This window comes from Miscanthus floridulus, chromosome 5 (assembly GCF_019320115.1).
Source record: "Miscanthus floridulus cultivar M001 chromosome 5, ASM1932011v1, whole genome shotgun sequence".
NCBI classification, from domain to species: Eukaryota; Viridiplantae; Streptophyta; class Magnoliopsida; order Poales; family Poaceae; genus Miscanthus; species Miscanthus floridulus.
In genome coordinates this window covers 102,272,615-102,413,506 of record NC_089584.1, presented here as the reverse complement: position 1 = coordinate 102,413,506, position 140,892 = coordinate 102,272,615, and the positions used below count along the sequence as shown (strand labels likewise).

Below are 140,892 nucleotides of genomic sequence, written 5' to 3'. Positions count from 1 at the left end.
GCCCGATTCCTTCATCTAAAAGGAATAGGGTGGGGGAATATCTTCCCCATAGGCTCGGCAACGGGTGGCACGCCTTTTGAGGCAGTTTCCTGGGGAGGCGAAATGACGCCTGCTAAAGTAGTGGCTGAGCACGATGTGGTGGATGGGACATAACTGTTCCTGCAATTAATGAGAAAGAAGTGGGCGCATGGGCAGTAAAATCAGATCGTGGTTAACCGCGCCAGATCGAGGGGAAACTTCCCCAATTTCATCGCCCATCCATTTTGCCTTCACCCTGCATAAATACTCAAAGAGTCTCGCCCCTCCTCACCTTACCTTGCCTGCGTTAGCTCTGCCTCCATCGAGCCGTTGCTAGAGCAGCGGGTGCCAGGAAGAAGGGAGAAGAGCGAGCCAGGGAGGAAGCGAGAAAGAGCGAGAGAGTGAGAGAGAGAGAGAAACTCACCGCCGCATCCGATCCCTCCACCACACTCATGGCCGGCGATATCGTTGTCATCGAGGCGGACCCTTGGGATCCTTCCAACATCACCATGGAGACACTCTAGTCGCTCGTCGACGGTGGACTCCTTCGTCCGGTGACGGACCCCAATAGGCCAGAGTGGATCGCTCCGTCAGGCGAGCCGGAGTCGAGGCCTCACGACAGTTACGTCGTGAGCTTCATCTCCTTCCACAAGCACGGCCTTGGTGTCCTGGTGGATCGGTTCATGCGAGCGCTCCCGCACTACTATGGCGTAGAGCTCCACAACTTCAACCCCAACTCCATCGCACAGGCGGCCATCTTCGTTACCGTCTGCGAGGGGTACTTGGGGATTGCTCCCCATTGGGAGTTGTGGCTCCATCTCTTCTAGGCGGGGCACACCACTAAGCCGACGGGCACATCGGGCATGAGGAAAGTGACGAGGGCCGGCGGCTGCACTCTCCAAGTGCGCCAGGACCACTAGCACCTCTACATCCTAGCCCAGCTCGCGTCATCCAATCACCGATGGTACACGAGCTGGTTCTACCTTTGCAATGACGACGGAGGACTTCCCCCCTACACTGGGCAGATTGTGGGGAGCTGCCCGGAGAGGTGGAAGTATGGCGTCCCGAGGGAGGATCAGCCCAAGCTGCAGCCACTTTTGGAGGGGCTAGAGAGGCTACGGGGCCATGGCCTTATTGCGGCTGTGGTCGTGGCTGCCTTCCACCACCGGAGGGTGCTACCGCTGATGGCTCGGCGGCGGCGGCTATTCGAGATGAGGTCGGGTGAGCCCAATGAGGGCATTCGGATGTCCTCCTCCGCCCTTTCTGATGAGGAAATTCTTCGTCGGGTGGGGGAGACGGTAGAGGTGAAGCTGAGGGGTGGCAACTTGACCCCCATCGCGATGCGACCATCACGGGGGTTCCTCTCGCTGGTAAGTCATGCGCCACTGTAGCCCCCAAGCCTCCTCCATTTCTCCTTACCTCTTGTTCCCTTATGCGCGTTCGCTGTTCCTGTAGGGGATGAGGGACGTGCGCTCCTCTCCACCGCCCGTTCCCGAGGACGTGAGGCGGCAGGCGATCAACCGGGCACACGCCGAGGCGTAGAAAAAATGGAAAGACGCCAAGGCAGCGAAGCACACGAAAAAGATCCTTGCACACGAGGAACTGGATAAGCGCCGCCATCAACAAAGGAAGGATGGCCTCCCATTGGAGGAGTCCCCATTGCCGTTGATATCAATGGATGCCTCGGACAGGGATGACGAGGATGAGATGGGGTGAGGTCCACTGGACCATCTCCCTGACATAGTGGAGGTGGTGCCCGGGGTGTTGGCAAGCAGCCCGGCACTCCTAGGAGGAGGATAAGCAGACCCGGGGTCGGCAATTGCTCGCTTTAGGGCCAAGGCTGACACGCCCAAGGCGCGGGCGTTGGGCAAACGTGCCGTCAGCCCAGTGGGCTCGACAGCGGCAGTGGAGCAAGTGGCGGTGGAGGCGACACAACTGCCCCCGCAGAGGACCGAGGGGGTGACGGGGTCCGTTGAGGACCAACCGGCGCTGATGGACACGGAGGCCATGCCTCTACCCCCGCCACCGCCTTTGTGGACAAGGGTCGCCGTGGTGAAGTGGTTGTCGCCCTGCTCGAGGTAGGCGTATTTTTGGTGGGGTCACAGCGCTTTCCGTTCATTCTTTTGTCTTATGCCGACCCTGCGAATGTTTTGTCCTTAGCCGAAAGTGACCTGCGAAGGTGCCTACGTTGGTGCCCCTTAAGGCGCTCAAGGTTAACCCCAGCTCCACCGCCCTCTGGGTGGCAGAGGCACAAGCCGCCCTACATCATGGCGCAGCATCGGCGAGGGCTGACTCGAAGGAACCGACCACTCAAGGATGGGCTACCGAGGCGGCCTTAACACATGAGGGGGAGGCAGCGCCTCCGCCCTGCGATGGTGAGGCCCATGGGTCGGATGCGGCCAAGGTTCCCTTGGCCGCCAAGACCACCGGGACCAAGGTCCCCAGGGTTTCATAGGCTGGGGCGACGGAGTCTGTGGCGCCTAGGACCATCGAGGCCGCTGCAATGGGCATCGGAGCCCTCGTGACCGCCAAGGCCACAATGGCAGAGGCCAGAGCCCCCGAGGCCATCGAGGCCACGATGGCGGAGGCCGGAGCCCCCGGGACCACCGAGGCCATGATAGCAGAGGCTAGAGCCCTCAGGACCACCGACAGTGATGTGATCATGGCAGGGCTGCCGGCCCGAGAAGTGGAGATGAAGGCGACGGAGGCCTTGGTGGCACCCTTGGTTCAAGGCCCGCCGCCGTTGCAGGAGAGCGCCCAGGAGGTGGAGATTCTTCCGATCTCCTCTGACGATACTTCCTGGGCATAGGAGATGGCCAGTGCTGAGGTGGCTGATATTGTGGAACAGTCGGTTCCAACCCCGGACATGGGAAGCTCAGCCCTCGCGTGGGTGTGACCCAAGCCCCACGGGTGGAACCACCCACATGTCCTATGGCAAAGCCGGGATGATCCTAAGGTAGAGCCTCTATTTGCCCTTGAGGACGCGGCCGAGGGCGGTCGCTGGGACACGTTCGAGCAGTACCGCCAGCTGGCGCAGCGGTCTCTATGGACGGCGCTGTCCATGGTGGCCAATGATTTGCCCAGAGTCACCCAGGTTCGTGCTTTCTTTTCCCATGCGGTGGTCTTTTTTTGAGTTTTCTTTGTAGGGATTGACCCCTGTTCTATTTCCCTCAGGAGCTCAAGACTCGATCTCTTGGGAAGTCGGTCTTCCTCCACCGGGAGAGGGATGTCTGGGACCAGCTTCAGCGACAGAAGGGCCTTCTTGTAGGTGCCAATGAGCTCCTATCGGTGTGGAGCGCAGAGGTGGAGGACCTCCACCTTCGTTGTGCCGACGCGAAGGTCGAGGTGGCCACAGCCCAGGAGCAGCTCGCCCCTCAGGCGGCGTGGGTCAAGGAGTTGGAGGAGGAGCTCACCCGCGCGGCCAGTGATCGGGATGCCTTCAGGGCTCAAGCCGTAGAAGCTACGGCCTCGGCCACGGCTCTTGCTGTGTAGCTAGGGGTGGAACAGAATGCGCACTAGCTGACAAAAGGTGCTTTGGATGAGGCCCTTGCAGCAGCTGAGGCCTCGCAAGCCGAGGCTATGGTTTGGAGGGGGATGGCCGAGGGTGAGTCCTAGTCCCCTCATTTTATTTTATTTTCCTTATGTTCATTCCCTAACTTCCTTGTGTGATGCAGAGCTAGGGAGTGAAGCTTCTAGGGCGGCCGAGGCTTCTCGGGTCGAGGCTCAGCACCTGAAGGAGAAAGCCGAGGCCTTTTGGGTCGAGGCCCGACACTGGGAGCTTAAGGCCAAGCGTGAGTTCCATAGGCTTCTGTCCCTAGCTAGCTTGTTTTTTCTCTCGCTCAACCCCATTCCGTTTTCCGTGGTGCAGAGTCAGAGGCGGAGGTTACCCAGGCAGCCGAGGCTTCCAGCGCGGTGCAGACGGTGCTCGAGACCGAGATCGGGGAGCATAAGGCGCTGAAGAGTGCCGCCTGTGCCGCCTGCAATGCCCTAGCGGTCGAGGGGGTTCAATCAGGTAGCTCCCTTGGGAGCCGTCTGGCTGCACTGAGCGGTCAAGTGCGTGAGTGGCTCTGAGGAGCGCTACACACGGGCGTCAAGCGCGCACTGGCCGTCATCGCCTCGCACTACGTTGGTGTCGACCTTCAAGCCATCAGCGATGGCTACGTCTTGCCCGATGATGATGATGAGGCCAATGAGGTGGTGATGAAGCTGTTGGAGGCAGTGGAAGGCCCTAGCATGGCGCTGGCCACATTGTTCGAAGAGGAGGTGGTCCCTCCCCCGCCGTCTGCCGATGCCGAGGGTCCTGAGCCTTGACCTGGGTCCAAGCGGCCATGTAAATAGAGTAGGAATTAACTATGTATCGTAACGTTTGTGGCTGTGGAGGCCCTTCTTTGGAAGTGTTTGTGTTTCTTTAATCGTTTGTCTTGTATTCCCGAGCCTCTGCCCTCTTGTTGTCTCCGATCTGATTTCTTTGCAAGAAACCCCTTTGGAGCCTAAGCCGTCCCCTGGGCGAAAGGTGGTGAGGGAGCGCCATAGCCTAGAGGCTTAGGCCGTCTCGTGACTCTACCGGCCTTCTGGCTCTGAGACGGGCTTTTGGTCCTTGGATTTTCTACAATCGATTCGTCAGAGCGTGCTAGAGGGTTTGGCGGAGGAATTTTTTCGAAAAATGACTAAAAATGGTGTGTGGGACTTTAGGGGGAATCCCCCATCTAGCCCCCAAGGGAGATTTGGTTCTGCAGAGGCAGAGCCGAGTCTCCCTTATAGTGTCAGCGTATTGCCGAGACCATCGATAGGCTCAGGGAATTTCTCGAGAAATTAGAACAACTAAAAAATGGGTTTCAATTGTATTCCAAGAAATAATATATACAAAGCTTGGAATTTTAAGGATAAAAGCGACGTAGCTGTTCTACGTTCCAAGCGTTGGTGAAGATTTTGCCCTTCTCGTTGGCTAGCTTGTAGGTCCCAGGCTTCAGCACTTGGGCGATGATGTACGGTCCTTCCCATGGCGGGGTCAGCTTGTGGTGGCCCTTGTTGCTCTGTGCTAGCCTCAACACCAGGTCGCCTACCTTCAAGTCTTGGCCTCGGACACGCTGGGCCTGATAGCGCCATAGGGTCTGCTGGTATTTAGCCGAGTGCAGCAGCGCGACGTCTTGGGCTTCCTCCAGTTGGTCGAGGGCATCCTCTCGGGTGGTGCGGTTACTTTGTTCGTTATAGGCTTGTAGCCTTGGGGAACCATATTCCAAGTCAGTGGGGAGAATGGCCTCGGCCCCATAGACCAGGAAGAAAGGCGTGAACCCTGTGGCTCGGCTTGGAGTGTTCCTTAGGCTCCAGATGACCGATGGGAGTTCGGCGAGCCATTTCTTGCCAAACTTCTTCAACCGGTTGTAAATTCTTGGCTTGAGGCCTTGTAGGATCATGCCGTTGGCACGTTCTACTTGGCCGTTGGTCCTTGGGTGTCCTATGGCCAACCAGGCCACACGGATGTGGTGGTCATCGCAAAATGTCAAGAACTTTTTGCCGATGAACTGTGTCCCATTGTCGGTGATGATGGTGTTAGGAACCCCAAACCTGTGGATAATGTCAGTTTAGAACAGCACTGCTTGCTCAGATTTGATTCGATTGATCGGATGAGCCTTGATCCATTTGGAGAACTTGTCGATTGATACCAGTAGATGGGTGCAGCCCCTGGGGGCCTTTTGCAGAGGCCCAACCATGTCGAGCCCCCATACGGCAAATGACCATGTGATGGGGATGGTTTGGAGGGCCAGGGCCGGGAGATGTGTCTATCGAGCATAGTACTGACATCCTTCGTAGGAGCGTACTAGCTTGGTGGCATCGGCGACCGCCGTCGGCCAGTAAAACCCTTGGCAGAAAGCATTTCCTACGAGCGTTCGAGGCACCACATGGTGCCCATAGGCCCCTGCATGCAAGTCCCAAAGCAGGGCTCGGCCTGCCTCGGTGGTGATGCATCGTTGGAGGACACCGGAGGGACTTCACTTGTACAGTTCATCATTGTAGAGGACGTAAGTCTTGGCTCGGCGCGCAAACCGTCGGGCTTCGGTCCTGTCACTAGGAAGCTCCCCCCGATCAAGCCAATTGAGGAACAGGATTCGCCAATCCGTGTCCTGGTCAGTCTATGGAGGCTCGATGTTGACTTCCATGACCTCAGGCTTGGTCAAGGGGGTCTCTGCAGTAGAGGGGGTGTCGAGCCCCGCCACGGATTCCACAGGTGGGCCCTCCTCTGTTACCAAGGTGTAGTCAATGGAAGGTTTGTGGAGGTCCCTGGCAAAGACGTTCGGGGGGACCGGAGCCCGTGTCGAGGCCATCTTTGCCAGTTCGTCGGCGGCCTCATTGTACTTCCGCACGATGTGGTTTAGTTTGAGACCATCAAACTTGTCTTCTAGGTGACGTACCAACTTGCAGTAAGCCTCCATTTTGGGGTCGAGGCAATTTGACTCCTTCATGACTTGATCGACGACGAGCTGTGAGTCGCCCCGGACATCGAGACGTTGTACCCCAAGTTCAATGGCGACTTGCAAGCCGTTGACGAGGGCCTCGTACTCGGCCACGTTGTTGGAGGCGGTGAAGTGGAGCCGTACCATGTAGCACATGTGTACTCCGAGGGGCGAGACAAAGAGGAGACCTATGCCTGCCCCGGTCTTCATCAGAGACCCGTCGAAGTACATGGTCCAGCATTCTGTCTCGACTTGAGCAGGTGGTAATTGGGTGTTGGTCCACTCAGCCACAAAATTGGCCAAGACCTGAGACTTAATTGCTTTTCGAGGCACAAAAGTCAAGGTTTCCCCCATAAGCTCGATGGCCCACTTAGCTATCCTGCCTGAGGCCTCTTGGTTACGGACTATCTCTCCCAAGGGGAAAGATGATACCACAGTCACTGGGTGAGACTCGAAGTAGTGACACAGCTTGTGTCGGGCCAGGACTATGGCGTAGACCAGCTTCTGGATGTGGGGGTAACATGTTTTGGTCTCGGAGAGCACTTCACTGATGAAGTAAATAGGTCATTGGGTGGGTAGAGCATGCCCCTCTTCCTGCCTTTCTACTACTACAGCTGCGCTGACCACTTGGGTCATTGCTGCGACGTAGAGTAAGAGGGCCTCGTCCCTAGCCAAGGGTACTAGGACGGGAGGATTTGTGAGCAGCGCTTTGAGTCTATCGAAGGCTTCTTCGGCCTCGAGGGTCCAAGAAAAATGCTCGGATTTTCTCAAGAGTCAGTACAGAGGCAAGCCTTTTTTGCCGAGGCGCAAGATGAAGCGACTCAGGGCCGCAAGGCATCCCATGACCCTCTACACTCCCTTGAGGTCTCTAATTGGTCCTATGCTAGTTATGGCCGAGACCTTCTCTAGGTTGGCTTCGATGCCACGTTCCGAGACTATGAATCCCAAGAGCATGCCTCAGGGGACCCTGAACACACACTTCTCGGGATTGAGCTTGATGCCCTTCTCTCTAAGGCATTTGAAGGCTATCCTCAAGTCGTCGACGAGATCCTCAGCCTTTCTAGTCTTGACCACAATGTCGTCCACATAGGCCTCAATGGTTTGCCCAATGTGGTCACCAAAGACCTAGGTCATGCACTGCTGGTACATGGCCCCTATGTTTCTGAGGCCAAAAGGCATAGTCACGTAGCAGTACATGCCAAATGGGGTGATGAAAGAAGTCGCAAGCTGGTTGGACTCTTTCATCTTGATTTGATGGTAACCAGAATACGCATCAAGGAAAGACAGGGTCTCGCACCCTGCAGTGGAGTCAATGATCTGATCGATTTGGGGTAATGGGAAGGGGACTTTTGGACAGGCTTTGTTCAAACCGGTGTAGTCTACACACATCCTCCATTTCCCATTTTTCTTCCTAACTAACATGGGGTTAGCCAACCACTCTAGGTGGGACACTTCCTTGATGAACCTGGCCGCCAAGAGTTTCTGCACCTCCTCACCGATGGCCCTGTGCTTTTCCTCGTCGAATCAGCGTAGGCATTGCTTCACCGGTCTAGAGCCGGCCCGGATGTCCAAGGCATGCTCGGCGACCTCCCTCGGTATGCCCAGCATGTTTGAGGGACTCCATGCGAATATATCGGCATTCACACGGAGGAAGTCGATGAGCATGACTTCCTATTTGATGTCGAGGGTGGTGCTGATCCTCAGCGCCCGGTTGTCGAGGCAGGCGGGGTTGACCGGGACGAGCTTGATGGCCTCTGTGGGCTCGAACACCCCTGCACGACGCCTGGAGTCAGGCGCCTCGCCACTGAGTTGGTCAAGGTTGGCGATGAGGGTCTCGGCCTCCACGAGAGCCTCGGCGTACTCGATGCACTCGACATCGCAGTCGTATGCATGTTTGTACGTGGACTCAATCGTGATGATACCGCTGGGGCCTGGCATCTTGAGCTTGAGGTAGGTATAGTTGGGGACTGCCATGAACTTGGTGTAGCACGGACACCCCAGGATGGCATGGTAGGTTCCCCTGAACCCGACCACCTCAAAGGTAAGGACTTCCTTGTGGTAGTTGGAGGAGATCCCAGAGCTCATCATGAACCCATCGTCCTTCTGTGGTGGAGGGCTCAGGCATCACGCGCACCAGCATTACTGTAGCCACGACATTCTGGCTAGCGCGATTGAAGATTAGGGGACGATCGTCCCCTTCATCGTCATTGATGCGGTGGTGCACGTCGCGAGCCCATCGCCGGGCTCCTCCACCATCACCGCGGCCTTGCTACTCCTGCTCGAGAGTGCTTCGGAGCTGTTGTAGAAGGAGTCGATCTTGCTCGACCTTGGCCTAAAGCTCGCAGAGTTGTTCTAGGTCTGGGCGTCGGAATTGTCCGAGGGCAAGGTTCTCGTTCTGTGCTACCAGTGGGACAATGCGTGAAGGCGTAGCATTGCCCATTCCCTGATGAAGCGGGGTGCAGTTGTCTGCCCCCTCGTCCTCGTCGCCCGTTCTTGGCATCCCAAGTCCGACGTGGAAGCACTCACGAGTGGGATCGTAAGTACTTTCACCGTCAGAATCAGAGTAGCCAAAGCAATAGTCACTAGCAGCGCATGGTTTCATGGTCGTGGAGGTTGGAGAAATCCGCTCTGGCCCATGCCTCATCCTCCTCTGAGGAGTCGGCGTGGGTGTGGGTCGATGCGGTGGTGTCGAAGTTAAGAGCGAAGCGCTGGCGGTGCTCCGAGAGATCCGCGTGAGCGGAAGCATAGGTGTAAGCATAAGAGGCGGTGGCATTTCTCAACCCGAAGGGGTATGGAGATAATGCTATCACCGGGCTCTGCTCCATCGGAGTTGGCTCCTCAGGGAGTGGTGGAGCGGAGCTTGATGTCGGGGCGTCGCCGGGTGCCACCGACGTTTTTCCCTTGTCCAGGCTCAGGCTGAACAGATCCCCAACCAGGGAACCTGCGCCAATAGCTGGTCGTAGGATACCGGCGGAGAGCAGCGAGTCACCCTGGGTTCACGTAGGATCAGGGTGATTCTGCTCGCGTAGTGCCCGGCGAGCGCGGCGAGAGCAGCCGCCCGGGCGCCGCCTACGCCTGGGCTACCGGTGTGTCGGTGTTTCGGACCGGGGGGTCCTCAACCGACTAGTGAATTTGTTCTGTGTGCTCCTGATTCTGGATGGTGATGCAAAGAGACATAAGATTTATACTGGTTCAGGCAATCGGTGCCCTACGTCCAGTCTGAGAGATCGAACTCGTATTCCTTGCACCGAAGTGCTCATAGTAGGGGGTTACAAGCTAAGGGAGAGAGGGAACTAGTCCTAGGTCTCGGCAGGGTGTTGTGTGGGCCGTCTGAGACGTTGCTCTCAAGCGGCAGGAATGTGTGCGTGTGTGTGCTTCCTCCTCCCTAAGTGGCCCAAGTCCTCTCCTTTTATAGTTGAAGGGAGGACAAGGACAGTACATGTATTACTATGCGGCGTCGTGCCAATAGGGGTGGCATGTCCGAGCCTTATGGCTTGTTCCTGTGGCAGCGTGGTCGTAGGAGTGGTCTGTCCTTGGAGTACTGGGGCAGCGTGGTTGTCCCATCAGATCCTGTGCGTCATGGGAGCCCCGGGAATGCCTTGGAGTGGATGCGGCGGCGAACATGCAAGCCACTGTGGACGGACTATGCGCGAGGCCAAGACTTGGTCGGTGCCAAGGCTTGCACTGCGGTATGGGGGTCTCGGTAGGCACGAACCCCAAGATCGCCGAGGCCCTGGTGTACAGTGCCGAGGCCTTGAGCGGGCGGCTGATCATGGGTATAGTGTTAGGACATAGTGGCCGGTAATCCCCGTCGTACCCTGTCCTAGCCGGTATAGCGCTGATCGTGGACACAGTGTTAGGACACAGTGGCCGGTAATCCCCGCCGTGCCCTGTCCTGGCCGGTATGGCGCTGATGCGACCTCGGGTCGCGTCGGCCATTCTGTGGCATTGAGCCACCGTCCGGCTGAGATTGCGGGAGTGGTTGAAATATTAATGAAACGTGATGCGCTATCGGGAGGGTCGACCGAGGCGGGGGGGCGACGGGCTATGGATGAGCCGGCCTCGAGCGACACGAAGAATGAGGCCTCGCGCGAGACGGAGATCAGGCTCCTTACCGAGGCCTCACGCGATACGGAGAATGCACCTCCTGCCGAGGCCTTCTGTGGAGAGCCTCGGGTGAGGTGGAGATGGCGTTCCCTGTCGAGGCCTTCCCTAGAGAGCCTCGCACGAAGCAGAGTTTGCGTGAGGATGCTGAGACCTCCTACTCAAGGCTCGAGTCAAGGAGGAGGAGGACCCAGTGGGCTCGATCGTGGCGGGTGGGGGACCCACGACTTACCTTCTAGTTTTTATTTTTTAGATGGGACTTTAGCAACCCTTTCGATGTTTGCTTGGGGTACCCCGTTCTAAGGTACCCGACAGTAGCCCCCAAGCCTCGGGGGGAGTGCGTGCACTCCCCCTGAGGGTTTGCCGAGGCTTGTTTTATACCTGCCCCGTAGGAATTGGGGTTTGTTTTTTGAGGTTACGGTGGGTGCGCACGAGCGCACCCGCTGGGTGTAGCCCCCGAGCCCCTGGAGGAGTGGAGTTACTCCTCCAGGGGCTTTCTTTATTTTTGTGTCTGAACGAGTAGTTCTTATTGCATTTGCCGAGCCCCCAAGCGTAAGTTCAGGTTGCGGGGGTCTCGGCGAGGCTGCAGGAAAAAGCCCTCTAGCCTCCGCACAGAGCGAGAGGTTTGTCAGGGGTCCCCTAACTTTGGGTATGATCCTCACGCTTCCTTTCACTCAGAAGGAGGGGTGGAATGTGCCAGGCTACCCTCGATGGGCATGAGCGTGGACACTTCCGGTGAGCTGTTAGCGGGTAGTCCGAGTGGAGGCCCAAGCCCTGTTCGCTAGGGGACAGCTAGTGGTCCAGAGACACACTCCAAGAGTACTAGGGGGTTTCTCTAGTGGGTGCCGAGGCCGTTCACGGGCCTCGGTGGCTCGGTGCCTCCCTATGGTGGGATCCCATTCGGATACTTCCCCGCCGGTCTTGGACATGACTTAGGACGCCCCGAGTGACCGTTCGCTCAGGCCTGGGCCATTCGTAGGCTCGCCCCGATGTCGTCCTTGACTCTATTGCCCTGGGGCGGCTGTCAAAACCTTTTGGAGGCCCAGCCTTCAAACCCCTGGACCGTAACGGGCTCGGTGCCCTTTATCGTGTTTGTAGCGAAACCTCTAGCGCGGTTTTGGACTGTTTGTCTTTGTCTTGGGTGTTCTAGCCCTTTCATCTGATCTTCACATGTCCTTTTTGTTCGAATGGAGGGTTAGTTTGCCGAGCCCATTTTGGTCTCGGCAAGGTTGTAGGAAGAGCCCCTAGCCTCTGCGTGAGAGGGCCGTCGGGGGTTCCCCTGACTTTTTATGCGACCCTCACGCTTCCTTTTCGCTCGGAAGGAGGGGTGGAATGTGCCTCGCTACCCTCGATGGGCACGAGCGGTGGCACTTCCGGTGAGCTATTATCGGGTAGTCCGAGTGGAGGCCCGAACCCCGTTCGTTAGGGGATGGCTAGCGGACCAGAGACACACTCCAAGAGTACCAGAGGATTTCTCTAGTGGGTGCCGAGGCCGTTCGTTGGGCCTCAGTGGCTCGGTGCCTCCCTACGGTGGGATCCCATTCGGATACTTTCCTGCCTGTCTCGGACACGACTTTGGGCGTCCCAAGCGTTTCGCTCGCTTAGGTCTCGGCCCCATATAGGCTCGCCCACGGTCGCCCCTAACTCTGTTATCCTGGGGCAGCTGTCGAAACCCTTTGGGGTCCAGCCTTCGAACCCCTAGATCGTAATAGGCTCAGAGCCCGGTTCCTTCCTATGAAAGGAACAGGCCGCGGGGAATATCTTCCCTATTGGCTCGGCAACAGGTGGCGCGCCTTTTGAGGTGGTTTCATGGGGAGGCGAAACGACGCCTACTACCGTAGTGGCCGAGCATGACATGATGGATGGGACGTAACTGTCCTTGCATTTAATGTGGGAGATGTGGGCGCGTGGGCCGACGAAATCGGCTCGTGGTTAACCGCGCCGGACGGGGGGAAAACCTCCCCGATTTCGTCGCCCGTTCGTTTCGCCTCCTCCCTGCATAAATACTCAAGGAGTCTCGCCCCTCCTCGTCTTACCTTACCTATATTAGCACCGCCTCCGTCGAGCCATCGCCAGAGCAGCGGGTGCCGGGAAGAAGAGGAAAGAAGAGCGAGCCTAGGGAGAAAGCGAGAAAAAAGCGAGAGCATGGGAGGGAGAGAGAAAAACTCACCGCCGCACCCGATTCCTCCATCGCACCCATGGCCGGCAACGTCGTCGTTGTCGAGGCGGACCCTTGGGATCCATCGGACGTCACCGAGGAGATGCTCCAGTCGCTTGTCGACGGTGGACTCCTCCGCCCGGTGACAGACCCTAGTAGGCCAGAGTGGATTGCTCCGTACGGTGAGCCAGAGCCGAGGCCCCATGACGGTTACGTCGTGAACTTCATCCCCTTCCACGAGCGTGGCCTCGGTGTCCTGGCGGACCGGTTCATGCGGGCGCTCCCGCACTACTACGGCGTGGAGCTCCACAATTTTAATCCCAACTCCATCGCTCAGGCGACTATCTTCATTGCCGTCTGCGAGGGGTATTTAGGGATTGCTCCCCATTGGGAGTTGTGGCTCCACCTGTTCCGGGCGGGGCATACTACCAAGCCGACGGGCACGTCGGGTAAGAGGAAGGCGTCGAGGGCCGGAGGCTGCACTCTCCAAGTGTGTCAGGACCGCCTGCACCTCTACATCCCGGCCCAACTCGCGTCCTCCAACCACCGGTGGTACACGAGTTGGTTTTACCTCCGCAATGATGACGGAGGACTTCCCCCCTACACTAGGCAGATTGTGGGGAGTTGCCCAGAGAAATGGAAGTGGGGTGTCCCGAAGGTCGACTAGCCCAAGCTGGAGCTGCTCCTGGAGGGGCTGGCGAGGCTGCGGGGCCATGGCCTCACCGTAGCTATGGTCGTGGCCGCCTTCCACTGCCAGAGGGTGCTGCTGCTGATGGCTCGGCGATGGCGGCTGTTCGAGATGAGGCTGGGTGAGCCCATTGAGGGCACCCGGATGTCCTCCTCCGCCCTCTCCGACGAGGAAATTCTCCGTCGGGTGGGGGAGACGGTAGATGCGAAGTTGAGGGGCGGCAACTTGACCCCCTTCGTGATGCGACCGTCGCGAGGGTTCCTTTCGCTGGTAAGTCGAGTGCCGCTGTAGCCTCTGAGCCTCCTCAATCTCCTCTTATCCCTTGTTTCCTTATGCGTGTTTGTCGTTCCTTCAGGGGATGAGGGACGTGCGCTCCTCTCCGCCGCCCGTTCCTGAGGACGCGGGGCGGCGGGCGATCAACCGCGCTCACGCTGATGCGTAGAAGAAGCGAAAGGATGCTAAGGCGGCGAAGCGCACGAAGCACATCCTCGCGCGCGAGGCATTGGATAAGCGCCACCGTCAGCAACAGAAGGATGGTCTCCCATTGGAGAAATCCCCGTCGACGTCATTGTCGACGGAGGCCTCGGGCAGGAATGACAAGGGCGAGGGAGGGCGAGGTCCCCTAGACCACCTTCCTAACGTCGTGGAGGTGGCACCCGGGGCATTGGCAAGCAGCCTGACACCCTCGGGAAGGGGAGGAGAAGCGGACCCGGGGCCGGTGGTTGCTCACTCTAGGGCCAAGGCCAACATGCCCGAGGCGCGGGCGTTAGGCAAACGCACCGTCAGCCTGGTAAGCTCGGCGGCCGTGGCGGAGCAGGTGGCGGTGGAGGCGACGCCACCGCCCCCACAGAGGACCGAAGGGGCGCCGGGGTCCGCTGAGGACCGACCGGCACCGATGGATACGGATGTGACGCCACTGCCGCCGCCTCCGTCGTTGCGGATGAGGTTTGCTGTAGCGAAGCAGGGGCTGCCCCGTTCAAAGTAAGTGTATTTTTAGCAGGATCATAGTGTCTTCCGTTCGCTTTTTTGGTCTCACACTGACCCTGTAGGTTAATTTTCTTTAGTCGGAAGCGGCCTACGGACAACCTCCCCTTGGAGCCCCGTAAGGCGCTTAAGGCGAGCCCTGGCTCCTCCGACCACTGGGTGCGGAGGCACAAGCCGCTATCCAACATGGCGCGGCATCGGCGAGGATCGACCCAAAGGGACCAGCCGCCCAAGGAGGGGTTGCCGAGGCGGCCCCTACATAGTCAGATAGGGCCGTCGTGCCCTTTGTTGCCGAGGCTCCTAGGGCCTCCAAGGCTGAGGCGATGGAGGCCCCGGCGCCCACGATCGCTGAGACCGCAGTGGCCGTGGTCGGTGTCTCTGCGTCTGTCGAGGCCACGATGGCGGAGGTCAGAGCCCCCGAGACCGCCAAGGCCGTGATTGCAGAGGCTAGAGCCCCCGAGGTCACCAAGGCCATCGTGATGGCGGCGAGGCTGTCTATGCAGGAGGCGGGGATGCAGGCCATCGTTCAGGGCCCGCTGTTGTTGCGGGAGAGCGCCCGGGAGACGAAGGTCTATCTGATTTCCTCCGACGATACTTCCTAGGCATGGGAGGTGGTCGACGCCGAGGAGACCAATGCCGTGGAGCGGCCGGCGCTGCTCTAGGATGAGGGAAGCTCGGCCCTCGTGCAGGTGCGACCCGAGCCTCGCGGGTGGGATCACTCGCAGGTACTGTGGTGGAGCTGAGATGACCCTAAGGGGGAGCCTCTGTTCGCCCTCGAGGACACAGCCGAGGGCAGGTGCTGGAGCACCTTCGAGCAGTACCGCGAGCTGGCGGAGCGGTCGCTATGGACAGCGCTGTCCGTGGTGGCCAACAAATTGCCCGAAGTCGCCCAGGTTCGTGTTTTCCTTTCTTGCGTGACATTGTTCTTTTCTCGGTTTTGCCGCAATCGACGACCTCTGTTCTGCCTCCTAAGGAGCTCGAGACCCAGTCCCTTGGGAAGTCGGTCTTTCTCTGGTGGGAGAGAGGCATCTGGGACCAGCTTCAGTGGCAGAGGGGCCTTCTTGCCGATGCTAACGAGCTTCTATCGGCGTGAAGCGTGGAGGTGGAGGACCTTCGCCTTCGCTGTGCCGACATGAAGGTCGAGGCGGCTGCAGCCCAGACGCAGCTCGCCCCCTTGGCAGCATGGGTCAAGGAGCTAGAGGAGGAGCTTACTCATGCCGTCAGTGATCGGGATGCCTTCAGGTCCCGGGCCGAAGAAGCGACGGCCTCAGGCAAGGCCCTCGCCGAGCAGCTGGGGGCGGAGGAGAGTGCGCACCGGCTGACCACAGACGCTCTAAACGAGGCCCTTGCTATAGTTGAGGCCTCACAAATCGAGGCTATGGTTTTGAGGGGGACGGTCGAGGGTGAGTTCTAGTCCCCTTGTTTTGTTTCCTTCTCCTTATGTTCGCTCCCTAACTTCCTTGTATGACACAGAGCTGGGGAGTGAAGCTTCTAGGGCGGCCGAGGCCTCTTGGGTCGAGGCCCAGCGGTTGAAGGAGAAGGCTGAGGCCTGCCAGGCCAAGACCCAACGCTGGGAGCAGAAGGACAAGGGTGAGTTCTGTGGGCTTCCGTCCCTAACTTAGGTTGTTTTTTCTCTTGCTCAACCTCATTCCATTTTCCACAGTGCAGAGTCAGAGGCGGAGTTCACTCGGGCCGCCGAGGCTTCCGGCACAGTGCAGACAGTGCTCGACACCGAGATCGAGGAGCACGAGGCGCTGAAACATGCTGCCCTTTCCGCCTGCGAGGCCTTGGAGGTCGAGGGGGTTCAGTCAGGCAGCTCCCTTGGGAGTCGCTTGATTGCGCTGAGCAGCCAGATGCGCGAGCGGCTCCGAGGGGCGCTGCACACGGGTGTCAAGTGGGCGATGGCCGTCATCTCCTCTCACTACCTTGGCATTGACCTCCCGGCCATCAGTGATGGCTATGTTCTGCCTGATGATGAGGAGGAGGCCGATGCGGCGGTCGCGAAGCTGATGGAGGCGGTAGAAGGCCCTAGCACGGCGCTGGCGACGCTCTTCGAAGAGGAGGTGGTTCCTCCCCAACCATTTGCCAGTGCTGAAGGCCCCGAGCCTTAATCTAGGCCCCAGGGGCTATGTAAAGATAGAACAGGGGTTATTTTTGTATCATAACGTTTGTGGCCATCGAGGCCCCTATTTCTGAAGTATTTGTGTTTCTTAGTTGTTTTTCTCATGTTTCCGAGCCTTTGTCCTCTGTTGCTTCTGATCAGATTTCGTTTGCAAAACACCCCTTTGGGGCCTAAGCCATCCCTTGAGCGAGAGGTAGTGAGGGAGTGCCGTAGCCCGGGGGCGTAGGCCGTCTTGCGACTCTACCGGCCTCTTGCTTAGGAAACAGACCTTGGTCCGAGGAGTCTTTACAAATGATTCATCAGTGCCTGCTAGAGTCTTGGCGTAGGAATTTTTGCGAAAAACAACTAAAGAATGGTGCGTGGGACCTAGGGGGAGTCCCCCATCTAGCCCCTAAGGGAGGCTTGGTTCTATCGAGGTAGAGCCGAGTCTCCCTTGTCGTGTTTATTGTACTGCCAAGACCTATGATGGGCTCGGGGGGTTTCTCGAAAAATAAGACCAACTAAAGAATGCTTTTTAATTGTATTTTGAGAAACGACATATACAATGCTTGGAAATTTAGGGATAAAAGCGACGTAGCTGTTCTATGTTCCAAGCGTTGGTGAAGATTTCACCCTTCTCGTTGGCCAGCTTGTAGGTCCTAGGCTTTAGTACTTGGGCGATGATGTATGGTCCTTCCCATGGCGGGGTCAGCTTGTGGCGACCCTTGTTGCTCTGTGCTAGCCTCAACACCAGGTCGCCTACCTTCAAGTCTCGGCCTCAGACACGTCGGGCCTGATAGCGCCACAGGCTCTACTGGTACTTGGCCGAGTGTAGTAGCGCAACATCTCGGGCTTCCTCTAGCTGATCAAGGGCGTCCTCTCGGGTGGTGCGGTTACTTTGTTCGTTATAGGCTTGCAGCCTCGGGGAACCATATTCCAGGTCAGTGAGGAGGATGGCCTTGGCCCCATAGACTAGGAAGAAAGGCGTGAATCCCATGGCTCGGCTTGGAGTATTCCTCAGGCTCTAGATGACCGATGGGAGTTCGGCGAGCCATTTCTTGCCAAACTTTTTCAACCGGTTGTGAATCCTTGGCTTGAGGCCTTGTAGGATCATGCCGTTGGCACGCTCTACTTGGTCGTTGGTCCTTGGGTGTCCTACGGCCGACCAGGCCACACGGATGTGGTGGTCATCGCAAAACGTCAGGAACTTTTTGTCGGTGAACTGTGTCCCATTGTCGGTGATGATGGTGTTGGGGACCCCAAACCTATGGATAATGTCAGTGAAGAATAGCACCGCCTGCTCGGATTTGATTCGATTGATCGGACAAGCCTCGATCCATTTGGAGAACTTGTCGATTGATACCAATAGATGGGTGTAGCCCCCGGGGGCCTTTTGCAGAGGCCCGACCATGTCGAGCCCCCATACGGCGAACGGCCATGTGATGGGGATGGTTTGCAGGGCCAGGGCCGGGAGATGTGTCTACCGAGCATAGTACTAGCATCCTTCGTAGGAGCGTACTAGCTTGGTAGCGTCGGCGACCGCCGTCGACCAGTAGAACCCTTGGCGGAAAGCGTTCCCTATGAGCGTCCGAGGCACCGCATGGTGCCCGCAGGCGCCTGTGTGTAAGTCCCAAAGCAGGGCTTGGCCCACCTCGGCATTGATACAACATTGGAGGACACCTGAGGGGCTTCGCCTGTACAATTTGTCATTGTAGAGGGCGTAGGTCTTGGCTCGGCGCACGAGCCGTTGCGCTTCGGTTCTGTCGTCAGGAAGCTCCCCCCGATCAAGCCAATCGAGGAATGGGACTCGCCAATCCGCGTCCTGATCAGTCTATGGAGGCTCAGCATTGACTTCCATGACCTTAGGCTCGGTCGAGGGGGTCTCGGTAGCAGAGGGGGCATCGGGCTTTGCCATGGGCTCCACAGGTGGGCCCTCCTCTGTTGTCGAGGTGCAGCTGATGGAAGGTCTATGGAGGTCTTTGGCGAAGACGTTCAGGGGGACCGGGGCCCGTGCCGAGGCCATCTTTGCCAGCTCATCGGTGGCCTCGTTGTACTTTCGTGCGACATGATTTAGTTCGAGACCGTCGAACTTGTCTTCTAGGCGTCGTACCATCTTGCAGTAAGCCTCCATTTTGGGGTCGAGGCAGTTTGACTCCTTCATCACTTGATCTATGACGAGCCGCGAGTCGCCTCGAACATCGAGGCGCCGCGCCCCAAGTTCGATGGTGACTTGTAAGCTGTTGATGAGGGCCTCGTATTCGGCCACGTTGTTGGAGGCGGTGAAGTGGAGTCGCACCATGTAGCGCATGTGTACTCCAAGGGGCGAAATGAAGAGTAGACCCGCGCCTACCCCGGTCTTCATTAGGGATCCGTCGAAGTATAGGGTCCAGCACTCCGTCTGAATTTGAGCAGGTGGCAGTTGGGTATCTGTCCATTCAGCCATGAAATTAGCCAAGACCTGAGACTTGATCGCTTTTCGAGGCGCAAAGGTCAAGGTTTCCCCCATAAGCTCGATAGCCCACTTGGCTATCCTGCCCGAGGCCTCCCGATTATGAACTATCTTGCCCAGGGGGAAGGATGATACCACAGTCACTAGGTGCGACTCGAAGTAGTGGCGCAGTTTGCGCTGGGCCAGGACCATGGCGTAGACCAGCTTCTGGATGTGGGGGTAGCGTGCTTTGGTCTCGGAGAGCACCTCGTTGATGAAATAAATAGGTCGTTGGGTGGGCAGAGTATGCCCTTCTTCCTGCCTCTCTACCACTACAGCGGCGCTGACCACTTGGGTCGTTGCGGCGACATAGAGTAAGAGGGCCTCGTCCATGGTCGGGGGTATCAGGATGGGAGGATTGGTGAGCAACGTCTTGAGTCTATTAAGGGCTTCTTTGGCCTCGGGGGTCCAGGAAAAGCGCTTGGATTTTCTCAATAGTCGGTATAGAGGCAAACCTTTTTCGTCGAGGCGCGAGATGAAGCGGCTCAGGGCCACAAGGCATCCCATGACCCTCTACACTCCCTTGAGGTCTCTGATTGGTCCCATGCTGGTTATGGCTGAGACCTTCTCTGGGTTGGCTTCAATGCCGCGTTCTGAGACTATGAATCCCAAGAGCATGCCTCGGGGGACCCCAAACACACACTTCTCGGGATTGAGCTTGATGCCCTTCTCTCTAAGGCATTTGAAGGTTATCCTCAAGTCGTCGACGAGACCCTCGGCCTTTCTGGTCTTGACCATGATGTCGTCCACATAGGCCTCGACGGTCCGCCCAATGTTGTCGCCAAAGACCTGGGTCATGCACCATTGGTACGTGGCACCTGCGTTTCTGAGGCCGAAGGGCATTGTCATGTAGCAGTACATGTCGAATGGTGTGATGAAAGAAGTCGCGAGCTGGTCTGATGGTAACCAGAGTACGCATCAAGGAAAGACAGGGTCTCGCACCCTGCAGTGGAATCAACAATTTGATCGATTTGAGGTAATGGGAAGGGGACCTTTGGACAGGCTTTGTTCAAACCGGTGTAGTCTACACACATCCTCCATTTCCCATTTTTCTTCTTGACCAACACGGGGTTAGCCAACCACTCTGGGTGGGACACTTCCTTGATGAACCCGACCACCAAGAGTTTCTGTATCTCCTCACCGATGGCCCTACGTTTTTCCTCATCGAAGCGGTGCAGGCATTATCTCACCAGTCTGGATCCAGCCTGGATGTCCAGGGCACGCTCGATGACCTCCCTTGGTATGCCTGGCATGTCCGAGGGACTCCATGTGAATATGTCGGCGTTCGTGTGGAGAAAGTCAACGAGCATGGCTTCCTATTTGATGTCGAGGGTGGCGCTGATCCTCAGCGCCCGGTCATCGAGGCAGGCGGGGTCGACCGGGATGAGTTTGATGGTTTCCACAGGCTCGAACGCCCCCGCGCGACGCTTGGAGTCAGGTACCTCGCCACTGAGTTGGTCGAGGTGGGCGATGAGGGTCTCGGCCTCTGCAAGAGCCTCGGCGTACTCGATGCATTCGACGTCGCAGTCGTATGCATGTTCGTACGTGGACTCAATCGTGATGACACCGCTAGGGCCTGTCATCTTGAGCTTGAGGTAGGTATAGTTGGGCACTGCCATGAACTTGGCGTAGCACGGCCGCCCCAGGATGGCGTGGTAGGCTCCCCCAAACCCGACTACCTCGAAGGTGAGGACTTCCTTGCGGTAGTTGGAGGGGGTGCCGAAGCAGATAGGGAGGTCGATGCACCCGATGGGTCGCATGCGCTTCCCTGGCACGATGCCGTGGAAGGGGGCGATGTCTCCTTAGAGTCTCGACCGATCGATCTCTAAGAGCTCCAGGGTATTGACATAGAGGATGTTGAGGCTGCTGCCTCTGTCCATCAACACCTTGGAGAGTCGGGTGTTGCCAATGATTGGGTCGACAACCAGTGGGTACTGCCTGGGATTTGGAACATGGTCAGGGTGGTCATCTCGATTGAAGGTGATCGCCTCTCGAGACCAGTCGAGGTACTGGGGGTGGCCACCTTGACTGAGAAGACTTCTTGGTGTTCCCTCTTACGCTGCCACGCCGTAAGGCATGCCGAGGGCCCACCGAAGATCATGAAGGCGTTGCATACCTCGAGGGACCCATCGTCCTTGTCTTTGTCCTGGCCATCGGTGCCCTTCTGCTTGGTGTCATCACTGGGGAGCCCGAGCCTGGCGTAGTAGCGCCGTAGCATGGTGCAATCCTCGAGAGCATGCTTGACCGGGCTCTGGTGGTAAGGGTAGGGTTTCTTGAGCATGTCATCGAAGGGCCTAGGGCCTTTGAAGCCTTAGGGATTCTTGCACTCTGTGGCCATGACCAGATCAGCCTCTAGGACCTCCTACTTCCCCAGGTGCCCCTTTTTCTTTCTCTTGGGGAGGTGGGAGGCTAAGGCCTCGGGGGCCTCATCCCTCCGCTTACCCTTGGTGTCGGTGTCGGGGAAGATGGCTCCGACAGCCTCTTCACCCAAGGTGAAGCTGGTGGTGATGTCGAGGAGCGCAGTAGCAGAGCGCGGCATGTTGCGACCTAACTCTCGGACCAAGTCCCGGCAAGTGGAGCTAGAGAGGAAAGCTTGGACGATCTCTGAGTCACCGACGCTGGGCAACTCGGTGCGCTGTTTGGAGAAGCACCAGATGAAGTCTCAGAGAGACTCGTCCGGCTTCTGACGATAGCTCTTAAGATCCCAGGAGTTCCCAAGGCGCACATATGTGCCCTGGAAGTTCCCGACAAAGATCCTAACCAAGTCACGCTAGTCGTGGATTTGCGAGGGAGGAAGGTGCTTGAGCTAGGCTCACGCCGAGTCCGACAGGAGCAAGGGGAGATTGCGGATGATGAGCAGGTCATCGTCCACACCACCTAGCTAGCAGGCTAGGCGGTAATTGGTAAGCCAGAGTTCGGGGTTGGTCTCGCCGCTGTACTTCGTGAGATTTGCTGGTTGCCGAAACCGGGTGGGGAAAAGAGCAGCGCGGATGGCCCTGCTAAAGACCCAAGGGCCTGGCAGTTTAGGGGAAGGACTGCGGTCCTCCCTGCTGTCATAGCGACTACCTTGGTGTGGGTGGTAGCCCCAAGCGGGCCCCTCGTTGTCGTGGCGTCGTCGCCTACTGATTACCTCATGGTCTCCCTACACCTCGCGTCAATTGCCGAGGCGGTCCAGAAGCATGGGGACCCTATGGGCTATTAGTGCTCGGTCGGGCTTAGGATGAGCTGGGGCTTCCCTGTCCTGCCGAGGCAGTGCCGTGGGCAGGTTCGACGTGCCTCCGTGTCGCCAAGAGGCGGAACTCTCGGCCTGCTGAACTGCGGCGGTCTCTAGGAGATCTCGGAGCTCGCCACAGACCCGCCGCCCCTCCGTGGTAGAAGGCTCGGGCATTGCATGGACCAGCATTGCCGCAACCATGATGTTCTGGCTAGCGCGATTGAAGACTGGGGGTTGCTCACTCCCTTCGTCGTCATGGATGCGGTGATGCACATCGCGGGCCCTCCGTCGGGCTCCTCCGCCTTCGCCGTGACCTTGCTGTTCTTGTTCGAGAGAGTCTCGAAGCTGCTGCAGAAGGAGTTGGTCTTGTTCAACCTTGGCCTAGAGCTCACGGAGCTGCTCCAGGTCTGGGCACTAAGGTCATGCAAGAGCGACATTCTCATTTCATGTGGCCGGCAGGACATTGCGTGGCGGCGTGGCGGCGCCCGCCCCTAGACGAAGCGAGGAACGGCTACCTGCCCCCTCATCCTCTTCGCCGGCCCTCGGCATCCCGAGCCTGACATGAAAACACTCGCGAGTGGGGTCATAAGTGCCTTCATCGTCGGAGTCGGAGTAGCCGAGACAGTAGTCACTTGCGACCAAGAACTAGCGCAAAGCCCCAGGGTCGTGGAGTCTAGAGAAATCCACTCCGGGCCATGCCTCTTCCTCATGTGAGGAGTCGGCGTGGGTGCTCAAGTCAAGAGCGAAGCGCTGGCGATGTTCTGAGGGATCCTCGTGAGCAGCAGTGTAAGCGTAGGCATAAGAGGCGGCGGCATTTCTCAACCCAAAGGGGTATGGGGATGGTGCCGTCGCTAGATTCTGCTCCGCCGGGGTCGGTTCTTCAGGGAGTGGTGGAGCGGAGCTTGATGACTGGGCATCGCCGTGTGTCACCGGTGATTTTTCTTTGTCCAAGCTTAGGCTAGACAGGTCCCCAGCCAGGGACCCTGTGCCAATAGCTGGTCGTAGGATATCGGCGGGGAGTGGCGTGCCGCCCCGGGTTCGTGTAGTGTCGGGGTGGCCTTGCTCGCGTCGTGCCTGGCGAGCGCGGCGAGAGCGGCCGCCCGGACGCCGCCTGCGCATGGGCTGCCGGTGCATAACTTCATCATCGGACGGTGGGGCTCGAGGTGTGAGGAGTACCATGTCGTACTCATGCCCTAGAGACATGAACTCTAGGCTCCCGAACCAAACTACGGTGCCGAGACGCAATGGTCGTACGGGGTCTGCCATCCAGAACCTGCTGGGATGACGAAACTGACACACAGAGACCCCTACCTGGCATGCCAACTGTCAGTGTTTCGGACCAGGGGGTCCTCAACCGACTAGTGAATTTGTTCTGCATGCTCCTGATTCCAGATGGTGATGCAAAGAGACACAAGATTTATACTGGTTCAGGCAATCGGTGCCCTACGTCTAGTCTAAGAGATCGAACTCATATTCCTTTCACCAAAGTGCTCGTAGTAGAGGGTTACAAGCTAAGGGAGAGAGGGAACTAGTCCCAGGTCTCGGCAGGGTGTCGTGTGGGCCGTCTAAGACGTTGCTCTCAAGCGGCAGGAATGTGTGCGTGTGTGTGCTTCCTCCTCCCTAAGTGGCCCAAGTCCTCTCCTTTTATAGTTGAAGGGAGGACACGGATAGTACATGTATTACTATGCGGCGTCGTGCCAATAGGGGTGGCACATCCGAGCCCTGTGGCCTGTTCCTATGGCGGCGTGGTCGTAGGAGTGGTCCATCCTTGGAGTACTGGGGCGGCGTGGTTGTCCCATCAGATCCTATGCATCGTGGGAGCCCCAGGAATGCCTTGGAGTGGACACGGCGGCGAACATGCAAGCCACTGTGGATGGACTGTGCACGAGGCCAAGACTTGGTCGGTGCCGAGGCTTGCACTGTAGTGCGGGGGTCTCGGCAGGCATGAACCCCAAGATCACCGAGGCCCTGGTGTACAGTGCCGAGGCCTTAAGCGGGCGGCTGATCATGGGTACAGCATTAGGACACAGTGGCCGGTAATCCCCATCGTACCCTATCCCAGCCGGTATGGCGCTGATCGTGGACACAGTGTTAGGACACAGTGGCCGGTAATCCCCGTCGTGCCCTGTCCCGGCCGGTATGGCGCTGATGCGACCTCAGGTCGCGTCGGCCATTCTGTGGCGTTGAGCCACCGTCCGGCTGAGATTGCGGGAGTGGTTGAAATATTAATGAGACGTGACGTGCTGTCGGGAGGGTCGACCGAGGCGGGGGGCGACGGGCTGCGGACGAGCCAGCCTCGAGCGACACGGAGAATGAGGCCTCGCATGAGACGGAGATCAGGCTCCTTACTGAGGCCTCACGCGAGAGGCCTCGTGCGATACAGAGAATGCACCTCCTGCCGAGGCCTTCTGTGGAGAGCCTCGGGTGAGGCAGAGATGGCGTTCCCTACCGAGGCCTTCTCTGGAGAGCCTCGCACGAAGCGGAGTTTACGTGAGGATGCTGAGACCTCCTGCTCGAGGCTCGAGGCGAGGAGGAGGAGGACCCAGTGGGCTCGGTCGTGGCGGGTGAGGGACCCATGACTTACCTTCTAGTTTTTATTTTTTAGATGGGACTTTAGCGACCCTTTCGATATTTGCTTGGAGTACCTCGTTCTAAGGTACTTGACACGGTGCATGACATTGTCATCGTCGGCAGGCAGGGCTCGAGGTGTGAGAAGTACCATGTCGTACTCGTGCCCTAGAGACATGAACTCCAGGCTCCCAAACCACACCACCATGCCGAGACATAGCGGTCGTACGGGGTCTGCCATCCAAAACTTGTTGGGATGACGAAGCTGACACGTAGAGTCCCCTACCTGGCGCGCCAACTGTTGGTGTTTTGGACTAGGGGGTCCTCAACCAACTAGTGAATTTGTTCTGTGTGTTCCCAATTCTGGATGGTGATGCAAAGAGACACAAGGTTTATACTAGTTCGGACAATTCGTGCCCTACGTCCAGTCTAGGAGATTGATCTTGTATTCCTTGCACCGAAGTGCCTGTAGTAGGGGGTTACAAGCTAGGTGAGAGAGGGAGCTAGTCCCAGGTCTCGGCGAGGAGTGATGTGGGCTATTTTAGATGTTGCTCTCAAGTGGTAGGGAAGTGTGCGTGTTACAGGGTGTTGTTCTTCATGAGAACATGTCCCCTAGAAATGGCCCAAGTCCTTTCCTTTTATAGTTTGAAGGGAGTACAAGGGTAGTACATGTGCTAACTATACAGCATCGTGCGAACAGAGGCGGCATGTCTGAGCCCTATAGCCTGTTCCTGTGGTGGCGTAGTCGTCGGAGTGGTCCGTCCTTGGAGCACTAGGGCGGCGTGCTGGTCATATCCGATCCTGTGCGTCATGGGAGCTCTAGGGCTACCTCAGAGCGGGTCTGGCGGTCAGCGTGCAGGTCGCTATGGATTGACTGTGCACGAGGCCGAGGCTCGGTCGGTGTTGATGCCAAACCGCGGTGGGGGGTCTCGGCAGATGTGAATCCTGAGATAGCCGAGACCCTGGTGCAGAGTGCCGAGGCCCGAAGGGAGCGGTTGATCTGGTGTGCTGGTTCAGAGGCGATGATGACCCGGGCCATGCTGCCCATGTTGTGTTGTTTTCGAGGTAGGGATCGCGAGGCACAGTGTAGTGCGGACGCTGATCGTGGGCACAGCATTAGAATACAGTGGCCGGTAATCCCCGCCGTGCCCTGTCTCAGCTGGTATGGCACTAATGCGACCTCATGTCTCGTTGGCCACTCCGTGGTGTCGAGCCGTCGTCCGGCTGAGATTGCGGGAGTGGTTGATGCATTAATGGGACATAACATGCTGTCAGAAAGACCGGTCGAGGCGGGAGCAATGGGCTATTGACAAGCCAGCCTCGAGCGATATGGAGAATAGCTGTCTCATTCGAGGTTGTAGGCACGGGGCCTCGGGCGAGACGAAGATTGGGCTCCTTGCCGAGGCCTCCCGTGAGAGGCCTCGCGCGAGGCGGAGATTGCGTCAGGACGTCGAGACCTCCCGTGCGAGGCCTAAGGCGAGGCGGAGAGCCTGGTGGGCTCGGACGGGGCTAGTGATGAGCCCATGGCTTACCCTCTAGCTTTGTCGTTGATGGGATTTAAGTGCCCCCTTTTGGTGTACGCTCGGGGTACCCCGTTTTATGGTACCCAACACAAGCATACATTGTTAACTCACAAGGTGATTTGGATTTTCATTTGCTTTATGTAATGCCTAACAACTCCCTTAAAGAAATAAACCATAAAAGTGATTATTACTCAAACCAAAGAATAAATGTTTAAAGAGAAAACTAATTCTATTTTTTGTATAACAAAACTACACCTATTTTTGTTATACAAAATAGCTAAATAAAATTCCTAATATATAAATGAGAATGTTGTGGGCCTCATATCTAAAAACTCCAATGAATAAGGTACACCAATTTTGAATTTAAATTCCAAATCAATTTGAATTTAAACAAACGAAAAGAAAAATAAAATAGAAAAAGGAAAAGAAAGGAGGAGGTCCGCAGCTGGCTCGGCCTACTCGGCCCGCCAGCACGCAGCAGCCGGCCAGCCCCGCTAGCGCGCGCAGCAGCAGGCCAGCCCAACTCATGCGGCCAGCCCAGCAAGCAGCTCAGCGCGCCTCTCCGCTCGCTTGCTCCCACTGCCCGCCTGGCCCCACCTGTTGGCTTTCCTGTTCATCTTCCTCGCGCCCACGTCTCAACCACCCACGCGACCGAAGGCCAACAGCATTGGCAGGAGCAGGCCAAGGGGTCATGCCCGGGGCATGGCCTTGCTCCCCCTTGCGCCGCGCTCACGCAACCTCGCACCACCGTCGGATGCATCGCACGCCTTTCCACCGCACAATGCCGAACGCCATTGGAGGCATGGAGCTCAGCTATAAAGCCACGCCCAGAGCCCTAGGGAATCCCTCAGCCACCGCCACCGCTTGGTGGCCCAGCAGCCGCACCGTACCGAGAGTAGAAGGCCGAGAAGGAGTTCGGGAGAGGAGGATCGGAGCCACCCGCGTGCTGCCGAAGTCGTCGGAGCCGAAGATGACATCGTCGTCTTCATCACGGTCATGGGTCGGCACTGCACAGCTTCCGTCTACACGGCCATGACCCTTCACTGCATTGCCATCCTATCGCCTTCGATACCAATAGTGAGCCCTCGCTGCTAAGACTCCTCCTAGCCCCTGGATGTCATAGCAGAGCACGTGCACGCCATGCTCCCGATGCCGCCGTCATGGCGTGGCCACCGCTAGCACACCCGGCCACCTCACCAGGACTAGGATGCAGCCGTAGCACCACCAGGACGCCCGGAGGGTAGCCGCATAGACCGAGACCCTGTTAGCCGACCACAGCGCCCCGGCCATGAGCACCGGACCTCAGCTGGAGTTCCGTCGTGCACCATCACCGTGTGCGGACTCCGCCACGCCTAAAGGTCACCGTCATCACTTGTTCCAGTCGCCCGCTAGCAGTCTGAACAAGAACGGGGCACCAGGACCCCTAGAACAGCCCCTAGCTGCCTCGCCGACGAGCACCGCCATGACCAAGCCATCGACCGCCGTGGCCAATGCCCTGGAAAGCCCCAGCCACCACCTAGACCCCACCATCGTGTTTGCCATGGCCTGGGGAAGCTTTTCCCCACCTTAATTGAATGCCAGCGCCGCCGTAGGATCACGCCGGTGAGCACACCACCGGCGGGAGCACACCGGGGATGGAAGCAGAGGGCTTCCCCGCTGGTGCACGTGCCTGCACCCGGTGCATGTAGGCTAAGCCAAAAGGGAAGGTGGGTGGACTCGGTCCACCGAAGACCAGCCAACGGTCCATGGACCATGAACATGAGTCCACCGTGAGCCACACGGCGTGGGCCGAACGATGGACAAAGCCCATTGGAGGCCCTCGGCTACAACATGGTAGCGCCACAGCACGCCACGTGTCCGGGCTGGCCCGGCCCAAATCCAGCCCAGTCCAGGCCCACCAAAGCCCAGTCCAGGCCCAACCTAGTTGACCATTGACCGGTCAACGTTGACAGTTGACCTAGCCCCACATGTTAGTGACACATGAACTCTAGACCCACTCGTCAGTGAATGACGTCATGCTGACATCATGACGACGTCACGTGGGTCCCACCTGTCAGTAACAACACAGCCGAGGTGATGTCATGCTGACGTCACGATGACGTCAGCAGCTCTAGCCCCACACGTCAGTGACCCTGACCCATTGACCGTTGACTCACCCGTTGACTTGATGTTGACTTTGACCAGACCCACAGGTCAGTGACCCAAGAGACCCTGGCCCCACCTGTCAGAACGATGACGTTGATGACGTCATGCTGACGTTAAGATGACGTCAGCAGGACCCCACTTGTCAGCTCAGAGTCGAGCTAATGACGTCATGCCGATGTCAGCATGCCACGTGGACCAGTCACAGCATGACACGTGTCAGCCCAGGATTACTTCAGCCTTTTTCCATTTTCAGAGATGATTTAAAACTTCAGAAATTCATAACTAATTCATACGACTTCAGAAAAATACGAAACTAGGACCAAAATTCATCTAAAATCGAGCTTTATGCAATGAACCCATGTTTGAGTGCATTTGGCTCTTTTGAATTTTCATTGCTTCTTTGTGCTATTCTATAGACATCGCTAACGCGACTATAATGCGATCATTGCAGACTCAGAGGAGAACCAGACGGACGAGGATCATGAGTACCGTTAGGAGAACGGAGACGACTACACTGAAGGTGTCACATCCCATCCAATCTCGTAGCACCTAATACGCATGGATAATATAGAATTGCTAATGCTTTACTTACTGTTATAACCATAAAATGATAGGACTTGCATGGTAAGTATGCTTACTTGATGGCCTTTACCTTGACGCAACCTTATCTCTACATACTCTGCTATTAGGCTAGACACACGCTTGCTGCTATATTTCATTACTTATACTTCTACTATGCTTATACTACATTAATGCGAGGTGGAAACTGGTGTTATCTAGACTATGGGGAGAGTGTTGCGTGTGTGACTTGGGTGTGTGAGGGTGAGGGTTATGTCGACCAAGTTGGAGTATACGATGAGCCTAGGGCAAGTCTTGCCATGGGGTTCTACCTGGGCACCCCTAGAAATGGATACCTGTGGTGGGTAAATGGTATATGAAGTGGTCCTGGGTGTGAACCTATGATGGGAGGAGCCTGGGATGGAGGTGCTGTGGTGGCATGATAAATGAAAACCCTGATGGAGACATTCTGGCTTGGTCATCCCTAAGGACTTACTAGTACTCAGATTCACCGGGAAGCCTTACGTACCACTCACCCTATATGGTGCGGGACGGCCAGACTACTTGGTAGGATATTGCCACTACTGCTAGGTAGATAGCGGACAGTGTAAGGAGGTATGGGGCGTAGAGGATTTCCCCCACACCCTTCTGAGACTTCATGGAGACCTTGTGGACCCGGCTCATGACTCACAGTTTCAGCCACCCCAGACTGGACTTGGGGTGTACCAGGGCTGAATGGTAGAGTGGCATTATCCTAGGCTAGCAAGCGGCCAGAATCAGCCCAGTTGACGACGGTCAGCGAGGAAGGCGGATCTTATGGTTATATAAAACCTCTGCAGAGTGTATGGTTGATCGATCGATACATATGCCGACTTGTCGGCTATGGACCTTTCCTAGGTTTTGCTTAAACTAGATAATGAGATGGGTCCTTCTCTTCTTCCCCCGTGAGAGAGTGTCGGTTGTAGCCAGGGGCTACGGGCCTTGAGACAATGCCGAGAGGGAGTTGGCCTATCGACTGAGCGATGGTATGGTTGAGATGTGGACATGGTGGTATATCGATCCCAGGATCAAAACCTAGCTCTGGAAAGGGAATGGGGTGGAATGTGTGTGGGAATGGTGTTAAAACTTGACCAACTATTATTATATACTTGATATGCTAAAACAAAGGAAACCCCAGCCTTATATGTTCCTTTTGAATATATCCAACTTGCATCCAATTTCCACAAAGCAATGCTCATAGGGTGGGAGTGGCCAGTACAAATCGTACTGATAAATTTTGGCACACAGGTTCTGCTGAGGAGTATAGCTCCAAGGAGTTTGATGGTTGAGGGGTTCATTCCTACGCTCGAGTTTGGCGATCTTATCATCAAGCTGTTCTGAATGAATGCTACTTTTGATTTCGCCAATGCGGCGATGTAATAAATTATGTAATTCCACACTATTTGTACTCTGATATAATCGTTGTATGAATGTGGTATTCGACTAGAATTCTGGGTAATATGATCTACAACGGTCTTATTACACTACGACTCTGTGGATTTCTCATCGCGGAAATCAGGTCGCTTCAATAAGCTTTCTAGAAAGCTAAAGATCATGTTTGTTGGATGGATAGAACTCTAGATATGCATCACTAAAGTTACTGTCAGGTTTCTGTCCTCGTCTGTGTAGACCGGAAATATTGGCATGTTTGATCATGTTAACCTATGAATTAGCTTTTGGTATGAATAACAAAGTTGTATACAATTTCATTAGATTTTCAGAAAGTCCAAGATCACGTTTATTGAATGTTTGTAACTCTAGTTATGGTTAAAACAAGTGACTATTATGCAGCTGTCTAGATTTCTGTACATGTGTACTCTTGTTTGGCTAAACTTGTTAGTTCTTGACTGATAAATGCTTGCAATAGCTGAACTTGAGTTAACAGGTATATCATGCTCGATATGCTTGCAATATCCACCCGTTGTGCTTGAATAGTGTTTAGTTAAATCACTCTAGGTGCCTAGGTCATGCATAATCTTGTGCTTGTCTTGAACGTTTTTATGTGATGCATTTGTATTACCATTCTTCGCATTCATGCACTTGCATTTTTGCATCTCATCTAGGTACGCTAGATGCACCACGTGAAGGACGTAATGTTGAAGCCTAACCCAAAGATGGTGTATGGTGGACCTATCCTGAAGATGGAAGGACTAAGCAAGTGCTAGGATCAGAGATGTCACTAAGACGGTGCGAGCTAACTTAACTAACTTGTGTCGGATCCTAGGCAAGCCCCGGAGCATTCTAAGTCTCCTACCCTCTCTTTTATAAGTGCACATGAGTATAACTTTTATATGATGCGTTAGGTGATAGGAGTTGGATCAAACCATTGGTGCATATTCCCTACCTTGTCCAATATATATAAATACATGTACTCTTACTAGATGAATAGGCCAATCTATGCTTAGCCATGCTTAGACCGATAGAAGTCAGGTGATTTCCTGTCGCCTACGAGATATAGGTGGATACTTGAGCACGGTGGGCTATAATTGCTATCATGAAAAATAACCATGTGATGATGAATAAATGGAGACCGGGCAAAATCTTATATGTTGGTGCTGTGATGACTTATAGTGATTCCGTCTGTGTCAATTAAGGACCGAATCGTTGAGGCCCTGTCGACGAAATATGGTCGGCAGTCCACCGAGGGGGGTGCCCGTGGTGGTAGATTATTGGTAGGATGTGTGTGATCAGGAACCAGATGGTGACACAAGGTGCAGAGACAGCGATTTAGACAGGTTCGGGCCGTCTGATCGACGTAATACCCTACGTCTTGTGTCTTTGGTATATTGTATTGAGATGTATACTGTATCATCTGTCCTCTAGGGGACCCTTGTCTCTCCTTATATACTCCGAAGAGACAAGGTTACAAGTAAAGTATCCAATTTGGTACTATTACAATATCTAGTACAACTTGTAATCTTGATGTGCACGCCTTGATCTTACGGGCCGGGCCACCTCGGATGGTGCGGCCCATGTACCATCTTGTGGTACCCGGGGGTATATCCCCCACAGCTAGTCCCCGAGCGCCATGTATTCTGATGCGACACGCCATTTCAACCTTCTCCGAACAATGAGGCTTGAGTTCTTGACATCTCCGACCACCGTTGTCGCCGGAGAAGGAGGTTGTCCGAAGAATGTATGGTGCTCTTAAGAAGAAAGAAAAAGATTTCCGTCCTGGTAAGTGTGCCCACTTGTATTTCTGAAAAGAAATGTAAGTGCGTCTTGAAGCGTAGCGTCCTTGATCATTGAGGCATAGAGGTCGAAAAACAAACACATTCACCGCAAGGTGAAGTGTGCCCACTTAGTCCCCGAGCCTGGTAGTAGGTGATGTAGGCATGTGGTGCCAGGGTCTAAAAAGAATTCCCAGTTAAGTTGAGAATCCAACCGTCGTACAGGCGATACAAGATGCACCGGCAGGTGCATCGTACCGATGTAGTCCCCGAGCTTGCTGGAAGGCGAGGTATGAGCCTTGTAGCAAGGTCTAAGTGAGAAAAAATATCCCAACTGTATGCGAGTTGCCAGTCATATGTAGTCGAGACGCAAAGTCCCCGAGCCGTGGTCGGAGAGTGGTCAAGGCAGTCCCCGAGCTACGGTCGAGGAGCGAGACGCAAAGTCCCCGAGCCATGGTCGGAGAGTGGTCGGGGCAGTCCCCGAGCACAGGTCGAGGAGCGAGCGACGAAGTCCCCGAGCCGTGGTCGGAGAGTGATCGAGGCAGGCAGTCCCCGAGCACAGGTCGAGGAGCGAGCGACGAAGTCCCCGAGCTGTGGTCGGAGAGTGGTCGAGGCAGTCCCTGAGCACATGTCGAGGAGCGAGCGACGAAGTCCCCGAACCGTGGTCGGAGAGTGGTCGAGGCAGTCCCCGAGCGTAGGTCAAGAAGCGAGCGACGAAGTCCCCGAGCATAGCTCGAAATTCCTGCAATATAAATATGTAGAATGGTAGTACATGATGTACAAAGTAATAAATTATGGAGAAAATGACGCTCAGCAGCCATTTGTAAATGAGCATGATGTGATAAAGCAGTTGGTGCTTTGTAAACATCAGTGTTAATGTAAAGTTTGTGTTTATACTTAATATAAACCGTCTGACCAGTTAGTATATAGCTGAGTCTCCAGCCCTAGCTAGCCCGTTAACCATAACGCGGGGCGCGGAGCCCGTGCACGTGTAGGAAGAACAAAGCGTCGCTAAGGAGCCAGTGCCGACCACCCATAACGCAGAGGGCAGATGCTCGTGCACGTGTGGGGAGGAGCCGGAGACAGGGCCGTCTCTGGAGGCGTCCGAGCGTCAACAGGACTGGTCGAGGATTTGCATTAAGTATAGATGTATGTTATCTTTAAGATGATATACATGGACAAACGTTATTTGAAGAATAATCATGACGAGGACGTTGTGGAGAAACGTCGTAATGAAAATTATATTAAATATAAATATTAGAAGTGTACTTATCTTTGGATAGAAATCTGGTCGGTGGCGATGAAGTTGTCCGGTCCTCGAGCTTTTTCGGCCTGTCATCATGACTGTGGTCGCGGTTGTCGTAGCGCCGTTCTTTGCGGCGATCATCATTTGCGACGTGGTCTGGTGATCTGGTGGTCTGGAGCTCGGCGGAGCCGCTCTGGACGTGGTCGTCGTGGTCTGGTGGTTGACGTGGTCGGAGCTCGGCGGAGCTGCTCGGGATGTGGTCGACGTGGTCGGTGGTCGACGTGGTCGGAGCTCGGCGTGGCTCGCTCCGCGGCTCGCTCCGCGGCTCGGCGTGGCTTGCTTGATGGCTCGCTGCGGCTCGCCAACGGCTCGGACAGCTTGCTTGATGGCTCAATGTATGCGTGTGCACATGCAAGTGCTGTAGCAATCTGTAGTTGGCCTTCCTTATTTGCTTCAGTCATTATTAATAATGACGTGTCCGAGTATGCCTCCGCTGCTAGCACTGGAGTGCAACCCGAATCTAACTCTGGCAGAAGTCGTCGTTGAAGTAGGAGACGGAGGCAGCATTGCAGTCTGACTTGACTTGAGCCATTTTGTGCTGTTGATCTTCGCACGTGTGAGTGGAGTACGACTGATATATATTCTACATCGTCGCGGGACGTTGAGTGGCTCCGAACGATGTTGATTGTTACGGGAAGCAGAGCTACGTGCGCTGAACCGGAGCCGTAGCTTGACTCCACGCATCGAAGCACACTGCTGCGAGTTCGCGGCGAGTTGCGCCGTGACGTCGGGTCGCCATGGATGATGTTAATAAAGAAAATTTCCATCTAGTTCGCCGGGAGATCAGCACGCACAACCCCTAAGAGGGGATCCTCTACCTGGCGCGCCACTGTCGACGAAATATGGTCGGCAGTCCACCGAGGGGGGTGCCCGTGGTGGTAGATTATCGGTAGGATGTGTGTGATCAGGAACCAGATGGTGACACAAGGTGCAGAGATAGCGATTTAGACAGGTTCGGGCCGTCTGATCGACGTAATACCCTACGTCCTGTGTCTTTGGTGTATTGTATTGAGATATATACTGTATCATCTGTCCTCTAGGGGACCCTTGTCTCTCCTTATATACTCCGAAGAGACAAGGTTACAAGTAAAGTATCCAATTTGGTACTATTACAATATCTAGTACAACTTGTAATCTTGATGTGCACGCCTTGATCTTACGGGCCGGGCCACCTCGGATGGTGCGGCCCATGTACCATCTTGTGGTACCCGGGGGTATATCCCCCACAGGCCCTCTTGTCATGTTGAATGCATGCCTATCACTTAGCTTTCCGGATAAGTCATTTCGACCGCGAAGCTGAGTAGCTCAACTCAGACCAGGAATCGTTCTACCAAAGTGCGCACACTGGAGGTAGTAAGGATGTGCAAGGAGCCGGTGTGAGGCCAAGGGCAGGTTAGAGTCCTGATCGACCTGGCATCCAGTAGTGTCCATGATTGTGCGGCACTGATCGAACCCACGAATTGGATCTAAGTTGTACCAAAGGTGACCTAAGACTACCTTGGCGCAGGTATGTCTAAGTTTGTGTTAGGAATAAATTCCTAGCTGGTTGAAATTGATTCGAATCACCGTCTCTCCCGAATAGTGAGAACTTGACAGAGCTTCTTTCCTCGTAGTAATGGATGAAACATGATGGTTATGATGATGATATGATAAACCAGATATGGTTACTATTGTGATGCTTATTAATTAAGTGGTTGCTCTAGAATAGGTGCAAAGTTAGTGATGATAAGCTTCACTTAACTTAATGCTAAAACTTGAATAAAAGGTTGAAAGTAAGAACTCATGATAATAAAGCTCTTTTTGCAAAGTTATGTTATCCAACCAGCTCCACTAAATAAGCCTTGCATATCCTTAAGAGCCTTTTTATTTCTCTCCTGTCGGATAAGTCTTGCTGAGTACATTTGAGTACTCAGGGTTTAGGCCATGTTGCAGGTGAAATTCTTGGCCTGCGGAGGAGGGTGGCTAACCACCGGTGGGCTCGGTGACTCTATATTTATTTCTCATATATATGCTTTTATCAGAGTATGTCACTTATGCTAGCAATATATTTAGAACTTATATTAATGTAATCATTTGAAAGCTATGTTGTTTCCCTTAACCGGTTTTGAAACCTAAATTTGTACTATTATTTATGAACCCATTTATAATATTATTTCCGCTGCAACTCCGTGTATGTGATGTGTATTTGCTTAATCATGCGATCTTGGTTGTGATGTTGATTTACCGAGGTCCTTCGTGACACTCGGCGGACTATCGGGTTTATATAAGTGAAAGTATGTGCGCGTCAACGTGTTAAACGGGAATAGCCGTACTTGATCTTATATAAATTGGATGGTTCTATCACGGATACGGGCTTTTGCTAGGCCTGGTCAAGATTTTTCGAGACGGGCAATGTAAAAGAACCACCTCGGTTAATATGCCTATTAACCGAGGCGGTTGTGTTAGGGCAACCGCCTCGGTTAATATATTAACGGAGGCGGTTGCGTTAGGGTAAGCGCCTCGGTTAATAGGCATTAACCGAGGTGGTTCTCTTACATTGCCTGTATCGGTTAAGCATTAACCGAGGCGGTTGCTGGGCCCTGCCCTGCTACGAATAACCGAGGCCATTTTGAAAACGCATCGCAAAAAAATTTTGTATAGTAGTGATGGTTGTAATTCTGTAGACCTCCAAGGGCACTCGTCAGAAGCACGTTGTGTATCAAACTTTCTACCTTAATACAAAAATGCACAAATCTTTTGCGTATTCGAGAAAAAAAAAGCATTTGTCTACACTCTCCACACAAAAAAATATACCCACTATTAGACGTAAGGGTTTTTTTTGAGTTAAACCCGGGGGCGGGGGGACGAAGGCCCTATTCATTTGTCTTATAATCCGTATTTTTTTTGTTATCTTTTTAATTGGAAGAGTGTTTTTCTCTCACAACAAATTAGTCGGAATAATGTTTTAGCTTGTTTTTTCAGCGAAGCGAACTAGGCCAAAAAGTACCCACCTGATCCATTTACCACAGACGCCGGGAAATCAAGGTGGGTGGACAGGGTTCTGGGAACCCAGAGTTCGAGGCCAAGAGGCCAGAGTTACATGATCAAAGCAATGAGAGGGGAGAGGGAGATTTTATCAATTGGATAGAGCTCCAGAAACTATACAGGGAAGTAGACCTAGGAACTCTACACAGCCACAACTGAACAGCGGCTTTGCAAGCTGCGATCAGGCGGTCGACGTTGGGCGCCATATGCCTGAAGACCACATCATGCCAATGCTTCGAAAGTTCCCAACAGAGGAGGATGAGGCTTGGTTGCGCCTTTGGGGGTGTGTCTGGTGGTGCTCTAGACGTCCAGAGGTTCTCCACCTTAGCAATTTGGCTGCTATCCCACCCAATCTTGTCCCAGAAGCCTTTAGCGAAAGTGCATCCAGGCTGTGTTTAGTTTGCGAAATTTGGGAATTTGGCTAATGTAGTACTTTCGTTTTTATTTGGCAATTAGTGTTCAATCATAGACTAATTAGGCTCAAAACGTTCGTCTCGTAATTTCCAACCAAACTGTGCAATTAATTTTTTTCGTCTACATTTAACGCTTCATGCACGTATCGCAAGATTCATTGTGATAGCTACTGTAGCACTTTTTGGAAAACTTTTTAGAACTAAACAAAGTCCTATCATCTGCAACTTCAGTGCCGCTGTTGCACAGCTCACAAATGTTATCATCCAGGATATTCTTTTTCCTGAGGTTGGACTTGCACTGGATTCTGTTCTGAACCAACAACCACGTGAAAAACTTCACCCGAGGAGCGAAATTGTTCCAGACAAAAGAGAAGAAGGGAGATTTGTGGTCCCCTTGCACCGACGCCTGGTAGATGAGCCTTGTGAAGAGTTTGTGGTCACTGTTTTCGGCCCTGTTTGTTTGATCTATTTTTCAGTTATAGAATAATGTTTTCCTCTCATAATATTTCAGCATAAGCGTCAGCATAAACTAAATTTTAGCATTAGCTAACAGGACCTTCTATCCCACACGTTCTCTCATCAGGGAGCACTGTCAGAGTGATGGACTGCAGCATATGCGACAGCTCTTGGAGTTCAGCAGCAGCCCGGGAAGTAAGCCGAGCCTGCAGCAAGTTGTCGAGGCCTGCCTAAAGATGGCAATGGGACCCGTGACCCGATACCCAATGGGTATTTACTCCATTAGGGTCTAAATATGGACTAAACACACTACCCACGGGTACGTAAATGGACCAAACCTTTCACCCATTGGGTACGTGGGTATGGGTTTGTTCCAGCAATCCCCGTACCCGTTTACCCATGGGTGAAAAATACCCGGCCAAAAACTAAATAAGCCCACCAGCCCATGTAAAACCCTAGGTTCACCCGTCGGTCCCGATTGGCGACTTGGCCGCTGGAGCCCTCGACCGCTCGAGGGAGGCTCGACACCTGGCCTCCGGCCGCCGAAAAAATAGGCGCGTGAGTAAAGCGCGTCGTTACCTCGTCTCGGCGCTAGCAGCCTGGCACCGCAATCACCACTCGCCAAAAAAAAACGTCGCCGCCGTCGAAAAAAAAACTACACCGCCCGCCCGCCCCTCGTGACCTCGTCTCGGCGTCTCGCGTATTCGCATCGCATCGAAGCACCAGGAACTCGCCATGCCATGCCGGCGACGGAGCAACTCAAGCAAGAACGGTGATTGCCCTATTCCCCTTCCCCTAATCCCCTTCATATCATATTCTTTGCACTTGCAAGCGCAGCACTGCAGAGGCGCTCGGCCCTCCGCGCTCCACGCCGTACTCCTTTGCCTCTTTCCCCCGCACTAACCAACTCCTTCACTCCGGCGTCAAGGGATTTCGTGGAGGTCCTGGAGGATGGTGACCACCTGAAGCCGTCGGATCTCGAGCTCGTCGACGCCGTGAACACTCTGAAGCTGCAAGATCCGGAGGTCCAAGTTGAAGTCACTGCCGACGCTCCTGCAGCGGATCCGAAGAACGGCGCCGGTGCCGCCAGTACTCTTGCATCCAAGCCCAAGAACGAGAACGGCGCCGCTCATACATCCAAGTCCAAGAACACCATCACCAAGGAGAAGAAAAGGACCGGGGTTACTGCGGCCGTGGAGAAGACGAAGCAAAAGGACGGCCGACCCCCTCTTTCTCTGGCTTCATCTCGGGAAGGTGCTGCTGCTCCTTCCGGCCGCCGCTCCTCTTATGCAGCCACATCTTCGGGTGGAGGAGGTGCAGCAACTAATACTCGGCCTCCTAGTACTAGCCGCAAGTTGCTGCAGCCACTGATGTAAGTAAACCCAAGAACAATAGTGCTAGTGCCAGATTGTATTTATTCTGACTATATGCTTCTTTTAGTTTAAATGAACCAAAGCATATCCTGCCATGTCTGTCAAACCCACCATATCACCATGTCTTTACTTTCAGGTTTTGTTTATTAGCATGCCTAAATTTTTTATTTCATCTTGACATACAGAAACATTTTACTATGGACATCATGACGATGCATGCATATAGGCAATATAGCATTGCATTCAGTTAGTATACCGCTAAAATAACTTTATTTTTCCTATTTTCAGTGACATAGCTATCCTAGCTCCTCAATTGTACTGTCGTGTTGTGCAATTACCAATTCCCCTATTGCCATATGTAAGCAGTTCAAATAGAACAAATTGACAGATTTTGCTTGTTTTCTATGTCCTGCCATACCTATTATGTTTGATATTTTTTATAGCATATCTTTTTTTATTAACATTCATTCTTATTATGTCATACAGATTGAAAAAATGAGTACTAGTCGTGATAGCTAGGGTGGACCGGTCGGCTGTTGAATTATTGATTTTCATATGCGTGAATAAATTATTAACGGATACGGGCGACCCGCCGGGCATGATTTACCCGGTCGGGTATGGGTCTGGGGAAAATTCCCTACTATGACGGATATGGGTATTCTGACGGTACCAAATTTTTATGACGGGGATGGGTCTGGAATGGCCATATCCGATGGAAATTTACCCATTGCCATCCTTAGGCCTGCCGCCATCACCTCGTGGACCGATTCCTGCCGACCGGCGAAGTGGCTGAACAAGGCCGGGAACCTGACGTATAGAGGCGATTCTGTCATCCAGTAATCCTGCCAGAAGGAGGCGGATGCCCCATCTCCAACCTCCACCCTTGAAATGCTACGGTATGCCGGCAGGAGACCCCTCAGCGCCTCCCAGCGAGGCCCGTCCACATGAGACCTGAGCATTTTACGGGCTGGGCCTAAAAAAAAAGGCTAGTTATTTCGGGTAAAAAAAGTCCTGCCCACGACCATTCCACTGGACAGGTCAGGCCTAATTTTTTGGGCTGGGCTCGGACTAGACCCGAGCCTGGACGGCCATTCGCATGTTTTATAGTATAAAATAGCAAAAAAAAACAGTATTTCAGGCCAGGCTCGGGCTAAGAAAATTTTTTCTAGGCATCGAGATCTCTGTCCATGCCCTATCCAGTAAGGTTTGTGGGTGGGCTAAAACCCATCGGCCTCGGGCCAGGCCCGCAGGCCGGGCTCATTTTGCTCCGGTATCCTGTTCGTTTGTCTGAATTCTGGAGGAATCTGGATGGTTTGGAGGAATGCTGGAGGAATTTATGAGAGAAAAACACTGTTCTAGATGAAAAAATAAGCGGATCAAGCCGGGTTTAAGAGCACGAGCCAGCCTTGCAGGTCGGACAGCCTGATGTGCTGACGCGCCCAGGACGCCCATGACAAGTCAGCCGGATGATGCAGTCTGTGGATCAGTTTCAAGAGCAGACAAGCGTTCTGGGTATCTAATCTTTTTATGCCAAGACCACCATCTTCCTTCATTGCACACACCTTCTCCCATGCCACAAAGACATTGTGCACCGGAGGCCTTGTCTGATCCATTCCAGAGAAACGAGCGTCGCCTGGCATCTAGGGCTTCCTTGACGCCAACTGGGAGCATGAGGGCGCCCATGGCGTAGGTGGGGAGTCCATCCAGTACGGAGTTGATGAACACCACCCTGCCTTCCAGGCTTAGCAGGGTAGCCTTCCAACCAGCGAGGTACTTGTCAACCTTGGCAATCATGGGGGCGAATGCTGACAATAGTGTTACATTGCGTAGATTTTAGATGGTTTCGAATGATTCAATAGTGTTATGTGAAAGAGAATAAGCTGAAACTGAAACTAGCCACAAATGGAGCAGCCGAACACCCGTCGCATTGCAAACCGGTCAAGGCACAGCTTCAAGTGGCCAACGTCATCTTCGGTTGCCCTCAGCAGGATCAGCGTGTCATCTGCATACTGCAGGACGGGGCACGCGCTGTCACTCAACGGGTGTCGTATATATCATGGCCCCGGCATTCGTGAATCGTGATCATGGGTTGCAATACATCCGCTACGAGCAAGAACAGGTACGGCGACAGGGGGTCGCCTTGCCGCAGGCCACGCTTACAAGAAATCCAGGGCCCCAGGCAACCATTAACCAGCACAGCCGAGCGCGATGACTGTAGCAGCTAATGCATCCAGTCTCGCCACAGCGTTGCGAATCCTCTGACTTCCATCACCTACATCAGACCCGCCCAATCAACGGAAGCAAAATCCAGTTTGAGAACCACCGTCGGCGCTTTCCTCTTGTAGCAGCACTGCACTAATTCTGTAGCATACACAAAAACCATGTTCGCTGGTCTTATGAGCCGTACTGTTTCAACGAACAAACAGTGTTTTTCTTTCGCAACAAATCAGCGAATAGTACTTTCAGCCATGGCTTTTTAGCAAAGCGGCTAAAAAGCGAACAGAAGTTCTGAAATGGATGGACCCTTCGGGAAACCGGTCTGATCAACGTCTACCATTTTCTGAATTTGGGCTTGCAGCCTGGCCGTGAGCATCTTGGTGAGAATCTTCACTGGACAATTCTGATTTCTGAAGAGAGACCGGTCTGAAGGATGATGGGGTTGTCGAGTAGAGACTAGACGCTACACAGAACATTGTCCATTAGACGTAAGGAAAAACTGCATGACACTTATTTCAAATAAATTGCATGCCTCGAGAATCTGATTTTTACAAACAACCTAAAACTAAAGTAAGTGGGTATAAAAAAAACTAAAGTGCCTGTAAAAAGGTTTTTAGGTGATTATTATAAAAAATGAAATCGTTCCAAATACGTCTAGTCAGAGCACATTTGATCTCGTTCCGTATACAGCCTGTTCGCTTGCTCGTAAACGATCGTAAATTTTCAGCCGGGAACAGTGTTTTTCTCTCATACTAAACCAGCCAGCAGTAAATAATCCACGATACGATACGACCTCCCGAACAGGCTGATAGTCTCCTGTCCTGTGGTACTCGAGAGTCCACTCTCCGCAGAAGACCACAGAATACGTTCGGTAGGTGGCAACAAGGAAGCAGACGTATGCTTGCGCTGATGAAACAGTGGATGGGCTCGTCTTTTGAGACTGTAGCTATAAATAGCCCGAGAAGCCCGAAACGGACAAGTCGACCGTATTTCAGCAGTATGACTTGTTATTCGAGTTCTTTTATCCTTTTAGGGCCAGTTTGGTTCGCAAAAAATTTAACAAAATGCTATTGTAGCGTTTTGTTGTTATTTGATAATTAGTATTCAATCATAGTCTAATTAGACTTAAAAGATTCGTCTCGCGGATTTCGTCTAAACTGTATAATTAGTTTTATTTTTTATTTATATTTAATGCTTCATGCATGCGTCAAAGATTCGATGTGATGGAGAATCTTAAAAAATTTGACGTTTTGGAGGGGAACTAAACAGGGCCTCGATGTCGAGAGTCGAGTCCATGAATCTGCACAGCGTTGTGTACGGCTGTAAAGTGCAGGCATTCTGAACCGATCCAATGTTCGCAATGTTGGGACATTGTACTTGTACACTCCAAAAGCACCGGCCGCGGAGTTTCAGTTTGTCCTTTCAAGAGCCGGAAGTCGAAGTCCCAAGTTTAGCAGGCCCGACTCCAGGAGAGGGAGGAGAGCTGCTATTTTTGGCGAATCCCCCGCTTTTAAGCTTCACCGCAGCCTTACCAGTGAATCACCAGAGAGCGCGCGGTGCCGGTGCGGCAGTGGTGAACCCAGCCATCCGTCCAATGCAAGCACCACCAAGTCCCGAGCCCAAGCGCAGCAGCCAGCACTGGGCGGCGGGCGGGCGGGCGACCCCGGGAAACCAGGGCGCACGGCGCAGGCAGCATTCAAGCAGCATCCCGGCCTGGTTGAGTTCAAAACAGGCGGGCGATTTGTCTCGGCGGCTCGGCGCCCACAGGGAATCCCGATGCCGCGCGGAGGCTGAAACGCATGCATGCCAGCCCGCGCCTCCCACCCGGCGCTTGCCACCTCGCGCCCGCCCGGTTGGCCGCGCCTGCGCGCCCTCGGCCTCGCCCCGACGGGGGGTCGTTTGCCTCCCCCGCCCGCCACTTGTCACCGCGCGCCCCCGCCTCCGCGTCTCCGCCCGCCCGCCCCATCCGGCTATAAAATCCTCGCCCGCCCCAACCCTAGACGCCGTCGTCGCCGCCGCCGCCGCTGCCGCTACCTCCTCCTTCCTTCTCCGCCACCGGCATGGCCGGCATTAACAAGCGCCGCACCTCCCCGGTCTCCACCTCCTCTTCCTCCGCCGGTGAAGTCCTGCCGCAGCGGGTCACCCGGAAGCGTAGGTCCGTCCGCCGCGGGCCTCGGAGCGCCGCCCGGAGGCCATCGGCGGCGCCACGACCTGTGAGTGCCTCGGAATTCACGGTCTCCTGCTGCTGTTGCGGTTTATATGCGCGATGGTGGGCCGTCGTGGTGCGTAGGTGCGGTGGGCTGGGGGCCCAGGGGGAGGCGATTGGCGACCCCCCTAGTCCCTTGTTGCCGGATTTTAAAATTTCCGTGCGGGATTTGGGACTCTGGTCCGTACGATCACTGGTTGATTAGTGGAATCGTTGTTTACTAGCAGTTGCTTGCAGGTTTAGTCTGGATTCCAGGATAAATTTGGGCGATCTAGTGTACTGGTGTGTGTTTGATTACCATGGTATAGGCGTGATCAATTGGACATGTAAGTGGTAGATACTGGCATTAACGGTAGGTTGCTTAGTTTGGTTGCTTATTTGTTGATTTCGTAGTAGTGATGATATCTCACCCTGAGTGTGGTTTGGGTGGTAGTAAATGTGCAATCACCCAGGTTTTCGGATCAATTGGACTTTGGTTTTGCAGTTTGTCGATCGTGTGCATCACAGGTGGCACAATAAGCCTGTTCGTTTCGGCTTATACGATCGTGGATTATAAACTGGAACAATATTTTTCTCTCACACCAAACCAGCCAACAGTACTTCTGGCTTATAATCCACGATCGTTTCAGCCGAAACGAACAGGCTGAATGTTACAAGTTGTCACCATGTAGGCCTTGTATTGCCATTTCCGGGCGATAACTGAGTAATTGCAGGAGCATAATTTGGTAGCTAATGTGTGATTGTTTTGGTCTTCCCATTCTCGCTTGTTGTTAGCAGACATTTAAAAAAAAACAGAGTGACATTATTGGTTCGAGTTGTCAGTGTACATGTGTGTGTTCTCATCCCATAATTATATTGGTTGGAATTGGCTGTACCAGCGTGAATTATTGATAACAACACTGACACTAATTTGCGAGGAACTCCAAAAGTGACCGTACTGTTTGTACCATACTACCTGTATCATACAAGTTAACTGATATATTATATGTCATGGGCCAGTATTTTGATGGGCTGCACTTGGCCTGGCCACCATCTGGTACTGATGAGGGCTCATTGAACTTGGTGTTCTTGGCCCATAAGCAAAAGACAGTAGGTCTACTGATAGAACGCTCTACTTCTCCATGTTTTTTTTAGACCAAAGACACTTTGGCCCAGCTTATTATATTGAAAACCAGAGTTTGATGCTGGGGAAACCAGCTTACACTGAGCGCGCTTGTCACAAGCTTAAACCAACATCCAGGAAATAAACCTCACCACCTCTCCTATCTTACAAACCAGACTTTAATAGAAAAACATCAGCACTCCCAGGCAACTAAGATAACAGACTAAACTTGGAACAGCAAAAAAACAGAATAGCCTAGAGACGCCCGAGCTTTCCAGCAGCTTCATATCACCACGCCCTCAAGCCTTCCTGCAGCTTCAGGATGATATCCTCCATCAGGGGCTTGTCCTTTTCCTTCTGCATCTTCGTCCACTGTGTTAGAAATCCAACAACTTTGTAAGCAATTTTTGTTTGAAGGAAACTTTGTAAGCAATTGATTTGGGGGACTTGATCAGAACATTATTAAACACCCAATCATTCCTGTATTTCCACAGGCTCCAAACTACTGCAGCTAAGATCACAAGAGCAAGAGATTTCTCCTGGATCACCTCTCTTATCCCCATCATGTCCTGAAAACTAGTAATCTAAATAGGTCTCACACTCCACCTCAAACTAATCCTGACCCAAACCCAAATGACTTGTGCAATGTTACAGTTAAAAAATAGATGATTTCTGGTTTCTAAAGCACCGCAATACTTGCATTTCTCTCCTTTACCCTTCCTCTTACTCAACTGTTCCCCTGTTTGCACTCTATCATGCCAAAGCATCCACAAGAAGATCTTGATCTTGAGTGGTAGTTTCTGTTCCCAGACTTGTTTCATCCTCAGATCAATTTCACCACTGTTAGTCATCAGCCTATATAATGATCTGATAGAAAAATTTCCTGAGCTTTCCAGCACCCAAACTAAGAAGTCATCCCTCTCAGAAATCTGAACCACCTCTAACTCATGCAGAAGTGTATTCCATTCTGCCAACTCGTCTGGGCCAAGTCTTCTTCTTAGGTCCAGCTGCCACTCCACCTCATGCATATCAGCTACAGAAGCCTCCTGTCGTCTGCAAATTCTGTACAGTCTAGGGAAGCTAATCCTCAGATCAATTTGTTTCATATAAACAAATTGATACTGTGAGATCTCTTTCATGAAGAAGATGGGAGTTTTCTGCTGTGTTCTTGAAAAGGATCAGAAGATGTGGGAGCCATGAGCAAATTAGCAGAAATTATGTTTTTGGCAGTACCATTTCTATTACTGCTGATGAGTGACACAAGTATCAGTGTATTTTGGCATGAACAGTAGAAACCAGTAGAATGATTGTCTGCTTTGTAATCATGTGGACAAGTTATTAATCTGATTATATATGCTAGAAGGCAAATTAGTGAAATTGGTTGCAAATACAGAGAGTATTGCAAATAGCTTCCTTCCAATGTGAAAACTGTTGGTTTTTTGCTCTTCTTCCAGACTAGTCCATAAAATTATACATGTGCCATATGCTTGGTCTCTGAATGCATTTATCTTCTGATGCAGATAAATGAACTGGACTTGAATACAGCTGCTCTTGATCTGGATGTAAGGTTATGCAGAAAACTAGAGTAATTATTACTTTTTAGAAAACAAAGAGTTATCAGAATATAGTCCGTTCTTCTGGGTTAAGAGATTCTGCAATGTTTGTGTAGCATTATGCTACAGGATTGAGAGTTCTTCTTCAGAAGGAGCTCCGAAATAGCGATGTAAGCCAGCTTGGGAGAATTGTTCTCCCAAAGGTCAGTTACCAATGAAATTAAAATTTTATTTTCAAAAGTTCCTCTGCAAAATAATTGATGCCTGTTAATGTTGAATGGATTGGCTGGTTGGTGGTGATGTTGTGTTTTGTGTTTGTCGTTTTGTATTTCTCCTTCTTTATTAATACAAAGACTGGCAGTTATCCTGCCAGATTCTCTTCAAAAAATAATGTGGGATGGATTCTGCAGAAGGAGGCGGAGTCTTACCTCCCTATTCTGATGGCAAAGGATGGAAAGAGTTTATGTATGCATGACTTGCTAAATGCACAACTGTGGACCTTCAAGTATAGGTGCGAGCTTGTGAATTATTTGGCTTTAATGCTTGGTACATTGAGTACACCAAATCATTATATTTGCTAAACTTACTTAGGAAGAATACAATGTTATGCTGCCAGGAAGATTAAAGAAGTATCTGTGGATATTAGATTAATTAAAAAAGCAACACACATTAATCATTTTCATGCTTTATTGTTAATGTTATCTTAGCTTGAGTTAAATGCTATCAAAATTAAGATATCCAGAAGATGCAAACTGCAGACAAGATTGTGGCCTTCTTCTCTGATATTGTGCCCTGAGTAACAAGGAATAGTTAATTAGATCAGATTAGGTCTGTTTTTTACTTAGACGAGAAATCATTAGACCTACATCCTATTGATATGGATCCTTTTGGATATGTTACCAGTTATGAGTAACGGAGTTTTATTTTAATGTGGTTCTTCATGTGAATAAGAAGAAATTCAATTATTCTGCATTATTTTTAGTAAGGTCTTGTTTATCCACTAGAATGACAGATTGCATAATGTCTAATGCAGATATTGGTTCAACAACAAAAGCAGGATGTATGTACTTGAAAATACTGGTGAGTAATTTTCACTTCCGTAAGGCACATTTTGATTTGAAATTGCCAAACTGAAACAAGTTTTTTGTTATCAACAGTTAATAAAATTATATTCATGTTTAGTGTATAAAAGTCGTACTGTTTAGATTCATGCTTCAAAGTGCTTTTAATATGATGCTGAATTTGCAGCAATTGCCAATATGTTATATCATAAAATAAATTAAATGCCAAAACCTTCTTCTTACCAAAATACACCTTACATTAATGAACGAAGGGAGCAGTATTTTAGGCCAGTTCTCTTATGTTTTTCTGAACCTCTTTAAACATTTCAGGAGATTATGTAAAAGCTCATGACCTTCATCAAGGAGACTTCATTGTGATATACAAAGACGACGAGAACCACCGCTTTGTACTCACTCAGTTTCCTCATTAGCATTTAACAAAGCTGCACATTTTTTTTGTCATGCTGCAGTAGGTGCTTATTACTGTGTACTGTGTATTTGATGAAGGTCATAGGAGCAAAGAAGGCAGGAGATGAACAGACTGCCACTGTGCCCCAAGTCCATGAACATATGCACATCTCTGCCGCACTGCCAGCTCCACAAGCATTCCATGACTTTGCAGGCCCCGTTGCTGCAGAAGCTGATATGCTCGCGATCGTGCCACAAGCTGATGAGATATTCGATGGCATACTGAACTCCCTGCCAGAGATACCAGTAGCGAACGTGAGGTACTCCGACTTCTTCGACCCGTTCGGTGACTCCATGGACATGGCAAACTCCCTGAGCTCCAATAACCCCTCGGTCAACCTGGCCACACATTTCCATGACGAGAAGATTGGGAGCTGTTCGTTCCCCTACCCAAAATCTGGGCCTCTGATGTGAGATCCAGGCAGAAAAATAAACTGCTGGGTCAAACCATCCCCCTGCATGGAACTCAGAGATCCCCTCGTTGACGCCATTGCTGTACATCCAAATAATTGGCGTCCTCATTTTGTATGTTTAGCTCAAACGGTTAGGTGACCCGGCGGCACTTCTCAGTCCTCAGTTCGACTCCCCGTGGGAGTGAATTTTAGGCTAAAGTTAAAAAAATTCCCTTGTCCGTCCCCATAACTAAAGCGCTGGGGGGCACCAGCCCAATTCTCACTTGGGCGATGGAAAGCCACCGTGTAAGGGTGGGGCGGGGGTTTTCTCGGCTAGGTGAGAAGGTCCTTCTTATTTGTAATGGTGCGGGGCAGTCTTAACCTCCCGGTCGAGTTTTTTTTTTTATGTTTACTAGTATATGATTGGGTAAGCGTGCTGTTTATGTGTAAAATGGTAACTCTGCAAAACTGAACTGAACATTACATCAGATGCAACGCTGGGACGAGGCTCTGGTGTTTCTCGCACCTCGTGAATTTGCAGTATATACACGAAAGACATCCTGTGCATTACCTTCTTGTTGTGGTATGAGACTAACTTCCACGCACGTGGTTGGGGGGGCTCGTCTCAAGTGAGCGTGATAGATGCCGACCCTTGAGCCCCCTTGGCCCTTGTTGCGTTTCAGTTTCAGCAACTCATCTCCACGACAACGACGGTTACGGGACTGGTGTAGTTCATTGGCTTGAAACACGTCTCCGATGTGATACGCCAGGTCAGGTTTCTTCGAAAGCTCAATGGATTGATCCATGGATTGCAGAGTCTGCTGCGGTCTTCTTGGTTTCTGACTAACGTCCATGTGGTTTTCCCTTATTTAGATTCAGATTTTATATAGGCGAACCCTTTTCTCCGTTTCAGTAACTTCTCTCGGATGCACCCGTCACCATCACACAGTCACACACACACTCCAGCTGGAGCTTGTTTCTTGGCTTGCTACAACACTTGATTGTTCGGTTTTACGGGCCTTTGTGCACAGCGGTTTACGAAAGCATAGATGCATCATGCATGCATGCACAGCTGTTAAGCGGTCTGTTGGCGGAACTGCTCTTAGCACTCCATGAATATCATCGATTGCGCATGTTACTTTCCCCAATTGCATGAAACGTTATACCGGCTGGTTAGTGTCCTTATCGCTCTCATTATTGCAGTTCGGCATCTGGTTAGTGTCCTTATCTCTTTAACTTTTTTCCACTTACCGTGCTTTCTTCCTGGGATCTCTTTAACTCTTTTAAGGCCTTCTCGTTGCAGTTTGGCATCGAAATATATCTCGGACACTGGACGCTTCGGTGTACCGTCACCCAAAACACAAATGCTGCAAGGAGTCTGTAGTCGAAGAAATTTGTTCCGTTTACCTTCTTCGTACTATTTTAAAGTGGAAAAGCTGCTCGCTCCATATGTGTATTAGTTAGTCAATAAAAATTGTGGAGTGGGACGTGGCCAGGGATGAAATGTTTCTCACCGCAGACATAGCTTGCGAAGCAAAACGAAATTAAGGCAACAAGGGCACTCATTTTGTTCGCAATATGGAGCATCTAGAATAAAAGACATTTAAGAGTGTTCACACAATTGGGCGCTGCACTGAATGGAATCCTGAGGAAGTGTAAGTGATGAGAATCTTTAGCATGGAGACGGACCTCATCAGTTTAGAGCGAAAAAGGAGAACCCTGACTGATGTGTTTTTGCATTTCGTAGTCACAATCTTTAGGGAATATGGGTTAACCTTAAGGTGCGTTTGGTTTAGGAGCGATGAAGAATGTGATGATTCTATTCCATATTTCAAGAATGTGTGCAAAAGTGTGGTATAACAAACAAAAATCCCGTATAAAATAAACTCATTAATGTCCATTACAAAAATACCTAAAAATATGTGCATTATAACAAATTAATTTGTCTTTCACCCATAGAAACAAGCGGACATATATTTTCTAATAGAGTAAAATGCACATTGGGTCCCCAAACTTTTAGAGCATTTTCATCTGGGTCATGAAACTAACGAACCGACCATCTGAGCCCCTAATCTACTGCCGTTGCACACCAATGGTCCGCCATGCCAGCAACAACATCTGACGTGGCCATGCCACATAGGCAGCTGGACGCCGGGACCATGACAACTTCTCAGAAATAAATAACTTGTCTTTTCTAATATATAAACTAAAATATCTTCTAGGTCAGTGACGAGACTCAAACATAGGGATATATTAAGTTCCGGGATGAGAGTTTCCCGATCGAAGGACCCTAACCAATCCCCCCAGAATCGTTCGGGGGCTATACCCCTCAGGTACGCTCGTGCGCACCTTCTGGCCAAGGATCGGGCGAAACCTCAGCACACCGGCCCTCGGCCTCTGATCTGGATTCGGGGGCTCACCCGAGCTCCAGGCTCTCGATCGACGGCCGCCAGACCTGATCCTCAGCTCCGCCTCCAGTCCAATCCAAGGGCCGGACTGGAACCTAGCGCCCCGAGCGTCTAGGCCTCAGAGGCTCCTTAACGCTGCCCTAGCCAACGAGCGCGGCACTGTCGCCCACTCCTCTGACAAAGTCACGCACGCAGCGTGACACAAAGGACAAATACCTCCACCAGCTCTAGGCCCACTTGTCGGCCCCTCAAACTGGACGCCTTCGCCAGCAAGGAAGCCTCTCGAAGACTCACTAGATAGAGGCCGGTCCAAGCCGACAAGCACTGACGGTCAGAGCGTCAGAACAGAGCAGCCAGACGATGTCCAAGGCTCCTCCGACTTCACGACAACGCTGAGGTCCATCCACGCCGCAGCAGTGCCCTCCTAAACTCCGGCGCATGTAGACCATAGACTAAGCCCCCAAACCACCTTATACTCGACCTACCTCAGTTTATAAGGGGAGGTCGGATCCTATAGAGGTGGAGGACGAAATTAGACGAAAACAAGAGGAGAATAGAGTCCTCAAGCAACAACACCGAGCTATGCGCTGAGAGCAGAGCCACCCAGAGAGGAGCACCGAGAGCTCCTCCCCCACCATATTCTTCTCCATCGCCGAGGAAGAAACCTCACCGCCGACGAGCCTAGGATAGCACCGAACGATCCTCTTCCAAATCCCCCCTCTCCCCGATTAGGTGCTCTCGAATACAAAGAACTACTACTACTAGACGTAGGGCCCTGATAGCCAGAAACAAGATACATCACCGTGTCTTCTGTGTGTTCTTGAGATCACTCGAGTCACCAGAGACCTACAATCAGTGGCACCCGACGAACAACAATGGTCGCTGCGATTTCTACCCGCGACAGTTAGTCACTTGTAGCTGGGTCATCATTCCTTCACGCCTAATCTTTCAGCCGTTATCTGTGTTCGTGCAACATCACAAAGAAAGCGGTACGCAAGGCCAAATTTTTTACAATTTAGCCCTTTTTGAAAGTTTCTCACAAATAGACCCCTAGCAGAAAGAATTTAAAAAATAGACCCTTAGCTCGACGCCATTGATGCTGGCGCTGAGCTAACACGTCTCGGCGCCAGCGTCCCTGGCGCCGAGGTCCTGGGCTCGGTGGATGACATGGCAGGGAGCTCGGCGCCAGTCACTCTGGCGCCGAGCTCGGTGCCGTAGATCTTGGCACCGAGCTCGGCGCCAGAGTAACTGGCGCCGAGCTCCCTGCTATTTAACCCCGGCCCAACCTTCCTGCCCGAACGTTCTTCCTCTTCTTTCTCCTCCCTCTCGGGTTTTTTCTCTCCCCACTTCATGAATCGGCATATTGGACCTTGAAAACCTTGATTTGATCCATAGATCTTCGAGAGCAAGGTATCCTCGCTCCCCTCCTAGTTTTTTCACATCGATTCAGTATATATTAGTCGTATTTTTGAACGTAATAATCGTCATCACTTAGGGTTTCATTATATCCCTCAATATATGTATTATACAACCGTAGGATGATGTCAAGGCGTGGAAAAAGCTAGCAAACCTAGGCGGATGTAGTTATGTTATTGGTTCATTGTTGTCCATCAAATAGGAAACTCTAGGTTTAGGGTTTAATGTTAACTGCTTTCGGTTCTTAGAACGAAATTGGTTGTATTGTAGTTATGGTTCTCATTGACATTTATTTGTGATGTTTTGATTTATGTTTGTTAAATTACATCCGTTTTGTTAGATGCAAGAAATGTTTCAGGAGGAGTTTTGGTGAAAACGGGATCGTCCTCGAGAATTATACCCCAACGTGTCTAGCAAAGATACCCTCGTCCCTCCTGACCTCCCTGTCCCTAACTGTGACTGTAGTTTCCCGGTCCATGTTTTTCAATCGAAACATCCGGATACAGTGAAGCGTTGCTTCTACACATGCAGTCGTTTTAATGTAAGAAATTATTTTCACTATCCTTTTTCTTTATTTGTGTAAGTATGCTACTAATATTTTTTAGAATCTCATTGTGTAGGATCATGAGAGGTGCTTTTTCTTTCAGTGGATCGACGGTGTAGACAAGTTTGATCCTAGGTACCTCCTTTTTGACGATTGGTTTAGAGGGAGACATCCACGTGAGCACTTCAAGCGGTGGGTTCCACCCCCCCCCCTAACCCTCCACCAATGACGGCTAAGGAGAAACACCTAGCCTCAGTTAGACGACTCAAGGAATCTCCTCTGTGCGATTGTGGAGATCGAGCTGTGATAAACCCTGAGAATACGTTGGAGTTTGTGTGTCCAAACAAGCATAAAGTAAGTGCAAAGTGTATGTGTTCAAATCTTGAGCTATATGTGTTCATGTACTAATGTCTTATTATTTAGGTGTTTTCAATGGTGAAGTATCGTTTCAAGGAATGATTGTATCGTCCTAAGAACCCATGGCCGGAAGAACCGCGGAGGGTTAAGGAAAAGAACAAAGAAAGGGTAATCTACAAAGCACCTCCTGTCATGTGCGAATATGGAGTTAAATCCAACTATGGCCTAGTCCCTTCGGGGCTTGGAATAGGCCATTATTGCGGTCATATGATTGAGTATGATGAGGTTCGTTATTTTTGTGGTAAACATGAAATCATATTTTGTTTTTTTTGCTAAAACATATATGATATAATATTTCTTTTGAACAGAGCACTAGGAAATGCAGGTGGGAATGTTATGATGGTCAAGCTAAGTTCTTGGATGAACTAAAGAAGAGGCAACTAATTGCATGGAAGAGGGGATATGGACCTGACTACGTCAACCTATTCGTTAAACATCACAAAGAAAAGATGCGTGAGTTTGCTAGACAGCGCGGTATTTGTAACCCGATCAATGTTGGGCTTAACAAATGGGGATTGGAGAGGCGGATGACGTTAGAGGAGGAGAGGGCAAGGAATGAGGCAAGGGAGGAGACAAGAGTATAGATGTAGGTCTTGAACGAGCATGTTGCTACATTATGTGCCAGTGAGTGCTTGAAAGCATTTTTTTTTCGTTGCCTGATTTTAAATGTAGTATAATTGTGTTGCTAACTGATTGCATTTTATACATGAAGGGATTGGTTGCAGCGAGGAACATGCCGCAGAGGTGGCTCATGCAAGGTATGAGGAGAAGAAGTTAGATGAGCATAGATCGCGAGCTGGTCACACCGTTCAATCACCGATTGTGTTGTCTGATGAGGGGGATGAGGATGAGGACGACACTAGCAGACTGAGTGAGCTCATTGCTCTAGCAGAGGCGAGCATACAGGCGCAGGAGGCTTAGGACGACACTGGCAGACTGAGCGAGCGCATCGCTCTAGCAGATGTGGGCATGCAGGCGAAGGAGACTAAGGACGACACTGGCAGACTGAGCAAGCTCATCGCTCTAGCAGAGGTGGGCTTACAGGCGGAGGAGGATGACGACGCATTCTTCACTCAGGCCGCAGCGGCCGCAGATGAAGTGGAGGCCACTTACTACAGGCGATAGGCAGGTAAGAGCAACGTAGGTGAGCCTAGCCACAGCAACAGGGTTATGGTAGAGGACTGGTACTCGGATGATGAGTTGCTTACTCAGTACGTTTTAGACTGAGGTTTTGGAAGTGCATTTGCCCCCATGTCTACTGTCGGCACATACTTCTAGTATTAATATATTATGTAATGTGGCATAGTATTGAACTTTTTATTATGTGGTTATTTTTATTATTTATGGTCTTAATATTCCGCTTAATGATACGGACGTATTGAAATATGAACACTTGCTGTAAAAAAAATTAACGACGTACGACATTATATAAATCAACACACGAAACACATGAAATGGCATGTGACTACATGTATCGAACCTGGGTACAGAGTTTCCTTCGACTAAACCTAACATGCCTTAGATAATTAAACCAAACAACAAACACATAGATGTGGTATGTGAAAAAGATAAAGTTGTCCTAGTAGTGTGGCCACATAGTAAATTGTGTTGCACCTTCTCTATAGTAGCCTCCCATTGTTGTTGGTGGTGGTGGCAGGGGTGACGGGGGAGGCCCCTTGTTGTTGTGGTTAGGGCAGGTGCAATATGAATCATTGTAGAGTGCCTCCTATGAATCGGCACCATTGTTGTTGTTGTCCTGTTCGTCGTCCTTGTAACCGCTGCTAACTTTCCTTTCTAGATCAAAGATACGGTCCTATAGGTAGTAGATATACTCCGCATACGGATAAATAAGTCGAGGATCGACCCACCTACTGAACCCATAGTTTTCTTCGGCCAAGGAAGACTATAATAAGTATGTCATGTAAGTTATATACAAGAAAAACATATTGAAGAAACAAATAGTAATAACAATTACCCGTGCTCATGGGCATTTGAAGAAACGACAACCTCCATCTATTTCCTCGGTGAACATCTGCACTAGGCAGTTCTCACCATGCATGCATTTTGGCCACTCTTCTTTCCTTTCATCGTATCCTCGTAGTGGTGCCTCTTTGGTGAAATCACTTTTGCTCTCAACTGGGAACCTCTCATAAAGAGCTTCCTCAAAGAAATCTAGACCAAGAGGACCCTCCCACCCCCAGGTAGTTCCCTTCCTCTTTCCTCTCCCTCTGGACAACCCTCCAGACATTGGTACTGCAACGAAAGAAAATGCTGAGGAGTGTTCTTCTTCCTTGTTGTGTGTGCGAATAAGAGAGAGTAAATGGTTATTTATAGGTTGAGAGGAGGAATGGAGGCCTCTCAGTGTGCCTCTTCACCTAAGCCCTTGGATCAAACAGTCATAAGATGGATGGTGGAGATAGAGTGGAGTTGTGCTTCCTTGCATGCCAGTACTATGTTAGTGATGTGATAAATCGCTGCTGTCCCTGTATCTGAAAAGTCTATTTTTATTATCTGAAAAGCATAGAATCGTTCACTGTTGCTTGGTAACCCTAGATTCATCTACAAAGCGTATGTATGATATGTTTGTATTATACACTTTCTAATAAATTTATAGTTAATCTGTGTACTATATTTGTGCCTTTTTAGCAGTGTAGTATGATTATTGTTTCACGGAAAAAATTCGCAAGAGTTTCCCTTGTTTTAGGAGCATCCATAGTTACAAACAGAGACATCATTATATATTCCAAACATTTAATCATCCAAGGAGCAAAATGCAACCACAACCAACATAATATGTTCTGCGCAGTCCAAATAGTCCACAATATCCATACAGTCCCAAATAGTTACAAAAAAATAAATACAAAATCCATAATAGTGCATACTAACAACTACCACATCCCTCACTGCCTCCTACTCTTGCCCTTACCCTTGTGACCGAGAGCGCTCGTACCTAGAGTGTAAGGGTCACGCGAACGGCGTCGCCTAGTGCCTAGAGGCGGTGTAGCATGAGTTGAGGGAGTGTCATGGAGCTGAGAGGGGCCAAGCTCCTCGTGCCTCTTGTCCATGTCGTCGTCATCATCGTCTTCCTCGTCCTTGTCCCCATCCCCTGTAGCTACTTGACTAGATGAACCTAAGCCTCCTCTGCCTGCGGAAGGAACATACACATCTTGTGTCGTGTCTGTCCTGCAACCACAACGATCAGTCGCACGGCATAGACGACGTGACAGCCTTTGTTGTACAAAACTATGTTAACTGAATTAATGATATGTTTGAAAGAATATTTTTAATCTTACGTCCAGGAAGCCAAGTATGTAGTCGTCATTGACTCTCGGCCGAACGCGCTCGATCTCTTCAACTGAGCATTTGAGTGTATTGCCCTGCAACAAAGTTCTCAGTAATAATACTTCTGAACAGATAGCAATAGGTTTTGTTTTCTTTTATATAAGAATCTAACGTATTATAAGGGTGATACGGCTAGAAGGTGGCACTAACTACAATATATAACTCCTAATGTCGGTCCAAGAACGTCTAATGTATTGTTATGCAACTTAACATACAAAAATAAGGCAATTGGCTTACCACTCTGTCCAAGATTGGTCCTGCCTCCACCTGCCTTCCTGCACAAGTCGACTGGTCGTACGCCGTGTCTTCATCATCGAAGGACTCGATGTCAGCGTAGTCAGCTTCGATCCACTGTACCCTCAGCCTACAACGTGTCGCACGATGGTACCAAGCTTGGTACCGCCTGAACTCACGGTTCATGTGCGGCTCGTTGTTGTCATCCACGTTGTCATGCATCTCCTCCCATTCCTTAATGAAGGACTGGTGGTGCCTCTCCCAGTCAAAAATCTTCTTGTTGCTCTGACGATCCAACCTGCACATATGCCATCGTTACTTGAATCCATGTACATGTCACCATATTAATAGAAAATGGACCATCATCATAAGACATTTGAAATATCAAAACACTTACTTATGTAAGGACCTGTTTGGCAGGGCTCCTCTTCGGCTCTGGCTCCGGCACCTCTAGAGGAGCCCTGCCAAACGTTTTCTTGGAAGAGCCGTTTTTCGGTAAAAAAACAGAGGAGCCCCTCAGGAGGAGCCGTGCCAAACAGGTCCTAAGTCAACGCCAGTCGAGAACAGAGCCGTAGGCCAAAGTTGTCTCACTCTAAATTGGCGTGCAACCCTATCTGGCAAGTGGAACTCGACAGCATAGAAGCATATTAGAGGGCACCTCATCCTATAGAAGTCATCGTCAGCCCCACAAACGTTGCTTAGCTGAAAAGGAAGTGCGTCCTCTCCAATGTACGGCTCCCACTCCACCTGCAACATGTCCAAACAAGATTTAGATGGTATACTAATCCTTTTCAAACCAGCATGGGAAATAAAATTTACTTACACTAGACGCCGTCAGCGTGTCTAGCTCATTGGTGAACTCAATGTACGCCCGGTCTAATCTCGCATACGGAACCCTGGCCTAGTCCTAAAGGTACGCCGACATCGGCTGTCGTCTTGGAGGCTGACCTTGGAACCACTCACGACGAGCCAGAACCTTAGGACGGCCAACTAGAAGACAAGCCCACATCCACAGCTGTAACAGGTACACACATCTACCAAGTGACGGGTTGGACGAAGACCGATGACACCCCTCACACAGTTGCCGATATAGAAAACTCAAGACTGCAGAGCCCCAGCTGTAGTGACCCGCATGGTCCCAATCACTGAGGCAGTGGATCCACATCTTGGACGCACTATCACCCATGGCGTCGGGGAAGAGAATGCAGGCAAACAGGTGTAGGATCCACGCCCTACAGTAGTACCCAATTGTCTTCTCATCTGCCTCCTCATGGCACTGTACGAACTCTTCCCGTAGCCAGGAGATGGGAACTTCAGAAGTGCGAGCCACTTGCTCGCCAAGCTCACGCCCAAGGAAGGCCTCCACTCGTGCTCTTCAGCCCTTTGACCTGCACTGCCCGGTGACTGGGTTGCCATGAATCCTTAGGCCTAGCATCTTCTAACAGTCCTAGAGTGTGACTATCATCTCCCTGAAAGGTAGGTGGAAGCTATGAGTCTCCGGTCGCCACCTATATTTAAGACAAAGCAATATTAATTGTCAAAAAGTCAATCGCATGAACAAATTGCCATGATGTAGGCAATGATTCAATTTAATACCTGTCAACCAACGCGGTTATGGCCGCTGAGTTGAACTTGGGCAACCCACAACAAACCTGAAAAGAGATGACATCCAGGCCAGCTCTTTGCAGGAAAGGAGTGTACATGTCGTCGTACCGCATATCCAAGAACCCACTGTGGGTTCTAGGACGAAGGAGCGAAAGGTCCTGCATCGAATAAAAACATAGTCTCCTGTTAATTCACGAAGACATGTACGCTCACCAAATTTTGAACAAAACTTATAGATTATTACCTGCCCCAGCGCTATAAGACGTCCTTGGTGGGTCGCCTCATACGTCGGGTCGAGCAGGTGGAATTGCTCCATCCTACAAAAAAAGTGAATGAATTAGAATTTCAATATACAATAAAACATGAACTTAGAAATGTATAAGTAATTGACACAAATACAAGCATAAAAAGAGACATGCATAATTAATTAAATGAAGATGACAAATATAAAATAATAAAATGAACCAATAGTCGCACCTCACTAATATGCCAATGGTAACTTCATGAATTGTGGCCAAGTCTACCGCACTTGCCGCACTCGTACTGCTCGGGGTCAATAACAAATGGAGTTCCTCTCCCACGCCTCGTTCTTTCGGGTATCTGATCCATAACCATCCTGTGCCTCGTCCTCTGTCGTGATCCACGCTTGTTCCAACGGTAAGCTGGATCCACAATGTACTTCGGCCCATCATACGGAGGCCACTCTCCAGGGTCTTAGAAAGGCACGAAGCGGGGGCTTCATGTGTGCACAAGCGTGTCGACGCTAAACTCGTGAGGTATCCTCCTCTCGATATTATAGTTGCGATGCCTAGCTGCTGCCACCAAATGAGAACATAGAAAGTGGTACTGCCTTGGTTTACCACAAGTGCACTTGAAATCTTGGAGGACAACCACATGTATCCTCGACTCTCAGACCTCGCCGTCGGACGTTGTACTGCCCCTATGCTCGACCTGATAAGTCCCTATGACGTGGTCAAAGCATGTAACCTCATGTGTGCCAGCCCTTTCTCTTGCATTCTCTAGGTGTGCCTTTGGTTTCGGAGCCCATATCTCTCCATCACTCCGCAACTGCAATGCATGGGCATGTCTATCATTGAACCAGACAACAAGCTTATAGAAGGTGAATTGAACGATTGCATTCACGGGCATACCACGTATCCCCAATAGCAACTTATTGAATGACTTTGCTATGTTGCTGCACTGAAACTCGTACCTCTATCCACCGGCATAGTGAGCTCTTGTCTATTTCTCCAAACCTCTCATCAAACCTGTGAGCCATTGTCTATCCTCTGCATTTGATGCGGTTCTGACCTGCTCTAACTTTTCCTTAAAGTACTTGTCCTCAATTGACATCATCTCAAAGTACTTGATTCCGCACAGCCGATCTCTTTCGTATCAACTGCAATGCCATCATCTCCAAGGCAATGCAGCTTTTCCCGAGCCCTTGCAACCATCTCACTAAATGAAGGTCTATCATTGAATAGCACAGGCACGCTTTGCATGTCAATAAACTCAACATATCCATAGCGATCGCTTTCAACGGTGCCTCCATGATATATGGTCACTAAGTTGTCCATCTAGTTCAAACACGTAACGAAACACATGTCGTTTAGTCCAAATTAGACGATAGATAGTATCTAACAAGTACTTTCTAACTATAAACTAAGTAAATAAGATAATAACTACATATATATATATACAATGTACTAACTAAATAGCTAGATCATATTTAGTTAACTAAATATGTAACTACATATCTAAGTAGCTATCTAATTATATCTATGTACCTATGTATCTATGTTTTTATCTATCTACATATATATCTCACTAGATCACTAACTAAATCAATTATCTGAGTCATCACATTAACTAGTAAAGAGATCTTCCTATGTTATATTATTCCACTATCAACCATGAATTGATTTGATAGATCCAATATTCATAATATTGAATTGATTCAATATTATCAGAATGCAAGTCCTCCCCTTGAATTTGCAGGATACCCCTTTTTCCTCTCCATGGGATTACATCCCGAGTTATTGTAAAAAAAAATAAAGAAGTTATGGAAGTCAATATTCTCGCATTTATTGCTACAGCATTGTTCATTCTAGTCCCTACTGTCTTTTTACTTATTATTTATGTAAAAACAGCCAGTCAAAATGAATCACAAATGCCAACTAAGTACGTACATTGCATATTCATAATTTTTACCTTTCCAACGACTGATCCGCGGACGTCGACGGAGTCGCAGTGGACGATGGGCGTGGGTCGGTGGTGGCGCGGCCAACGACAGCGGTGGCGCGCGGCAGGCGCGGGATGCCCGGGGCTCCGCGCGGCGAGTCCGGCTCGATGGGCGCAGGAGGCACGGCGGCCATGGCCGAGGCCGGCGGTGGAGGGCGGCAAGGCGGGGCGAGGCCAAGGCGAGGAGAGGGTGCGGCGTGGGAGCAGGAACCGGCGAGGCGACCGGGGCGCGGGCGGAGGGGCAATGGCGGCGGCGTGGCGGCGGCGGCGAGGCGCGGGACGGCCTCAGGGCGCGGGCGCGGGCGCGGGCACGCGAGCACGCGCGGTGGCGCGGGCGAGGGCGGCCGGTGGAGGTGCGGGCGTGGACGGCGGCGGCGGTGGCGGCGACGAACCTCGGCTCTGCTAGGGCGAGAGAGGGAGAGGAAGAGAGGCACGGGGCCCATAGGTAAGCGCCGAGCTCGACGCCAAGATCTACGGCGCCGAGCTCGGCGCCAGAGTGACTGGCGCCGAGCTAAGGATACATTTTCTGAATTCTTTCCGCCAGCGATCTAATTGTGAGAAACTTTCAAAAAAAAATAGCTAAATTGTAAAAAAATTGGTACGCAGGGCACTATGCGGCGTATTTCTCTCTGTATATATACTGTACCAAAGCTACAATGTCCTGGACCCGAGACCGAAGTCCATCCAGTTCGACGACCGCCCGCGCCCACCCCACCTGCACAAGGTCCCTGGCGGCTTTTCCCTCTCGGTCTGTCGCACTCGCACGTCTTGTTTGGTCCATTTTTCCTCCTAAGTCCTGACTACGCGGGCGGGAGGGGGAGCGGTCGTTGCCTAGTTGGAGCAGTTCGGCTTCGGCAGGGCCGTTACGTTTTGCGATGGCGACGGCTTGCGCCGGCGACGCCGGGGCCGCGCGCCCGGTGGGACGCGCCGGTGGGGCCGAGCCTGACGGTAGTGCCCGCGCCGCCGCCGGGATGGGCGGCAAGCGGAGGAGCGTGTACCTCAGCGAGTGCGTGCCGTTGTGGGGTCGCGCCACTACGCGCGGCCACCGCAAAGCGATGGAGGACGCGTGCTCCGCCGCGCCGCCCTTCGCCGATGTGCCGGTGCGGATGCTTGCGAGCGCGCGCAAGCTGGACGCGCTCGGGCGGGTCGGCGTCGACGCCTCCGCCGCCATGCACCTGTTCGGCGTGTACGACGGGCACGGCGGTTCCGAGGTCCGGCCTGCATGCTGCTCAAGCATGCTTGCATTCATGCCAATATCACTCCACTCAGTCATCAATCGCCATTAATTAATTCTCCGGTGACCGGTGGTGCTGCGTTGTTTGTTTGTCTACTACTCCTATATAGGTGGCCAACTACCGCCGGGACAGGATCCACGTCGTGCTGAGGGAGGCGCTGAGCAGAGCCGCGGCCGCGAGGGGGCTATCGGGATCGGGCGAGCTGGGGGCCATCCAGGAGCTCTGGGAGAAGGCCTTTTGCGAGTGTTTCCAGAGGGTGGACGACGAGGTGTCGGGGGAGGCAAGCAGGTTTATGTTCGCCGACGGCGTCAGCGAGGCCCGACGCGAACCAGTTGCCGCTGACGACGTCGGCTCCACCGCCGTTGTCGCGCTTGTCTGCTCTTCTCATGTCATAGTTGCCAACTGCGGAGATTCACGCGTGGTGCTCTGCCGCAGGAAGGAGCCCATGGCTCTGTCCGTCGATCACAAAGTACGTAGACAATCCACTGCTCGCTAATTGCCCTTAATTAATTTTACGTACTATATAATAATTCAGTTTAAGTCGTTATGCATCATTTCAGTGACGGCGAAACTGTGTGTCTTATAGTAGTATGCTTTTTGCTGGTTCAGCCCGACAGGGAAGATGAGCGTGCAAGGATTGAGGCCGCAGGAGGGCACATCGTCAACTGGCATGGTCATCGAGTCGCTGGCGTACTTGCTATGTCACGGTCAATCGGTAAGTAGTAGTACAGAATTGCTTCACGTACAGTATGCCCAAGCCGGACAGGACAGGACAGGACTACAGGACAGCGATTATAGGGCCTGTTTGATTGGTTGGGTGGCTAACCCCAATCAGGCTCCGGGAAGTTAACTTTCAGCTGTTTGGTTGTCTGTAAATAGCCTGAAGCTAGGCCCTAGTAAGTCACTTTAGAGGTGCTGGCCTGGCCCTAGAAAAATGAGACGGGGATCCGTTTTTCGGGAGCTGGGCTTGGCCAGCGCTCTGGCTCCCGTCACGTCACCTCCTGGGGCTAGCCATGCTTAGAAAGCACAGACGACCAAACAATTAGGGATTGGCTTTGTGGAAGCATGCTAAGGTTGCCCAGGCTTCGATTCTAGCCAGGCTAGAAGTTAGCCACCCAACCAAACGGGACCTGTCGATCCACCTTTATTTTGTTATAAAAAAGTTACAGAATGAGATGGAAACCTAAACTTAATTCCTATAGTTTATTATGCTTATAGTTTATTTAAAACACAGGTTGCCAATTTGTGGAATATTGGGTGCAATATTTGTGCATGAGACAGTTTCTGCTGAACATAGCTTAAGCTCGCCAATTAACCAACCTTTATGGTACATGATCTCAAATTAATTATTCATTTCGAGGATGTTGGATCTGATATTTACCAACTGAGATAAAATAAAGAGATACTTCATTTGACAAAAAAAGAAGAAGCATAGGGGTTGTTTGGTTCTATGCCATAATTTGCATAATTATAGCCTTAGATAAGTGTGGCAAGAAAATTTGAAACCATACTTTGCCATCGCTATACCATGTACCAAGTGAGTAGAGTCCCTAAAAGTAACTCCAAACCATATTATGGGCTGAGACAGAAAAAAAAACATCCTTGCCCAACCTCCCTTCCCACAAGTGAAACCCAGAGGCCAGAGCCGCGTCCAATAGTTGGGCAGTTGAGCCGCGCGCGCATGTCGACTCTGTTCTCGGCCGGCAGCAGTACCTCTGCCTCTTGGACCGCCCCAACATGCTCCACTCTGATTTTAAGACTTATAATCTCATGTATTTATACTGAAACAATCCCCAAATTCATTTTGTGAAAGCATTATTCAGACGAAGTTTGCGGATGTGGTTAAGAAGATACAAGCAGAAACGTCTTTCCGTTTCCAAGGAACAAAGGTAGCAGCACTATGTACGCTTATGGTGTGATTTGAGCAATTGGCTCTGGATGTTTCGACAATGGCTAATACTACTACTGGATATTAGTTTTGTTTGTCGACGCATCTGGGCATGTGGCTCCACCCACCGAAAACACTTCCATTAATATAAATTGGGACAGTTTCACTTCAGTTCAACCATGGAAATGAAATTGTGCCTTTCGGTTCAACAAATTTCTCTGTGCACTGGATGTCATTTAATTGTCTCAAGGTACACAAACCATCCGTTGCTAACATCAACTGGAAATTTCGATTGCCATGCAGGGGACAGATACATAAAACCATTCATCATTCCAAAGCCAGAAGTGAGAGTCGTTCCTCGCACAAATGGCGACGACTGTCTGATTCTAGCGAGCGATGGGCTGTGGGATGTCGTCTCAAATGAGGACGCATGCAGAGCTGCTCGCTTACATATCCTTCGGTGGCACAAGAAAAATGACGGCACGTGTTTCGGTGAAGGTGGTAAACCGACAATAAGCGAGAGCGACCCTGCTTCACAAGCAGCCGCGGAATGTCTTGTGAGGCTAGCTCTGTCGAGAGGGAGCGAGGACAATATCACTGTCATTGTGATCGACCTGAAACGACGGAAGATGCATGGTCAAAGATAAAACCACGGAAGATGGTCAAAGATACTCGTCCGTATTCTGAGCATGAAAAAGTCAAACGAAATAGATTTTGACTATTAATTTCTCTTACTATATACATATTTATTGGTACAAGGGTTGTATGTACTAAACTTGTATATAAAATTTATAAACATTATTTTTTTTCCTATTTGAAACGGATGAGTAAATCTTGATCGAGCTTGGATTTTGTCTGAGCTAGAAACTAGGCGCGGCATTGCCGTGCGCCATTGTTGGATCCCGCCCATGCACATCCATTGGAGCAAACCAATCCACATATCTCTTGTGCTTGGACTAGTTTAGTCTGAACTCAAGAAAAGCATAAAGAGTAACCGGACGAGAAAGAGTTTCATTGAAGTACTTATGGATATATCTTAAAATTGAGGAAGCAATGACAGGAGGATTGTGGCGTTGGTTTATGTCAATATTTTGATAGTTAATGGTTCATCAATTTAATAGCCTATGTAATTCAGGTAGTTATGACTACGCGAGTATAGTAAAAATAGTACAAGCTAAGAGAAATAATTCAATATATTCACATTTGTATTTCTTATCTTCCGTGAGCTATCTAATAGCAAAGATATTGCACATATTAACAAATTAGACGATCTACATTTTCGTTTGGAAGATAAAATGGAGAAGTTTACATAGCTGATTGGTATAGAGCTTCCATTGACATCGCGTATGGGATCACAAAATCACAAATATGAAACCTACAACCTTTTTAGGCTATCGAGCATTTGAATTGTATTGGTACAGTTTTTTCTCGCAGTTGGCTTTTAACTTTTAGCGAAACAATATAATGATTAATATAGACAGAGAGATGTTCTGAAATGTACTTCTGAATCTGAAGTTTATGATTAATATATTGGTGAGGAGTGTAGACTTACAAGCTGAGAGCTCGGAAAGAAACACATGTAAAAATTTCAAAAAATTGCCAGTTAAGACTACTCAATTTTATGAAATGTAACACGTCACTCCTAATAGGTCTCTTGAAACTAATTTTGCTTCTCTTGAACTCAACCATGCAATCTTGAAAGATATATAAAACAAAGGATGGTAAAAAAAGGTATCCTGTAATTAGAGGTCAAATTTGACCTCCAACTATGTCTAAATTTACAATTATAGATCAAATCGACTTACCTTGCTATTACAACTAACAGGATGGGAGGCATTTGTTGTTCATATGTTTTCAAGAAATGGTAGGCTGTAAATAGCTTTTTTTTTGCATAACTTTAATGCAGAAGCTATTTGTTTAAGATCTCATAAAGAATAAAGCTTTATGATTGAGATAAAGGTGAACATGGCGCAACATAAGGTTAAATTTCTAATATCAAGTTATTAACCACACAAGATGTCTAGCATCTAAATAAGTGAGAAGAAATGGGCTTCTATCTAAGCATCCCCGTGGCTCCGTGAAACCCAAATCCATATACTTCTAGGACAACTTAACTTTCGGTAGTGCTAGCGCTCAGACATTTGGATGGACGTCCGCACGTTGCACTCCATTTCGTGCTCCACGCGGGGCTCACGCCACCCGAGCAACAAGAGGGGAAGGGTGCGCGACGCCTCTGATTCGGAAGGACCCGGCCACAGCGTCGTATGGATGCCCTACCGACATCGGGAGAGACGATGAAGCAGAAGGTGGGGAGGAGAGATGCAATACCCGATCTACTTTTAAAAACATCCAAATACAATAGTTGCAATATACGTCTGAAAAGCAGTTGAAACACTTGAAAATATGCTTCGAAAACACTTGAAAAAACACCTGAAAACACTTGAAAACCATTGTAACCATACGCAACATCCAAATAAAACACATACAACGTAGGTGTGAAGCATATGCAGGTATGCAACATCCAGATAAACACACTTGCAACATGCATCTGGAAAACACAGATGAAACATACATCTGAAACATTTGAAATACTTAAAACATACGCTTGCAACATGCCTCTGAAACAATTGCAACATATGCAACATGTGCAACATCCTCCGATCTACTTTCGCAACATCTATATGAAACAAATGCAACATACATATGAAACGCCCAAAACACTTGAAACATACATATGCAACATATGAGAGGGGGAGACTGGGCCAGTCGATTCCGGTCGCCGAGGTGGGGGGAGCTCGGTCGCCAGGGTAAGAGAGGTTACCGCAGGGGGTGGGGAGGGTGCCGCACCGGGGTGGGCAGAGCCGCCCACTCCCCTACAACACCGCCGCGCCACCTCCATGGATCTTGCTTTGTGCTCCATGGATCTTGTCGCGGTAGGGGAGAGGGCCACTGGATCCGCGGGCCTTAGGCGCTTCCAGTGGGTGAGGATGTCGGGTGGGGGGAGGAGCTCGTCAGGGTGGGGGAGGAGGGCACCGAGGTGAGGCAGCGCGTCGCCGCCGGCTGGGAAGCGCAGCCATGGCCACGCGTCGTGGTAGGTGCAGGGCGCGAGCGCAAAAGGAAGGAGGAAGCGAAGGACTAGGTGGCGTCCATCCATTCTAGACGTCTTCATTACCTTTAACTTTTTATTATTATATTAGGTAGCATGCCCGTATGTTGCTACGGGACAACTAAATCTTTTATACTAAAAACACACGGATCGCACAATAAGATAACAATACTGTTAAATTAAATACCGACGTCAAAGTGGCATTTAATTCAAAAAGTAAAGTTCGTGAAATTAACACAGTCACGGAGAGCGCGACGTCGTAGGCTCACAAACTCTATTGTATAGATTTTTTCGTGATACGGCTAAGATAATATTTTATATCGGCAAAAAGAATTCTACGATATCCATTTCTTTCATGCACCAATAAATCCATAAATAAGTTCCGCTGCATCTCCATATAATCATATACACATAGGTTCGAGTATACATGCAAATAGATTCGTGCCCGTGCGTTGCTACGGGATAACTAAACTTTTATACTATAAACACACGGATCGCACGATAAGATAACAATACTGTAAAAGTATATGACCGACGTTAAAGTGATATTTAATCCAAAAAGCTAAGTTCATGAAATTTACAGTCATAGAGAGCGTGGCGTCGTAGGCTCACAAAATCTACTGTGTAGATCTTTCCGTGATGCGGCTAAGATCATTTTTTATACCGGTAAGAAGAGATTTCTGATATCCATTTCTTTCGTGCACCAACAAATCCACGAATAAGTTCCACCACATCTCCATACCATCCTGTACACGGCATGTATAGCATGCACATCTTTTATTTAGCACCACTGATGTTCTCAAGGAGTAGCCACTTTTTAATTTCAGGTCTGCATGCTGAAAACACTAAAATTAAGGGTCAACCTCATTGAGCGTCTTGCTTGATCTTTGCCGATTATCTTGCTTGAGCTTTGCGAATAAATTATACCATTGGCAAAGACTAACACATAAAGAGGTAGAAGTTGCAAGAATAAAGCTAGGTGGTCTACTATGCACCCAACCTAACTTTAATACCCTCCAAATTATGGACAATACCATATGATCCGGTTTACGTGGAGATAAAAGATATCTGACCGAACGAGAGAGGGGCACCGCATGATTGTTTCCTTCCATGCATGATTATTGTTTCCTTCCATGCATGTGGCCTCAGGTGATCGATTTGTTTTCTTCAAAGCAGGCGGGGATCGCAGGGATGACAATTTCTTTTTCTATTGCGCGCGGTGCATGATTATTGTTTCCTTCCATGCATGTGGTCTTAGGTGATTGATTTGTTTCCTTCAAAGCAGGCGGGGATCGCAGGGATGACCGTTTCTTTTTCTATCACGCGGGGTATCGTATGGCCGGAAGGGAGGAGCGACAAAAAAAAAAGTCGCACAAATTTTTTTTCTTATTTTTGTTTTTTTAGTTGCAAGGAGATAAAGAGCGTCACTGTCCAAATATCACTTTCTGTGCATCTCGTACTTCCAGGAACTTCAGATGTACAGCGACAGATCCTTGTCCATAGGCTGGGGCGCTGGGCCAATGGGGGCTGCCCGGCCCGTCACTTATTCATGCACCATTGGATTTCGCAGTGGTGGCCTCATCGTAAAAACGCCGCCAAAGCCCACCAAGCCCATAATAATGCGCACCCCAAAACCCCCCAAAGCCCTCTCCCAGTCGCCCCCCGCCCATCCCCATTCTCTCTTCTCCCTGCCGGCGGCAGCCTAAGGAAGGAGGGAGGAATCATCAACCCTAATCGGCACGGCGACCCTAACCTCATCGCCTCATCTTCCTGCTCCAGTTCCTCGAAGGTCCAGCAGGCACTAGCCCCTCTTCTTCTCAGCCATGGCGTCGGAGGACGAAGCGAACGCCGCGGCGGCGGTGGCGGAGGATGCCGAGGCGGCAGAGGGAAGGAACTGGCGGCGGAAGGGGAAGCACGACAAGCCCAAGCCGTGGGACGAGGACCCCAACATCGACCGCTGGAAGATCGAGAAGTTCGACCCTACCTGGAACGAGGGCGGCATGCTCGAAGTCAGCTCCTTCTCCACCCTCTTTCCCCAGTACCGAGGCAAGCATTTGTTCCTCAGCCCGTCCTGCCTACCGCGATTTTCTCGATGGAACGCATGCGATTTGAGTTTATTGGAGGCGAATTCGTGAGGTGTTACTTGTTGGTTTGGGTGCAGAGAAGTACCTGCAGGAGACGTGGCCGCTCGTGAAGGGCGCATTGAAGGAGCACGGGATCTCGTGCGAGCTCAATTTGGTACGTGATGAGTTATCAGCCTTTTTTAAAATTGCTATTGGGTGGCGACATTATTATGTGGTAACCAAATGATCTGAAGCCTCCCTTGCTGTGTGTGTAGGTGGAGGGATCCATGACTGTTTCGACCACCAGGAAGACAAGGGACCCCTTCATTATTATCAAGGCCATGGAACTGATTAAGCTATTGTCCAGGAGCGTCCCTGTGCCTCAGGTATGACGTATGATCCCTTGTGTATTCAGGTATCAAGGTACTATGCGGATCTTGTTTTTGCACTTCGAGGTGGCAGCTTCGTGATCTGAGTGGAATTGAGATTAATCTGCAGTTTTTTCAAGGTCTTACTACTACTTATTTTTGCAGGCAATCAAAATTCTTGATGATGAGATGAACTGTGATATTATTAAGATTGGTGGTCTTGTGAGAAATAAGGTAGGACACCTTTTCATTGCAAGTTTGATTTCAGATCTCTTTTGAAGATTAGACTTAATTTACTCAACATCATGAGGTGCTTCTCTCTGTGCTATGATATGTTCCTTTGTGCAAAGACCATTCTTGTAATTTGTATAATTCGATAGGTAAAATAATGGACCTGAAAATCTTTTATAATGCTATCTGACCATATGAAAATATGCTTTGTAATTAGAGATTTATTGCCCATCCTCACTGTTTGAACTTTACTGATCCTCCTGTCTATTTATAATGCTATCTGCAGGAACGATTTGTTAAAAGGAGGGAACGGCTTTTAGGTCCTAACTTGTCTACACTCAAGGTAAAAACTGTTCTTATTCCTATGGGTGCCTCCTTTAGTGCCGTAAACTCAGAATAATCATAGATCCTTTTGTTGCTTACACATTTTTTCATGTTCTACAGGCTATTGAGATTTTGACTGTCTGCTACATCTTAGTGCAGGTTTTCATAATTTTTTACCTTTATATGTACATTTTAGATTTCCTCCCTTTGACACCATTTATTATTGTTGTTGTCTTTCCCAATGAAAGGGAAATACTGTTGCAGCCATGGGCAACTATAGGGGAAGGGGACTGAAACAAGTGAGAAGGATTGTAGAGGATTGCATAAAGAATGTAAAGCATCCAGTGTACCACATCAAGGTGATTGGTTTCACCCTTCCTTGATGTTATTTTGAAGGGATGTTAACAAGAAATGGATTATTGGGTGCTTATTGTTATTGTTTAACTATATAGGAACTACTAATCAAACGTGAGCTAGCAAAAAATCCTGCTCTAGCCACTGAAAACTGGGATAGATTTCTCCCAAAGTTCAAGAAGTAAGGACATGCATCATATTTCTTTTAGAGCTTCAGCATCAAGTATATTGTGTTCATCTGATTATCACCCCTTTTTTATTTTTCAGGAAGAATGTCAAGCAGAAGAAGCCACAAACTAAGGAGAAGAAACCGTACACACCCTTTCCACCGCCTCAACAGCCTAGCAAGGTAAGGTTAAAATTATCTTTCATCTGCATCTTATTGTTACTTAAGCCAGTTAGTGATGATTAGTGGTTACCAATCCTGCCCTGTAACTTAAGCTTATGTTAGCTGTCCATGCACACGAATAATTCATTCGCATTTTTTTCTTTGTATAAGATCAGTGCTCTTTCTAGTATGCTACTTGAATTTGGAGTGAGCCACTTAATTGTCTTTGTTTGCATGGCTTATATTGTTTGATATTCTCCTTTTGCATATTGTGCTTTGGATTGATTTATCATTCTGTATTTTGTAGATTGATCTTGAACTTGAGAATGGTGAGTATTTCATGAGTGACAAAAAGAAATCAGCAAAGAAATGGCAAGAGAAGCTGGAGAAGCAATCTGGGAGAGCTGAAGAAAACAAAAGAAAGAGAGAGGCTGCATTTGTTCCTCCAAAGGTTAGAATATCTTTCCTTTTTAAGTATTGTTGCGATTTTCCTTCTCTTGCATTCATCATGATTAAAACATTCTTTGTTATTTGTTGCAGGAGAACACTGCAGGTCCATCTGAATCTGACAAGAATGCCAGTGACAACAGTGAGATAGCTGATATAGCAAAGTCATTAAAGGTAACTTGCTGTTGTTTTGTGCTTTATTATACCAATGGCTTTATTGATAACTTGTTCAGGAGTATTGGGAATTTTCAATTAACACGGCCACTTATCATCCTAAATTTATTATCTATTTGCAGAAAAAGGCAAAGGAGTTTAGAAAGAACGAGGCCCAGGAGAGTGTCATAGCTGAATCATATCTCGCAAGTAATGATGAATTGCGGCAAAAAAAGAAAAAGAAATCAACTAAGTCCAAGTAGCCATAATCCTAGTGCATAGTGACAATGGCAATCGAGAAAGGATTACTTGAGCCATCCCTATAATTATGTCATTCATGCTGTGATCGTATTAGAGTGCTAGAGCTGCAATTGAAGATGATGAAACAAAATTCGAACCTTCTGCTGGTCTGTTGTTGCAATAGTTCATATGCAATAGGCTTTTCATGGGTAACTTTCACTATTGCAATAGGCTTTTCATGGGTAACTTTCACAAGGAACAGAAAGAGCCCTCAAGTCCACCATTCTCCAAAAATATATATTTTCATCCTATAGGTTGTGTTGGTTGCTAGAGCCTGGCCAAGGCAACAAGCCTGGCTGGTCTAGGTCTGTTGTATCATATGTAGGCCCCGCATTTGGTGAAATCGGTCGTGCATAGTTTTGGGTTAGGCAAAATTTTAACCGAATTTACTGTTAAAAAAGTCAACCAGCCAAAACAGATTTGGTTAAATAGGCTAAATGCAATACGTATTATACTTCTGTAGGATATAATGCAACAACACATTTTCTTAAAAAAACATCCAACAAGAAATGCATCAAGCAATAAAAGAAAAAAAAAGGCAACAAAGAATGCTTCTAACAAATGAAGTCTCATAGGGATACACTTATTATATACAAATGGACATAATTATATTAGTGTTAATATAATGTCACAAAGAAATTTGGTTAAATCGGTTAACGTCATCTGAAAACCTAATAAACCATAGATCATTGAATAACGCCAAAGTGTTTATTGAATATATCAAGAAAATTTCAGTTAACTAACTTTTTGGGTTAAATTGGTTTGTTTTGGTTCGGTTAATTGGTTTCGGTGAAATTGTCCTTTAATCCTAGGCCCTGTTCAGCCAAAATCAGCCCTACTTTTCAGCTATGGGAATAGTTTTTTTCTCTTACAATAAATCAGCCGCAACAGCAATAAATCCTGCCGAACAGGGCCCTATGTAACATGGGCTTGTTTGTTTGGCTACACTAGTTTTTTTGTGTTTATGCAAAAAGGTTGTGTTTGGCTGGGTGCACAAGTTCTAAGTTGCATGGGGCTAGGCTAGGATTGTTGCCCTAGGCCTAATGTGGTCACCAATCTCCTCCATAGGTGACCTTACTGCTCTACTTGACCAGCTCCATAGAAGATGGTGCTGGGTGGTAGGGTTTTGATTTGCATTTCTCACCAGCCCTCCCTCTTCCCCTTGAGCTTTTCTTTGTGCGGCATCGATCTTGAGCCTGTTTGCTTGTGCTATTCAGCCGACTTTAATCCATACAAATAAGTCGTGGAACAGTGTTTCTCTCTCACAACAAATCAGTCATACAAATCAGCAGAAGCCGATTTAATAGGGGGGTGGCCTTCTTGCCCGGTCCTTCCTTCATCCTGTAAGACCTTGCTCTCTAAAGGACACGTACATCTCATCAATCTCAAAGCACATACATCCTCTTTACTACTTTTCATCTATTTCTATTCAATTCTAACGGCACACACACACCGTTAAGGCTTTGTCCTTCTATTGGAAGCCACCAGCAGCTGTGTCGCTCCTCCAGACTTTGAGTCTGTGCAGCGCTCCTTGCGTAGGAAGCCATCCATACATGGCGATGGAGCCAAGCGTCGGCCACATGTTACACGTAGCTGCGACAGATCGGAGCCAAGTAGATGCTGCCGCGACACCAAGAACATGTTTGGGATCAAGTTCTTGCTTCACTTTGTCTTCCATGCTCAAGAGCCAAGGTCAATGGAAGAACCTGTCGCTGGTAGATTTGTCCTAATGTATCGCAGTGTTGAGGTTGGCAATGCAGAGTCCAACTCTGACGCCGAGAAAACTGAAGAAATTGAGGTGAGAGAGGAACACATTTCGATTTAATGAAATAGCATATACATGTACAATTCTTGGCCCAACGAAAAAAATGTGGGTCAAGTTTCATGCGGATGACCAACTAGTGTACAAGTCTTTGCACATATCATAGTCAGCTCTACTGTGATGGATCCAGCCCGATGTTGTGAGTTGCTCTTCAGCCTTTTTCGAAGTTTCAAGTCAACAATAATGACAGTGATATTGTCCTCAGCAACGGTTTGTGCAGAAGGGTAAGTGGATTCATCACCCTCATCACACAAATGATGATGTGACACTATTGTTCTTGTGACAGTTGGATTTGTCGACGCTTCATTCGACACTACATCCCACAGTCCATCACTTGCAACCATGAGACAGTTCTTCATTCGACACTACATCCCACAGTCCATCACTTGCAAGAACGAAGCAGTCGTCATCTTTCACCCTGGGAACGACTGTAACTTCTAGTTTTGGATTGATGAATGGTTTCAAATACCGGTCCCCTGCAACAAGTGTTTCCAAGTTCAGGTTAGCAAAAGGTGATGAAAATTGGACAAATGCTAACTAACACAGTTGAACTGTTGGTTCAACTAAATCTTCTATTGAAATTGGAGGAATAATATTGTCCGAGAGTTTAACACAATGGTGTATCTGATTTGGACAAGGAAATGAATGTGATCTCGGATAGAAACAAGCTGTTTAAACCAAATGACTGATGGAGTAAGCACTTTTTGTAATATAAAAACAACTATACGGGCTACTTTGACAGCCATAGGGAGATTAGCCCTGGGAACTACACAGAGGGGAGGGATTTTTGTGGACAATGCAATTCCCCTCCATCACGTGGTAAGATTTCACGTGTGGGGAAGTTTCCCTGCTGCTATTTGGAAGGCATGTCCCAGGGAAGTTATTAAGTTAAGCACAGACTGGTCAAAGTCTAATAGATATCCACCAGGGAAGATATGATACATATATAAAATTCAAAATGCTAAGCCTAATCAGAACAAGCTAATACATCCATCACCACATCATTGTGATGGAAACTGAAATCAAATTAAATTAAACTAACAAAGAAAAGAAAGGTTCAGAGAAGTGGAAACCGAAATATTTCTGACTGCATGTTCTTGATCTGAAAATGACACAGACTACCTGCAAGCAGAACTGATACAAGGCAAAAACAACTCAAGGATTAAATCAATCCTGATCTTTAGTAGTGAAATTTGATGCACCCAGATAGATTACCAAGTACACGAAAATTCAGTCTGAGGCAGGAACTGAAAACGGAAGTTTCAGAGAAAGCACAGGAACTCTAATAAGCAGCATCTTGTATACTAGACCTTCATAGTGTGAAAATTCCGAGCTAACTGACTGACTCAAACATGGGAACATCAGAGTTGAGAGCAGCTGAACTAACTTGGAACAAGCAGCAACGTCTATTGATCGAGTAATTAAAGCAGGAAATTGCTCCTGACAGACGCTAAATAAACCTCATGCGTGCACAGCATCGCTGATTAAGGCACTGCAGGTTAAATAAATTCAGCATATCAAATAAAGGAGGGGTTCTTTAACCATTAGACAAAACATGATATTCTCAGTATGCTACTATAGGCACATCCAATGAGTAAAAGTCAGGAGCTCGCTTTGGGGAGTGTCGACAGAATATCGTCGGCAGTCCTCCGAGGAGTATCCCACGAATGTAGATTGATCGGTAGAGGAGCGCGAGATCAAGAACAAGAAAGCAACAGAGACACACGAGTTAGACAGGTTCAGACCGTCAGTATGACGTAATACCCTACTCCTGTGGTCTGTTGCTTTGTATTAGCTATCGTATGATATGTCGTGATTTTAGAGGGGGTCCCTGCCCGCCTTATATAGTCCGGGAGGCAGGGTTACAAGTCGGTTAGATCTGAGAGATAACCGAAAAGTAATAACTGATTACAGGAATCTTGAGATCATACATATCCTAACAGATCTCGTAGTATCTTCAGGATATCTTCCCGATGTCTTACGGAAGGCGCCGAGCAGAGTCGTGCCTCGCAAGGCTTCTTCTTGTGGGCTGGGCCACCCCTAGGGGCGCGGCCCATGTGGTCTGCCGTGGGTATCCGGGGTCGTACCCCCCCACAGCTAGTCCCCGAGCGCCTTGTACCCGTTGTGCAACGCCGTCTTGAGCTTGTCCGAGCAGGTGCGAACCAAAGCCGAGCAGTCCAAATTATGGTCCGACCACCGTGATGAGTCACCGAGCAGCTGTGAGCAGTTGCCGAGCAGTGTGCATCATAGCCAAGCAGCGTGGACCATCGTCGAGCAGCATGCCCCAAGCACGGCTTGCCATAAGGGTGTAAGGAGCTCAAGTCTAGAATTAAAAATTTCCTCTTAGTGGACCAAGTGTGCCCACTTAGAGTCCGACCACGAGGAAATGAGATAATTTTCTTCGGCTTTCAGAGTCACGGAGTCTTCTAGAAAAATCAAGCACATTCACCGTGAGGTGAAGTGTGCTCACTTAGTCCCCGAGCCTGACAGTAGATGACGTAGTCATTTGGTGCCAGGGTCAGAAAGTAGAAAACCAGCCGAGCAGGCAGCCAGTCCCCGGGTGAAGCCTCGAGATGAGGAAAAACACACATTCACCGCTAGGTGAAGTGTGCCCACTTAGTCCCCGAGCCTGACAGTAGATGACGTGGTCATGTGGTGCCAGGGTCAGAACCAGAGGAATAATGAAAGACCAGCCGAGCAAGCAGCCAGTCCCCGAGCTGCAAGCGTTGATACCGGAGCAATCAAACCATGGCGAAAAAATCAGAGTAATGGCTATACAGTAACGGTTACTGAGCCTCAATAAATGTCGGAGAAATCGGTGATTATTCGGTGAGTAGCAACAAAGGCGACGGTTGCGCAAAAGCCCAGTTTACGACCCATTAAACCGCGTTGGAGAATTCGGAGCAACACAGATCGCGGGAACGGTTTCCCAAAAACCCTCGGATGCCAAAAAGGGTGGGAAAAGTGCTTTATAACTGCGCCGCCGCAGTCCCCACTCCCACCCTTGCCACTTCGTCTTTCTCCAATACCCCCGCATTTCTAGATTCACAGGCACTTCTGCCTCCGCCGCCAAACCCTAATCGGAATCTGAAGGATGGCGCCAAAGAAGGGAGCCGTGAAATCAAAGAAGACGAGCCCAAAGAAAGCGGGTACCGAGGCCCAGAGGGATGAAGAGTGGGTGTCGTCGCGCTCTAGAGAGGCGGAGCTAAACAGACTGGTTGAGGTAGGCGTTCTTCCTGACCGCGCGACCGCCGGATGGTGGCCGGCCCTCGGTGAGCCCTTTCCAACACCTCATACCAACGAAGTTTTGGTATTTGAAGATTACTTTTGGCGTGGGTTGGGATTCCCTGTTCATCCATTCCTTAGGGATTTGTTGTAGCTATGGGTAGTCAGTTTGTGCAATCTCCACCCAAATACCATTCTTCACATCTCTATCTTTATCCACTTCTGTGAGGCATTCCTTGGCATCCTTCCCCACTTCAACCTTTTCCGTTATCTATTCTGGCTGAAGAAGAGAGGCGGTGGAGGTTCCAAGGTGGTCGGCGGAGTATACCTTCAACTGTGTGACGGAATGGCAGGTGAATATCTTACTGTGCCACTGAACACATCATTGAAAAACTGGAACACAAGGTGGTTCTACATAAGGCAGACTGACCCAGCCATCCGCTGTGACCCTGAACACATCCTAGAGAACCAAAAGAGCTGGTTGGAGATGCCAAGAAATGCTGATATGGACCAAGTGAAAGAGCTTCTTGACTTAATCCAGGGTGTGAATATCAATAGCGGATTGGTAGCAGTGAGTTTTATATCACGCCGCGTTCAACCCTGCAAGGAGAGAGCTCATCCTGCCTTTGAATTCAAAGGGAAAACTGACGTTACCTGGGAGAAACCGGATATGCTATTGAAGGTGGTTATCAAAGAGTGAGCATCAGAGCTGTTCACTTCGCATGTCTCGTTCAACATGCCAGGGTATTCAAAACCCTTTAATTGTAGGAACCAGCCACCCTAGGTAAGCATCTTAGCATTATGTTCCTGATGCTTTTAATCTATCGTCATTTCCAAACATCTAGACTCATTCACCTGTAAAAAGATCCACTCGCAGGATAGAGCCGTATACTTCTTGGGTGTACCAAGGAGTGAATGGCCGATGGGAGTAGACAGCCGACGACCGCCGTAGCCTAAAGAGGAGGGGCTGAGTGCCTCGTCGGATAGTGCGTCCCTAGTATCGGAGAAAATCCATGGGAAAAGGCCAGCGGTAGACGAGCCGGCTCGGAAGAGGAGAAAGACGGTGGGCACCGCTTCCTACAAACCGGGCGACATCTCGCTTGGTGATGACCAGGCCACTCGACCACGAAGGAATACAGTGTTGGAGTGGTCTGTCGATTATGAAGACCTGACAACACGTCCGTCGAGCACGAAGGAGCCACCGCTCCGTGCTGAAGTCCCCGTTCAGAGGGCAAAAGAGATTCTTGCACAACCGACGACGAAAGTCCCGGCGGTGCAGACGACCGGAGTCCTCGAGCAACAAACGGGAGTAACCTCGGAGCAGCATGTGGAGAGGGCTCCAAAACACCAAATGGATCGGCGGTCTTCTGTAGAAGAGCGGGAACCTCCCCAGCAGAGCACTGAGGCGGACCATGCAGCTGCACCTAGAGGATTAGGCAGATATTGCCGGTTCAAGAAGTTGAACCGGAAGACCAAACCATGAGTATATTTGTCTTGTAGTAGTAATGTTGTTCCTTGACCTCTTTTGAATACCGACAAGCCAACATTATGCAGAGCAACGCCGAGGACCGTACCGGCGGTAGAAACAACACCGAGTGCTCCGGTCCTGGAGTCCCCGAGTGCTCGGCAACCAGAAGAGAGGTCAGCTACCGCTGTCGACGGTCCTGGCGATGGTGAACCATTAGCGCAAACAACAGGCGCATCGGCGATAGTGACCGAGGCTACGACTGAAACCGTCGGTACTTTGGGAGCAGAAGCTACAACTGCTGTTGATGCGTCGGAGGCTAGGGAAGCAACTCCGACGACGGCCGAGGAGCAAATTATACCACCCGTAGCGACGCTAGGAATGGTCGGAGCCGCTGTTCGACCACAGAGCCCCCTAGTGGTGCCTCGAGCGACGGTGGAAGAGGACGAGGTTGAGGAAATCGAGCGAGCCGAACCTCAACCCCGGTCCATCTGGATTATCCGAAAAAGCGGGGAAGAAGTGGTAGTTATCGAGGATGAAAACACCACCAAGGAGATGAAGAGGCTAAGATCCGCGGTAGCTGGAGTAATGACTCAAATTGAGGTTAGTACTGCAACTATAATATTAATAAATGATGTTGGAGATCGAAGTTCATCACTGGCATTGTACATCCATAGGGTATAACACGTACAGCCGAGCAGCGGCATCAACTGATAAAGAGGATGGAACCCCTTGCCGAAGAGAACAAGAAACTCCGGGAGGCAATGAACCTATATGAGACGAACATCCAGAGGGCCCAACGCGAGCGAGACCTTGCAGAGTCCAATTCGTGGGACCTAGAACATCAGAAGGGGGTTCTATCCGAGCAGTTGGCAGCTGCAACCGAGCAGCTATAGAGGAAATCCGATCAGCTGATAGCAGCATCCGAATAGCTACAGAAGAAGTCCGAGCAGCTGGCCGTTGCGTCGGAACAACTAAAAAATGCTTCCGACTAGTTGGAAAAGAAAAACCAGCAGCTCAAAAGCCTAACCGATCAAAACACAGGTATGATTATCGGCGAATATACTTTGTATTTGTTTGAACAACCATCTTTTGGGTAATAACTATTTTGCTTGTAGAGCGAGATGCGGAGCTCGGCCAGCTTCGCAAAACCATCGAGCAAATCCAACAAGAGAAAGCAAAAGAGTCAGAGCGAGCAAACAAACTGGCCGAGGAGCTGAAAGGTGAATACCTCCTGGTCGGAATTACTGCTGAAGTATTTTTCTAGTATGACGGAACATTGTAATGTTTGCAGGTTATCGCCGTAAAGCCAAGGCACAATTCGATGTGCTGGTGCAGGAAGCCCAGGTCCAAAAAGACAACTTCAATGATGTAGTTACCGTAATAAAACCAGTGCTTGACTGCATCGACCCAGAAATGGCACCCCGACTTGATGGTAGGAGGCAAGGGTCAGATACCATCATCCATAGGTGCAAGGCAGCGTGGGAGAATTTTAGGATCTTCAACCGCGACGCCATTATGACTGTTGCTACTCATGTCCTTGCGGTTGTTCGGTCCCACTACCCAACCATCGACGTTCAATCGATAGGGGGCGGTTTCGCCGAAGGACTGAGCGATGCGGAGACCCAGAAGCTGGAGGATGAGGTGGAGGACGCAGTGAAGAAACTGGCCGGTGACATAGATCTGTTTGGTGAGACGGATGGCAGTGACGTAGCCCAATGATCCACTTGGCTGATATCATCTGTAATTTCTGCGCAATGCAATTAGAACGCGCGAAAGCACAAGAACACTTATATATACAATAAATGTTATAAAGTGCATGTGTATGTAGTTAGATTGTATTTTGGTGAAAAAATCTTCGTAGTTATGACCATAAGATATTTATACGGAGCATAAGTAGAGTCCAAGCAGTTAGTTTGCTACTAACCCCATGGCCTCAGCTAGCCTATAGTCCATGATGTCGAGCGCGGAGTCCGAGCATGTGTAAGGGGAACAGGCATGACCAAAGAACCGTAGCCGACCACCCATAACGTAGAGCGCGGAGCCCGTAGCACGTGTAGGGAGAGATCAGAGACTGGGTCTTCTCCATAGAGAAAATAGCGAAACGTATGCTACTCGGCAATTATCGAAATGACTGTAGATGGCATAAACGGCGACCGAGCAATAAATTCTGCTCTAAGCTCTCGGCCTCGGATAGCCCATAACCTATAACGTCGAGTGCAGAGCCCATGCACATGAAGGAAAAATAGGCGTGACCAAGGAACCACAGCCGACCACCCATAACGCAGAGCGCGGAGCCCGTGGCACGTGTAGGGAGAGATCGGAGGTTGGGCCTTCTCCGAAGAGAACAGAAAGGAAAGTAGGTTGCTCGCTGATCGGCGAAATATCTTTAAAGGTTTACAGCGAATTATTCGGTGGTTTGGAGAAAAACATGTGGCGAAACACGTTGGCGATTTGGAGGAGACGTGTTTGGAGAAAAATTATTCGGTGTTTTTTGATGAAAATGTGTCGGCGTTTTAGAGAAAACGTTCGGCGTTTTTTGGAGAGAACCATTCGGAGATTTTGGAGATTTGGAGAACTTTATTCGCCGAAATCATGGGCGGCGATTTGGAGAAATCGTTCGGCGATTTTGGAGAAAACCGTTCGGCAATTTTGGAGATCGTTATGGAGTATCATAATGCTCGGCGACCGTACGCGGAGATCGAAAGTTAAAGGCGAAAAATGGAGATAAATTATGGAGACCAAAACTTTATTCATCATAAAATAGAGAGTACATATCTGGAGCATTTCAAGGGTAGAAACGTATAAGGTGCTCGATGTGCCATGAGTTTGGAACATCAATCCCGTCTAAGTCACATAAGCGATAAGATCCTGGTCGGGTGACCTCTTTGATGACGTAGGGCCCTTCCCAAGGGGAAGAAAACTTGTGCAACCCTTCGGTCTTTTGTTTTCTGTAGAGAACGAGGTCGCCGACGGTGAATGAACGACCTTTTACGTTGTGGTTATAGTACCTTCGCAGATCTTCTAGATACTTGGCTGTGCGGACGCAGGTGATCAGGCGTTCTTCCTCGGCTCGGTCAATGTCCTCTGTCTGAACAGCCACGGCTTGCTCTTCAACATAATTTTCCACCCTAGGTGCTCGGAAGGCAACATCTGCTGGTAGTATGGCCTCTGAGCCGTAGACCAAAAAATATGGAGACACGCCGGTACTGCGACTAGCTTGAGTGCGTAGTCCCTAGACCACAGCCGGTAGCTCTTTGAGCCATCTGCCTAGATGCTTTTCTTCTTTATGATATAGCCTCTTTTTGAGGGCGTCAAGGATCATACCATTAGCCCTCTCAACCTGGCCATTAGCTCTAGGATGAGCAACGGAAACGTATTTAACGGAGATGCACCGGTCTTCACAGAAGTCCCAAAAATGATGGCCGGTAAACGTGGTTCCGAGGTCGGTGATAATGCTGTTCAGGAGACCGAACCTATGTATGATATCTTCAAAGAGGTCGACTGCTTTCTTTGCAGTAGCTAAAATGAGCGGTTTGTACTCGATCCACTTGGAGAACTTATCAATGGCGACGTATACATACCAGAAACCTCCTGGCGCTGGCTTGAAAGGCCCAATCATGTCCAGTCCCTAGCATGCGAATGGCTAGGAAGCTGGGATGGTCTGCAGTTCTTGTGCTGGTACATGTATTTGCTTGGCAAAAACTGACACCCCTCACATCATCAAACGAGGTCTTCTACATCGGAGATGGCCGTGGGCCAGTAAAAACCTGCTCGGAAAGCTTTGCCGACCAGGGTTCTCGAAGCCGCGTGATTGCCATAGGAACCAGAGTGAATTTCAGAAAGTAGCTTCACACCGTCGTCTTGGATGATGCATTTCTATAGTATCCCTTCCTTGGCACTCTTTCTTATCAGGTTACCGTCTACCAGCACGTAATGCTTACTTCGGCGAATTAGATGTTCGGTTTCGATCTTGTCGACGGGTACTTCGGCGCTGGTGAGGTACTTGATGAACTGCTCCCTCCAATCGGCGACCGACGATGGCACCGCAAGTACCAACTGCTCTGTAGGGGAACCTCCTCAACTTCCTTTTCTTCTTTAATGGATGACACCAGGAGATCTTGCACGAAGACCCCCTGTGGAATCGTGGCGCGAGACGAACCTATTTTTGAGAGCTGGTCGGCTGGTTGATTTTGATCTCGTACCACGTGGTGGTACTCGATACCGTAGAACTTCCCTTCAAGCTTCCTGATTTTGGTGTAGTATGCGTCCATCTTCTCACTGGAACAGGACCAGTCTTTGTTGAGCTAGTTGATAACCAGCATGGAGTCCCCGTACACCATAAGTCGTTTGACGCCGAGCTCAATAGCTATTCGTAGACCATGGAGACATGCTTCGTATTCCGCGATGTTGTTGGAGGCCAGAAAGTGTATCCGGAGGACATAGCAGAGCTTATCTTTGGTCGGCATAATGAATAGAATGCCCGTGCCGACACCGCTGATGTTAAGGGCGCCGTCAAAATACATCACCCAGTGCTCGGGGCAAGTAGCAGCAATGGATTCTTGGATCTCGGTCCACTCAGTGATGAAATTAGCAAGCGCCTATGACTTAATGGTAGGTCTACTTCTGAATTCAATGGAGTAAGTGCCGAGCTCAACAGCCCACTTAATGATGCGGCCGTTGGCCTCTTTGTTGCGGAGAATATCCCCTAGAGGGAACTCAGTAACCACGGTGATCTTATAATACTCGAAGTAGTGTTAGAGCTTTCGCGATGTAATCAGAATTGCATATAATAGCTTCTGTACCTAAGGATAACGAGTTTTGGACTCATTAAGCACCTCGCTAATAAAGTATACCGGACGTTGCACCTTGTAGGCATGCCCGGACTCTTTGCGTTCGACGACAATAGTCGTGCTGACGACGCGAGAAGTGGCGGCGATGTAAATCAGCAGAGTTTCATCTGGCCATGGTGCTATCATGATCGGAGGTTTTGTTAAGAACAACTTGAGCTACTCGAAAGCTGTGTCTGCCTCCTCCGACCAGGAAAAACGCTCGGAGGCTTTAAGGAGCTTGAAGAAAGGTAGCCCTTTTTCACCGAGGCGCGAGATGAAGCGACTTAATGCAGCCATGCAGCCTGTAAGCTTCTGTATATCCTTAACGCATGTCGACAGCTTCATGTTGGTAATGGCAGAGACCTTGTCAGGGTTTGGTTCGATGCCTCGAGCACTAATGATGTAGCCCAGCAGTATACCGGATGGAACTCTAAAGATGCACTTTGAAGGGTTCAGCTTCCATCGGTATTTGTTCAAGTTGGAGAAAGTTTCTTCAAGGTCGACGATAAGATTTTTGGCGGTTTTGGTCTTGACAGCCACATCGTCGATGTAGGCTTCAACGTTGCGGCCGATCTGTTGATCGAGGCACATCTGGATAGCCCTTTGATAGGTCACCCTAGCGTTTTTGAGACCGAAGGACATAGTGGTGTAGCAGTATGCACCGAAAGGTGTGATGAACGATGTCTTGACCTGGTCTTCTTCCTTGAGGGAGATCTGATGATAGCCGGAGTAACAGTTAAGAAAGGAGAGCAGTTTGTAGCCGGTGGTGGAGTCTATAACCTCATCTATCCGAGGCAGGCCGAAGGGGTCTTTAGGGCAGTGTTTGTTAAGATCAGTATAATCAACACACATTCTCTATTCTCTATTCTTTTTTCAAACAAGAACAGAATTAGCTAACCAATCTAGATGATACACTTCTTTTATAAATCCGGCAGCTAAGAGCGGTTTTATTTCTACCCTAATAGCCTCGTTCTTGTTTGGCGTGAATCAGCGGAGTTTCTGCTTGATCAGTTTGGCGGTTGGCGAGACATTCAAGGAGTGCTCGATCTTCTCCCTTGGTATCCCTGGCATGTCTGTAGGTTTCCAAGCAAACACGTCGGCATTGGCACGTAGGAAGGAGACGAGCGTGCTTTCCTATTTGGGGTCAAGGTGAGCCCCGATCTTCATAGTCTTAGAGGGGTCATCGAGGCCGAGGCCGACCTCCTTGACTTCCTTAGACTTGGCAGGAAGCTCCAGCTCTAGGATCTCCATGTCATCGACGGGCGCCATCTTGGCTTCGGCGACTACGCTAGCCATCTGGATGGAGAGGTCGGTGGCTTTAGCGAGGGCGAGACTCTCTGTCTCACAAGCGTAGGCGATAGAGAGGTTGGCGCGCAGAGATAGGACTCCTACAGGCGAAGGCATCTTTAACACCAGATACGCATAGTGCGGTACGGCCATGAACTTGGCCAGAGCCGGCCAACCAAGTATGGCGTGGTAGGCGGTGTCGAAGTCGGCGACGTAGAAGTTGATATGCTCGATGCGGTAGTTGCTTGCCGTGCCGAACTGTACTGGTAGGGTAATCTCTCCAAGTGGTCTAGATGCCCTTCTAGGTACCACGCCCCAGAAGGAGGAATCTGAGGGCGTGAGATCTGTTGTCCTGAGACCCAACTCTCTTAGGGCCCCGGCGAAGAGTAGGTTCAAAGCGCTCCCACCATCGACGAGGACTTTTCTGAAGAGTACCTTCTGGACAGTCATGTCAAGGACGAGGGGAAAACGCCCTATGTAGAGTATGTCCGCCCACTGGTCGGCCCTACTAAAGGTGATGGGGACCTCGAACCATGGGCGGTAGCTAGGGTTGGCCGTGGTTTCCTCTAAAGCGATGGCGAGCACTCATCGGGCGGTGAGCTTCTGTTCTCTTCTGCTCTCATTGGAGGCAAGGCCTCCGAAGATGGTGGTGACCACCTTGTCATGATCCTAGAAGGCATTGTTATTGCCCCCAGGTGGTCGGCGGTCTCCGTTTCCATTGGCGTCGTCATCCAGCTTCTTGTCCTGGAACTCCTTGGCCAAACCAAGGCAGTCTTTCGTCTTGTGTTTGGCGTTCTTGTGCAGGGGGCACGGGCCATTGAGGATCTTCTTGTACTGCTCATCATAGTTATGCTTGGCTCGCGGCTCATTGACGTTGGCAACGAAGTGGTCTGGTCGACAGCGGCGATTTTGACCAGGCTTGAACCCTTCTGGCCGATCACGTCCGTTGTCCTAGTGGAAACTATGGTCGTCGTAGCGGTAGCCATTGTGCCGTCGGTCGTCGGTGCGGTCATCATAGCGGTGAGGCAGGCGATTAGTACCCGTATCTTCATTAAAACGCACCTCGACTTCCTCGACGTCAGCGTATTGATTGGCAGTCGTGATCATCTCGTCGATGCCTATAGGTGGCTTTTGGTTGAACTTGGAACAAAGCTCGCGGTGATGAAGTCCTCGAACGAAGGTGGTGATGACCTCAGCTTCCGTGATGTTGGGAATAGAATTCCTCATCTCGGAGAAGCGTCTGATATAACTGCGAAGGAGCTCAGACGGCTTTTGGGTGATGCGGTTGAGATCATGCTTGGTGTCCAGACACGTACATGTAGCCATGTAGTTGTCGGTGAAAACTTTCTTCAGCTCTTCCCAAGATGCGATGGAGTCCAGGGCAAGGCTTGTGAACCAGCTCATGGCGGCTGGCGTGAGCATGACAGGGAGGTAATTCGCCATGATGTTGGTGTCACCTCCAGTGGCACGAATGGCCATGGCGTAAGCCTGCAGCCACTGGGTTGGGTTCATCCTTCCTTCATAGGGCTCGACCCCAGTGATTTTAAAACCACGTGGCCACTGGAGTGTTTGGAGTGCCCTGGTGAATGCTGGAGGTCCTTTGGCATTGCTGGCTCCATCATCTGTGACATTGCCGGTGACTATCGGCTCTAGAGCTAAGTCCGGGTTACCATACTCTCGCTCGTACTCCTGGCGGCGGCGTACTTCATCTTCATGGCGATCGAAGCGACACTGCTCGATACGCCGTCGTGCATCCCGAAGATTGCTGAGGTGCACTCGAGCGTCCTATTCGACCTCCTGGTCGTGCTGGCGATGGTGCTCGGCACGGTGGCCCCCAACTCCTCCATGGAGGGGCAGTGACTGGTCGGTGAAACGGCTTTGGCTAGGGTGGCGATTGGATCTTGGTGCAGCTGATCGATGAATCATGCTTGTCGAGCACAAAGGTCTTTGGTCCTAGCAGATATCGTTGACCTGACAGTGCGCCGCTTTTAGCATGGTAGCGACCTTGGCAACCTCGGGAGTTTGCGAAAGCCAGGCGAGCTCATTGGCAGCTACGGTTAGGTTAGCGCTTGGAGTTTTGTAGACATCGTGACCGTCGACACGGAGAAAATCTTCGTCAAGGTTGCAATGAAGCGGCCTCCCTTGTGAGTCGAATTGGTTGTCATGAGCGGCCTCAGCCATCGTGAGGGCGTGCTCATTTTTGTGGCGCTACGCGCGGTTGACGTTCCTATTTTCACGAGCAGCGCGTTCCTCATCGGTTTCGCCATTCCGAGGGGGGCTGTCGATACTGACGTTGAAGATGGCACCACCCTGAAAAGGCGAGAGAGGAGGTTGCTCGATGAAGGTTTCAGTGAGGGTCTCTATGGAGCCTTGAGATTCGGAGTCTGGACTTTCCTCCAAGATGGTTTGGAGGGATGCTCTGGGGCATCGGCTGGCGTGCAGCATGTTGACCGTCGGTGGGAGCTGGTCGGCAATCTAGTCGATGAGAGGATGGATATCCCCACCTGGTCGGTGAATTTGGCCCTCAGGGCGTCTTGGTATGTGGCGGCGGTGTTGGCGAGCCCGAAGGGTAGGGCCATAACCCCCAGAGTTTGCCGAGCAGCTTCTAATAGATCTGGATTAGAGAGTGGTCGACGCTGAATGAAAGTGTCCAGAGCTGATTTGGCGACAGAGAGGCAATTGGCGAGCTTTAGGCCGACCCGATCGATGGATTCGATCAGATCGCCATTGTTGATGTGCCTCCTCTGGTAACAAGGAAGCGAACGGCGAGTCGTTGATGAAGGTGACCTTAGAAGTGGATCCAAGATCAGATCTGCAGTTGTAGGTGCGAGGGTGGTTGGCACAGAGCGGATCTGCACCGGCTCGAGGAGCTCTCCGACTCCGTCGGTGTTGATGACCCATGAGATGGATCCGACCATGAAGATTTGGCTGGGCTGCGGGAGGGACGAAGAGCCTATGGAAAAAGCCATCTTGTTCGATAAGGAAACAACACGCTAGCTCCTACCTAGCGCGCCAACTATCGATAGAATATCATCGGCAGTCCTCCGAGAGGTATCCCACGAAGGTAGATTGATCGGTAGAGGAGCGCGAGATCAAGAACAAGAAAGCAACAGAGACACACGAGTTAGATAGGTTCAGGCCGTCAGTATGACGTAATACCCTACTCCTGTGGTCTGTTGGTTTGTATTAGCTATCGTATGATATGTCATGATTTTAGAGGGGGTCCCTGCCCACCTTATATAGTCCGGGAGGTAGGGTTACAAGTCGGTTAGATCTCAGAGATAACCAGAAAGTAATAACTGATTATAGGAATCTTAAGATCATATATATCCTAATAGATCTCGTAGTATCTTCAGGATATCTTCCCGATGTCTTGCGAAAGGCACCAAGAAGAGTCATGCCTCGCAAGGCTTCTTCTTGTGGGCTAGGCCACCCCTAGAGGCACGGCCCATGTGGTCTGCCGTGGGTATCCGGGGTCGTACCCCCCACAGGGAGGAAGGAGGAGAGAGGATGGGCTCACCGGATCTCAGGACGAGGCGAGGCGGCCACACGGTGGTGCTAGAGATTGAGCCGGCGTAGTCTGGTCGGAGGGGGCGATGATGGCGGCGTCGGCGTGGTCTGGTCAGAGGGGCGATGATGGCGGTGGCGGCGCTACAGAACAAGCGATGTCAGGCAGCGCGGCATGTTTTTTCTCGAGCGAGAGTTGGGAGACAGGGATCGACGCCCGGTGTCCTTTAGGCCTCCAGCACAGCAATCCCACCGCCGCCCGAGCTCTGCCACGGCCTCCGGCACGGCGACCCCTAGGTGGCCTGGCCCATCTCGGTGGCTTCCGATGGGAGACATGTATAGACTAACGGCGTGTGCGTGTTGACGTTGGTATCTAGGATGGAAGCGGTGGAAGGTTTGCTTTAAGATCACTGCGCTTCCACATGTCACATAAAGAAACTAGGTCTCTCCGATTTGCAAAAGAGCGGGTCTCTTAGAGTTTGCCTCCCATTCTCGTAGCCCTTCGTCTAGGAGCCGGAGGCCCATCATTGGTCAGTAGCGGTCACCCGAGAGACCCTCAACAAATCTCTTGGGCCTACTTTGGCAACAGGTGTCGATTAGCCCAGGGACAGCAACCCCCGACAGGGGAAAGTTTTTGAAATCTGATTCCCGCCTCTACCTAGGGGTGATTTCCACGTTGTGGGGGTTTCCCTGTTGCCGTTTGGCAATAGGTTGTTCACTGCAGAGCTGCTATTGCTGCACTGAACTGAAACAAAGCTAGTCTATTAATACAGAAGTTCTATTCAAGTACTAGTACCATCTTCCATCAAAGCTAATATGTGGCTTCCATAGAAATATCAGTAGTCATCTCCATCCACACATCTAGACAGATGATAAAAAATAAAATAGGATATTTAATTTCTTGACCATAAACTTCTACACAATAATAGATTATGGTCCTCCAGTTGATACACACCAATATTATATATATTACATAGATGCCTATAGCATAATAAAATGGACAGATAGTAGGTGCATGTATATAAAAATTGACAATCAGGAGGAGCCAAATCTTGCTATGGGCTTGAACATTTTCTCAGATGCTTGTGATGAAGAAGGGAACAAACTTATTTTTCTCTGATCATGTGTTGCTTCTGCCAAGTCCTCTACAAGTAACACAAAGGAAATGGCGAGTTACAAGAATACACAGCAGAACAGTGTAGTGACATGCTTGCTACACATTCAATAATAACAAAACAGAGCAGTACTTTGTATTAAAGCTGCAAGTTTGGTGGGTCGATGGAAGTTAACCAAAAAATAGCAAACCACATATATCATATCATGGAAGATCTTGAACTGTGAGGAGATATCTCACCAATAGCTATTTGTAATGATAAAGCTACATCATCACACTACCATTCCACCATCTACTGATGTTTCAGAAAACATGTGGAGACAGTGCAGTTCCAATAGTCACTCAGGTTGTATGTCAAGTACTCAAGTAAGTATCTCATATAACTAGAAGCAATTCCTAAGACCCCAACCTTGCATTATCATTAAAATAGAGACGATGCACACCCAACAAAGTTTATCTAGTGATTCCTAGAATTAAAAGAAAGCAGGAAACAATAACAATACTATAGTATATATATGAATAAGAAAAGGACCTGCAGATCGATATGAATAAGACAGGGTGAAAATAGTTGGTTCAACTACTTTTCTGGATAGCTTCAGGAAACCAAATAACCAACCATGGCTAGACTGCTGTCACATGAAAAAAAGAGGAATGCTATACTTTATACTAAGTTTGCTTTTTTTGTATGATTCAATGAAAACATAATCTGCACATTTTTTAAAAAGGAAACCTAGCATTACTAAGGCAAAACTGCAGCTGCAAGAGCTTGCTATGATTCCCGGCACCAAACATAATTAAAGTGGAAACTACATGACCTGATAGGCGGTGAACAAAGATGAGCATACAGATTATACTTGGTAATGTCAAAGTCAAAAAAATAGGATATCCTGTTACAGAACTAGTAGAGTATATTAGTTATGGCTTGGCTGCAGTCACCTGAATTCTTTCTTCATGGCATGTATGACATACTAAAAAGACTAGTAGCATGACCTTTCCTTCGAAATACATGGCATGTATACAGAACTAGTAGAGTATATTAGGTTAAACTGAATGTATCTCAAGAAAAGACAAGATTCACTTCATCTTCATGCAAGTTGAGCAGTGCAGAACAAGCATGCAACCTTCGATTAAGAGAAGTAGGAGGGCACTAGTCCTAGGACAACACATTTATGGCAATACAAGATCACAGTGCCCATTCAGCCAAGAGCAGACCGTATCAATTTTCACATTGGAGCCATATCAAATTTTACATTGGAGCCATATCAATTTCCAGATAGAAGGGCAAATTCAAATAATATACCTGATATCTTCTCAATTCAAACATTGTCTCTGCCAATATTGCCTCCACCCTCCACAGATAGCACTGCAAGTAAGCACAAGGAAAAGCATTAGCAGCTAAGTCATACCAAAGTAAACTAATCCAGTGGCAACCAAGCATTACCTAATCTGCTATTTGAGCCAAATCAAATGAACATTTTTGTTTTTCATTTTCATGAATACCTCCCTGTTAATCTCATATTTGAAGATATTCATAGCATACGTCTTCTCCACATCAGTAAGTTCCATTGCATCAACTTCATCGAGACACTTGTCGACTGAAAATGCTTCGTCTTGTTTCTTCTTTTCATTGAGTGCCTCCATTGTTTTACTTGTTTGCATCTTCTTAAACTACACAAAACCATCAATAGCAGCACCAATATGACTCTGCTTACGTTTTCTCCCACTACTCGCTCCTTGCATGGAATCTTGATTGGAAGGTGCAGACTGAGCTTCATTGTGTGCACTTGAGACGTCTAGCCCATCAAAAGTAGCACCTGGACTTGTGCTATCAGACACTGCAACAGGAGCAACTAGAGCAGCTGGAGCAGCCAGAGCAGCCGAAGCAGCTAGAGCAGCAATAGGAATAAGAGGAGCAGGCTGCAAGTGCTCAGTTGATGTGAAGTTTAGATCTCCTGTAGCAACACTTCCTATGCAAAAAAAATAGTGCACAATCATACTTCAAGTGCAGGCATACTATAACTTAAACTGAAAGCAGTGCACAGTCATACTATCAAGTTAGATGGTGCTTTACTCTCAAGTAGAACAATAAGGCTACATAACCTTAGAGAGAAGTTTCAAATAACATACTAGCATACAATGACGTACAATCTTCATATAAAGGAAACGACTTCTTCTAGAACCTAGCCATTTTTCCATTATCCTATTTAATACTAAGACAACAGCATAGTTAGTACTTGCAACCAGAATATGGCAACAATTTTTTGGTTCAGTGAAAAAATCTTACATTGACCAGTTTCTTCCATTTTTCCGGTTCCACAATGACCATGGCCAATGAGTCATTCCAACCAACACCACTATCCTTTAACGCTACATGTATCGCCTTCCAGCTGCCCTTTAGCTCCTTTTCCTTCTCTTGTAGCTGCTGCTTTGTGAAGCGTGCTAAAGGATATATTTGGGTAAACTTCTCTGAGATACTTCTCCAACCCTCTCCACTCCATCCATTCTGACCCCTGAACAATGGGATGTTCACATGGTCCCTCATAATGTCAACAAGCCCTTTCTCATATCTAGAGTTCCATGTAGCCCTTGCCTTCGATATTGCTGCAAGAAATAATTACAGAAATACATAGCTCATAAAATATTATAGAATGTATTGGAGAATTTATTATAGAATGTTGCATCACACAGAAAATGCATAACTCATAACATATTATAGAATGTATTGGAGAATTTATTACAGAATATTGCATCACATAATGTATTATAGAAATACATAACTCATAACTCATAAATTACATTCCAAACACTACTATCCTACACATTGTAGGCAGCCTACATCTGATGGGCTATCTGGTCTCGTAGGGTATTTCCATGGTTTGATTCCATCTCACTTGGGTAGTTAGTGTCTTCCTCTGGCATGCCGACATAATTTGATGGGTTGATATTATCAGGTAGGATGTCTAGCCACTCTTCACTCCCATTCAACCCTCTAATGATGTTATGAAACACAGAAGCAGCTGCTGGAATCATAACTTGAGATTCAATTGGGTAATGTGTCCCCACTTTCAGAATTGGAAACCACTTTTTGAGAACCCCAAAGGCTCTCTCAATGTGATTTCGAAGAATCGCATGCCGATGATTGAACAATTCCTTGTAGTTGGCATATGCATTTCCCCTCTAGCCACGTCTCCTGAACTCACTGAGATGATACTTAACTCCTCGGTAGGGAGCAAGGAATGATGGTGTGTTTGCATATCCACCGTCTACAAGATAGAATTTGCCTGCTGGCACAGTAAATCCCTTGCCAAGAGCAGACCGCAACACTCCTGCATCAGATGCGGATCCTTCCCAACCAGATGAGATGAAAGTGAACTTCAAGTCGAAGTCACAGGCAAACATAACATTCTGCGATAGTGTCCCCTTCCTATTTCTATAGGGACTGGCCTTGTCTTGTCCAATTGTGATTGGAACATGCGTACCATCGATAGCGCCGATGCAGTTCTGCAGGTAAGAAAATTTACTAAAGATTTGGATTGTATTTAGGAATGGTATTAAGGAAAGTGTACTGTATGTATTAACCGACCTGAAAGAATGGCATAAATCTAGGGTCACATGTAATCTTCATGTGTGTGTGGCTTAGATTCGGAAGTCTGATGAATTTTTGGGTTAATGTTGGAATGATATTGAAGACATCATATATTTTCCTATGCACCGTCTCACCACTATGTTGAAACTCCTTCTTTAGCCTCTCTGTGCTTGCATTATGAGAGAGCATGAACATAAAAAGACCAAGTTGCTCCTCAATCTTTATACCACATGTGTCACGCAGCAAGTTCTCGACCCTGAGAAAGTTTGCTATAGTTCTAAATATTTCAGCCTCCATCCTAAATTCTTCCTTGCACCAATTCTCGTGTCCTTCGAGGATCTCTTTAACCTTTTTAGCACCAGGAAGAGAAGAGATATGCTCAGGTGTTTCCTCTTCGTCGAGAAAGGGCATTACAGCAGGGAGAAGAACAAAGAATAGCTCCTCATCTTCTTCTTCCTCTTCCAACAAAAAATTCCTAGCAAGCTCTTCCCAAGAAGCCATCTAGTGTTACATATATGAAATTATATTACTACATATATATTACCAATTCAAATCAACTAGAGAAAAGGAGAGCACTCAAAGTAGAGAAAACAAGTATTAGAAGGGCAGATTCAAAGTATTAAAAGTCTAAAAAAGTTGAGAAAACAAGTATTAAAAGTAGAGAAAACAAGTATTAAAAGTCTAAAAAAGTCAGAAGTACCTAATCATTTTCTATAACATTCTACAGCAGCACCTAATCATATTTATTTGTTAATGGCAACTTGCTGGCAAGTAGATCAATTATCACCAATTTAGCCTTACCATTATGGTTATTTACATATTGCTCATTAACTGTGGTGCTGTTATATTTACTTATTTTGCTGATCTCATCTCGGCGTACTATCATCTGGAGGCGGCAAATGGTCCAGCTTCTGCTTATTCTACCAGCTATGTATTGTTGTTAGCTTTTAGTTTTTAGTTAGTTTGTTTTTTTTTACCTCATATACATCCATGAAAGGATCAATTGAATTTTGGCACAAGACCAAAGTTCTTCATAATCATACGATATATTGTTCTGGTGAAAGTGGAACTTCTAAAAGCAACTTCTCCTAGCTGTTGCTGCAAATTGAGTGATATGCAGTTTTAGATTGCTCTTATTTGTATTTGTGCTATATTTGAGTTTATAAGTTTATTTTATTACATGCCATATCTCCAGATTTGGAGATATTTATTTGCTTTGACTCTCAAATTAGATTATTTTGCAGGTCACAATGAAAATAATTGAGGATTACATAATTTTTGGTGGATCAGAATTTTTGAAAAGCCATGGTGCAAGCCTAGCTAACATCATTGATACTATTGTTGGAAATGTCAATGACAAAGGACTTCTCACTGCGCTTCCTATTGTTGATCTTCTTATTCAGGTTACAATACTTTGTCCTAGTGAAGCAACTCTACTTTCCCGAGTAACTTCTAGAGTTCTGGTGATGTTGGTTACTGTGAATTTGTTGGGACAAGTTGATGTGAGGGAACCTAGTTTTCTACCGTACTAAATTTGCTGTAACCATAATTTCATAGGCTAGAACTACAAGGAAACGGTTGGTCCTGAATATGCAGTGTTGTAGTTAAGGAGCCTTGTGCTGTGAAGAATTTCTATTCATTGACTTTTTATCTGCCCATCAGGTCATAAGGTCCTGTAATTGAATTGTCTAGACCTATATCTCCTTAAAAAAACTTGTTGCAGTTAGCTTCCTTCTTTTGCTGAGATCTAAGTTTCTAATCAGAGCTTCTTGGTGCAGATCTTTCCTCTGGAAGCTCCACCATTTATATCCAGTGCTCTTCAGGTACTTATAAACTTGGTCATGTGTCTGGGGTGCCCCAATGACCCTCCATTTTTCATTACATTGTTTTTCCATTTCCATTGATCTAACTTGTGCGTTCATGACAACTTCTAGAAACTTACCTTCATATCGTTGAGTCAAGATGATGGGCAAAACCCGTCTAGGACAACTGTTCGGGCATCCTCTGGGGCGATTCTTGCTAGGCTTCTGGTGATGAATACAAACTTTTCGGCACAACTATTATCAGAGCCTGCCCTTTTGGCAAGCATCCAACAAGCTGAGATTTCTGTGAACAATAATCTGCTTCTTTCTTTAGTTGATATGTGGATCGACAAGGTACTTCCTTCAGCACTGTTTGTTTCTTGGAAATTGGGCACCTTGTTCTAAAGATTATTTTTTCATGAGGTCGTTTTAAAGATTGGGATACCTACATAGTTCTAGTGGCTAATGTTCTGGGCTCTTTTGATCCCGCCATTTGACTTCAATATGTGTACAAGGCCCCGTTTGGATGCTCCTGGGGTTATAAGAATCCAGATAGTAGATAGTGATTTTGGATAGAAATAATCTAATCTGTTTAGATTCCCAGATTATACTCTGGAGAGTGGATGCATTGTACAAGCTAAATGTCTAAAATTCCCTTAAGATGGTTTTGTGGATAAAGTTGAAGCAAGGGCAAAATTGTCTTTTCCCACCCTCATATAGAAGGGTTATTCGACTATAGCCTTGGATTTCTCAAACACATACCAGAATCCCCTAGAAGCCCTTTCGTTTGGATAAGATTCTGGTTTTTTGGCCGGATTGTAAAATCCTATCCAGATACAAACGAGCCCTAAATTATGCTGTGCATTTGATGTATCTAACATGTTCTTGTTTCAACATATATCTTGACCTGATGATGCTGGGGTTATGGTTGTGTTGTCAATGAAACTTTTCTGTTCATACAAAACCGTGCTTGTGTCTATTCATACAATGATTGAATACTTGATATCAGCCTCACTTTAGTATTTGTAAAGTCTATTGAGCTAATTAAGGCAGTTCTTTAACCATCAGACAAAACATGATATTCTCAGCATGCTACTACAAGCACATCCAATGAGTAAAAGGTACACATCCAAGTCGCAGAAGCTCAAACTTGGGAGGGACAAGGAGGAGGGAGGAAGGACTCACTGGATCTTGGGACGAGGCAAGGCGGCCAGGCGGGGGTAGTCACGGAGCAGTGGAGATTGAGCCGGTGCGGCCGGTCGGCGGGCGGCGGTGGCACTGGATCAGCTTCACGCAGTCGGGCGTTGAGGTGGCGGCGGCAGCCCCAGGATCTACAAGAAAGAGAAGAGAGGATGAGACCCGAAACCCTAGCATGCACAGAGATGTTGAGGCGTGCTCACTGTTGGCGTGAGCCGAAGCGATGAGAAGGCCGAGGGGCGGCAGCGACAGGATGCCGAGGCGGCGGAGGGGCGGCAGCGACGGGATGCCGAGGTGGCGGCGGCCGGATGCTGGGGTGGCGGCGGCCTCGCGCCTGGGCAGCCTCACGAGTCGCGAGTGAGCGAGTGACGAGTCGGGGAAACCCTCCCAGCCTCCGGAGTAGTGGATTCCTTCTGCGCGGAAAAGGAGGAGAAGCGGGCTTCGAGCCCGGCGCGGATGGGCTTCCAAAGTGCGCGACGGATTGTCCCGGGGTAGATTGGCTCGTGGATTTTTGGCCCAGAGAAATCACAGGGATCCCTCTAGGTTCCCCTGTTGCCAAAGTAGGTTGGAGGGATCTCTGACGGTAGTGGCAACAACAACGGAGAGAACAACTTTGACTGTGACCTTTGCAGGTCTGAGGTTTTCAATCGACCTCACCCCCAAACCTTCCTCATGTAAGGAATGACTAAGAATCCGTTGAAAACCCCTACAAATTACATATCTAGAAGAAACAAACAATGCTAGGCCAGGATATACGAGGATCTAGAACCTCACAAGCATAGAGTAATATGTGTCCACAACACTTATGCTATCCTCGAAGGCTCGAAGTCACTTTAACTCCTTTATAGTCTCTGTCATCGACATAAACTAGTTATAATAGATAATGAGTACATCTACTACCAAATAAACACAATAAAGAAACCATATAAGATTCAAATGATTTCTAAGCTAGAAACCTTAAGATAGAGCATGATTTTAGAAAAAAAAAACTTTTGAAAATTTATTTCTATAATTTTTTTTATAAAGTCTATACGTCTCCGAACTATAGCCGTGGTATAATTTACACGCCATGTCCGCACATACGATATGATGTCTCATCAGTCAAAACCGTTGTCAAACCTGCAGCTGCAGAGTGTGTAGAATCGGACAGTTTTTTAAAAGATAGGGGAGAAAACAATGATTTTTAGATTGGCTGGGAAATCGGATTTTGGGAAAAATTGGGAGGTCACCCAACCAAACCCAATCATACCATTTGAATTGATCCCGTTCGGCTAGAAGAATTTTGGCTGAAACTGGTTGGAAAGCATTGTTTTGGCTGAATTGTTGTGAGAGAAAAACACTGTTCTGACTGAAAAAAGAAACCGAACAAGCCAAATATGGAGTAAACCGAACAGGGCAAGGTGGATCTGTGCCATGAGCAAATAGAGCCCATTGACAGCCCTGCCGCCCTGCGCCAGCTAATCTACCATTCTCGCGTTTTGCTCAAAAAAAAAAAACATTCACGCAAGCTGCTTGCCTGATTCTTTAGTTCTAAACATTTGCAGAGCCTGCAGAGCCCAGCCGCGACCTACTGCTCGACTTAGGGCATGTTTGATACTATGATCTAATTATTAGCTAGCTAATTTTGGTTTAAATTAGATATAATATATCTAAATATGAGTGTTAGCTAACTAACTAGCCAACCATAGCTAATTTGAACTATTTTTAGACAAGCCAGTAACAAACCATGTATATCTAACACATGCCCTTACATAATTCCACCCCACCTACTGTACGCCTTTTATGCTTAGCAGTAGTAAGATGGAGTTGTTGGGTCTGTGACGCCGCACCGTATCATGTAGGGGCCGTGATCGAGCATGCGGGCACCTTTGACTCTCTAACTGAAGTTGCTTTGTTGCATGTCCCACGAGCCCGCCTGCACTGCTCTGCTATCCAGGCCACACATGCACCGACGCACGTGCTAGGTCATTGCGTCTACCGCAGAGCTACTACTATGGTACCGCGCATCGGTGTTCTCCAGGATAGATATTCTACTCATCCACTCTCTTAACTAATGCGCACGTGTCCGTTTCTATCGCTTAACTGATGCGCATGTGTCCGTTTCTATCGCTTAACTGATGCGCACGTGTCCGTTTCTATCGCGACATGCGGTTCCTCTTTCTTCCTCCAATGACCGCTTCTTCTTCCTCCGGCCGACATCCTAAACTCCCAAACTGCCCTGCCCGCCGCCGGTCTCCACCAACGCCCTAACCGCCGCTACCTCACCGCCCTCACCCACCCCCGTTGCTCCTGCCTCGCCCTTCCCTACTCTCAATCAACTATCTCTCCCGCTACCCCGCCGTCGTGGCCGTCGGCGACCTCACCGCCCACCACTCGCTGTCGCGCCCCGCCCTCCCCTAACCTTGCACTTGGCCGCCCCCGCAGCTAACCCCGCCCACCGGTTGTCTTCCCCTACCCGCTCGGCGGCGGCGGCGGCGCTTCGCTCACCCCGGTTGAATTGCCTGGCTGCCCTTCCCCCGAGCTCCCTTCTTAAGGCCGGAGACCTCCCTCCCCTAACGGTAGCCAGAGGAAGAAGAAACGTCGTTGTCGGATGTCGTGCCTGCCTCCAATCCCACATTGACATGTGTCTATGTGTCGGCACCTTCATGACGCACGCGCGCTCAATGAGGATTTAGGGCAAAATGGCATAACCGTTGCCTTCTCAACAGTTGCCGCATGCCTTCTTGGCCCAAGCCAACCTTGGTCCTTAGAACACAGTCATCTGAGTTTAAATTTTCTTCTGTAAATAACACTGACGTCTAGTCATCTATTAGTTGACCGTTGAGGGAGACGAAAATACCTCTGTGGCCGCAGTTACTCGCACGTGCCGCAATCCATGAAAATCTCCGGAGTTACTCGCACGCCTTCTCCTCGGCTCTGTTCGTTTTTTTTATAATCCGTCTTTTTCAGCTTCGGCTGGAACAGTATTTTTTCTCGCCCAACGAAATCTGGCAGAATAGTGTTTCGGCTAAACGAACGGGCCGAAGGGGCGGAGGAGGCGTCGGCTGGCGGCGGCCAGGCCGGCCCGCGTGCGCCCTCACGCGGACGACGCGGGGCTGGGAGTCTGCGACCGGAGTCGTTGCCGCGGCACGTGGCTGTGGTGATGGACGGCAACTCGCGGTGGGCACGCGCGCGCGGGCTGCCGTCCGCGGCCGGGCGCCGCGCGATGGAGGAGGTGATGCGGTTCTCCCGCGCCTGGGGCGTTCGCGCGCTCACCGCCTTCGCCTTCTCCCACGAGCCACGAGAACCGGAGCCGGCCCAAGGTATGCTTCCCGCCCCCGCGCGTCGTCGCCTTGTTTGCCTCCGACGAGCTTCACCGGCTCCTTTTGCCAATTGGCAGGTGGAAGTGGAATTCTTGATGGGGCAGCTTGAGCGAGCGATCCGCCAAAGCGTAGCTGAACTTTTGAGGTATGTATTTGCGCCGTCAGTTAATAGCCTCACACTTGTCTGTACTCTGTAATGGCATTCCTGATAAGATGCAGTCATGCAGATGCATTCGAAGTTTCGAACACTCTATGGAGCTGACAGTAAACTTCACAACCAAGTTGCTAGTAGATACGACGGAATATTTGCTGTCCTCGATATATTCTGAATTGCTACCCCGTGATGATATGTCATTAGCTTTTGCTCTTCACATTTTACAGGGAAGGAATTTGGCTACGTGCCTACGTGTAATCGGCGACTCCCGAAGACTGCCGGTTTTCGTTCTCTTCAGAAGACCGCGAGAGAAGCCGAGGCCACACGGAGCAGATCGCAGCTCGACCTGACACTTGCAATCAGGCAGGCGGAGGGACATAGTGCAAGCATGCCGGAACCTCGCTCATAAGGTGCACGACAAGCTGCTCAAGCCGGAGGATATCGACGAGAACAAAAACAAAAACAATGCCAAATAGATAATTCTCTCTATGCATCAGGATATGAGAACAAAAACAAAAATAATCGGTAATTATTTTAGTGTTCATTACAGAAGATCTGGAACTAAACATGACATTTCTGTACTGTAACAGTTTACTCATTAAGACTGGCATCCCAGAACAAAGTCTTCAGCGTGTAAGTTATCTACAATGGAACTGGTGTGCAGTACAATAAATAATATATGACGAACTAATAATACATGATCAAAGGTAAGCAACACACCAACCACAAAACCATCACTACACACCAGCAGGATAACGCTACTTTCCCCCCTTTTATAATCCTTTACAACACATGTACAGCTTCCCTACCTACAGCAAAACCTTGTGCTACTATGCTTACAGGGCAGGGCCTTCTGCCTTTAGCCCCTAGTATACAAGCCCAAAAAATGACTACAACGAGAAAAAATGGCAAGGAAAACCTGAATACAAATATACAATCAACAAACAAATCAATAAAAATCAGAAGCCTATAAGCTCACCTAGCATCTAATCTTTAATGCCTTGCTACCTGGTAAAAAAGAATCACGCGTACTGTACATCCTAGGCAGGAATGCTGACTTATCCACAGGTGGGTGAAGTCACCATGGTGTGGAAAAAATGACTACTCCCCTCTTTGCAATAAAAACGCAAAGCTTGGGTTTTCATGGACAAAAGGCAGAAAGTCATCATCAGCCACCTCAATGACTGGTAATGTCTTTGTAATATCATCAAGTGAAAAAGGTATACTGCATTAAGGAATGAATGAGGGAAACCATTAAATATCAGTAGTAATATATTTATTTTGAAAATAATGTGGATGACATTTTTCACACATAACAAACCTGGAATCATCATCTAGCAGTATCGAAAAACTTGTGGCCATATTTGATTCCTCACGTACCACAGATTTCAAGCTTGATGTAAACTATAGATAGATAGGTTGGATTTGTCAGCTGATGTCATTTGGAAAAGAACACAAACCAAATGTGGCTAAAGATCATAAACTATATTAGGGAAACTGACCAACTTACCTCTGCTGAAATAGTGTTTGTACCATTCACATCATCCCAGTACATACTAACTATTCGCTCTAGCTGTTGTATGCTGAGGGCCTAAAGACACAATAAAAATACGAGTACAACCATAAGAGAAAAGATAAGCAGCAGAAGAAACTTGGTCAAGAAAACTACTTACAGGGCACACATCAGTGCGTATCTCTCTTAATGTCCTCATTGGCTTAAGAGAAATCACCTGATAAAAGAGTAGCAGGGATCAACGTGTTTATGATTAGAAAATTATCAATTGAAATAATATTAGAAAATTTTATCTAGTACTACCACCAGTCAATTAAGTATGACATTTCAGACAGTATAAATGACTTATTCTCTACCTATTTTTGTGTCTGAAACGTCATAGTCACCTATTTTTGTGTCTGAAATGTCATATTTTAGTGACTGGAGGTAGTACTAAAGTAAGTGTTGCCGCACCAGGAAATCAACAGCTTGTCTAATATGCCTCAATGCCTCCCACGCTGAACCTGCAAACTGTGTGAAACATATAACATATAAGCCAATGGCATTTGGGGACAACCATCGCAAAACAGGTATGTAATCAACCTCTCTTGTAGCATTGTCGGACCAATGTTTTAGTTCAGCTAGTCCAGCTCTGACATATTCCCCGTTACTAAAAGAACAGCACTCACGCCGCAAAAGTAATCTAGTTTCAAAGCAAATATCTTAGAGAAACATTACATATATCAGCACAAGATAACATCATACCAAGGACAAATGTTTACCGGTTAAACAGTTGAACATCAATCAGTGAGAATATTTGAGTGAAAAGTTTATGCACCAGAATTGATGGAACCTGCAAATTTGATAGAGTAAGACATGTGCATTCAGAACTTTTTACTGATGGATGCCACAGGGGACAGGTCAATAATAGTTTAGCACTTACGTGGTTTGCCCTCAGTACATCCAAGTAGCTAGTGAGGATTTTCACTATGCCCAGCCAATGTGTGAGTTGGTTCTGTTGACCCATGCCATTAAGATTGCCTTTTGCGATACTTGAGTGAGAAGTTCGTGGATCCTGACAAGTGTTGTGTTTAGACATCGTTCAATGGGGGCAAAAAGTTTGAACCAATATTCATTTTTCAGGTAGCAGTACCTGTATACACAATTCAAGCAAAGGGTTTAGCACCTTCTTCACGCTGTCACTTATCATGCCATAAACCTTTTCAATTAGATCCACAAGCTGCTGTTTGAATAGCAAAGCAGGATATTTTGCTTCAACTTGGGGCAATCCAGCAGATCCAACAACTGATTGACCACTGAGATAAGCAAACCCAGCATTTGAAGTTTGATTTCCATGAAAGATCCTCTCCGACGAAAATCTTCTCCTTTGCGGAGTTGAGATTGCCGTCCTAGTAGTTTTGAATGACCGTTGAAGGAGAACTGTTAATGTAGATAAGTTGGACAACCAATACGCCAATGTCCTCATGTCATTTTGAGACTTTAAGGGAAGAAAATAAAAAGGACAATTAGCCAAATTCTAGTACAATAGCATGATGCCGTCTTGTATGCAATATAAAAATAAATGGAGAAATAGGGGATTGCAAAAGTTGGCATGTAACTTATTTCCCTTTTCAGTTTTGCACATGTGGGCTCTAATATCACCCATCTTTACTTCGTTTACATGTTGAATGGATGTGGTTCTATGTTCAGATTACTGAAAGATTCGATTAAAAAATTATGTAGTTCTTTTCACCAAAGTAGAAGTAGTGCTCCATCAGCAGCAATGGTTCTTAAACAGAATATGATGAAAATAATTAAAAATAAAGAATCAAACTAAGTGGTGGGAACCTCTGTGGCTGAGTTTATAGCATGCAAAATGCTGTCGAAGACACCCGTCTTCATGGCTTCAAATGATTTCCAATGGAGAAGGCATTGGTATATAAGGAGAGCTGCAACAGGTTTGCTCCCAGAAAATCCAAGATATTGTGAAATACAAGTGAGTAACCACTGCTGATCGTCCTGGGGCTGCTGGTGATGGGAAGGCTTCAAAAAGAATAAAACTATCAATACCACAATAAAATTAAGAGTTAAATTCAACAAACAGTATTTACCATACCTGATATTTCTGTTTTGGTATTCTTTGCAGTTTTTCTCCATGTTCAAAATCTTTTTGGTCGCCCAAGTCAGGAACATTGGCCTATAAACATATTTCAAACGCATAGTTTAACAGCTCATTTTTTGAGATATCCTTCAGATTTGTGTTATGCAGCTATATACATGGTTAAACTCACTGCTGAGGTTATTGCTTCTGATGTGCCAGTTGAGGGTTTCATTTCAGTTTGCCTAATGTCACCATTGAAAATATGGCCATTCTCTGGACTTCTCTGTAAAAATAGCATCAACTCCAACTTTGAGTGTTGAATGACTATGCAAAGTATATTTAAAGAAGGTTCTTAAAGGGAGACTTTACATGGATCCTTGAGATCTTTGAGCGTGAAGCTGGAGATTTAGCAGTAGACGGTGGAGTTGAAGTTGCTTGTTGACGAAGAACTTGGTTCTCAGCCTCTAAGTTGGATGCTTTTCCTTCAAGTCTGTTCATGGAAGGATGGGTAACAATTATTTGGTTGGAGTTTGTAGTGACATACAGAAGTACCTGATACATCTATTTGAGATAATGGAACACGAAGTATGCAAGTGCACACCTTTGTTGAGCTTCCTGAAGTTGAGTGACAATTTTACTAGAGTCTTCAATTTTCTTAATCAAATCATCATTCCTCTTGAGGAGGTCCTCATTTCTCTTCAGTAAATCTTCATTTCTTTCATGAGCTTCAGTAACAGCTCTCTTTGCAGCATCACTTTCTTGTTTTTCCATTACAAAAGAAGACAATCTTGATATTGCATCTACTTGAAGCCTGTTTCAGAGAAGAAAGTATTAGATTTCAAAACAATAATATCAGCATATGGCAATTTCAGAAAGATAAGTAGAGAATGGCGATACTTACTTTTGTACCGTGTCTTGAAGTAAATGGATCCTGTATTCACTATCACTAATTTTCTTGAGTAATTCATCATTTCTCTCTTGAGCTTCACTAAGAGATTTCCTGATTTTGTCATTTTCCTTCATCGCAGCTTCTAAAGAAACATTTTTTGCAGCTACATTATCTTCAAGCCTGTTTTATTCAGGAACAATTTTATAATTCAATATAGCAAATGATGGGCTTATGAACACGCATGCGCACATGATGGGAGGTGTGAATATGTATAAAACATTGTAAAATCATTAGGCAAGGTACAAAATTTTTGTATTGCTACAGTCCCCACCCCTCAGCGCACACATACCCCAGTTTCCTCAAAAAACGCACACATACCCCCACCCCCACCTTCTGAATGAGTATGGATAAACCATTGACAAAGCATCAGAGAAGGTACACACGTATTTATCGTAGTTTGAAGGTGTCCTATTTTTTCATTAGCATCTTCAACTTTCATCAGTAACTCTTCATTTTTCTCTTCAGCCTCAGTAAGTGCTTTCTTAATAGCCTCCTTTTCATGTCTCTCTGATAGCAACAGAGAATCCTTTGTTGTTGTGTTTTCTCCAAGCCTGAATTGAAGGAATGGAATGAAGCATTAGAATCTCATAACTATATGCATTGCCATGACATGCAAGCACAGACTAGACCCCAATAAGAAAAGGCAGATCACATACCTTTCTATGGTACCTTGAAGAAGGTCGATTTTCCTGTCAACATCACTAAATTTGGTTAGTAATTCTTCATATTTTTCTTGACTTTCATTGTGTGCTTTTGTTGTTATGTCATTCTGCTCCCTCTCCCTCAACAGCAAATTCTCATTTGCAGCTGTAGTTTCCTCAAGCCTGTTTTTGTAAAAGAAAATAAGACTTTATATGTCAAGTATTTGAGGGATGGGAATTGTTCTGCAAATAATTAGTGCCCTAGACAAAAAATTTCAGGTGCTAATTTGACTATCTGCAATCTAGCGTAAGTTCATACGCTGGAATAAGTAAACCTAGGAACAATAATGACCTCTGTATAGCAAACTGAAGCTGAAGAATATGTTTATCATTATCATGAATTTTCTTCAGAAGTTCTTCACTCTTTTCCTGAGTTTCAGTGAGAGTCTTCCTTGTTGCCTCATGTGCCTGCTTTTCTGTAAGCAATAGGGCCTCTTTGGCAGTGACATCTTGTTCAAGTCTGAATGGGAAAGGGGAAAAAATCACTACTAAGTCATAAATTGACAAAGATCGATGTTTAGCTGGGGTATATATCTCAACTATACAAAAGAAATACGAGGATGACCTCTGAAAAACAATGCATGCAGTAAAGATTCCCAACCATTACAATTAGAAAAAAAGGGGGGGAAATTGTTGTTTTTTCCACTCTTATGGATATCATTTGAAGATTTGCCATTCTGTGATCTTACTGAGGCATGAACAAAGTGGAAAATTCTTCAAACTACCCCAGAAAACAGGGGAAAGAAAGAAAGCAATCTGACCTTGTTATTGTATCCTGAAGGCTATCAGATTTTCTATCTGAACCTTCAAGTTTTTTTATTAATTCTTCGATTCTCAATTGTGCTTCTGCAAGTAATTTTAAGGTGGAAGCATTCTGTTCCTTTTCAGTTAGCAATAAAGCTTCAGTTACTGCCAAATTTCCTTCGAGTCTATGCACATGAATTGGAACACATCGTCACGTTATGCAATTGAAGATAAAATAAGGTTAGTGAACTGAAGTCTGAATAGACAAGGATGACTCATTCCTATAAGGAGAAGTTACAGACCTCCTAACCAAGTCCTCAAGTTCTGCAATATTTGCACGGGTCTCTTGCACTTCAGTTAGCAATTCCGCAATCTTTTTCTGAGAATCTGCTAATTCTTTCTTGGTTTCACTGTTTTCATGTCTTTCTATAGCCAATAAAGAATCTTTATCTGCAGTAATTTCTTCGAGTCTATGTGTAAAGAAGAGGAAGTATTAAACTTAGTGTAAAGTTGGTTTGAATTTAACAGTACTTGTAAGAAAAGAAATTAAACCTTTTTACTGAATCTTCAAGCAGAACAATTTTGCTATCTGAGTCCTCTACTTTGTGCACTAACTCTCGGTTTTTCTCTTGAGATTCAAGCAGCAATTTTGTGGTGTCATCATAGCTTTGCTTTGTTGTAAGCAGTAAAGACTCTCTTGTAGTTGCATCCTTTTCAAGTCTATATTATTGAGTGAAATTCAGGAAACCAGTGTTAGCTCAGAAGGTTAAAAAAGATAAGAGTGGATCTTTATAGTACTGTTTAGTTCACAACACTTTAGTTTAGCTGCTAGTTATGCCAAACTACCAAATAGAGTTAGCAAAACAAAAACGGACCTTTCCACATTCTCCAGAAGCTGATCTATGTTTTTCTCAGCTTCCTCAATTTTTTTTAGTAACTCCTTGTTTGTTTCTTGAGCTTCAGAGAGTGATTTCTTCGTTTGATCATGCTCTTTTCTTTCTGCTAAGTAAAGAGCATCCGTTGTTGTTGCACCCTCTTCTAACCTACGTTCAGGATCAGATTACAACAGCTACGATTCAGAAATTTAATGATCAAATAGACAATCAATCCAGGTGTCATCAAATGCCAAGTAATTCTCAAGTACACCCATTCAACAAGTGAGCAATTACTTAACATCTCCTGTGTCAACACATAAGAATTGGGTTCTACAGAATTCGTGAACATGGCTTCCTTAATTTACTATTCCACTTAATCTCAACCAGTCCTGAGTCATGGTACAAAAGGGTCCACAGGTCATCCACTAGCCACAGAACAATGACATCATCATCTTATTCACATAGTTTTCTTCCACTCCAACTATTCTACGGAGGCAATGGGCTAATAGCTGCAACAGCATCTACTCCAAATTAGGACAGCCACTGACAACACTATCAAAGATGAAAATGAGGAAGATTACGAGAGTACATGAGCACTCAATAGCTGTAATGAGCCCCCATTCAACAGGATGTTTGCAAATGGAGGTAAACACAGGGTACGTAAGTGATTTTCCGGTAATAAAAACAACAAACCTTTCTATAGTACTTTGAAGTTGATCGGTTTTTCTATTAGCAGAATAAATTTCCTTCAGTAAACCTTTGATCCTCCCTTGTGCCTCTGCTAATGCTTTTGATGTTGCATCTTTTTCCTGACGTTCTGTTAGTAAAGTTGCTTCTCTTGCAACTGCAGTTTGTTCCAGTCTACGTTCATGGGCAAAAATGGTAAAAATCTAAGAAATAAAATTAGGTACCATAAACGACTGCTATGTTGCAGTACCTCTGTATACTATCTTGAAGCTGATGCACACTGTGGTTAGCACACTCAACTTCTTTGACTAATTCCTCAATTTGATCCAGAGCTTCAGTTAGTGTCTTTTTCGTCACTTCAGTTTCTTTCCTTTCAGTTACCATTAAAGCCTCTCTTGTAGTAGCATCTTCTTCAAGTCTAAGGCGTATTTAGAAAGAATACAATGTGACTACTCAAAAGGCCTCACTTTGGTTCCTTTGAAAGAGAATTTTACTGGTGTTTGAAGCTTTACTACGCAGGGATAGAGACAAGAAGAAAGGGTGGAAAAGCCAACAGGACAAGTGGTACCCGTTGGTTCGGAGATAGCTTTGGGCTAATTTTAAAGGAATGTTGATGCTAACACATATGCAAGATGATGCAAACACAAAACTTCTACTTGAACAACAATGGAAACGAGAAAGCCTTGAGGAAAATAATGCAAAATAGGAGATATGGCAAGAACAGAGGAAACTACAATCAGAACTTCTAGTTCTTAGTACTATTTCACTGGTGTATTTATTTTGATCCAAAATTTATACTTAAACAAGAAACAGGAAAGCCTTGAGGAAAATAATGCAAAACGGAAGACATGGCAAGCTAGAATAGAACAGAGGCCAACTAAAATCAGAACGGGAACTGGTTCCTGGCTAGTTCTTTGTAATATTTCATTCTGGTCTATTTGTTTCTAATCCCAGATGGCTCCTAGGGTCAAGAAAACATTAAAACAGCATGAAGAGTAGCTCTTATCCACATGGAAGAGAGAGAAAAACTGAAACTTTTCCATACCATTTGAAGTTTTGAACAGCTATTATATGCTTTGTACAGAAGTTAGTGCCATAGCCTCTAACGCACCAAATCTAATTTAAAAACTAATGATACAGTACGGGCCTCCCCTACTGTGCAATTTATTTTATTATTATAAAAAGAAAGAAGAGAAAGAGAGTTACTGGAAAGGAAGACAAAACCTGTACAGGTGAGACATGAAAAGCGCCATGCAACAAGCATCCAAGAGTGAGAGAAAAAACACACAAGCTAGTTTCTTTTCTGACAACTAGCTGGCTAGTAGCTACTAAGGTAATCATGTTCTGTGTGATAATGTTAGTTTCGTTTACGTTTGGTCTATGGTTCTGAACTGATTACAATCTGTAATTTCGTTGCCATGGTAATGAAATTCGGTTTTACCGGTGTGGAAAAAAATGTTCTGTGTGATAATCTAATCGAGCATGCAACATAGCAAATTTAACCATGTTCAATATCTTCCCTTTTTAGGTTATTCTTCATCTATCTATCTAACTCTCTCATAATATTTTTGTAACTGCTGTACTTATTTCTTGATTTTTCTTGAAATTATTTAGCAAAATGTTTTTCTTGGAAAAGAAAGATAGACTTACAGGACAATAGTGCTTATATATATGAGTTCACTAACATGATGTGTGATTTTGACAGAAGGATAACTAGGCAACTGAGACATCACACTGGATATAGATTTAGGGTAAGAATGGAACCTCTGTAAAGAATCTTGAAGAAGCCCATTTCTGGCATAAGCATCTTCAAGCTTCCTTTGCAGCTCTCCTATTTCCCCCTGAGATTCAGCTAGCTGCTTCATGATTGCATCATTTTGCTGCCTTTCAGATCTCAACGAAGTTTCCAGTGCTGCCATATTTTCTTCATGTCTAAACCAATGGCGAACAAAAGATAAGCTAAGAGACCAGTGACATGTAGATTGATTTATTAACAGCAAGATCATGACTGCAGAATAAGGAAACAAAACAGAAATGAACCGCTCTCAAGCATAAAAATAGGACAAGTTAAACATTAAGCAACAGACCTTTGGACAGTTTCTTGGAAGTGAGCAATGTCTTTCTCAGCAACTTCAATTTTCAATAGTAAGTCCTGGTTTCTATCCTCAGATTCATTGAGAGATTTCTTAGTTGCTTCACTTTCTAGTCTCTCTATTGTCAATAGAGCATCCTTCTCTCTTAACCTTTCTTCAAGGCTATGTCCACCCATCAAAGAAAGAAACAACTATTAGTCTCACAAAAAGTGAGGGGTTAATCCCTTCCCCTTCTCCATGCAAATAGATCCATACATTGTATATTTTTAGTTTATTGACTCAAAAAGTATCTTTTCTATTTTCTTGATATTAATTTCTTACAGCATGCTCTCTTGATGCGTCCCCACAAAGGTAAAAAGGAATTAGCAGAGTTTTATTAAAATATTAAATATATAGTTTCAAAGGAAACATCACATAACAAATTTGCTCAAAAAAACTCAATGCATTATCACAGGAGGTTAGAACTCTTGCAAAAGGGAAGAAAAGAAAAACCTTTGTATACTAGTCTGAAGTAGGGTGGATTTTTCATCAGTGTCCCCAACTTCTCTTTGAAGTTCTTCAATCTTTTCTCGTGCTTCAGCTAATTCTATCAAATTTGCCTCATGTCGTTGCTTCTCAAATGTCAGTGAAGATTCCAAATTTTTCGTAGCTTCTTCGAATCTGCATTCAACAAGAAGATTCAAACTATATGGAACACATATAGAAGGATGAAAAGAAACAAGATTAAATCTGTACAGCTAACAATAATTAATGTCACTGTGTTATTGGGCCATTATTTGTTCCTAAAAAATAGCTATGATATTATAAATATGCAAATTAGGGATTATTGATGATGCTATAATTTGCAGAGTTGGCCACATTACTTTCTGGAATAAACACTAACCTTTGAGCAGCTTCATGGAGGAGATCATTTTGTTTCACAGCGTCTTCTAGCTTGCTTACCAATGCTTCATTTCTTGCTTGAGATTCAGCAAGTGCAGCATTAGCTGCTTCATTTTGTTGTCTTTCGGTTAGCAAAAGGGCCTCGTGTTCTCTTACAGTCCCTTCTAGTCTGTGCCGATACAGAAAAGGAAACTTTGAATTATCAGAGTAATGCCTAAAATGCAGAACTTTACCACCTATCAGAATCAGATTCAGAAACTGTGACAATTTCCGGAACAATTGGAACCTACGGAGTGAATCCAGGAAAGGCAATACAACCTCTCAATTGTTTAAATTAACAAGACCCCAATCGTTTAAAATCACAACACACATTGTGTAGTACCCTTGCAAATAAAATTCTAGACCTGCAACAGTCAGATTGGTTCAATTCTTGGTCCCAAATGAATAAATTGTGTATCTTGCAAATAAAATTCAACTGTCACATGAAATAATATATGAACAGGGAAATTTATGTGCTTGTACCATTCTATGCATGAGCATGTATGTTGAATTATATATGAATCTCTAATCATGGCTCCTTAAACAGCAATGACAAGGGAACATCCCTTCAACATAGGTAAGAAGATTTTTTTTCCCAATTCAAGACAGTTCTAAGTTCAAATCTCATTTTGGCAGCAAACTAATTTTGGACTCCACTAGGATAATGGATATGTTTGACTGCTAATCCGCTGCTATAACAATTTCCATTCCAACACTGCTAGAACCTGAATACGAAATGCATGTGGACCAGCTCTGTATAAGAGTCAAGAAATAATGTCATGGAGTTCAGGTAATTAAGCAACAAACCTCTGTACAGTATCAGTAAATTGTTTGATCTTTTCATCTGCATCACTGACTCTCTTATTTAACTCTTCATTTGTTTCTAATGCATTAGCATGCGCTTTCTTCGTTACATCATTCTCCTCTCGTTCAGCTACTAGCAGAGCCTGTAATAATAGCATGCACCCACGGTCAAACATTTTGAGCAGTGCCTAACATGCTAAGTTTAGGGTACAACTTAATTAAATTATAAGAGAAATGTTATGTTAGCATACTATTGAGTGTATGAACTTAAGATTATCCATTTGATAAAAAGAATAAGATTAGTCCTTGTTTGAATCCTTCTGCTTGTAGATCAGTTGAAAACAAAGCAGAATATTATGGATGAAGAACATACCTTTAGGCCCTCGATTTCTGTAGTCAATAAACTGATCTTTTCTCTTTCTTGAGCTAGAGCTTCTTCAACAGCCTTCTTTGCTGATTCTTGTTCCTGCATCGCTTTGACATCTTCTACTCGCTGCTCCATCTCCTGAAGAGCTTCTTTCAATTTGGAAACTTCTTCCGCTTTGGACTTCTCCAAATCAGCCTGTAAATTGAATATACATGAGTATGATCCATAGACGCTATGTCTATAAGCATGAAAACTGCAGTTGCACCATGTGCCAATACAGGATGCAACATGATGTACTTTTTGGTTCAAAGAATAGGCACATATAACAAGTATTTAAATATTGTTCAAGACCAAGTATTGACCCTTAGTTTCTTCTCTCGGTCCAGGCGGCTTGTTAGCTCTTCCACACGTTCCTCAAGTTTCTCTTTGGCCACCTTCAGAGCCTGTGTATCTCTTGCAGCCTAGGAAACATGCAACCCATAACAAGCTTAGAATAAATTTTACAGAATGAATACCATAATAGTTGCTCAAGTACCATTCTGAGCTTCCTCAGCTCCTTCCTAGCAACCCTTCTTCGCCAAGCACACTGATATGTTAGTGCAGCTCTCCTCAACTTCATATAATTTGAGTAATCTCTGTGGCATCGCCACTGGGACTGCAGGAAAGAAGTCTCATATTGATGGTCCAAAAAAAAAACGAGAACACATAATAGCGACATCCGACAGGAGATTAATATCCATCTGCAGTATAATAGTAAAAATAGCAGCAAGTTGCTGTAAGAAGTGCTAGCCTACCTGGATATGGACTGAAGCTTTATTTTTCTTTCTAAAGGTGAATTCATTACGAGCTGCCATGGCCCTTAGCCCGGCCTGCAATGTAATGGCTGACAACCGCAGTTGGTAATAAGTTTTCCAGGCAAAATACCATCGGGCATTTTTTTGAATTCTCAAAGCTGCTGCTTGTTGTCTCAGGAATTCATGTTGCTTACAAGCCAATCTTGCTGTAATTGAAAATATAGATCTTAGTATATGTACAAGGCTCCACTATGGCTCCATGGGCATGCATTTTACATCAAGTGCTATATGGAAAGAGTTTACCTCTAACGAAAGATTGCAAACAAATAGATGTGTCCCGTAGTACTAGGAACTGTTCACGAGCAACATGAGTACGGAATTGACTCTGAACGCCTCTTGCTGCATTGTTTCTCATCTCTGTTCTTCTGGCATCCAGTTCAGCCATTTGACCAGCCCTCAGGAATACCTTAGTTCTTCCTATCTGTTGCTCAGAACATATTTTACAGAATGAGAGCAATGAGTATATAAACTTAGCATACAATTTTATATGATACTAAGATAAAATCTTTTGACTCAAATGTATGAAGAAATAATCTTAAACAAGAAAGTGAAACAAAGGTTACAAAATGCCTGGCAGTAGCCACTGCCTAAACCACAATCATTACATCTTTTACAAACACCATTACTCCACTCCAATCACAATAAACCCCACCAAGAACCAATGCTATATTTAAAGCCAGGGGCAGACCTAGGGCCTGGTGACCCTGCATGGTGTGGCACCTGAGCCCGGGCACTGGGGGCCTCCATCACAGCACAAAGTTAGACCCTCACCAGACATGGAGTTCTTGGATCCGCCACTGCTTAAAGACTCATGAGTTCTTCGTGGTAAACTGGTTATTAGCTAGGATTTAAGTTCTACCCATTCCAGTGAACTCAGTGCCTTATTCTTTGAATCTTTTTGGCAATTTATGTGGTCTACATACAACAACAATAAAATGTCTTTTAACTCGAATCAATTGAACTTGCCAGCTTAGAACATATAACATACCCTAGAGCCCTACTGAAACCCAAACAACATGCCTATCCGAACTCACATGACCTGCCCAAGGAATAATTTCTCAGACTTTATGCACTATCATTTTTTAAAAGTTGTGAAGAGGAGAAACCTGTCCATATCGGTACATGCTAAGGAGATTGGTAAGTAAAGTGTTTTTCACCTGATAACCCTGTAGTCCAATTTTGTCCAAAATCTTTTGACAGGAGACTTTTTCATCATTTCTATCAGAAAAGAACATGGTCATAATTACATAATATAAATAGAGAGGGGGGAGGCATTCCGTTATAGAACAATGATACTTACTTCTCTTTCAAAATTTCAGGAGTAAGAACACGAAAGCGATGCAAAAAATCATGAAATTGTTTCCTTGTGGGATAACCAGCACAGCTGATTCTAATTGCTTCAAGAACACCCTATTAGGATGGCATCATTAGCGAACTGCACCATAAAACAAGCATCTAGAAATTTGGCAAAAATGTATGGGATATTTTCCTTACAGAGCATCGAAGCTGCTGCAGAACATTGGTATTCTCAAAAATGCCAGGCTTAAGAACACTATTTGGTTTTATACATCTGATGTAATGTGGCTCTGTAGAGCTCAAAGTCTCCATGAGCTCGTGAAGTTGCAGCTGCAAATTACATTCAGTAATCAGAATCAAATACACAGAAACAATGACACCACACCATAGATTTCATAAGAATACAGCAAAGCAAATGTCATCAGATCCCCATTCTTTTTTCCTCGAATATGAAGGAGAGCTGTATATCATTGCATTAAAAAGAACACAAAGCATACAATGCACCGAAAACAGTTAGGACTCCTTTACTGGAAAATTGAAGGGGTACCTGTTCTTTTGATTTTGTCAAATAGGCTCCTAAAGTTCAATTAAGTATCAAAGCAACAGCGTGCAAAGTAGAAAACATTATAAAGTCCACTAAACAGATTTATTTTTCTGCGCTAAAAAGATTGTAGAAAGTGTTAGACGTATATATGTATATGGGTCTGAGTTGGGCTGCACAGCCAACCAGCCCACCACATATGTAAGATTGAGTTGTAGTACCACATTGCCTACCAATGTGGGGTGTTAGTCCTATGTACTTATATAATCAGCCGATGAGGCTCAATGCAATACAATCTACTATTCCTAACTTATAGATTATAGAAAAAGATTATCAGTAGTACGAAGATGGCAATGGTTTATACATCACAAATTAAATATTGTAGAAATGTTACCTTAAAGCGAGTTGCAATTGAGGATTTTGATGATTTTGTGTTCTCTTCTGTTGCTGGTGGAAATAACCCTGATACAAAAGAGCATTTAGAAGCATTAAGTAATTCTTGATGCTCTGCTACCACATAGTCCTTGTTCTTGTCCAGGAATTGATCAGATTGATATGTTACCTAGGAAATAAAGAAGGAAAATGATCATACTCAGGCAAAAACATGAACACTGAACGACAGGAAAAGTCTCGTGTTATAGTGTGAAATATGTTTTTTTCTCAAACACGAGTGGGAAATACTTACATCTCCAGCATAATGTTGAATTGTAAATGCAGTACGAGAAAGCTTGGGTTTGGTAAATCTTTTGTGGTTCTTGAACTTTTCGTACAGCTTCTGAGACAATGTCTCGTGTGTGGACTTTGGAAACATGCTGATGGATGTATTTCAGCACAAAAGAAGGTAACTGTTGTTAGACGCATGTATTCACAAAACTGTTGCAAGAATGAAAATCCTTGATTAATATGTGAAACAATTAATTTGGAAGTGGACAATGGATGTTCAATTCAGTAAAATTCGAGAAGTAGGATCTGGAAATGCACCAAGTACAAACAGTTCTACTGGAAGCATCTAAACAATTTCAGCTCTCACCACCAGGCATACATAAGCTTAGAAATATAGCTTGGTCAAATGAAAATATGAAACATGTAAACTCACCAGGCTTCATCAAGAAGTGCAATAATGCCACCTGGTTTCTGGACACAGAAAAACGATAGCTGAACATGAGAATATAAAGGATAATAGGTGGAAATAGATAAGAATGAACAGCAAGAAGTCAAGGACACAAGTGTGTTGATTACTGTCATGTGTAGGGCATTGTAGCCCTATGCAATACAGCTAGGCTGGGATAGACTAATCTTAGTAAACCAATACCTTAGTAACCGCAAAGGCAATGCATCATTTTTTTTCCTGAGACGAGGTTCAATGCAATGCGTCTTATATAGTAACCAACTCATACCTTTTCAATCAGGTCAAGTACATCTTGATTGTCAACAAACTCTATGTAACTCCAATTAATTTGCTCCCTTGTGTATTCCTCTTGTTCCATTTTGAAGACATTCTACATAACAAGCACCAAGATTAATTGGCTCATGCAAGCAATAAAAAGAAAAGTTCTACCAAAAATATGAGTTCCACAATACCTGATTAAAATGTTGCTGGAGTTTTTCATTGGTAAAATTGATGCACAGTTGTTCAAAACTGTTGTTACAGTCACATAAAAGTAGGAGTAAGCACACCCTCAGAAAGGTCTTTTAGAGTACAAATTTGCTGCTCTTTTTAGAACTAATCAATTACCTGTTGGTTTTAAAACTTTCAAAGCCATATATATCAAGTACCCCAATCAGTTTGTTAGAGTCTGGGTCTTGTCCTATCGATGCATTTATTCTGTTTACAAGCCTGCAAAAGTATAAATGTATGTACTTAGAAAACAACTACATAATTAGTAAGGAATACATTGCGAAGTCTATTACCAGTCAAATAATCGAGAGTATATCTGCTTCGCTAAACCATCCCGGCTAATAGTAGCAGAATTCGGACCAACTGTTGTGGTAATCACTCCTTCTGGTGTATTAATTTCCCTCTTTATCAAGGCATTCTCCAACTTCTCACAATCACACCTGTAATGGCCATTCCAAGTGTAACATGGATTATAGATATGTACTATATAACATTAAAGTTGTGAAGAGAAGTGGAGAACAGAAAACACTAGTCATACATCAAGAGCTCTCCTGCTGTATTAAGATGGAATCTAGATTTGTCATCCTTTATTATGGATGAATCTACCTCTCTCCCTTTTGCAAAATTTATGTTTCCAAGATGAAGCACAACAGCAACAACCCGGAATATAGCTTCCTGTAAACAGTCACGCCATTTAAGGAAAAGGAATTACTTACTGTCTAGCTCCTTTATCCACCCTGGAAGAACAATTCCTTACTAAACTGAAATAGGAGGAATTTTTTAAACCTGTTCTTGATCAGTGATGCCAACAGTATCCATTGCCTTTCTTGTTGCAAGGTATTCCTCAGCATCATTGATTCCATCAACTTTAATACAAGCTGACTGGTTGAGGTAGTGAAACGACGATGGGTCCCCGAGCTTATACTTCTTAAGATCCTGCAGCCACACATTTTCCATAGAAAAATGGCACCTGTAACAAGCTTGGGTAGAAGATCTGAAACAAATAACTACACGAAGTTGGGGAAAAACTTTACCTCCGATGGTGCTGCACATAGGAAGTAAAAGCAATGGTAGTTCCTCTCTGGACTATTAATTTGGCAAACCCGAGATCTCTCAAGCAAGTAAGTTCTAATGGCAGCACCAGATATCTTACCGCTCTTGTCAAACTGGATTTCAACAAATTTACCAAATCGACTTCACCACATGGACAGAAAAGGTTAACAAGTCAGTACCATCGTATATGCAAGTACTGGAGGAAAAACTGATAGTTTATATAAGGGGCTCTTGCGTTCTTGCCCCTACTTTGAAGTGCAATTGTGATTTTGCCCTTGGTTTTCTAACTTTGTGATTTTGCCCTTCACTACGAGCAAGTCAATGCGATTTTGCCCCTAGTCAACGATCAAAGCAGGGGCAAATTCACAAAGACCAGGGGCAAAATCGCGTTGACTTGCTCGTAGTGAAGGGCAAAATCACAAAGTTTGAAAAACGAGGGCAAAATCACAATTGCACTTCAAAGTAAGGGGCAAGAACACAAAAAACCCTTTATATAAATATCCTTCTATATAAGATACAGAACAGATGACCTAGGAATATTTTGACTTCTCACAGAATATGTAATTCGGCTGATGGTTTCTGCGGCTAATAAGCCGACTGATGTTGTTTTGTTGTGAGAGAAAAACACTGTACCATGGCTGATAAGTTCAAGCGAATAGGTATAAATCCTAAGTCAAAGTTCTCTAACTTTGACCAAGTTTATAGAAAAATCCACCAACATCTACAACGTCAAATTAGTTTCATTAAAGTTAATATACTTATCTAAAAACTTGATCAAAGCTAGAAAAGTTCAACTTAGGACAACTAAAGTGACTTATAATTTGGAATGGAGGTAGTTGTCTAAAATTACCACTGTTACTTCAATCAAAAGGCTTGTTTGACTAGTGACTGCGGTGACCAGAAAAGGGTTAAGTATGCCACATAAATTTGTAATTTGGTTTTCACCAGAGCTGCTATAAGGTTTCCTAAAGTGCTATCAACATGAGCCTTTTCGGTCTGCTCTGAGTTAGATATTATGTCAGCCACCAAACTAAACAGTTGCTATCAAACTTCAAGCTTTTGAGGTCTTTAATTGAAATATTGCCACCTTTTCATAATCTCCGTTGTATAATACACCATGCCTTCAACAAACACAGTGACCGCAGATGTGGCCCATACCTTTGATTACTTGGATTCTTGTAAAATTAGCTGTTGAGAAAAAGGTAGGCACTATACTTTAACCCTCCCTCACATGCCTAGGTCGCCAAGAGTGAGGACTCATAGGACTCAGAGTGAGGAAGCAAATTGATTTCATTAGAATTGTCTCTAGCACAAGATCTTTGGTTCTGATACCCTCTAGTTTCATGCACCAAAAAACTCAACCGTAAGATTAAGTTACTACAGATATTGTGATCTCATTATACTCAGTTATGCAAGACAATAGGTACTACCACCAGGGTTTAGTATTTTCATCTTATTTGTATTACCACCAAGGCTTTGCACTTTAAGTCTACAACCAGACATGTTGAACATCTTCTAAGTTCCATTTATGATATCCATGAAAAAGGAATTACCTTGAGTTGTTGTTCCGAACAGTTTTCGCATTCCCAAAGGCTTCAAGGACTGGATTAGACTGGATCCAAAAGATAAGTAAGAAGTGGAAAGTGGAAACAATATCTACAAATTGAATTACTAGTTTACAAGACCTTCATAACGTCTTGACAAATGGACCATTTACTTTCATCAGCAAGAAATGTTGAGAAAATTTCTAACTTACTTCTAAAACTTGCTGTTCAACTGTCCTCTCTCCTGTTCCGGATCGCCCACCCAGAAATGCAAGATATCTCATCAACAATTTCGTAGTTTCAGTCTTACCAGCACCACTTTCACCACTGACCAAAATGGAGTTACTCTTTCCTTCATTTATCATTTGCCTGTTTCCTTATTCAAATGAACGCAAAATGGTACCATCAATATAGGGGCACCCCCACTTGGCAGTTGATGAATTACATTAAATGGTAGTAGTATAAACATTCACCTGTAGGAGACATCAGCTATTGCAAATACATGAGGATCTAGGTCACCAAGATTTGCACCTTTGTATTTTTCCATAGTACGGGCATCAACCAGATTAGGTAGCCTTTGGAATGGATTTATTGCAATCAGAATGTTACCAGTGTAGGTCTGGGAAGTCAAGAGAAGAGCATTAGAGAAAATTGACTCACATAATAATTGAGCTTCCCATAAAGTAACAAAGCATCACTCACATAAATGATATTTTTCGCATATCTGACAGCCAGGTTATCTAAAACACCAGGCTCATGCAAGTATGATAACCTTGTCATGTCATCCACCCCATCAGGTGGTGCTTCTGTGTCTTTAGGGTGTATATCCGATATATTTGCAATGACCTAATTACACAAGCAAAGGCATAACCAGGTTTATCATGAGACAAAGAAAGAACTTCAGTATAGCAGCAATGATATAAGGAAACTGACATGTCATTGGTATCAATGTAGTATTAACTCATAAACTGAATACTATCCATTTGAAAATGTAGGGCGTACTAGAATTTTAAAAAGTCAAACACTGTAAATTTGGATCATCAATTAGTAAGAATATATGTATGTATAGTGCACGAAAGATACATTAATTAATAGATCCATATTTCACATGTGTTTTAGCAAGACATTGGTTTGTAATTGATGATATATTGTAAGAGAAATTAATAATCAAAATATACCTTGAAACACTTCTCAAATCCTATTATTCCTTATAAAAAGAAATGGAGGGCATAACACTTCTTCTTCTTCTTTTTTGAAAAGGGGCATAACACATTTAAATTCCCCAGTGTACATATGGTAGTGTTTTTAATCACTTTTATGCTTTTTCTTAGTGATGAACTGAAGTTACCAAATCTTTGCACATGTCTTGCCCAGACAAAGACAGTATATACAATAATAATCAGTGTTTCACTGCTCTGGAAGAGGAGCCAAGGTATGCAGTGCGGTAGAGGCTGACTGCTTTCAAGAATTTTGTTTACACCTAAGGATAGGTCGCATAGATGTCTAATTGTGTGGAGTTTCTCATTCTACATAAGGAAAAAGAAGGTTCAATAATGACACATAAAAGAACAAAGTAGTTGGTGGTGGCCAAGGATATTCGTTAAACAGACGAGTAGCTGCTCCAATTTGTGCACATGTATTATGGTAGTTTGTTCATGGAGTGATAAACATTCGTTAGAGGAAAGATGGACTGTCACAACTTGTAGTAAAGTGCCATTGGAGCACAGTAGTTTAAGTCGCAGACTACAGAGAGGTTCAGGAGAACAGGGAGAAGCATGAGAGGTGAGAGGTATAAATTATAGGGGTGTTTCTTGATCTATTCTCACTTAATCTCAAGAGGTGATCAGCAGGTTTAAAACAGTCGCCCCTGACAACCTAATAGAATCAATTCTTTGCTAATCTATTAGCTAACAAACTTGGAAAGAAACCAACTTAAAAGGTACAGCAAACCAATCAAATCTGTAAGATACAGGCTTATGTCGAAGCCTATGCTAAAAGTCTATCATTGGGCCACTGGACCACTGCTGCACTATAACAAACCAGAATTCTCAGAAACCATACAAGATAAAAGAGGAAAGAAGTGATTCAAATAATCCTGCACCTGTTACATTTATAAACCACAGGCACTGAGATGTAATTTGTTTTCAGTTGACAGGAAAATTCCTTATCTATGACAATAATATGAAGATATATTAAAATGGGTTGATGCAGGCACATATTCTACAAAGATGCTCTTAGGTGTTGGCAGATTGTCGAATGTTCAATACTTCTCAAACAGTCTACAGACAATATGCCTAATGCTCAGGAACCGCCTCTTGTGTGATGGTGGAGACACGAAGGTACAACTCCACCCATCAGGCTTAAAATCCTGGTGAGCAGGAGTTACACAAATGCAAGTTCTTTCAGCGATCTCTTCATAAGTGTGTGATAGTGGCACACTCGCGAGTCCGGCGTGCATGTGAATCAACTGGTAATTGTTTAAAGAAAAAGATATGTCTGATGCTCAGGCACTATACTCTCTACTAGCCTGTGTGGCCTTGGTACCATTTTGCCTAACTTCTTGGCTCCTGCCTCTCTGGATAGTCAACGAAAAAGGCAGACTGCTAATCACAAAGGTTGTTCCTATTACATTGGCATATGATGAAATGGCAGGTGCATCTGGAGAACAGGGATTTGGCGTTAATCATGATTCATAAAAACAAAAGCATTACACTCCTGCAGTTACTTTAAATGTTATGTTTTAGTGTCTTCAATAAAATGGATACCTGAACTCCAAACCTGTACAGTGTCCACAGAGTGGCTAATGCATGTCATTTTCCCTGTCAATATTTTAGGGTACCTAGTCCAAAATGCTTTTCACATACTGCAGTCTTGAAATCTCTCACCCATCTAATCCAGATAAAGGTTATAAACTAGTTATCCAGTGCTTTGGATGATTCACCATATTGCAAGAGCAGTTTTTCAGCATGGTACTCCATTATCTTCTCAAACATCAGACATCCAAGGTGCTTGCATAATCAAATGTGCTTGTTGTTTCCAGTGTTTTTGAGCTGCTACCTTTGAAAGTGGACAAAGACATGAGAACCCTTCCCCCCAACCCCCTCACCCCTCTTTTCTCCCTAAAAGGTGGATGCAGCACAATCTAAATCGGGGAGGTATCAGTTAATGTTGTTCAAGACCTTATGCAGTGTTGCAGCTGCAAGCAGGAATTACTAGCTATGTAGACAAAAAGAATACTCACAAGTATCGACAATTTAGATTATTCATCAATGTTTTCAAAATTTTCCTGGTAATACATAGGGTGCTACTTTTTTTCCAACACAGGTCACTACACAGGATGTATGAGAACAAAGCTGCTACACAGTAAAGTACATTGTAAGCACTCTGGGCCAGATACTGAACTCTGAAATTATGAAGAACTCAAAAGCAAACTAAACAGGGATGTGACAGACTTCAGCAGGACAACACATACCGTCTTCCCCTTGGTTGTGCGGACATGGGCATTTTGACCATCAATTCGGAATACCTCACCATCAACCCAGGATAAATCTTTATCTTCCACCCATACATGAGAACCTATGACAATGTTTAAGGTCGAAGCCTGCAAAATGTGACAAGCGACAAATTTAGCATGTGAAATTGCATTCCAGGTGGATCATCAGATTAGCATACAATGCATATCAAATCATTGCACCTCAATGGACTGCAAAAGATAAGTGGGTTTCACAGAGCACAACATGTATATAGACTACATTTCAGCTTTCTTATATAATAATCCAGGTCCGATCAGATGTAATGTATAGCTGATTACAACAATGTCCATTTCTATCCTGAAACTAAACCAGGAGCAAATTAGGGCCTTATACAGTTCATCTAATCCCCCAGAGTTAACTGAACTTTACTTCATTCAACCCAGTAAGTTGAGCTAGTGTCATAGCACGCTATTCCGCTCGGAACTCAGTTATTCTGACATGATCCGAACGCCTGCACAAATGAGCTACTTGTGGTGGCTACATTCTGCTTTTACACGAGAAAACTAGAATTCAGCTTATCCAGCAAATGTACCAGAGAAATCGAACCAGTTCGTGGCTTCAATAAATTGAATTGAAAGCTCCAAATTCCGGAAAAGGCCAACTCCAATCTCACTTCACTTTCCCAAAACACGAGTTTCAAAACCACAGAATACTCCAAACCCAGCCAAAAACAGACGCCAACGGAAGAAGACAAACTCGCAGTCGGACACATCAGCATCACAACAAACAAACAGAAACAGCGACGCACCATGTTTCATCTGCGAGCGATCGAGCCGCCCCGCCCTGCCTCGAGGGACGGGCCCAGACACGAGCTGCGATGGGACCGGACGGGAGGAGTCGCGGCTCGGTCGGCGGCGGCAGCGACGGCGCCGACGGGCGATCTCCTCCCCTGGGTCGCTCGCCGATCGCCGATCGCCTCTGCGGCAGCGCGATCCGCCCCCGGGAACGCGCACGCGCGGCGCGCGTGGTGGAGGCGCACGGCGGTGGGCAGCAGCAGCAGCGACGCGTGAGGTGGGGTGGGCTGGGGGGGTGGTGGTGGTGGAGGGCGACTCGACCGCGGCACGACAGGAGAGAGAGAGGGGGGGGGGGGGGGGGGGGGGGGGGGGGGGGGGGGGGGGGGGGGGGGGGGGGAGGGGGGGGGGGGGGCGCGGCGGAGCCAACAGCCAGGCGAAGCCAGCCGGGCGCGACTGTCATGTAACGCAATTAGAAAAATGGGGAATAATCTGCGCCGCCCGCTCGCGCCAACGTGCGATCGGGTCGTCACCACGAGCGCACCAGCGCGGCTGCACGCGCGCGGCACTTCCAAAAGCAAAGGGGAGCGGAGAAAGTTTTTTTTTATCAAACGTACCTGTATTAAGTTAAAGAATACGTACAAAGATCCCTCGAAATACAGATACGACACAGTAGGATACAGAGGACAGCTGTCCCCACCAAATCACACACAGGTACCTAGAGAAAAAACAGAAATTACAAACAAGCCTAAGAACCCTGCCGAACGGCGTCAGGAACCGAAGCCTCCAGGCGCCATCTTTCCCAGAACTGAGAGGAGTCCATCGCGCAAAGGTTTGCAAAGAGCCGAAGTAGACACTCGTCCCTAAGAACGAGATATGTCGGTCGTTGAAAGTTTGTCGGCCGGGATCGCGCCCCAAGCCCCCTCGCCCTTGGATCGAAGCTCGCCGTTGACGACAGCCGCCGCCACAGGGAAGTCGAGGTCGATCCATCCTCCACGTTGCCGCAGACCCAACAGCCGCCTCCCCATCCTCGAAGCAAAACGACGGCACCCACCACGCCTCGGCTAACGTCGAGATTGAAGGCCGCCGACCACTGACTCCTACACAGAGACTCCACACAGGGAGTGCCACCTCCATGGGTTCACCGTCGTCGCCGGAGTGGAGCTTCAACAAGGCGAGGAAGAGTCCAAGAGGACTTATTCCGCCGCGCCGCTGCCGCCACCGCCAGGAAACCTAAACCTAGAAACCCTAGGACCTAAACTACCACCTACCCCGCCCGTCGGCAAGAGACCGACGATCCCCGCCGCCTCGCGACGTCCCACAGGCCATCGGAGGCGGAAGAGACCGCCAACTCCGCCGGCAGCGACGAGATCCCTTTTTCGCCTCTCGCAACTGTAGCGGGGAGCCTTCGAGAGACAGCCCGAATTCTAAGGGTTGGGCGTGGAGAAAGTTGGGGAACGAGGAAGGTGGCGGTGCGGTAGGAATAGAATAGGAGGTGGAGGGGATCAAAGGCGAGCACGACGGGGACAGGGAAGAAGAAAAAAGGCGGTGGTGGGCTTGGAACCGGGAGGGAGGGATTAGATTATGAGATTTTTTTAAAAAAAATAGATTATGAGATTTTCCATGCGTGCCATTATAAGGTTTGTAATTTCCTATAGTCCATTAAAAATCCTTGGGTGGACACATGTGCTATTGGTCTGAATTTTTTTTCTACTCTCCTGATTTGACTCTATTGGTGTTATAGATGTGAACAAATAAAAATACTCTCAGGTTTGAATATGTTATGATTTTTTTTAGTATCTTAATGATTTTAAATGAAAAAACTCAAAACTAGAAAGTCGAGATCTACAATTTTTATATAAAATTATTTTTATTTGATTTCGTAAAAAAATGATTTAATATGATTAATATGTCTTCGATTAATATGTCTTAAAAAATATATGACTTGATATGATATGATTTGATACGATTAATAGGGTTTGGGGGCTCGACTCGACTCCTCGCGAGATCAGAGTCGGCGTCACGGCAGGTGATCTGACTGTGATTCTGACCGTGTTTACATGTGCCGTCAAGCCGTGGGGAAAGTGCTCTCTCTCTCTCTCTCTCTCTCTCTCTCTCTCTGCCCGCTCAGCGGGGTAGATGGAGACTGGCCGCTGGGGCCCGTGGGGAGGCCGCTGGGGCCACCTGGCCGACAGTTAGGCAGCGTGTCGTCATTTTGGGTGGGCCGATGGAACAGATGGATGGCTTTCGGCGGAGGGAGCAGGCATGGCGAACTGGAAAGCTGATGCCGCCACAGCCGTACTCGCATACCGGATCCCGCGATGAAAGCCACCTGCTGTGTGTGGAGGCTGTTGGCTTGCTCACAGTGGATTATAAGTTGAATAATATTTTTCTTTTGTATAAACCAGTCAGCAGTAAATAATCCATGATTGTTTACGATAAAACAAACAGGCTGTATGGTTTAGTACGGGAGTGTTCGGCTGAGTTGAAATTTTCACTGTTCATACTAGAAATCCCGTTTATGTCAAAATGTTATGAGAAAAATACTACTCCGATTTGAAAAATAAGTCAAACAAGCTAAATTTCATCTCAACCGAACAAGCTCACCTGCGTCTGCATGATGTACGGTCTACTCAGCCTTTGTACAGTACCGTCCTCCGTCTGTAGAGTCTCTTCTGGCAAATATATGTTGGCGTACATGCACACTTGGCTCCTCCGTCCTACTCCGTACCTGCTAGCGTTTTATATGTGCATTTTGGCCTGGTTTAGTTCCAAAAACTTTTTTCAAATGTGCTACAGTATTTATAACATCGAATCTTGTGATATGTGTATGGAGCATTAAATGTAGACGAAAAAAAATAATTACACAGTTTGGTTGGAAATCGCGAGACGAACGTTTTGAGCCTAATTAGTCCATGACTGAATATTAATTGCCACATAAAAACGAAAGTGCTACCGTAGTCAAAATCCTAAACTTCACCCAACTAAACAAGCCCTTTGTGCAGCTGCTATAATTGTTTAATCATAGAATCCGAGATGGCAACGGCGCACGTTCGTTACATAGCATCGATGCTGTTGTTAAAGAGTTGATCTGGTGATCCTACGCAGCACGGATACCTCTTAGGTCAGGATCGTATCCGGGACACGGATACACGAAGGATATATTGCTGATATGTATAGGGTTATTTGGATAGATACCATTACAATTCTTAGAACTTTGAGATCTACCATTATAATTCATCGTTTCACTGAGTTTCGCCATTCTCTACGTCTTCCAGCTGCTTGGACCCACTGGCAGTCGTATGGGCACTGTTCTCTTTTCTGTATGGATGATTTTGCCCGTGTCCGAAGATGAAAGAGCCCTGCGCTGCGTCCGTGGCCCCATCTCTCAGTCCCTTCTCCTCCTCGCGCTCACTCTATCTCTCACTCGTCCTCCTGACGCGGTGACGGCGGGGACCCGAACCCTAACCCTAGCCGCCGGCGTCCTGGAGCCCACGCCCGCGCCCGAGTCAGCTGCCGCCGTCGACATCCTGGAGCTCGCGCCCGCGCCTGAGCTGTCCTCTCGGATCCTGGACGATTGGAGCCTCTCCAGCGACCTCACAATGGTGTTCCATTGAGCACAATGGCTGACCCCGCGGACATGGAGCATGGCGAGGAGAGGTATGGATCTCCAACCTTCAATCTCTTGAGTCTGAGTAGCGATGCGAGTAGGTCGAGGAATTGCGCTGACCCTAGTGTATTTATTTGCGAATTGTTTGTTTGCTGCTAGGGTTCGGTTGTTCTCCTTAGAGATTAAAGTTGAAGGTTTTTGTACTACAGACAGTAATGGTAGGAAAGCTTACACGAAGGGTAGTGTGATTAAATGGGATGTGGAGGTAGGATCGTTCACTTTTGAGTTGCTGATGCAAAGCTTGACCAATCAGTTCAAATGGTCCCCTACCCAGAGTCCTTGTGTGTGGTTCTTTGACAAAAGGATGTGTGAAGACGTCAGACTAGTTAATGACTTCCAGCTGAATGATGTGTTTGAAATGTATAAGGATCAGATGCATTGCCAACTTGTTGTAGGAGTTTTTGAAAGAAAAGTTGCAGATGTTGAAGAGTTTGCTACCCTAGAGCCTCTTTGTGTGATTCCTCCTGTTGAGCATGAGAATCCTAGTCCAGATCCCAATAGACATGAGAACCCTATTTCAGATCCTGCTGAGCAGCCTAATCCTCCTGTTAGCCCTGCTACCAAGCCAGATGAAGAATCAGAGTATCCTTTAGAGCCTGAACTAGAACCTGACAGGGAGCCAGACATGTTTGATAATGAGGAGGAGTATGTGGGTGTCGATGATGAGGGAATGTACATGCCAGTACCTCCTCATCAGTATACTAACAATGCACAGGCTGCTAACAGTTCTCACCCACAACCATGTGCTAATGCTGATGCAAATGATTGTGGTGCTGCTGAAGGAGGTGTTCCTCTTAAGGCAGAGATTGATGATGCAGATCCACAGGAGGTCCATGTGATTCATGATCTAGAAAACCCCAAGATTGTGAAAGAAGGGCTCTTTCCTGATATTGTTGCATTCAGGAAGGCAATTAGGCATTATGCAGTGAAGACAGGCTTTGAGTTTGCTGGTGTGCAAACTAACCCTATTAGATTTATTGCCAAGTGTAAAGCAGAGGGATGTCCTTGACGTATACATGCTTCTAGAAATTCTTATGGCAAGACAATAGAGGTAAATTTGTCATTATTGTTGGAGTTGTTTATTAAATTTGTTATTTATGCAACTAATGTCCTATTGCATTTGGCCACTTTTCAAAAACTTGCAAAGAGGCAGAGATTGGAGAAGATGGTGAGAGAGCTCCACTAAGGAACAAGGCTAACAAAAGGTATGTTTCTGTGCACTAAATCTATCATGTTTTTCACTTCACAATATGTAATGTCACCTTTAAAATATAGGAAATAAGCTCCAATAAATGCAGCTGGTCCCTCCCAAGGCAAGAAACAGAAAGTTCAGAAGAAGCAGAAGAAGGGCACAACAAAGAAGAAGAAGACACCCATCAAGAAGAAGCTCAAGAAGACAACAGCCGACCCACCTACTACTGTTGTTAGTAGCCTTAGGAGGCTAGTCTATGAAGACTAGAGCTTGTCAGCAGCTTTTGATATGCTTTTGTAATATCAGCAGTTGAACCTTGTTGTAGTTTATGGGGTACCCTAGTTTATGATATGCTTTTGTGTAACATTGTAGCTGGAACCATGTATGGTTGTGAACCTGGTATGCTGGAACCTTGTATGGTTGTAAGATCAGCAGTTGAACCTGGTATGCTGCTACTGGTATGCTGTTATGTTGAACCTTGATTTAAGCGTTAGAATCCTGGAAACTTGTAGTTGGGTTTAAGTGTTGAACTGGTCTTGGTGCTGAGTCCCGTGCTACTGGTTTAAGTGTTGGCATTCCTCTTTGCCACAGGTCACTTGCAGCAGCAAGGTTCAAGCAGATCATTATCTACTGAACTGGGAAACAACTGGAAACATGATCATTGTTTGAGCACCTGAACTGGGAATGCTTGAGTAGCTAGTGAGTGAGCTGTTGCATCGAGTCTTCTGTTTATCTTTGCCACAAGAATTTGATGGATGAGTGTTCTCATTTTCTTTCATCTTTCCAGAACTCAGAACTGGGGTCCAAATTTGTTAAGACAGGTTTAGATAGTTTAGGTAACATTGGGAGCATGCTGCCGCCACCACCCAAAAACATGCCACCACCACCGCCACCGCCCAAGACCATGCAAGATCAGTCTTGCCATCTCAATGACAACCAAAGGAGCCTGAGGAACAAACAAAAGCCACACCTAAACCTCCATAATGCATTGTTACACTTGTTACATCTCTACATGTAAGATCTGTACCCATACATCAACAATTTGATATGTAGTTTGTAACCAACATTGACATTTATTCATTTTTTGTTAACAGTTACATCTAAAGCTGTTGAACACTGAAAAGATGAACACAAGCTTTGCTCAAACATGGCGACCACATATCAAGTTAAGCTACCACAGATCAAGTTGAGCTCACTAGAAGCTAACCACAGATTTGTAACCTAATCAGAAGGTTTGGACCTCATCAGTACACAAAAGAAACAGGGAGCCACAGCTCCAACACAACCAACCCACACTTACATTAGCTGACTAACACACATTCTAGCTGTTCACTTCCACATGACAGCAACAACAAATGCACCAATCAGGACACCTACAAAAACCAAAAAAAATTGGCGATACAACTGAACAATCAAGCACAATATGGCATTTCTTCGTGTCCAGCTCAGGCTTCGGCTCAGCAGGTTGGACCTTCAGTTTCCACAGATCAGCTACTACACTATCCATAGTTTGCTTCAACTCTTGCAATTCTTCCTTCAACTCGGCATAACAGTCGGCTGATGTCTCCTTACCAGTCTGCCACCGGCGTTCCCTTGCTTCCAAGCCCTCAATCTGCAACTTAGAGCAGATGAAGCCGCAGGTAGTATGATCACCCTGCACACAAAAAACATCAATCAGAGTAGCATCAAGAAACACAGTGAGGTCAACAATGTCAAGAATCCTAACCTTAATGTTGTATGGGCACGTGAGAAACCACTGACCCTTTGTCGCTGGCTGCTTGCTCTGGATCCGGACCAAAGGAACATGGCAATAAGGGCACTCCCTTCTGCCGCTACCCGTCGCGCTCGAGCCCGTCGAAGGTACCTTCATCGGGCTTCCAGTCCACTACCCGGCCATGGCTCCAATCGTCCGAGATCCGGGAGGACAGCTCGGGCGCGGGCTCTAGGACGCCGGCGACGGCAGCTGACTCGAGCACGGGCGCAGGCTCCAGGACACCGGCGGCTAGGGTTAGGGTTCGGGTCCCCGTCGTCGCCGCGTCGGGAGGACGAGTGAGAGACAGAGTGAGCGCGAGGAGGAGAAGGGACTGAGAGATGGGGCCACAGGCGCAGTGCAGGGCTCTTTCATCTTCGGACGGGGGCAAAATCGTCAATACAGAAAAGAGAACAGTGCCCATACGACTGCCAGTGGGCCCAAGCAGCTGGAAGACGTAGAGAATGGCAAAACTCAGTGAAACGATGAATTATAATGGTAGATCTTAAAATAGACGAATTTTAATGGTACATCTCAAAGTTCTGAGAATTGTAATGGTACCAATCCAAATAACCCATATTAATATCCTTGGAGTATCTGATTTTTATTTAATTTAATCAATTATAGATATGTTGCTTATTTGTCAATTTATCATTATATGATCTTCCTGAACTGTGAACTCTAGTATGGAGTATGGACTTGTTATTTGTGAATTTGGTGTATCGCTGCAATGTATGCACTATGGAGTTATGTACTGAAAATTTGATAGTCTCTCTGTCCCTAAATGTTTGTTGCCATGATTTGCGTGCCGATAACTTTGACTCAACTTATAGAAAATGCTTACAACATTTCTATCTTCAAATAAATTTATTAAAAAACTAGATTCAAATATCTATCCAATGATAGTAATTATGTATCATAAATATTAATATTTTTAATACATATTTAGTCAAAATTGTTTATCGAAAAACGAAAACGACAGATATTTAGAGACGGAGTAAGTATGTATTATTGTTTATTTATATAGAAAAATACTCAAACGTATTTGCATATCTTTTTTTTCAAGAAATTGTTGTATCCATGTATCCGTATCCTTGATATCGATACACATATCCATATCCGTGCTGGGTAGTTGTGATCCATGTGCGATTGGTGCAGCTTATCTTCCTTCCACAAAATGGAAATAAATATTGCAGCTTATCAGGACGACGAACTAGTTCTTACTCTCTCGTGGACCACGTGCATGACATTCCGTTTTGAATATGTGTGATGAACTTATTGACAGTGGGCTGTACGCCCGTACTGTATTCTTCGTGTATTCTGGAATGCACAAACAAAAAAATGAACAAAACATAATCTAACTAATCAACTGGGTAAGTTTAAGCTAGTTTGCCGGAAACGGCGTAAGCAAACTCCTAATCAATTCCAGATATCTCGAGCATTTCGATGGGAAAGCGCATGATTATGACGGCTTGCTTGCTTGCAGCAATGCAGCAAATGGAAGAGCTGAGCTAGCACGCGTCGTAACACAACTCGTCTCCACGGCCCGATCAGCTCAGCTGTACCTGTGTGCGCGCGGTACTCGCCTGTCATGGACCCCGGTGCGGATGAAAATATTGGCCGCATCCTCATCCTTCCAGCTCAAACGCGGCACGTCTGTTTTGTTGGGTGGTGGAACAGTGAACAAGACTGGCAGCAGCTGCACGACCGGTGCTGCCGTCAGCAACTTCTTTGTGATGGTACCCCGGCCGGCGTGTACATACAGTTACGCCTTCGCCACTAGCTGTCTACCGCCTTCGCCACAGTTTTCTTGGTCCAAGACGTGATGAGGTAGTAGCAGGCACTAGGCATCGGCCAGCAGGGGCAGCATGAAGCAGGCTGCAGCAAATCGTCCTGTTCGTACTTTTTCAATCAACAAATAGTATTTTTTTTTTCTCACAACAAATCAGTCAACAATACTTTCAGCAACGGCTTATCAGCTAAAGGAACAGAGCAAATTGTCGTCCCAGCACTAGCTCCCGGGTTTTTAACAGCTGCTGGCCGTGCTTGCCACAGCCTGCGCACCCGAACGAACGAACGCAACGCACGATCACAGGAATCGAGTAGCACGTTCGGAGTATAATAAACCAGACAGGATGCTTTGCTGTTGTGACGATGCGACGACGGGTACCCCCTCAGAGTTTGAAACGGCTAGAGATGAACAGGCGCGCGGACGGACTGGTGGGTACGTGTCGGTGTCCGTTCAAGCCCGATCGCTAGCTCATGGGTTCCTACTGGTGTTCGGTGTACGCCTCATTCTTTCACTGGTACGCCGTGGGGGAAAAGTGGCTGGCGGAGAAGGTAAGAAATCAACCGCCACCGGGCACCGCTATGCGATGATGGCGGCGTCGCGCGAGTGCAACCACCGCCGTGTCCTTGTGGCTGGCGTGCCGTCCATTTCAATCCACATTAATTTGATTCTGGGAGATGGTCGCTGAAACTGTGAGAACAGAAAACAGATTGGAATTCTCCACGGATTGTATTAGGATCCCGGCAAGGTTCTTATTATCCTGACACTTTCAGGATCCAGAAAAAGTCGACGATTTGGCTGTCTCCGGCTGTTGAACGAGATTAAAATATCGCATTTCTTGGTTTTCTGATAATTGGAATTGGAAGTGGTAAAATACCATGCTGGCTGATGGCTACTCCTGCTTGCAGCTCTGCAAGCTGAAAATGTCACCCTCCTATCAGATGCCAGAAAATTACGCTCTCAAGCAAGCATGATGTCAAAAAAAGCAAGCAAGATGCTCACGACTACCACTTACCAGCCAGGCAGCCCGTAATAAACGAGCAAGCCGCGGCCGCGTTGGCTTGGATCCAGCGCACCGCTGCCACCCGCGTCTCAAATGCGCAGCGCAGGCGCGCAGCTGAGAGCTGACCAACGAACGCAACGACCACCTACCAGCTTTTGTTCCAGACTTCCGGTGCACCGTAGTTTGGACGACTGGGCAGCTGGACTTGCCATAAAACCAGACGAAATGGCATGGCATGAACTGCTTACGCTGCTCAAGTTGTGCACACAAAAATTCAACACAAGAAATCCAGGTAGAACAAGGCGGGAAGGCTGGCGTTTCCTGTCAAAAACGAGGGCTCCGTTACCTGCTTCTCTGGTTTCGTCGTTTCGATGGACAATAATCAAGCGCCCCCTGGATGAGATCACCACGAGAACAGATTCCAGCGACTTTCTTTTGCCCCTGTGCCGAATGATGATTTGATGAGCTGTCGATCGAGACCCGCAAATTCCTTAAACAAAGTTTGCGTCCAAGGTCCAACCAACGAAAGCTTTTATGGGATCATGGGGACCCTCGTAGATAGAATCATCACAGCCACGGGGCGTCAATGAACTCTTGCTAACCTACGAACCTGCCCAGAAAGCTCCATGATGCAACGCTGCCAATCTGTAAAAGGTGGTGATTCATGAAACGGTAAAAGAAGATGAGAAGTAATTCATGCGATGGTAAAAAAGAGGGTTAAAAGATCACAGGGGGTCCCTTATCAGTCTAGCATTCAAAGAATCTGACGCCCATTTTTCACCTGTAGTGTAAAATAAAAGGGCCTTTCGTGAGTCATAATACGCGTTCCCACCCCCAGAGCTTATGGCTTTCTGTGGCAGGCTTCTCACAATTTGTTGTGCTCATCTTATACACAGCAGAAACTGATATACGATGAGCACAACAAACAATGGGCGAATGATTAACAAGATAACAAGAGCTGTATGATGGCTATGGCAGCCTTCAAAGGAAGACAGTGTTGCACCTTCAGAGGCAGAAGCCACTATGACTGTGACGAGAAACACCTGTTTCTCTGTACGGTTCTCACGAGAGTTCGGAAGGAACACCGAAGACAAACTATGCAGGATATAAAAAGTACTGATCCTATGCAAGAGAATTCAATGTACATGATTTCACAACCCACTAGGAACATTCCCAGTGAGGTCCAATTGCAGATAAGTAAGCCCCCTTCTAAGGAGATATACCAACCTTCCTGGCACTAGCTACTGAATCGCTAAGCCATCACCGAAATCTCTTGTCCTTTTGAAGCATGATATTTGGGTTCCGTGAATGACTCTTGTTTCCTGTTAGCTCGCCCCACCTGGTCCCTGCTCCATGAACACGTGAAGAAATGCTCCAGAGGGTGTCTCCTGCCTGACCAGCTGCCTCTTTGGTTGGCTTCACGATAGCTTTGGATTTCATCAGAGGATGCTTGTTTCCCTTGCCCATGCCAGCTGCAAGCAACCATCTAGAGCCAGAATGCTGCTGCGTTTGATTGCCCCATGGTTTCATCTTCTCAGGTTCGCTCTTGAAACCAGCGACATGCACTTCTGTAACCTTGAATTGGGGAATAGGATCCTCTAATTCCTCAGCCTTCTCTTCTGTGACCAATGCCTTATCTGGAACCTCTTCGGTCTTGGGTTCCTCATCATCCTGCTTGCTGTTGCCTTTGTCTGAGACAGTACTGTAGATTTTGGGCTTTGGGGGTACAAAAACCCTTTCAACTTGGATTAATGCGAGCATTGGTGTGCCCACTGGCTCGTAATTGCGTAGTGGGTCACGCAGTTGAACCATGAGAGCAACCGTAAAGTTATTCCCTAACAAGCCCCATCTTCTACCAGATCTCCTCTTTCTGTCTCCATTCCGGTTTTCAGCAACTAACTCCATGGATTTTGCATGGTGAGCAGCAAGTATCTTCGATGTCCGGTCACTATACTGTTCTTCTTCGTCCACAACCCCAGAATCAAGCCTCATCCACTCATCTAGAGTGATTGACAAGCCCATTAATCCATCAACTTCTTCTCCACTTTGCTTAACGTCCAGAAGCTGCAAACCTGCAGTTCCCTCTAAACCAAGGGACAAGGTATTCTCTGCACACTTTCCTTGCAGAGATGAAAATTCCCCAATAGGCTTCGCACTGATATTGGAGGGTGCATCTTCTTCTGACATGCCAGATTGTATCCTCAAACCCTCAATGGAAAGGGCTTCAATCTTTTCCATAGCTAATGGTGCAAGGTCCTCAAGTGAAACATACTCTGAAGCATTCTCCCCACCCAAGGATGATGAAAGATCAGCACATCTACCTTTCTTCTTCTTACCAGAGGGAGCATTGCCACCCCCTCCTACCAAAGCATCGATGCTATGATAGTCCAATGCATCATATCTGCGTTGATAAAAGAGAAAAAAAAAACTTTAAGCAAGGCATATGATAAAGTAGGAAAAAGCACAAACAAGCACGAAAAGGAAGATAATAAACCTTTCAGTAGACTCCAGAGCTGGAGCAGCTTCCCAGGCAATCTGCTGCATCATTTTACCATTAACATCTTTCAAGGGCATAAGTTTGTTTGCCTGCATTGATAACTTCTCAATTCCAACTGATGCCAGACCACGCAATATATCCATAATCCCAGATCCCATCTCTGCTGGCAGTACAATCGGAGAAGAAGCCTGCATAACCAAGCTGCAGTTGTTCTTTGCATTTTTGAACAGGGCTGGGTTCATTGATCGCAGAAATCCTCCATCTTTGGTCTGAATAAATGGACCTAAACCTTGAGCCAATGGCGGTAGCTCCAGGGGCTGCTCAGGTGGGAGGTTAATGGGGCTACCAAACCCACTTCTACTTTCAGGAGAAGATTGGAAGGACTTCTCATTTAGCCCAAATTGACGCATTAAGGCCTCAGTTTCTTCGTCTTCCAGCGACTTAGCTCGAAATTTGGTATCAATGGGTTGGCTTCCATTCTGAAGCTCGAGCTCAGCCTCATGTATCATTGCAGAGAGATCGAAATCCTCCACAACATCCTCACAAGTAGGTCCTTCAATTCCATGGTCAAAGTCCAAACCAAGAATAGCGTTGCCAGATGCTAACGCTTCCTTTTCAAACTGCTTCCAAAGTCGTTCTCTCGGTGACTCGGAATCACTATCTGAGGGTTGCCCAAATGGGCTATGCTCTATGCCAAGCATATCCAAAAACTCATTAGCAACAGAATCTGTTGAAAGATCCATGCTGCGTGATCTGCCCTTCCTACTGGCAGACTTGTAACTATCAGTCACTCCTGTGCAGCTTAATCGCCTAGAATGCTTATCTTCTACAACTGGTGATTCAAATTCCTCTGGCTCAGCAACTGAGAGCTCGTTCAAAATACATTCCAGGTCCTCCAGTTCTGCATCTGCTCCAAACTGACCCTCTGCTTCCGGAGCAGCAGTAGGCAGTGAAGCGGCTTCGACTATTCCATCCTCTTTGTCTTCCACATTCTCCCTTTGAACAGCAACATCACTGACTGCCACTTCAGTCTTCACTCCAACAGTCTGATCTTCAGCGACATCACCGCTTATTACTACAGGCTTGAATGATCCCTCTTCGTCAATTTTAAACCCTGAATCCTCATTATGATCAGCAGCATTGCTGGTTTCCACATGTTTGAGTCTTTGTGGGTCATCCGAAGCAACCTCAACTCCATGCTCAACAACATTGAACTCCACCGTGCCCCAATCGCCATCTGGACGCACCAAGCTCCCCTTCTTAACCTCTACCGATGTGCAGTGCTTTGCCTCCGGAGACCCCTCCTCCGTGCAGTCCAGTGCTGCCACCTCCTCCTTCCTCGCAACAGGACCCCCGTCACCAACAAAAGGCAGCGACCTGGCAGACCTCAAGCCGGGCAGCACCTCGTGCAGCACCCTCACGTCCCTGCTCCGCGCCGGCACAGGCGTCGGCACCTGCACTGACACCGGGCGCGCCATGGACCCGCGCCGCAGCCCCGCCACTTCCCCGGCCTTGTGCTGCTCGCTGGCGCCGCCGCCCGCGAGGAGCGAGCAAGAGAAGGTTACGTTGAGCCGCGCGCCGCGGGCGGGGCCGGACAGCCGGAAGCTGGTGCTCCACTTGCCGAAGCCGGAGTCGCCGCCGTCCTCGAGATCGTCGAAGGAGAGCGGGAGCAGGCGGGTGAGGTCGACCTCGTGCTTACCGAGCTCGAGAGTGGAGGCGGCGACGGAGACAGCAAAGGCGCGGGGCTCGTACTTGACCACGGCCTTCGCGCCGCGGGAGAAGTAGACCGGGGACCGTAGCGTGAGCGCCTCCTCGAACGCGGCGGCGCCGAGGGCGGCCGGGACGGAGCGGGTGGAGGCGGACACGGACATCCGGCGGAACTGGACGGAGACCGCGGACCCATCGAGCGCAGCGGGGAGGCCGTCGACGGAGTGCACGTGCAGCACGAACGCGCAGTCGAGGCGGCGGCGGCCCAGGTGCGAGATGGCGGTCAGGGACTTCTTCCAGAAGGAAGAGGAGGACGAGGAAGTGGAAGCGGAGGAGGAGTTGGCGGTGGACGGCAGGAGCTTGCGCGACGAGGAGGAGGAGAAGGAGGGCTTGAGCCGGGGCTTGTGGCGCGGCTGCTCGGTGGCGGCGGGGGATGGGGAGGGGAGCGGTAGGGAGCGGCGGCGGCGGGCGGAGGGGTCGAGGGAGAGCGCCTTGTGGAGCGTGACGATGTCGCGGGCGAGGGCGGCGTCGCCCGCGTCGCCCCCGCGGTGGTCGCCGCCGCCGCCGCTGCCGCCGTGGGGGAAGCGAGACGACATAGCTGGCGGCGCCTGGGCTTGAGATGGGTCGGGGGATTTTCAGGAGGCGATTTGAAGAGGGCGGCGCGGCCGGCGACGTGGGGAAGACACACAGACATGGACAGGGGGAGCGGAGCGGGGGATGCGTTGCTTTGGTGGTGCGTTTTGTTTTGTCGTTGCTATGGGGATATTTAACTTTTTATCATTGTAACCGTGACGACTCCTAAAACAGCACTAGCCGGGACGATATGGTTTTAGCGGCAGACAAATAAAATAGATATATAATTTACTATTTTTCTCATGTGGCACGTCGGCACCTCGTATCCGTGCGGATCCGAGTCAGCAGCGCCATGTAAAATAACCGCCTCTGCCCCTAATGTCTTTCTACTCCCGTACACCCCTCGTGCCGCCCACTCGTTTCACCCACCCCATTTTTTCTCCGCTCGTCGTGCTTGTGCTTGGCCCGTGGCTCAGGCCGGTCTGTAGCGCGCGGCGTACGGTCAGGAGGCTTGTCAGCGGCCGCGCCTCTCCCTTGTCGTCTTGGCCCACCCCCACCTAGAGCACCAACCGGCGCGCGCTTGCCCCGTGGCGGCCGTGCTCGCTGCCGCCTGTCTCCTGGCATGTCGCGCCGTCACGGTCATTGCGGGGCCGCCGCCGAGCGCCGACGTACCGGCAGCACGCGCCCGTTCGCGGTGGGCAATGAGGGCATGGAGTGTCACGGAGGCGAGCGCGCGGCCGTTCGGGAATAGGAGGCGTGGGTCATGGCACGACGCATGCCGCGTCCCAGCCCTGGCGCACGCGGTCTCGCTCGTGGCACGCGACACAGCGGAGGGCGCGGCTGACTCCATGGAATCTAGGCCTAGGATGGCGAGCGCATGACCGTTATCGTGGGGCGTCCGTCATGGCACGGTGCAAGCCGCGCCCCGGCGCTCGACACAACGGACGACATGGCATCGCGTTCAGCGGCGAGGGCGGCGACTACAGACACCGGGGCTCGAGGTGGCATGCAAAGCAGCGGTGATCGCGGACAAGGTTCAGCATGGCGAGCGACCCTACGCGACTGACGGCGAGAGCGCCCCGAGTCGATGGGTGCACAGCCAGCCCCTCGTCAGCCTCGTGGCACGGGAAAGCGCGAAGCTTGGCGAGCAGAGCGAGGTGGAGGTGGAGCGCGGCGTCGTCGGATGCGGCTAGGAGGTTCACGTTCAGCGACACGGGCGCCCAGGGAGTAGAAGTCAATCGCGGAGACGACAACCGAGGAGTCATCCGGTCGGGAGGCCGCAAGCCCCGCCCACGCTACCGCGGCCACGCAGCGCATCGGGCCCGTGTGGGACTCCTACGAGCGGGCAGCGGTTAGGGAGCAGATGCTGGGAAGGTGTGCAACGCGCCGAACGTCGGCCCTGAGCCACGCGCCGTGCTCTGCTCTTGAGTCATGACGTCATGATGATGTCCTATACACTCTTTTTTCCTCTAAAAAATTAAAGAAGAAATGTTTTGAAAATACAAGTATACGTATATGAGACAACAACTATCCTGAGCCGTCCATCCTTTAATCTGTTGCAAGAGGAGAAGGGCAGCATCACCCTGGTGTGCGGGCGTGGTCTGCCACGTGAGCAAAAATGACGAATATGTATCGATTTTCTCTCTCTGCTGGTAAAACTGTATCATCAATCCTAAAGCTGCTTTCTCAAGAGTTGTCATCCGTTATAATTGTAAAAAGTTAAATATCCCTTGGTGTTCCACTAGCGCGCCCGCGTGGGCGTGGGCGATGCGCTTGCTTCGGTGTGTTAGTGTTTCTCTCTCCAGCTCGGCCCAACGGACGAGTTGCGCCTTGACCTCGCGCCCTAATCGAGGACGCCCAACCCTATATGGTTGGTGGGCCCTGTCGTACTACGCTATAAAGAGAGGTGGGATCGGCGGCCCTCAGTACGAGGTTCACCGTGAGCCGCCACACCCACCAATAAAACCAATCCGATCTAGTGAGGGGCGTAGCCAGCGACAGGAAGCTCCACTGCAGTCTTTACCGTCGCCTCTGCACCACCACTGCACTGCGACTGACCTCAACACCGTCACCATGACACCGCCGACCCGGACCATATCACATTCGCCATGACTACGTCGAGCTCTTCCTCCAAACCTGTGGATGGTCGGTGACATCTCACCTTGCTTACTCTCTCTCTAGATCATGTTCTAGGAAGTTTTTATCCCATATGTAAAATTGTACCTGCTAGATCTATGTCTAGATGATCCATTATCGTCCTGTTCGTTTGGTTTATAAGTCGTACTTTTTCAGCCAATAAATAATATTTTTCTCTCACAACAAATTAGTTAATAGTACTTTTAGTCATGGATTATCAGCGCAGCGAAAAGGACAACATGTGTATCACGGTGGGCTCGGTGCTTTGTTTGTGAGCTGGATTTGGGATCTAGTAGTAGTAGTAGAAGCAAAGTAGAATTCCCGTCACGTGAATGGTGAAATGGAAGGATGGGATGGGTGAGGGTTGGTTGGTTGTTGTTGGATGGTTGATGGGAGCGCGTTGATGATTTGAAAGTTGGAATTGGGAGTCAATTCGAAACTGAGCTGTTTTGTGGTCTACTGTATGCCTTTGGCATTTGTTTGGAAAAAGTCTACTTAACCCCCCACCTATCATACTCGGTCTACTTCACTCCCTCAACTATGAAACCGTCTGTTTTACCCACTGAACTATCTAAAATCGTCTGGTTTACCCCACGGGGCGGTTTTCAGCGGTGGTTTTGCTACAGTAACAGCGGGTTTGCTACAATGACGGTGGGTTGCTACAGTACCCGTGGTTTTGAATTTTCCTTTTTATTTATTTATTTTTGGAGAATTTTTGAAAAATCATAGAAAAATCATAAAATAAAAAATCTAATTTTATTGGACTCCACGTGAGTAGATCTACATAATGAATATATAATACGGTATACTTTAGTACAAAATTTTTACTGTAGCCTTAGATTAATTGGAAAATCTAATTTTATCTGTAATTAATTGGAATAATTCATAGCTGTAGCTTCTATGGTTCAATTGTGGTGAAATTTTTATGGTACGCTAATTATTGTATGCTTGAACTATAGTAAAAATTTCGTACTCATTGGACTATGTATAACTTAGTTATAGATAAATTCTAATTAATTACAGACAAAATTGAATTTTCCAATTAATCTAAGGTTACAGTAAAAATTTTGTACTAAAGTATACCGTATTATATATTCACTATGTAGATCTACTCATGTAGAGTCCAATAAAATTAGATTTTTCATTTTATGATTTTTCTATGATTTACTATAATTTTTCAAAAATTCACCGAAAATAAATAAAAAAGAGAAAAAATTCAAAACCATAGGGACTGTAGCAACCCACCGCCACTGTAGCAAACCCGCTGTTACTGTAGTAAAACCGCCACTGAAAACCGCTCAGGGGGTAAAACAGACGGTTTTAGATAGTTCAGGGGGTAAAACAGACGGTTTCATAGTTGAGGGAGTGAAGTAGACCAAGTATGATAGGTGGGGGGTTAAGTAGACTTTTTTCCATTTGTTTTGTTCAGTTAAACCGTGGTCGTGGTGCAGTGCAGTCCGAGACGAGCTTTTTATTTATTTTTTGACCGAAGTCCCAGACGAGCTTTTGAGAATGGGAAAGAATAATGGACGTAGGATGAATAGATGGATTTGAATTTGAGCCATTTACTCCCGCTCGTTTCTGTGCACATTGTACTGATGCCAAAATTGCGGGACCAGGATGCATCCATCAATCAAAGAGCGTTACTGGAAACAAATCGTGCATCTCCCTGAAATTTGTAAACAATGGCCTTATTTGCCTAGAATACCAACTGTGTCTGTTGACATGAATCATCAGCCATGACGTACGCTTAACCGAATTTCTTTTTTTGCCAATTAAATATGTTGATGATGACATGCAACATCGCATGTTTTTACTAGAGATTCAGGAGTGTGACTTATATCAAGACAAACGCCAGTTCTTTCTCACCTCGCAACTTTGTTGTCAGTGTCATTTTCGACGGATGCTGCTAGGTGTGAGTCAACATCAGGGATTAGGGCCCGTTCGCTGGTCTGAAACTTGGCTGAAACTGGCTGGTTGTTGTGAAAGAAAAATATTGTAACGGCTGATTGATGAACAGTGTTTGTGAGGAGGAGCAGCCGGTTGGTCTAGAAAAACCAGACCAGCGAACGCAGCCTAGGGCAAGTAGGTGGCCCTAAGGTTGCGACAGAGGCCTTGTTTCTGTCAACGCATATGCTTTGAGGCGCATTCCTTTTTCATCATCCGCAGACAAAATTCCATGGCACCGTTGGATATCGAGCCAGCGTAGCTCGTTTTGATTCGGCCCGTTACGGCTCGTTATTAAAACAAGCTAGAAGACCAGCTCGGCTTGGCTGTTAGTGAATTTGAGCTGGCTCATTTGGCTTGAGAACCAAGGCAAAAAAACACATTTGTTAGGTTTTTACCGTATTGGCTAGGCCGAGGGATATACGGGTCGATTGTAGTTGTTGTCATATCAATCATCTTAGCTCGCGAGCTGACTCGTTAATTAAAAATTCAAATGAGCCGAGCTCGAGCCGAGTCACTGACGAGCGAGTCATCGACTGTACATGGTCTGGTTAAACCGATTTGTGGTTAAAACCCAGCCCAATCTGTGAAAGAGGGCTATGCTTCCGGTTTGGTACCCGTGGCAGAAAAAAATACCCACCTTCCCCTCGCGACTCCAACCCAATCGTCTGCTCCCGCACAGTCCGCCGCCGTCTTTGAGCTCAGCGTAAGGTTGCGACAGAGGCCTTGTTTCTGTCAACGCATATGCTTTGAGGCGCATTCCTTTTTCATCATCCACAGACAAAATTCCATGGCACCGTTGGATATCGAGCCAGTGTAGCTCGTTTTGATTCGGCCCGTTACGGCTTGTTATTAAAACAAGCTAGAAGACCAGCTCGGCTTGGCTGTTAGTGAATTTGAGCTAGCTCATTTGGCTTGAGAACCAAGGCAAAAAAAACACATTTGTTAGGTTTTTACCGTATTGGCTAGGCCGAGGGATATACGGGTCGATTGCAGTTGTTCTCATATCAATCATCTTAGCTCGCGAGCTGACTCGTTAATTAAAAATTCAAATGAGCCGAGATCGAGCCGAGTCACTGACGAGCGAGTCATCGACTGTACATGGTCTGGTTAAACCGATTTGTGGTTAAAACCCAGCCCAATCCGTGAAAGAGGGATATGCTTCCGGTTTGGTACCCGTGGCAGAAAAAAAAATACCCACCTTCCCCTCGCGACTCCAACCCAATCGTCTGCTCCCGCACAGTCCGCCGCCGTCACTGAGCTCAGCGTCAGCAATGGCGTGGTCCGCAGGCTCCGTGGCCAACTCCTAACTTGCCATGGGCCATCCGCACCCAGTCCGCGGCGTTCGGCTCTGGGCCGTCCGCACGCAGTCCGCGGCTCCTCGCTGGCGGCAGCGACGACGCTTACACAGGACGACTTGGAGAGAGGCTTTGCAGCGGTGCGCTACGTCGAGCAGGTGCAGGCCTGGATGGCGCTTGGTCTTGAGACGAGGTCCACGGCTGCCCTCCCGTCGCCGAGATCGGCGTGCTCCCTGGCCACCTGGGCGCGGATCTCGCCGAGATCTCAGTGGCAGCGGCGCCATGTCCTCGGCCACAACGCAGGTCGCTCCCGGCGGCTGGGGCTCGGTGGTAAGTCACCGAAGTGCG

The 140,892-nt window shown here is 47.8% G+C and overlaps 7 protein-coding genes and 3 pseudogenes across 10 annotated transcripts; 6 read left to right on the top strand and 4 right to left on the bottom strand.

The window, feature by feature from the left end:
* Positions 1-14,727: 14,727 nt before the first annotated feature.
* On the top strand, positions 14,728-38,785 carry LOC136455032 (uncharacterized). The gene is made up of 5 exons (XM_066455224.1): positions 14,728-14,973; positions 15,543-15,807; positions 15,878-15,994; positions 16,073-16,206; positions 38,255-38,785. The coding sequence occupies exons 1-5, from the start codon at positions 14,728-14,730 to the stop codon at positions 38,783-38,785; spliced, it is 1,293 nt and encodes a 430-aa protein (XP_066311321.1).
* A 3,805-nt stretch (positions 38,786-42,590) lies between these two features.
* On the top strand, positions 42,591-48,326 carry LOC136452810 (B3 domain-containing protein LFL1-like; annotated as a pseudogene).
* Positions 48,327-60,863: 12,537 nt separating this feature from the next.
* On the top strand, positions 60,864-63,758 carry LOC136455031 (protein phosphatase 2C 50-like). The gene is made up of 4 exons (XM_066455223.1): positions 60,864-61,199; positions 61,333-61,692; positions 61,833-61,938; positions 63,415-63,758. Exons 1-4 carry the CDS (start codon positions 60,864-60,866, stop codon positions 63,756-63,758), a joined length of 1,146 nt encoding a protein of 381 aa, XP_066311320.1.
* A 4,118-nt stretch (positions 63,759-67,876) lies between these two features.
* On the top strand, positions 67,877-71,041 carry LOC136452809 (KRR1 small subunit processome component-like). Its single transcript, XM_066453403.1, has 12 exons — positions 67,877-68,263; positions 68,379-68,455; positions 68,556-68,666; positions 68,814-68,882; positions 69,166-69,222; positions 69,324-69,362; positions 69,452-69,562; positions 69,656-69,738; positions 69,825-69,906; positions 70,193-70,336; positions 70,426-70,506; positions 70,629-71,041. Exons 1-12 carry the CDS (start codon positions 68,041-68,043, stop codon positions 70,746-70,748), a joined length of 1,197 nt encoding a protein of 398 aa, XP_066309500.1. The 5' UTR covers positions 67,877-68,040; the 3' UTR covers positions 70,749-71,041.
* An 18,433-nt stretch (positions 71,042-89,474) lies between these two features.
* On the bottom strand, positions 89,475-90,826 carry LOC136455029 (uncharacterized; annotated as a pseudogene).
* Positions 90,827-91,193: 367 nt separating this feature from the next.
* LOC136450354 (uncharacterized) lies at positions 91,194-92,706 on the bottom strand. Its single transcript, XM_066450756.1, has 3 exons — positions 92,601-92,706; positions 91,621-92,124; positions 91,194-91,538 (listed from the first exon to the last, which is right to left on the bottom strand). The coding sequence occupies exons 1-3, from the start codon at positions 92,613-92,615 to the stop codon at positions 91,215-91,217; spliced, it is 843 nt and encodes a 280-aa protein (XP_066306853.1). The 5' UTR covers positions 92,616-92,706; the 3' UTR covers positions 91,194-91,214.
* Positions 92,707-92,728: 22 nt separating this feature from the next.
* LOC136450355 (uncharacterized) lies at positions 92,729-94,649 on the top strand. Its single transcript, XM_066450757.1, has 4 exons — positions 92,729-93,026; positions 93,402-93,446; positions 93,558-93,779; positions 94,514-94,649. Exons 1-4 carry the CDS (start codon positions 92,874-92,876, stop codon positions 94,541-94,543), a joined length of 450 nt encoding a protein of 149 aa, XP_066306854.1. The 5' UTR covers positions 92,729-92,873; the 3' UTR covers positions 94,544-94,649.
* A 196-nt stretch (positions 94,650-94,845) lies between these two features.
* On the top strand, positions 94,846-98,554 carry LOC136455028 (uncharacterized; annotated as a pseudogene).
* A 277-nt stretch (positions 98,555-98,831) lies between these two features.
* Positions 98,832-121,250, bottom strand: LOC136450353 (myosin-17-like). 4 transcript variants are annotated; one of them, XM_066450752.1, is made up of 53 exons: positions 121,000-121,250; positions 120,191-120,319; positions 117,421-117,564; positions 117,192-117,337; positions 116,931-117,087; positions 116,728-116,786; positions 115,156-115,315; positions 114,908-115,057; positions 114,660-114,796; positions 114,415-114,561; positions 114,239-114,340; positions 114,085-114,142; positions 113,901-114,002; positions 113,600-113,637; positions 113,189-113,315; positions 112,898-113,065; positions 112,161-112,292; positions 111,967-112,076; positions 111,824-111,884; positions 110,910-111,087; positions 110,607-110,812; positions 110,348-110,467; positions 110,175-110,273; positions 109,819-110,007; positions 109,449-109,588; positions 108,604-108,771; positions 108,213-108,380; positions 107,715-107,882; positions 107,392-107,559; positions 105,878-106,045; positions 105,634-105,801; positions 104,941-105,108; positions 104,618-104,785; positions 104,368-104,535; positions 104,083-104,250; positions 103,614-103,781; positions 103,277-103,444; positions 103,004-103,171; positions 102,573-102,740; positions 102,273-102,482; positions 102,041-102,161; positions 101,862-101,954; positions 101,687-101,767; positions 101,419-101,613; positions 100,724-101,068; positions 100,514-100,645; positions 100,353-100,423; positions 100,174-100,273; positions 100,045-100,101; positions 99,752-99,808; positions 99,589-99,669; positions 99,400-99,482; positions 98,832-99,303 (listed from the first exon to the last, which is right to left on the bottom strand). In XM_066450752.1, exons 1-53 carry the CDS (start codon positions 121,000-121,002, stop codon positions 99,180-99,182), a joined length of 7,164 nt encoding a protein of 2,387 aa, XP_066306849.1. In that variant the 5' UTR covers positions 121,003-121,250; the 3' UTR covers positions 98,832-99,179. The 4 variants fall into 4 exon arrangements, with proteins under 4 accessions (XP_066306849.1, XP_066306851.1, XP_066306852.1 ...); XM_066450754.1 differs by lacking the exons at positions 105,634-105,801; positions 105,878-106,045; XM_066450755.1 differs by lacking the exons at positions 105,634-105,801; positions 105,878-106,045 and having other exon boundaries at positions 101,419-101,598.
* Positions 121,251-131,349: 10,099 nt separating this feature from the next.
* Positions 131,350-135,321, bottom strand: LOC136452808 (protein PLASTID MOVEMENT IMPAIRED 1-RELATED 1-like). The gene is made up of 2 exons (XM_066453402.1): positions 132,881-135,321; positions 131,350-132,787 (listed from the first exon to the last, which is right to left on the bottom strand). Exons 1-2 carry the CDS (start codon positions 135,184-135,186, stop codon positions 131,647-131,649), a joined length of 3,447 nt encoding a protein of 1,148 aa, XP_066309499.1. The 5' UTR covers positions 135,187-135,321; the 3' UTR covers positions 131,350-131,646.
* Positions 135,322-140,892: the final 5,571 nt, after the last annotated feature.

What these genes read in the sequence shown, in the direction of transcription:
- LOC136455032 (XM_066455224.1), top strand. Translation starts at nt 14,728, where the DNA reads ATGGAGGCCCCGGCGCCCACGATCGCTGAGACCGCAGTGGCCGTGGTC. An exon ending in TTTGAGGGGGACGGTCGAGG is followed by an intron (nt 15,808 to 15,877) that starts GTGAGTTCTAGT and finishes TGTATGACACAG; the next exon opens with AGCTGGGGAGTGAAGCTTCT. An exon ending in CTGGGAGCAGAAGGACAAGG is followed by an intron (nt 15,995 to 16,072) that starts GTGAGTTCTGTG and finishes TCCACAGTGCAG; the next exon opens with AGTCAGAGGCGGAGTTCACT.
- LOC136455031 (XM_066455223.1), top strand. Translation starts at nt 60,864, where the DNA reads ATGGCGACGGCTTGCGCCGGCGACGCCGGGGCCGCGCGCCCGGTGGGA. An exon ending in ACGGGCACGGCGGTTCCGAG is followed by an intron (nt 61,200 to 61,332) that starts GTCCGGCCTGCA and finishes ACTCCTATATAG; the next exon opens with GTGGCCAACTACCGCCGGGA. An exon ending in CTCTGTCCGTCGATCACAAA is followed by an intron (nt 61,693 to 61,832) that starts GTACGTAGACAA and finishes TTGCTGGTTCAG; the next exon opens with CCCGACAGGGAAGATGAGCG.
- LOC136452809 (XM_066453403.1), top strand. Translation starts at nt 68,041, where the DNA reads ATGGCGTCGGAGGACGAAGCGAACGCCGCGGCGGCGGTGGCGGAGGAT. An exon ending in CTAACTTGTCTACACTCAAG is followed by an intron (nt 69,223 to 69,323) that starts GTAAAAACTGTT and finishes CATGTTCTACAG; the next exon opens with GCTATTGAGATTTTGACTGT. An exon ending in TCTGCTACATCTTAGTGCAG is followed by an intron (nt 69,363 to 69,451) that starts GTTTTCATAATT and finishes TCCCAATGAAAG; the next exon opens with GGAAATACTGTTGCAGCCAT.
- LOC136450354 (XM_066450756.1), bottom strand. An exon ending in GATTTATGCCATTCTTTCAG is followed by an intron (nt 91,539 to 91,620) that starts GTCGGTTAATAC and finishes TCTTACCTGCAG; the next exon opens with AACTGCATCGGCGCTATCGA.
- LOC136450355 (XM_066450757.1), top strand. Translation starts at nt 92,874, where the DNA reads ATGAAAATAATTGAGGATTACATAATTTTTGGTGGATCAGAATTTTTG. An exon ending in TTGTTGATCTTCTTATTCAG is followed by an intron (nt 93,027 to 93,401) that starts GTTACAATACTT and finishes TTCTTGGTGCAG; the next exon opens with ATCTTTCCTCTGGAAGCTCC. An exon ending in TTATATCCAGTGCTCTTCAG is followed by an intron (nt 93,447 to 93,557) that starts GTACTTATAAAC and finishes GACAACTTCTAG; the next exon opens with AAACTTACCTTCATATCGTT.
- LOC136450353 (XM_066450752.1), bottom strand. An exon ending in TACTCTCGATTATTTGACTG is followed by an intron (nt 114,341 to 114,414) that starts GTAATAGACTTC and finishes ATACTTTTGCAG; the next exon opens with GCTTGTAAACAGAATAAATG. An exon ending in CTTCAAGACACGGTACAAAA is followed by an intron (nt 102,483 to 102,572) that starts GTAAGTATCGCC and finishes TCTCTGAAACAG; the next exon opens with GCTTCAAGTAGATGCAATAT.
- LOC136452808 (XM_066453402.1), bottom strand. Translation starts at nt 135,186, where the DNA reads ATGTCGTCTCGCTTCCCCCACGGCGGCAGCGGCGGCGGCGGCGACCAC. An exon ending in GCTCTGGAGTCTACTGAAAG is followed by an intron (nt 132,788 to 132,880) that starts GTTTATTATCTT and finishes TTATCAACGCAG; the next exon opens with ATATGATGCATTGGACTATC.